Source organism: Pleuronectes platessa, chromosome 19 (genome assembly GCF_947347685.1).
Source record: "Pleuronectes platessa chromosome 19, fPlePla1.1, whole genome shotgun sequence".
In the NCBI taxonomy this organism is placed as follows: Eukaryota; Metazoa; Chordata; class Actinopteri; order Pleuronectiformes; family Pleuronectidae; genus Pleuronectes; species Pleuronectes platessa.
The window spans coordinates 7,648,557-7,775,175 of NC_070644.1; the positions used below are offsets into that span (position 1 = coordinate 7,648,557).

The 126,619-nt window shown below is 42.1% G+C and overlaps 1 protein-coding gene across 1 annotated transcript; it reads left to right on the forward strand.

The window, feature by feature from the left end:
* The first annotated feature begins 13,540 nt into the window (after nt 1–13,540).
* On the forward strand, nt 13,541–117,531 carry lamc3 (laminin, gamma 3). The gene is made up of 28 exons (XM_053411638.1): nt 13,541–14,180; nt 22,362–22,666; nt 36,851–36,981; nt 39,090–39,256; nt 51,368–51,556; nt 52,498–52,615; nt 58,800–58,898; nt 59,740–59,876; nt 60,799–60,918; nt 71,326–71,524; nt 86,472–86,575; nt 89,236–89,463; nt 101,045–101,233; nt 101,503–101,748; nt 102,654–102,807; nt 102,901–103,043; nt 103,223–103,401; nt 106,083–106,263; nt 107,601–107,833; nt 109,452–109,528; nt 109,861–109,995; nt 112,401–112,620; nt 113,094–113,240; nt 113,888–113,990; nt 114,472–114,674; nt 115,429–115,569; nt 115,668–115,767; nt 116,297–117,531. The coding sequence occupies exons 1-28, from the start codon at nt 13,793–13,795 to the stop codon at nt 116,557–116,559; spliced, it is 4,899 nt and encodes a 1,632-aa protein (XP_053267613.1). The 5' UTR covers nt 13,541–13,792; the 3' UTR covers nt 116,560–117,531.
* Nucleotides 117,532–126,619: the final 9,088 nt, after the last annotated feature.

Here is a 126,619-nt window from a genome sequence, read left to right on the forward strand (position 1 = left end):
AACGGCCGAGACTTTGAAACTAATACCTCCCGGTTGTAATCCTGCACGTCTCACTTTGAGGTGGTCGTTAAGTCGCACTACTCCGATGCAAATGCTCGACCACGGTCATCGCGGCGCTTTCATTTATGGGTCTAAGCTCTAATCCTCTGTATTTCCAGGCTCACAGCTCTTACTGGAGGGAAGGTGGCCATTAGTACGAGGCCAGAATCAGGCTCAAATGATTTCCTCCTCTAGCTGTGCGTGTTCTTTCATCTCTGCTTTGTGTTAAAATCACACCAGGTGAGACGTCACATTCTAATAGGCTCCTCAGAAACGCGGCTTTCCATCCCCAAGAAGCGGAGGCTCCAATGGGTGGAACCCTCTCTGGCCAGCCTGTCCCATGATTCATTGCACTCCGGTGACAACCTGTGATTGAGAGAGGGAATGACGCCGGAGACGTCGGATACTTAACTGTCATGTTTCAACTCACCAGAACAGCGTTTCACAAAAGGGCATCAAACTTTCTCCTGATGTCAAACTGCAGCTCCTGGTGCTTTGGCAACAACAGGAAGGGCGGGACAAGCTAGGGACACCGATCAAGGAAACTCTCCATAGACCAGACTGATGTCTCCTTTCAGGTCAGCCTTTGAGGCCCCAAAAAGACTAATGGCTTTTATTTATTCTCAATATTCACAAACATAGAAAACGCAAAACAACACTCACAAGGGAGCATTTTCTAGTCTGTGTGCACAACTCCAGTTGTGTGAGCATGGGGCAGAGACGAGTTCAGCCTCGCTCTTTCCTATGGACTCAAACCTGCAGAGCATCGCCCAACAGTCCCTCGCGTGTCAGGTTGAATTCTTTGATTTTGGAGGAGGGACGGTAGCTGATGATTTTGTCCTTTGATTGCTCACTTTGAACACTCTTAACCCATCTCTGATCCTCTAACCCCCTTCCCCTTTCTTTGGAAAATAAATAAACACCACAGAATACTGACAAACCCTGGCAGGGCAAGGCACTGCGAGAGCTTCAACATATTCAGTGCAGCTCCGTGGTCTTGATTATTGTTTCACACCCCCACCACCACTGCCACGCCCCCTCCTCTCCATATGTCCTGTCCCCTTATGTTGCAGTTCTCTGTAGCCTGTAGCCTTCCACTATCCCTGCCTCCTGCCTTCCTGTCCTCCCTCCACTGACTTTTAAATGAGCTGAGCGCCCAATGGATATATCACCAACTCCATTAAGCAGACACTGGTAGCCTGAAGGTGCCACGTTTTGTGAGCGGGACTATGTGCCTTGTGTGTTTGTGCGTGCATGCGTGCTTGTGTATACTGGCGTAGGGAATGTGCTTTTGGGGAAAGAAGGATGAGAGAGAAGGGCAGAGACTGTCGGGAAGGGGTGTGCAATAGTGTGTGTTTGTGTGTTGAGTGTGTGAGTGTGAGTTTGTGTGAGTGTGAGATTAACTACATGTGTGGGTGGACTGTGTTTACACACCACTAAGGTCAAATTTGCAAAGATTGCGCATAAACGCCCACATTCCTCTTTTCCATTCATCTAAGGTGGAATAGCCATTAAATCTCTCTGCCTGCGCGAGTGTGTCTGTGTGCGTGTGTTTGTGTGAGTAAAAAATGTGTGTGGTTATAAAGGAGCAAAAACAAGAATCTCAAATAATTTAAATGACTGAATGAAAGATGATACCATGATTTACGGAGCCCCTCAAAACAGCCCAAAGTCTGGCTATTCATCATATAACATTATGTTTATCTGTCACAATAGACATTTACTCCTAGGGGGGTTCAAGTTTTTTCTCCTGGACATTTCTTCATATCGCCAGTAGAGAGAAGCCAGATGTCCACATGACCTCAAATGCATTTGAAAGTTTAATGGTGACATAGCTGATTGGTGGAGCTCACCGTTACAATGGAAATGTTTGTCACAACCATGGAAATCGAGTCGGATTCAATTGAATGGTTCAACGTTACATCACGTTTGCCAAAGAGCAAGGAAGAGAGGGGTGAAAAATATTTACAAATAGGATAAATGCACGAAACGCTGGAAGTCACTGGGAAGGAATCATTAGCAATGGTTGATGGGATGCACAGTTCCTTCACTGTTAAAATAATTGTGCACACAGTCTTGTACCTTTTTCCTTTTTTTACTCGGAATCAAATGTTTCATGGTCACAATTCCTCCCGTAGCTGGTCGGCCTTGTTCCAGGCTTAAAAATTAAAAAAGGATTTTCTAAAACACCAATGAGACAATGAATGGGAAATGGGAAATTCATTCAAGGAGCCAGAGCCGTTCTAAAAGGGTCGGTCATTGTTACTATACTATGTACCAGAAGTGGAGCTGGATTTGATGGAGAATGCTCTGCTGCATTCAAAGTATAATCTAACGGAATCATTTGTCCCCCATGCTTTAGTCGGATCACAAGGATGGGATGATAATTGTTTGATTGCAGCCATGATTGGAAGTGAATTCAATTCATTTTCCATTCTCAGCCAAAATTGAAATTCAGCTCTGACGTATGATCGTTCACTCACGACCCACTGTCAACTCCCTGCGTCATTGCAAAGTGCCCTGTAGAGTCTTGCCTGCATGCAGCTTCTTGTCTCTACTCCCCACATTACATGTTTTAAACGTTGTGGCTGTAACCAGACAGTAATGAAGAGACTCCATGTGCTTCAACGATTGTGTTTGTGACTTACAGAATGATCTCTTTCCCTTTTTCACTCCACCTCCAGAGAAGCTTTAAATTAAAAGATTCTGCTCTTCTTTTTTTTTACCAAGCGACCCGAACAGCGGTTCCACTCACAAACCAACTCAAGCACAAAGCAGCTATGTCCAATTATGGGAGGCACAAATTAAAAGTGCAAATTGCAGTGTAAAAATCTCAGAGTCAAATTTAAATGTAAAACTTGAGGCCAGGGTACGTGGAGCATTCTAATGAAGCCACTGAAGGGGATTAATATGCTTGGTAATTGCTGGATCTCTCCTTTCTCTCCAAAGCCCTTTTTTAATCAACAGTCCACTAATTACTAAACCTTGGGGTGTTATGAATAAAGAGCTGTTGGTTTCAAGAAGATGGGTGGACGGAAAGATAGGAACATTTTGTCTTCCCCTCTCCGGCATAAGAAAAATGGTTCTTTTTGATATTACAATAATGGGAGCAATAGCAGAGGCGAAGCCACACATTCTGTGCCCCTTGACAACAGCTTAACAACAGCTCAGACACAATAAATATCTCCAACCCCTGGTTTGTTACAGGGCCTCTGTCCAGCTCTCGCCTCCCTAAATCTTTGAAAAGATGTCTCCCCTTAATGACACCCCCGTGCGGCGGTGTCATATTTCCATGTTTTCAGGTGTCACGGTTCCTTGAAACAGTCTTGGAGAACTCTCTAAATCGATCTGTTTATTCCACTCCGTGTTCCCGATGCTGGAATGGCATTTTACATCAGCCTTGGAAGCTGACAAATCACCCTTGACGGAAGATGCAGTGCGGACTAACACTTTATAGTGCAGGGAAAAGTGGGGTGAGTTATACCAGGCATGCTGGAGTGTATTATCTCCCATTGACAATGCACTTCCGACATTGGGATGAGCACAACATGTTCCAGATAAATGTGTGTAATTTGTAGCCAATGTTGAAAAAGAAAAGAACTGATTATTTTTAGAGAACAAGTCCAAAACTGTGAATCACAACTTTTGAATTTAAATACAAGTCCCCGCGAGCGCTGTTGTAAGAGAGACTTAATTATCAAGCTTAAAATTCTGTCCGCAGCTCCATTAATTCCATGGTTTACAGTCAGAGGTTTAAGCTTTATAGAGCTCATTAAATACACTCAGCTGTAGACAAGCTCTGTTTGAGTCTGAAAGAGCCAAAAAGTATGTATGGAACCAGTGTTCATTAAATGAAAGATAATTATGGCTGTTTCAACCTGTGTCATGGTTTTGTGATAGAACTGTCAGGGACTGCTTATCCAGTAATCTCAGTGGCATGAATAACAAGACTCCCCTTTGATTTCAGACACGTTTCCTCGACAAATGTCTTCGGCCTGTTTTCCACCGAAGCACCGCAACCGAACAAGTCACCTGTCACCACACAGTTATAAGATGATTGACTGATCACTCCAGAGCAAATGTAAGTAGTAAGTTGAATTACCTTCCTCAGTCTTGAAGTAATCCTGCATGCTACTGCCGCCATCTTCCCGTCAGGGTTAGGCTTTTTATAGGAAAGATAAAAACTTGAACAAACATCAGCCTTATACGAACTGACAGAAACCAACTTTAAGAAAAAGGTAATTTGATGTCTATTATGACTTTTTAGTTTGGTCCATCTCCCATCCATTAACATGGAGGAGGCAGGATTACGACCTATACTGCAGCCATCCACCAGGTGGCAACCGAGACGCTTTGGCTTCAGTTATTGGGGAGCCGTCACGTCGTCCATTTTTTGGTGCTGAATTAGACTCTTGAGTTCATTTGTAAGTTCAGATTCAAGTTGTCTACAAAACAGACCTGAAAGTTCCTGTGGCTTTGGTGGTCTTTTAATAAGCTTTCAACACTGTAGGACCCCTGGTCGACTAGACAATTGGTTATTCATCTCATCCATTCAGGTGCTAAATGGTTGGCTTATCAGCTATGTCAGTTTCATTAGGAGAGAAACATACTGTATACAGCCTTCTGGGATTATTCCATTATTTTAGGGCAGGACTAACTGTGAAAGAAGTTGTTGTCAAAGATGTGGTTTCTTACAGCGAACGACCCAGAAGATGTCCGTTTAAAAATGTTCAAAAAAAGTTCCCACGTGACAGCTCGACAACGAACATGACACATAATCAAAAAACAGTGATCTGACTTGTGTGCGGTGCGACGCTCCATCAGCTTTCATTTACACTGAGGCCTTGAGTGCAAACACATCACATTAAGTGTTATGCTACTTTTTTTTAATGTCTATTCATGATAAAATTAGGATAATAAGGCTATTCAGGGATAGAGTGCATTAAGAGCGCTTTAGTTCATCTAGAGATGCAGAACATGCTTTGAACACTATCTTTTCGATACGTGTGCGTCTGCTTTCGTGTTCTATGTGTGTGTGCCTGGTGCTGCCTGCATTTTACTGACTCATCTTTGACCACAGGAAAACTCTTTGACTCCTCTGCCTCTGTCACAACTCTGCAATTGGATCCATGGTGATCAGGGTTCCTGATCCATTACACTGTTTCTCTGGTGCATGCTGACATGTGATTTTTTTTTTTTTCTTCTTTTACTGTTTACCTTTAAAACTACAGAGGTTTAAACGTGATCCAAGTGCTGCTTATCTCCACCAGTCAAATCATTTCAATGGTCCAATTCGGCCTCTTTTCCCCGTTGCCCACATTCGTGCTCTTTGCTTAGTGCAATGTCCCCTTTCACATTCCCTTCACGGAGAGGGGGCCGCTCATTGTGACAGCTTGAAAGCATTTTTGTGTTTTACTCATTTGAACGCCCACATGAAAAATCCTTTTATGTATGCATTCCATGAAAGAAATCAAATCTAAATGAAGTCGACATCTTTTGATCAGTTGAACATGATAGATGATTGTGACTTGGATTTGACTGCCAACTCTTTTTTTAAAAATTATTAATCCCTTCACTTAAGACGACCTTTACTCCAAGTTAAACAGCATTGGTCTCATAGTCAATGTCTAATCGCCAACTGTAATTGTAAAAACCTGTATTACTTCAAGTAGATTTGTTGTGTATATGCAATCAGTGCAGTATAATGTTTTTGGTCTGTGGCTTAATGGAACAACAGTGTGGTGGGAATTTGTATTTAATTCCCTGGTGAGGAAATAAACCATCAGACTGAGTGATCAATTCAATGATCTCAAAGTATTTAATTAATGGTCAAGAAACAATTTACAGAGAATAGATTTGAACACAGACAGTGTTACTGAGCAAACCCTTGGCCAAGTGGGACAGAATCTCCAACACCACTGCAGGTATCAAGATTCTGACCACAGGCGAGATGAGATGTGCCAGCTTTATGCACAGCTCAAGGGTTCACGTCCTCCTTCGATATCATGCAGGCAGGACGTGTCCAGTGGTCAGACTTTGTCAGCGAAGGGGTAGATGCCCCTCTCTCTCCTGAGTTTATAGACATTGGGCAAAACATCAAATAGTCACAAGGGCATTTAGGCTCAAAGTAACTAACACTTCCTGATATCAGGCAGATGCAAACATTAAATGGAAATTATACAATGATGCTTCCTCAGGTCAATCCACCTGAACTTTGAGCATAGCTGTCAGGACAGGAGGATCTGTTACATTTCAAAGATGGAGAATTTCCATGACAAACAGCATAGTCTTTCTTTAGTTTGCTTTACCCCTAAGTTATGGCTGAAATGTCTCTCCATGGAAATTCTAAAAATACCAGTGGTTCAGACAGGGTGTGTGTGTTTGTGTGTGTGTGTGTGTGTCTTCTGTGTGTGTCTGTATCTAGGTTCGGTTTGAGGCATCTGTGTCTGGCAAGACTGGAGAGGATGGGGGACGTCTCTCTGGTGTAGAAGATGTGGAGGTTCAGAGGTTTCAGGGGGACGCCCACCTTGGATAAGAGGGTGTTGACTTTCATATAAAGACATTAGAAACCGTTGTCCCCACGTAAGCATTGGTCCTGCAAGGTCCAAGAAAGTTTGAAACACCAGGTGGCATTATGAGCTATGTTCAACCCATAAATGTGTCCTTTTGTAATACATTTGATCATAAATGTGATATTTAAGCATCATTTATGTTTTTTATCAGTGCTCCTTACTTATCATGTTTTCTTAAAGTGAAAACACCTTTAGCCATTGACTTTTTTTAAATAGATTATAAATCCTGTGACTGAAGGCCGAATTATAGTCGGGTTGCACGCAAGCACGCATGCACGCAAGACACGCAACACGCCCCTTTCGTGCCCTCGGCGGGCTTGGGTGCGTCCGCCAATTTTTCTAACTACACGACAAAGCGACGCGAGCCTCACGCAGCCCGCAAGGCTTGTGATTGGTCTGCTTACTACATCCCGTCCGGAGTCTAGTTTCCGGTTTCATGCCCCAAAATACGCGGAAATCACGGAAGATTTAGAAGAACGAATATGGACCAAATAGAAGAGCACTTGGCAGAAGAGATCCGAAAGTATGACCACTTGTATAACCCGTCACTGACTGGCCGATTTGTCCGCCAGAAATAGGCTATGAGGAGCCGGAGTGGCGATGTAAATAAACAGTCGACGAAGAAGAAGACGTCTCTTCTTTGTGTGTTTTGTCTTTGAAAAAAAACGTTACTCCGCCTAGGGTTCTGGCGGTGAATTGCGTTGCAACACGCGCAACACGTTGGTGAAGCATAAACCAAAACGAGTCCGTCGATGCAGCTGCGTGGCCTTCCGCGGTTGCAGTCGCAGGACTATAATTCGGCCTTTACTACTGCACTTGGTTTACACTGGGTGACTCATCAGAGATATAGATAAAAACAGAACCATCAAAGACATTGTGAAAGCGACTGAAACCTCCTGACGTCATAGGTCAAGTTTAAAAAATGTAGCGGGTTGGTCGCTCGATCCCCTGCCCCTCCAGTCTGCATGTTGAAGTGTCCTGGGGCAAGACACTGAAGCCCCAAATCGCCCGTGATGGCTGTGCAGGCAGTGTATGAATGGTGTGTGATAGATGAAAGCGCTGCCTATAGAAACCCTGTATGAATGTGTGGATGTGATTTGCACTGTAAAGATCTTTGAGTGGTCGATTAAACTAGAAAAGCAAAGCAGTCAATTTCCATAATGCATCTTCTTCTTTATAGTAACATTTCATTTCCCGGCCAAGGCAGTGAAGGTGCATCTTTCCAAGTCTATGCCACAAGTTCTTGATGCAGCTTTTCTGTTGGTTCAGCTGTCATCGTTGTGGTAATCATTTCTTGTGAGAACAGCAATGACGCACGTTGACTATATTCACTTTGAATTTCCCTAGAAAGCCGAAACATATTCAAATGATTATACTAACGAATAAAAGGAATGTTGCCTTGATTTGAATCTGGAGGAAGAATGCTGAACTGTAGGTGAAACCAATTTATTTACTAATATATAGCATATATTAGATCAAAGTGAAAAATGTAAAAGTCTCTATTTCATGACACAAATTGCAACATGCGTTTTAATACAAACGTAAATTTAAAAAATATTCATCTGTCTGCATAGTTCTGCGGGAAGGTGTGAGTCAACATGACCAAAGCATCGCACAACATAAACGGGGTCGTAATACATAAACATTATTCTGTTTTGTCGGGCTAGAAAAGACTCCCATAAGGGCGGCGATGGCATGTAATTTATATGGCGGTTGGCGGCGCTCATTAGTTTGTCAGATACCGGTTCCCCCGTGGGGATTCGGCAGCCGCCTCCTGCATCGCCGAGTGAAGCGCTGACAGCTGTGACATCAAGTCACTGTTTGGAAGCGTAACTCATCGCTACGACATTGTGTCATCATAAAAAGGAGGCCATACCTGCAAGTCTCGGCGCGACAAGCATCACGTCCTGACAGCCAGCTGCACCAATCTGCGGCTTGAAAAGGTGTGGGTGGCATGTGGATCCGACGGGGGGGGGGGGGGGGGGGGGGGGGGCGAGAGGTGGGAATGCAAAGGGAATATGGAGATAGACTGCAAGGGGGGGCAGATAGGAGGTGTTACATGGAACGGAGGGAGTAAGACGTGTGGGGGAGAAAGAGGAAGGAGAGAAAAGCATTGGAAGGGACAGAGGTCAATGCAGAGAAAACAGATGAATGAAGCTCAGCGCAAGTTCAGTAAGGAAGACTTAAACCGGCCGACGATCAGCTGATCGTGGGCGTTCCTAATATCAGGAGCGCCCAATGGAGGTCCTTACCTGCACAGTGATCAGCTGATTGTGGGTGTGCCTAAATATCCAATCAGGTCGGGCGCGGTCTCTGTCAGCCAGTCATTCAGCAGCTGCCAAACTTTAAAAATCCCTTCTCCTCTCTTCCTCAGTTACCCATCATTCAGCGACTCATGCAACCCCTCCTCCACCCCATTCTCCTCCAGTCTGAGGATATTCACCTCATCCGGATCCCGACCTCAACTGATCATGGATCATGTCAACGGATTGAGGATTCTAGCGGCACCCCATCATGGTGGCAGCTGATCGCAGACTAAAAATCGACAAGACGGCCTGACAATATATACACATTGCTCGTGGCATCCATTGCACTTCTGTCCATCCTGGAAGAGGGATCCCTCGCATGCGGCTCTTCCTGAGGTTTCTACATTTTTCCCTGTCAAGGTTTTTGTAGTTTTTCCTTACCCTTGTGAGGGTTGAGGGCAGAGGATGTCACACTCAACGAGTCCAATAGGACAAACGGGCATAAGATGTGCCTTGTAAACATAAGTTCAAAAGATAAAACCTCCACCAGTGTCTAGACCCCGGGGGGTATTCCTGTTCGATGTTCTGCTCCACCCCCTTCTAAACCTGATGACATCTCAGCGGGGTCTAAAATGACAAAGACTGTAAAACATACACATTCTTTTGTGCGTTTGTAAATAAATAAATATTGGTAAATTGGAAATCAAGTCTCTCCTGATTGAAATGGAATCTGAATGAAGTTTGAACAGGCTGCCCGTAATCTCATTTAAGACGCACTCCATTCGAAATTGACTTTCTGCCCGTGTTCACGCACGCACACCGTGGCGATCTCGTACTTTCGTCCGAACACGAGGCTTAGGCGCGGATTCAAGGGGAGCCGCCTAATCTCACCCAAAGCAGCCAGATGGCAGCCGACGCCTTGTGTTGCCTTAAACGCCCGGAACGGAGATGCACCCGTTTACAATCGTGACATCGTGATATCTCCGATCGCAGTGTTTTCTCAAGCAAAACTACGCACTCCCAGGTGATCCAACTGTGACACTGATGCCGAGAAAAGTACATGGAGGCAGGTTGTAGCTTTGTCTCTGCAGTGATGTCCTACAGCTCGTATTTGACATGTGGCTTTCAAAGAGAACTGCTTTTTTTATGATGTCGGCTCAGTGACTTTGACAAGGAGGAGTCTCACGCTCCGAGTGTGGGGTCTATCTGCTCCCCTTGCGTCCCAGCAAAGTGTGTGGTTGACTCGTCTGCATGGTTATAACACAGCAGGGGGGTCCCCGGGAATACCCCTAGGTGCTCCACAGCCTTTACCCCCCTTTAGTTTCAGCAGGCTCCACGCTGAGCTCTCTCAGTCAACTCATATATCGGCCACGGTTTTGAAGAAAAGACTGATGTTTTTTTCTTTTTTTTAAATGATTCTCCAGCTTCTCAGACACAGACACATCGGGCCCTGATCATTAATGTTTTCTAAGTTCTTCTCTTAAATTTGTTTCTTCCCAAGCTCGACGTCAGATTCATTCTCTGTTCTTATATTGATAAATGCCATTGTCTATGCAAGTTAAAAGCGTGTGCCAGTTTTTCCCAATCAGCATAGGTACGGTAAATTCCAATTCCCATGAAATGGCATGAGACTGCAGGACCTTGTCCACACACATAAATCACAGAAACTTAAAAGAACGTCTACAAAGTAAAAAATGTCTAAAGATCTAATCAAAGTCGGCCGAAGACAAGACTCAAAACGCAAATAAATGTGACCTTATATTTGGTAGTGTCAGCAGTGGACATAAAACAACACAAGACTGATAAATGGGATGCAACTACTCAAATATTGTCAAAGACCGAAGAGAGACCAAAAAGGAAAATGGAGTGGGAGGCTTGCCCAGAGTTATCTGAGCTGGACCAGTGTGTGGGGCCATCATTGGAAACACAGCACTGGCGGGTTAACCCTTGGCTGAGCATCTGGACCCTGTTGAGACGCTTCTTAGGAAAACAAATTGAAATGATATTCAGGTTCGAGTCAGGTCGCTCATGTTGGAAGGACTGAAAAACAAGCAATAAGCATGTGTGTCCGGGACATGGTAAGACAAACTCAGTGCAGCTTACGGACCTGGGTGCTGTGTGGAGTGGTTTCACTGGTTCTCAGGGTTAATTATGAACTATAAAGCACCTCATACCAGCAAACTACTGTAAACGATAAGATTGTAATTTAAATTCTATCACATTATAAAAAACAGTAGAATTGAAGAGAACACAACGACACAAAATTGTGCTCAAGCATGTCAGCAGTCATTTTTTCTTACTGCTCATAGTTCTTATATCATACAATACCTGTTAATACTGTACTATTCCATATATATTTCTTACTGTACATATCTATTTATTTACATTCCACTTTAAATACGCACAATACTCTGCACTTTACTGCCTTTTTTTTGCACTTCTGGAAAAATGCTAAAGATGCTAAACTTTAGCAGATGCTAAAGATGCTAAACTGCATTTCATTGTATAAGTACTTGTACTGTGCAATGACAATAAAGTTGAATCAAAAAAAAAAGAAGAAGTGCTCTTTGTTGTAAGCTACAAGAAAACAATTCCAGATAAGAACATTTTGTAATAATGTTTGTGAAAGTTGTGTGAGTGGGTTTTAGGAAATAATTCTTCTGAAGAATGGTTGTTGAACGAAGCCCTTTATTCTCTGCAGATGAATTTGCAGTATGAGACCTTGACAGGCAAACTCGACTGCAGCAAACTCAGGAGAAACAATGCACTGCAGTGCATCTAAACATTTCACCTCTGCTTCTTCTTCCTTCAGATTGTTCCTTGGCCGGAGCACACGGCGCTCTATTTCCATACGGTCCAAACATGTTGTCCCGTGCAACAGTTGTGTCCTCTCATACAGATGGTGCAATTATGTACCCGCCTGATGACTGAAAGTCTGTTTGCCGAGGCATTAGATTCCTCATTATAAGAGATGATCCACATCCAGCCGAGGGGATTTGAAATGCGTCCCGCTCTCATCCAGAGCCAGCAGAGGATTTCACTGCAAATTGATGTGGTTCCTTTTACAATGTCCCCGCCTGAGTACTGATAGATCCCCAATAAATCAAGGCAATCACGAGGAGATATGGCAAAGACTTTGCAGTAAATCCCGCCAGGATCATAAATGTACAGCGTCTAAATGTGTCTGTCCACACCGCCCGCCTACATGTGTGTTTCACGCACTCTGTCTTATGATTGCTTTTTTTTCTTCTCTTTCTTAGTTGTTCTTTCATTTCTTCAAACACTGCCGTGTCAACATCAATCCCATCATTATTTTGGCTGCGCCGGTGCTGATTCGCGCCGTCACCTTAAATGTTCACAGGCTTCCTGGATGATTGTGTCAAAGCATCAAATGGAATTTAGCGACAGTGAAATCACAGAAAGAGGAATGGAGTGCAGAGGATCACACATCGCTGAGCGTGGCTCCCTGCAAACACTTGTTGCGCTCGTGAGACTCGTTCCACTTTGACACGGCAGTCGATGCCGGATCCCACACACACGCTATGTCATGGTCAACATATTCCCCGTTAAAGAATGCAGACCAGAGGTGAAAGGTGTTGACTGTCAGGGCCCAGACCCTCCGGAACACTTTATCTGAAGAAATCAGACTTACAACCTCCCTGTCTGTTTTTAATTTGTCTTTCAAAACGCCTTTTTACCAAATGGCTTTTAATTCATTGTTTTACTTTTGCAATGCATTTTCTCACCAACGCTGCAAAATCCGGCGAGTGCAGATATGCATTGGCTATGTTTCATTCTACAACCCTCACAATGAACTGTTGGTTCTACTGATGCGATCACACCAGCTAATATGTAATCTAATGTGTCATAGTTGTGAATATTTGCATCCCTAATTCCACACAATTTCCTGTGAACCTCAAAAGTCAGTTTTGCTGGCTTGCTATAGGTTTACAGTAGGTACTATACAATGACTTAAAATTATTTGTCATTTATAAATATGTCAACATATACTCAACAAAAGCATAAGTGCAATACCAAAGCACTCTTTCATCTTTAAATATGTATTAGTCTCCTATTTATTGGTTTTGTATGAATTGGTTTGTTACTTTTGTCAGAGTTTAAAATTGTTTTTTCAGGAGTAAGGCTTTCTATTCTAATCTATTCAATATGCCACCTTTAAATCATTGATGGGTTTAATCAAACACATAAAACCACAAGCACCCTGCGAGAATTAAGGTCAAAAACCCTGTGTATAAATGACATCTCTTTATGTTATGTTCCTGCTGAAATATTCTACGTCTCATCTCCACTGGGAATCACCACAGTCAGCATCTCCCTGAATGTCCCGCTGTGGGGCCAACTGCCAAGTACGTTTACCACCATATCCATGGTATTGTGTGTGAATAGTGTTTTTATAAGCCGCGAAGGCAGGTGCTCTGGCATTCGCTACCTGAATGCGCCAGAGGTGTAGCAGCCTCGGGACTGCATCGTTTAAAGGTGTTAAACTGTGTCACACTGTATGTTTCTCCTCGTCAAATGAGATTATTTCACCCACGTCTGCTTTACATCCAGAGCTGGTGCGCTGCTCGGGTTGACCAGCAGGTGGAGACGTTTTGGAGTTTTTTGGGACCCTCCAAACCGACCAACCCCCGCCCCTCCCAGTCCCGCCTCTGTCTCATGTCATGCTGCTCCTGGTGAGTTTCCCTGCACCAACTTCATTCCAGTGCACATAGGGAGAACACATGTTGGACACTTAACAAGAGGCAGGACATGCAGGCAGAGTAGAGGAACAAAGCTCTGTGCAGACTGGACTTATTCTCTCTGTCGTTGGAGTATTTCTATCAAATCTGGGCCTGTATGTCTTCACGTCTCTGTGTCAAAGTACATGAGAGTGTCTGTGTGAAGTGTGAATGGGATTTTTAAGTGTTCACAGACATGGATACATCCTCTGCCGCGAGACCTCTCCTCCCGGCCCTCCTGCTCTCTCTTCACCTCCACTGCCACCTCCTTGTCTGGGCCGCGATGGACTCCTGCTACGATGAGGACGGCCTGCCCAGCCGCTGCCTGCCCAAGTTCGAGAACGTGGCCTTCAATCACAGCGTGGAGGCGTCCAACTCGTGCGGCTCCCCACCTGAGGACTACTGCATGCAGACCGGCTCGACGCGCTCCTGCCACCGCTGCGACGCGTCGGACCCCGAGCTGAGCCACAACTCCAGCCTCCTGACGGACTTCTACAGGAACGAGGAGCCTACGTGGTGGCAGAGCCAGTCCATGTTCTATGGGATCCAGCACCCAAATTCTGTCAACCTCACCCTCCACCTGGGTAAGAGCATCCCTCGCTTGGTCTGACCCCACCACTCCCCCAGGAACCTCAACTTGCACTGTAGATCGATGTGTATCTCACACTAATATGTTTTTGCTCAGGGTTCCATGGTGGTTTCTTTTCACAATATAACATATAATGTCCTGCTTTATTTCAAAGTTCATTTCCTGTATCCAGGAGTAGAATATTAGTGTCTACTCAAAGCAAATGGTTTCCAAGGTAGCTGCATTTGAGTGTCATCAGTTTTTCATTTTTATTTGCCGTGTGTTGGACTTCATTGTTTCATGCACTGCAAGAGTATTGATGGGGAAACCTTTAATACAAAGTAGATGTCCTGAACAACACATTATGGGTATTATTCACTCGCGGCTTTGAGCTGTCTTCATAAAAGAAAAAAGAAATCTCCTCGGCCCAGACAAGGATTATGTGTGCGTGCCTAGCCACAAGGGCATGTCTGAGAATGTATATAGATTTAAAGTGGATAAAGAAGAAACACTGAGTGAAGGCCCACGTTTAATTTCATTCAGCCCAAATAGAGTATTGATGATGAAACCATCCAAATCTGTCTGGAAAATACAATTTGATCTCAAGAGGCTTTTGTAAAAAGGTATGATTTGGGCCCAAACGTGACTGGAATAAAGTCACCCCATACAGAAACCTTTTGCGAATCGCCATAAATTCCACCTATACCTCATCATTTTAGCTTGAAATCAACACCTCTCATCATATCACAGTACAGATTCAACACTAATCTTTTACTACAAGCTCAATTCATTGTTCTCATTTCATGAATCATAAGGTTTTACTACATCTGTCTGAGAAAGAAACAGGAGGTGCTAAATATCTCCGGTCGTAAACAGATGATAACCTGCAGGAATTAGTCATTGTAAAGAGAAGAGAGGCTCCCACTGTTCGTCAGGAATTTGGAATTCAAAAACTACAATTGCTTTTCAGGGTGGGGAATTCAATTTTGGGTTTTGTAAAACCAGGAACTGGACAGTGGGCTCATGTTCCATTCTCTTCAATGACAATTGTCACAGAACTTTTACAATACAATACATTTCAAGTTAAATTCAGTGTTTGGAGCTTTTAAAACGTAGTCAAACATCTGTAGTTATTACAACTAATGCCAAAGTCAATTTTAACCAAAAGAGAATAAAGTACAGCTACAGAGAAATAGCACTTGAAAAGCTTAAACAAGTCAAATATATGCAAGTAAAGTGGCTGTAGCCAATCACAGCTGCAGAAACAACCTTAGCAGACACGAGTAATACAGAGTACCAATAATATCAGCCGATATGAGCTTTTTACAGATATATAAGTATCAGCGTTTATGTTTGCTGATATGTGACGATATCAAACTTTTATTTTACTCAACAAACGATGCAAGAAAGATGCATTTATTGTTATATTTTATATGAAAAACTGTTTAGGTTTAATATATACTGTATCTATCAATGTTACTAGGTTCATGGATAAACTGGAAAATATCAAACTTAAAGTAAACAAATATTTTTTACACGAATTGTAGCAGTTTTTAATATATCGGCCGATATAGCAAGATTCTTTTGCTATTCAATATCGCAATCAGTATGGGCCCCCCTAAAAAAATCCAAGTGGGGCTCCCCCGTGCTGCCTGGCTCTTAATATCACACGGGGCAAATGTTTGGTTTATTCGTGGTAAAACGAGAAACCTACCAGCTGGAACACTTGAACTTCACTTGACAGCCAATATATAACCATGCATCCCTCTTTATAACACTGCATTATTTGAATGCCAGCGCAACAACCTTAAGGATTTCCTCCTTCACCCACTCTTTTCCTTTGAGGAAATGCATTCGCCTCACTTTTTGTGCACTGCACACATATTTGCATTTGAAGACGTTCCTCATTTTTTACAAATTTTTATGAGCGCAGCCGGAGCCATTAGCATCATTATCCCATTACCATGCTGCGGAAAACTGCTGAAATAAGTAACAGAGCACATTTGTCACTTTAACTAAATTAAATTGTGGCGATTAATGCTACAAAAGAAATTAATACAAATCTTTCTATGAAATTACCTTTCCCACTTCCATTTATTTTCTCAGCTGCGCTTTGGTGCATATGTTTCAATGTGTGTCTGTGTGTGTGTTTGTAATGGAGGGTTTTGTATCGACGAGGCTATTCACATCAATTTGGAGCCCCGTAATACAGCAATTGCTCTGGCCCCTCCTCTATTATCGAATTGAATTTAATTAATAGTTTTTGGAGAAAGTACATTTTAATAAATTGAATTTGTTCTCGGCAATCCCCTTGCTGTTTACCCTGTCTTGTCCTCACTTAGATTCACAGAGCTCCGATCTGGTTCTGCAAGCAACGCGTAGAAGAATGTATGCAAACCAAGTGTGTGTGTGTGTGTGTGTTTGTGCATCGGAGGAAGACACAACACATGAATCTACACAGGCAACAAATGCTGCTCTACTTAGTCTTTTTAAAAGATAAAAATACAGTGATCATGTTAACGTGTGAAAATCTACTTGTTAGAGCAGAGCTAATCCATCACAGCTGATCAGGTGATAGTGGCCTAGTCACCCCGATCACGAATGCATTGATAAATTGATCTTCTTTTCTCAAACCTCCAGTGCACACGGGCCACATCACCCGTAGATCGATCTGTTTTCCCTCTTGTTTATAAGTTGGATAATAATTCAGGTGAATTGATAAAAGAGTTGGTGTTATAACCTGCAGTAGCTGCTTTTAGCCGCTAGGGGGCCAGCGCGAACGAGCTGTAAACAGCCCACCTGAACATTAGGTCAACATGGAGAACTTGTTAGCAAACACTCACCTGTGATCACCGGTGTTACGTACTTCATCACTATTCGTGTCTTCTGACAGATGTAAGTCGGAGCTGTGTGTTGCTCTGTTCGGTCTCAAACCAGGTCCCGAAGGAGGACAGCTCTGTTTTTTGCTGCTAAAGATGCTAAATGCTAAATAAGTTAAATTATCAGCCCGCCCACATTCCGAGTTTTTGATTAAGATGGCGTGCATTCATTTTCCTATTCATGAACAATTTTTTTTTAATGATTATAACAATGTGAATGCACCAGCACTCCACAGGGGAGGGTTTACAGTTCTGTGGGGACCAGACCATCCTTCGCAGGCCTCATTGTTCTTTTCATCAGTAAAGATTGTTCTCTATTGGTGCTTTCACACATGCACCGAACTTGGGACATCTAACTGAAATGTTCTGGAGGGGCTATATGTGAGAACACAAATATCCAAGGTAGTTGATCTGGACATTTGACGGCCCCATAGTAAAAACTCTGAGGTATCCATGTGGGAATACTGTAGGACAATGTCAGGAGAATTCACAGTGAGCGAGTGGGAGTGTCATATGCTTGTGGGCCAACATTGGTGTTGATATGCTTTAAACAAACATTGAGATGATGCAGCAGAATTGAATGTTTTGCCTCCTTCATGCTCTGTGGCCACCCCTCCCCCGAATGCTCCAGACACTGTCCTGTTGTTGTTAACATGTCTGACTCTGTTGATCTCCTGAAAGAAAGGCAAAGTCAGGAGGACATTCCGACCCAATTGTCCGGAGTTAACATCTGAAAACGGTTTAGGACTCTGGTTTTGTGTTTCTGGTTTGTTGTTGTCATGCCACAGAATGAATCTATGGTGATCAGGTTCCTTTTAACTGACACCAGGTGTTTGCTCATGGTGGAAATGATAGCTCAGATTGTTAGATCTTAGCCTTACTCTTCAAAGCACATTCAGATATTGTGCATTACGAGTCGCAGTATAAGTGAACTGAACTGAATCTCCTGATGGTGGTGCAACCATTACAACAGCTTTAGTAGCTAAAACCTTTGCTCAGTACTGTGTCTGTGTGTGTGGTGTGTGGTGTGTGTGAAGGCAGCTCTTGCTCAAAACTAGACATTTTCTTGACAGGTCAGATCTCCTCCCTCCTCCTCTCAGCAGGTGGAGAGTGGGCGCTCCCCATCAAAAAGCTCGGCTTCAAAGCAACGAGAGACGGGGACAAAATGACGACAGAAGTTGGAAATGTCAGAGCTTTGAACGTTGACGGACTGTTAGGTCACGTGCTCTGGAAGCAGGAAGTGCTGCTGTCAAACGCAGGAGATCGATTTCCAATAGCGAGCTGATGTCTGGCAGTGTTCATGAGGCTTTGTTGTTCATAATCTTTGGCTACAGCTCTTTTTCTCCGGGAGAAAGTTGCGAGTGGAGCCGCTGCAGAGGAGTCTTTTTTTCTTCCTTTTCTTGCATTGTCTGGAGGGTTTGTTGTTCTTCAGAAATACCAAACACCCACAAGTCGGTCTCACTCAGACTGAATTGACCTCTGCCCTTTTCCGCACTTCTCCCCAGACATGTTTTTCTATTCCTCTGGATTATTCTACCTGCGCTCGGCATTCTAAAAATAAGGATGATTATGTTTTCATAACCCCAGGATTTTTATGTAACCCAAAACCCCTAAATGTTGTATGTGTGCCGTCTTTGTGGTCCGCTCGAAAGCTCTGTGATCCATCTGGGTTGTCGGTGGGGGGGGGGGGGGGGGGGGGGGGGGGTTGTGCCTTCGACATTAATGTTTTCCTTTGCCTCTCCAAACACAACAAAGTCCCTGTGAAGGGGGAGACGGGCAAATCCTGGGATGATAAACACAGCACTAGGATGCGGGGACACATACTGCAGCCAGGTCAGCGTGGGTCTGTGGAAGAGGAGAAAGAAGACGGGGGGGGGCGGGCTGCTTCGAGGGGAGTAAACAAAACATAATGAGGAGGAAGGAGCGAAGGGAGAGGTGGGGGAAAAAGAGAGAAATGCAGGGTGGTTTACTGGTGAGGAATTGGGGTCAGGGTTTTCCCATAAGGACTTGGTGAGAGATAACACACACACACACACACACACACACACACACACACATTCAACCAGCGCACATTGATGTCTACAGCTGGTTCTCATTGAGCGCCGTCAAAGAGAAGCAACATCCTGTCTCCGAATGTAAAACAATGATAAAAGTCCTGCCACAGTCGGCGTGCCGCGCTCACAGCCCGGTCACTGGTGTGCGCTCGAGACACACGGCTCTTTGTAGGAGAATTCATCTTTTTAAAACTTTGAGACGTCGCGAGATTAGAGAGGATAAATCCACTCATCTGTGTATTTGCTGATCACGAAAAAAACAAAAATTCCCAGCTGGAAGTAAACACATTGTAAATATTGAGTCTACAGCACTTGCAGCAAGTTTATTCTAAGCCTGCCTGGGAATGGGCAGACGAGAGCAGCTGTGTCGCGCTGACATGAGTGACTCAGAAACAGGTCAGACGCTGTTCGCCTGCTGCCCCCACCAGCCCCCGACTCTTAAAGTGTTCTACGTCCGAACAGTCCTTCAATTACTGTGTCTGGGCAGTAACCAAAGGCTTTGGATTGACTCGTGAGGTCAAAAAGTTCTGGCTCAGCCCTGTAAAGTCTCACGAGGCAGTTTTTTTTACTGGTTTTCCTTACTTTTCTTACATTTTTCAGTCCACCGAGAACTCAAGCTTGGTCTCTGGGTCAAAGTGAAATGTCGTAACTGGAGGGAGAGTAGTTTGCAGTGCCCGTTCTCAACATGCCTGTTAGTAACGGGCCGTTTGCTTGGCCCGTGGAAATGCTGGTTGCAGCAGTTTGATTTCCGAAAGTGTAAAAGTGACCTGCAGTAAAGACCGACTGCTGCACACAGAGCACTGGCTTCTTCAAAATACACTGAAGCTCCACTCAGGATGCAGGATAATAAACTGGAGAATCAGATGTTGAATTCATGGAATATTAGGGTTTTGCCATGATTATCTAGACTGCCATATTCTCATTTGTCCCGTCAGTTTCATAATGAGCCAAATATATTTTACACTTCTCATAATGACACAAGTTGGTGGTTTCAGTGCTGTTTGCTGCGTTCCTTGTCATATGCTCCCTCGCGTTGTTGCGCTATAACTAGCTACTGCGTGTTAGCACAATGGCCCATAAAGTCTGTACCATCCACACAAACAGTCAGACCTTATATTCTTAGCTGCAGTTGTTGCATGCAATGCAGTTCTGAACTTATCTTTCACTCTTTAGTTTGTGTACATTGACTGGAATTCAACACGTTCTGTGAGAAATACTGAATAGTGAATGGAGCACATGTCCAAATGGCACCAAATACAATACTGCTCTTCCTTTGGCCCTTACCAATATACATGCTAAGTGTGAAGTTGATGGGATGAACGGTTGTGGAGATGTCCGAGCCACATACAGACAGACAGAGAGCGATTCCTGCAATCGGTTACTTTTGCTTTGTTTATATCTAACAGCAAAGAAACCTTTCTGCTGTGCCCATGTAATCCGTATCACTCCTGAAAGACACTGGATCATGGTTCATTTAGCATTGTGCATAAAAAAACACACAAATATCCTTTGCAATTAGTCTGCAGCTCATCACAGGGGGATCTTCAACAACTGTTTCATCTTCTGTCTCTTTTATGTTTCTTTTGCTTCCGCCTCAGCGGGGCCGAGCTCACCTCACGCGGGGAGTAAATGAAAGCTAAATGATCTCCGGGCTCCTATAAGGGAGGATACCATTAGAGTTTGCTGCAGAGACGAGAGACAGAGTCGACCGCTTCTGACTTGGCAGGGGAAAGAAACAGATGTCATTACGGCTGTACCCGAGGATGTCATCCCTGCATGGAAATGCACAGTGACTGAGACTTAGTATCTAATGATGTAGAGAGAAATCCCCAAGAGTGCAACGCAGACGACGCCTGTTAGGAGAGTTTCTGCATGCTACTTCTGACTCTGATCTCAATACGGCTTCAGTTCGTGTCTGCTCACTTAATCCCCTCCTCGAGTTGCACAACACTTGGCAAATTCTGAATGCGTGTTTGCGCTCGGAAAGTGTAGCTGCGAGTGGGGGGGGGCGAAATAATATGTGGATGTTCTTTCAAAATCCAAATAAGGACTCTCACATTTGGAAGCATTTTAAAGACTTTAAAAACTAAAAACATCCCATTAATTGAAGTCATCTGACTGTGAAATATGCAAGAACAAACCCTCTCCTTTAATTTAAGATGTACGTGGACAATCCTGTCTACAATAACAATTCAGTAAAACTCAGTAAAGGAATTGTAATTTAGTGACTGGGTTACTATTCACTTATATTGTCATTCCCTTTATTTGATTGTTAATAAATCTATTCATTCATTCAAAAAATACATAATCCAGCCAAGAATGACAATTTCTGCCAAATATAGTTGTTTCACCAGGGTAATATAATTTTCATGACACAGGGTCGACCAGAGAGACACAGGCCTCCACCTTAAAAAAGTACTTTGCAGACTTTTCTTCTATTACAATGCAACACCAATTACAGTGCAACGCAGTCTGATCTGCTGAATCCCATATCACAGGCCCAAATGGAAATCCGGGTATATCTCCTCCTTTGGTCGAGATCCCTCCAAACGAACAGACCCATTTTGAAAGTGAAACCAATTCTCCCATTTTCAGAGATTAAAGTCAAATCACTGTTTTTAAGGTGGAAATGCAGATCTACGAAAAAGTCTTGCTTCTCTTCTTCTGAGATTCACCTTGTGCCTGTGAGCTGCCGAAACCTGAGCTGTATCATTCAGTCAAGGAAATATTCAATCCTCCCGGCTGTCAGCATTTTCCATTTTTGAATAACCAATTTTCTTGTTGATCACATCGGCTGCTTTCATATCACACCTCAAATGTTGCATCAGACTTTGTTCCAACGATTCCCCACTTCTTCCCTTTGGGATTTTGCACTCATTGGCCTTTTATATGTTCCCGCTAATATAAGACAAAGTACTTTTTTGTTTCTTTCCCTTTGACCTGTGTTTCACGTCCGTGCTTCATTATGATCTGGATAATAAGAAAATAATCCTGGGGATTCTGCGACTCCTACAGGAATGACATTCTTTTACCCGGCTCCGAGGCATGGGAAATTAAGCCTGTCTCCCTTTGTTTTCCTTGGTTCTATAATGCAATTATGTCTGTTTTCTTTCCCGTTTGCTCCAGGGCCTTAAACTATCACCCTACAGAATTAGTTTCTTACATAACCAGCCTTCATCTAACTGTAGACTACAGTGAATGTGTTTTATGCCGCAATTCTTTCGACGATTCCATTCAAATCTTATCGTGTGGTGTTCTCCACAGGCAAGGCCTTTGAGATAACCTACTTGCGATTGAAATTCTACACCAGTCGGCCGGAGAGCTTCGCCATCTACAAGCGCACCGAGGAGAGCGGGCCCTGGTTGCCTTACCAGTACTACAGCGGATCCTGTGCGAAGACCTACCGGAAGGACGTCAAGGGCTTCATTCGCCCGGGAGACGACGAGAGGACGGCTTTGTGCACGGACGAGTTCAGCGACATCTCCCCGCTCAGTGGAGGGAACGTGGCTTTCTCCACCCTGGAGGGACGACCCAGCGCCTACAACTTTGACCAGAGCCTGGTGTTACAGGTGAGGCCGCATTTTCCTATGCATATTAGTCAACATTCCTCCAACCCCCAGATTTTGCAGAAAGAACTAACTTACAATCAGCCGTACATATTGAAAATATAATTTCTTAAAATAAAGAAATATACAGATTGATCCTGGGAAAAAAAAAACTAGTAACTAATTTTGTATTGTGTTACAATTCAAACTCTCTCTCTGTTTTCCTATCAACTTGTGGGTGGTTGTGTCTCAGCTTGACAGTGTGAAGTTGTATCTAAAGGAATCGTTATTATTAATAACTGGACTTAGGGGCTGATCTCATCTCAAACATTAATTGCACATCATTTCACTGCTGTATAACCATAAGGGTAATAACTCCCTATAATGCTCCTGGTCAGAAACCTCAAGTGTGGCTCATGGAACCCCCTTCTCTCCTCTCCCCAGCATTTTAACACAAACAAACATAATGTTGCAGCGCAGATATGCATGCCTCTGAGCCTTTCTTCAAGGCGGCTGAATCTAATGTTATGTTTAGCTCTGATTAACATTGATGAAGTCTTGAGAGGGCTGTGCCGAATTAATGGCAGCCTCTCGAGGGCGAGTCTGGGAGGGACGGGCGCAGTAAAGCAAGACTAAAAATGTAAATAAAGCCCTTAATGCAGCCACTCCTTTTCCTTTGACAGGGCTCTGAGTGTGCATGCATGCATTTGTCCCCGGACGTGCTCCTCATCTGCTGAAAAATCTTCGCCGACTTCTTTTAAATTACGGAGCATTGCATCTCCCTGTGTGTGTGTGTGTGTATATATACAGTATCTGCCATGAGGGAAAACTATGCATTTCCCAGGTTGCGTCCTTGCTTGTAATGGAGCAAATGTACAGTAAATGGACTCTTGTCATGACAAATTAAATAAGTGAGGTTATTAGAGCAGGGATCCCACCGATCCATCCACTGCAGGAAGATACATCATGATGCTTAATGAATTAATCATAAGCAATATCCCCATTTCTGAGCAGATGAAACATGTGCATATCCAGGATATAAGTTTATGAACGTGCAAAGGACGTCTCGTTTCCTCTGGTTTTCAGTCTCAGGCCAAAATCTATACCAATCATTTGTCCGTTGCTGATGTTTGGAGTTTGCATACCACACAAACCCTGCAGTGGTTGGGATTGCTCATACAAAGCACAGGGCTGTAGCACAAGAGATTATACAATATATATATATAGGTACAACATAATCAATCAAAAACGCTGTCAATCATAGATGAGCTAAAGGCAATAATAATACAAGTCTGTGAAACCCCACCTAAATGACCCCAAACTGGAGTGACATGATGAGCAAACCTCATTCAGAATTGTATCCATCATTTCAAAGTCGCACATCTTCCTCCACCACAGGATGTGGGCAACCAGCAGCAACAAAACCTCCTACCTACATCTGTTACAGTAATCTCCCATTAGTTCAGAGGGAGGTATGTGTTGTGTTGATCTATCTATACAGTCTATGGTTGATCCTTCCACAGTCATGCCCCAGTCCTGCCATGAGCTAAACGCTCCTTAAGACAATAATAATGATAAACACCTTCCTCTATCTGACCTTTCTCCTCACATAGTGTAGAGGTATGTCTGTGAAATGCACGAGTGCCACCTCCATAAGGGAAGCTGTCCTCCTCCACATCATTAAATACGAAGAGTAAGGATGTCTTTGGAGGATGTGTGGAGGATTTGCAGTGCAAGCCTACATAACCGTAACCAGCTCCCAGCCCTATAGGGAAAAAAACACATCTTTCTCCACTGTAAGAATGAGGGAATTTTTTGGAGAATGTTCATCGCTCAGCCTCCGAGTGTATTTCCTGTTTATTGAATAAGAATGTTATAAATCAATTTAAGGACAATTTGTCTATAGAGAAGTCAAAACACCGATATTTCTCCCCAGCTCTCTCCTGAAACGGGTCCGTGACACACGCCGTGTCTCAAATCTCTGAAAACGGAAACTGCTGAAGCCTGACTCTAGCAGAGAATTGGCTTTTTGTTCACCAATGCTGCTGCTTCCCAGTAATTTTTCATTCACTCCCCCCCAAAAAATATAATTACATTTGTAAATAAAAGCAGCTATATTTAGGTAAGATTAATAACGTGAAGTTATACCATAATAAATGGAGGTTAAATCTTCAAACACTTACTTATTATATTTGTAGGCATAAAGCGTATGTCAGCTGATTCTAACTGCTTGTTAAAGATGCGTATATATATTCTGACACCCTCATCGTGTAAATCACACTATTAAAGCTCCTTTTAATTATTGTTTTAACAGTGTGATGCAGCTGACAGGTCCTTGAGGCTACATATGGTCACAAATGCCTTAACGGCTCCCACCCTTACACACACACATGCCTGGTGTGCCTGCTGCTGTCTCCCCATAACCCCCCCCCCCCCACACACACACACCACCAGGCGCGGCGCTGAGAGTGGGTGACATGTCGTCAACCTCCGACAGAGTAGAACGAGGCAGCCTTCCTCGAGAGCGGTCCCCTTTTTAAACAGGGGAAGGATGGAGGGAAGACAGAAGTGGTGAAGCCACATCAGCTCTCAAGCATATGCTAAGCTGCGCTGAGCAGCAGGATAAAGACATCTCCCCCTCGTCTCTGCTATATGCGAGGTCCCCGTGCATCTGCAGCGTGTGAAAATAGAAATAAAGTGCACTATTGGATTAGCTCAAGCGCCGCTATGGGCTGGGCACATTGTGTGGCAGGCTGCTGTCAGTAAGACGACATGCAGCCGCGGGAAAGAGGAATCTGCACGCTGGACTGGATTTGCCTCCTGAGCTTCAAGTCCAGAGATTCCGCTCTATCTGTCTTGCAGGGACAACAAAGCGGGTGAATTAAAATTAAGTGTGAATTAAAGGAAAAAAATATATTTCTGTGGCTTAGCAATAGCCACTCTCTCACACACACACACACACACACACACACACACACACACACACACACACACTCTCTGAAAGTTTCCACTTGGATCTTCTCTCATCCACCCCATTATTCCGTGATTCATCCCTTTTCTTTCCGGTCAGTGTGTATTACTTTGCTTCACCTCCTGCTCTGCTAGTTCTACATTTTACTTTTTGCTGGAGAGCAGTTTTAAAGTGCTTACAGGAAAAGTTCTGGCTGCGGAGCTCTTCTCCCGTTTAGAGATTATTAAACTGTTCCTTACTGATTAATCCCTTCACACTCGCCCTCTGCCACAGTGCCACTCCGTCCCCTCTATCTCTCTGTTATATAAATGTGGAATCTGGACAATGGGAAGCAGAAGTCTTGGTTTGTCACGACGTACCGGATCGACCCCTAGTTCTGCTGGAATTTTGCGAAGTGAGCAGTGTTTTGTAGTCGGACAGCAACACATGTTCCCTGGGTTTGCAGAGCAGATTTTCCTCACCACAGAAAGATTATGTGGGATTAAGGAATTAAGGAAATTTTGTTAGGGAGGCATGGCGAGAAGCAGGTTCAGTCAATAGTGTGTTAAGAAGAAGAGCATTGAGTTGAGTGGACACTTGCCTTAATCTCTAATGACGTGGATCCTGTTGCAAATCATGGAAGGAAACAAAATTAAAAAGATATTGTTTGAGCAAAATCAACCTTAACTCGAGTTAAAACCATAGTTATCTCACTGCTTATATTCACTTGTTTGTTCAGCTGAGCCCCACGAGAAGGATATTTTTTGTTTAATGCGTCTTGATCTGTTAATTAAACGGTGTTATCTAAAAAATCAATTCCTTGTTAAGTGAATTTGTACATAAAAAGCACTTTGTTGATGTGTGAGCATGCCATGAACGATCATGACACTGATTTAGTGTCTATCTCTAACCACACAGTCTTTCTGCAGATGGCAAATGTCGTCAAACTGTTGACACCACTTTGGAATACGTCATCAACTATTGGAGAGACATCCAATCGTGGTTCACACGGCATGCAGCTAAAGACTTTTAGTAATCTGGACTCAACATTTTTTATTTAAAATATGTAAATATCAATACATAAAGCTCTGTTTAAAATGAAAAATGGGCCTTGGAGGGATACACTCTAAGCCATTAGATAAACCTCTTATTGATTCACATTTGAATTTACTAGACCCTGGTTTTTATTTGGATCAATACTCATCAGTCCATTAAATATGCCAGATGTTTTTGTTCAAGAAAGTGATCAATAGCTTTACATAGCTGCACCAACATTTATTAGGGTCTTCCTCGACCCATGTCCCATCCACCAAGTTCTAAGGAAATAGATTTAGTAGTTTCTTTCTGAGTGAAGAGGCAATTAAAACATATCCTCCTTGGTGGAGGTAAAACAAAAAAGTTTTTAAAGATGCATAAATTCCCAGGACTATTGTACCGTCTCATTTAATTGTCACGGTGAGGTCAAGTAAAGACACAAAGTCTGTGTATGGACGTGTGACTGGCCTTAGTTACAGTAAAAGCAGGCTACTAATGGCGCTCCTGGCTGTATTTCAGTATGCTTTGGATGTCATCGACCCACTGATTATAAAGCTGCGGGGGATCAATATAAGCCAAGCATACATAGATTGGGTGGCAAATCTCTCAACAGACCTGCCAAACACCCTCTCTCCCTCACTCCACCGCTCCCTCCCAGCCTTCCTCTTAAACAACGAGATGAGAAGGCCCATAATTGACTGTGATCTGTTCTCCCATTAGAATAAAAAGGTGGATCAATTTCACCATTTCTCTCATTAAATCTCTCATCCCCCCTTCTATTTTTAAGGGTGATGGGGCAGCTGGGTATCGCGCACAGAGACAAACGCACATGAGCCTTTCTCTTGATGCACAAGCAGTGCGAGTAGAATGAGAAAGAACATTATTCTTTTTTTTTCTTTTTCTCCCACGTAGTGAATCATAAAAATAATGTTGAGGCATACTCCCGCTTGAGCTACAAATACAAAAAAAAAACAAGAGGAAAACAGGGAAGTCAATACAAAGGGGCGGGGATGGGAGTAGTCAAAAATATCATTCCCACAACAGCCCTACTTATTGAATATAAGATGAAGGTGTAAAACAGATGGACGAAAGGGGGAAAGGGAGGGAAGAACACGGTGAGCTATTTGTTTTAGACAGTAAATGCAACACCGTACACAAATCAGGGCACTTTCCCTTTGTACTGTAAATGCTGAATAGATTTACTTTGTTTTACCCGGAGAACCCATAGAAAAGCTGCTTTTCAAGGAATCCACCTGGGTAAATACTATATATGCCAAATAATAAGACATATGTTAATCTTATTAATGATTATCATTGATGATTTACAATGTCCTGTTGTCCAGATTTTAATTTCTATGGGAAAGCCTGGTGACTAGGGTATCATTTGGGGTTTTGTTCCGATACCAGTACTAAATCGATACTTAATAAATGGTGCTTTCCAGACCTTTTTTGGAGACGTGTGGCCATTAGTGCTGGTGGTAGAAGCCCCCCCTCCCCCCAGTCTGATGCAGGGATCTATAACTTGTTCAGGGTTTGCACACTGGCTTATCTTCTGACGAGAATCTCTGTCGATCACTCACTGAACCTGGTCTCACTCTATGCTGAGGAAGGTGGAGGGGATTGTATACGGTGAGGATGACGGTGTGGAGGAGGACTTTCCTGTGAACCTTTGCTGCATTGCATCCAAACCTGCAGCTGAATATTTAATGACCATGGTCTTATCCTGCTTCCGCTGTTGGCAAGGATCCGACCTGAGCATGTAAACAAGAAGCCCACAGATGTTAATCCCATGACGAACTGTTGAGGCTTCTCTGGTGCTTCAAAGTTGCTAAAAAGTTAAAAGAGCATATATAAAGTCTGGTTTTTGAGGTTTAGACATTCCCTTAACTACAAACCTGCAGTGTCCACATCCTTTGCTTGCACTTGCTGACATCTGTCTGTCATTTTTTGCTGAGTAGTGGAGAACGGTATCAGCAGCAAACATATGGATTCTGTACTCTGTCAGCTGTGTTAAAGGGGCACTTAATGTTAAGTATATACAGATCTGGAAGGGTTCGAGCACAAGTCCCTGTGGCATGTCGTGGCTGAAGTGGCGCGAGGTAAAACCAGGTGAACATACTGACTTCTTTCTTTTGAAAATAATTAAAAACCCTTCAATGTAAGACAGGGGCAAAGCTGAGCTATTGTAGCTCCCTGATTTTGTCCTCTATCCGACGTCAGGTAATGATGCAGAAGTGAATTCCTTTCTCTTTGAGGCTGATTTAATATCTTAAATAATGGAAGCACCGAAAGCCTTTGTGTGAAGTGTGGTTTTTGAATAACATAACTCCAAGAAAAGACATCATGATACTTTAATCATGTCTCCGTCTCCAAAGAGTTCCGCGAATCCCATTCTGTTCGTCCACGTATCAAATGCACATCTGCTGTCATCTCTAGATGGGTCTGGCAATTTTGCTAAATAGCACTTTGGCAGCACTCACATTCCCTGAAGAAGTCAGTCATCTTCAGATACCTCTTCATTAAGTCAAACCTCGTCTATATTAATAGGATTATATCGCAATATGCATTTGAGATTGTCTGACTGGGAGGTTTTTGTATGGCTTATATGGGATGAGGGTAATAAATGGAGCCCACGTGTCACATTTTAGCACCTTTATGACTCTTCTACTTTCAGTGCGCCACATGCCTCACGATTGCCAGATGACACGTGCTCATACATTGCCATTGTTACGAGCTGACCTTTCCTCATGTGGAACCGAGGTAAAGGAGCTGGAGAACACTAATATCCTGCAGTGAGAGGACTTGGATTGAACTCTTTTCATTCCTCAGAGAAGCGAACCTACAAGAGCTATCGCACAATGGTGGAGAAGCAGAAACATGCTCAGTGTAGTAACAGTGATCGTGGGATGCTCCTCTATGAAAACGCATCAATAAAACATGCTTTAATCTCTGAATTTGAGTAAAACACGTTGCTCGGTCGGAATGTGTTTTTCATAAAGTTGATGTAATCAGAGTAAACACCCCAAGCTCTGTCTCCTGCTTATTTATTTTTTCAATTGCCTGTAATAATATTACATTTCTATGAGTAAACCAAGCCTGGAGGTACATACCAGGCTGTAGCCGAACATATTTAGACTATCTGACTGTCAGTGTGGGATTTATTTTGACCTGTTTAGATGACCATAGACAAGGAAAGCATTTTAAAGTCAACATCGGCACCAATGAATAGTTTTGATGTCTAGTTGCACATGCAGTACATTATGTAAAAGAAAATGCCCCCGCTCTAAGAAACACATGTTTTCAAATTGCTTTAGTGACGGATAATAATGCGGACGGATCACAGAAGGAATATTTTATCCTCTGAATTCACATTTCAGTTGGCTTTCCTTGCTGGGAGGCAACGATTGGGCATTTGTGTCAGGGGTTAAAAGCCTACTCTTTACATACAGATTGTCAACAGAGCATAACATGATCCCTGTTCCCTCTCTGTGGCATGACAGTGTGCCATTTCCTCTGCATATGGCTCACACCGAGCTATGCATATTTCATGAGGCTTAAAAAACAGGAATTGCATCCTGCCTGTTTTATTAGCATTTTAATCCCTTTGCAGATTTGCCGCTTGTGCCTCAGTCGGAGGAGTGCGTCGTTTCAATATAGAGACTTCACACGCTTCATCCGCTGCTTTTAAAACATATCTCCTTGTCATATTTGAGAGGTCAAAGCAAAATTGCGCTGAAAAAAAAAAAAAAGACAACGGGTGACACTTAAATCTGCAGGTGCCTCTGTCTGTCATGTGTGCTGTAAATCATCTGCACAAAGTGGTCTGTGTTATACTAGTGATCTTATGTGTCGTGTTTCCATTGGTAAATGATTCGATTTGGAATAAACAACCGTCACCTCGTAAGGTGGCATTTAGATGTTCTCACCGAAGTAATGGCTTACTTCAAAGGGAGGTCTGTTGTCGAGTTTGTAAAGCGTTCTCGCTTTTTTTTCAATAATCAGGAAGGAGATGAAAGCTGCTGTATGAATTTGAATTTAATTTGTTCAGCCATCCATTAAAGCAGTTTGTCTGTCTCCCCTGCCACCAGTCCATCCTCTCCCTCCCTCCCTCGCTCTCTCACAAACACTCTCTCTCTCGCTCTCTAGAAATCTGTGTGGCAAATTGGAGCTCCAGCATCGAATGACAATGAGTAAAAGGGGGGGAAATATATATTGAGGGCACAGTGAACTTAAGCAATCATATTAAAAAGTTATTAACTTTGGAATGAGGCACATGGCTCTCTTTCCTGTCACCGCCCGCAGCCAGAGGCTTCAGAGTTCAGGAAAACACAGTGAGACGGAGAGGGGAGAGGGGAAGGAGCCAGGCAGGGGGAGAGAGAGACAAGATAGATTTGAAAGGTGAAGGTGAAGGTTTATAACGGCCCGGAGCAGAGGTGACCTCTAAAACACTGTTTGATTCCTCAAAAACGTTGTTGTGCGCGAGGTGACGTACACGTGTGAAGCTGCCAATTTGCTCCTGAGACCGTTCTTGTCTTCGGGCGAAGGACTGGCTCATTGCCACCCTCAACGCCTCAGCCTATACATAAGTCAGCATCATTGTAGCATTGTGAGCCCAAATTCCAAGGAAGCGGGAATCAAAGTTAATTAAGCTTTTGCTGCGGTTTGCACAAATAATAAGTAATGGGCTGACTACTAATTAACCCTAAGAAACTGCTTCCTTTCAGTGGAGTAAGTGATATTTGGAACTATGTCTGCTTTTCCTTACACAATTAGCACTGTTCTCACAAGCATAACTAATAACTCTTCCATACGATAATGGTCTCATACTCTTATGATAAATTGAAGAGTATTTCCTTTAATGGCGTGGAAGAATCCTGAAATGCTAACTATGCATTTAAATCATTTCATCATCTATGAGTGTGTTAAAGCATGAAAGCCGAGCCGTTGGAAACAATAGCGATGCACCACCAGCGTCCAGAATGTCCCCTCATTAGTACGGAGGCGTGAAACGCATGCACTTACACTCTGATCATCACTATATGCTAATCATTTATTTAATAATTTAACAAAAGGGCAGGTCATGTCCACTATGCCCTTTACTTGTTATAAATTGGTGCTTGATCACATTCCCGAAATGGAATAAAGGAAGTTTGTCTAGCTAAGCAAATGACCTACAAGTATATAAAAGCAACAATTAATAAAAAAAAGAGGAGCGTTATACAGATTCACTAATTATTACACAAATGAATCATTTATCATTCGAGGAGATCCAATCCAACACTTTAATAAATATGCCTTAAAAGAGTAGAGACACAGTTCTCTTGTTGTAAATTGTTTGTCCCAGAATCTGTCTGTCATCAAAACCAAAAAGGCACCTTTGGGAAAACCAATGCTTTGGATAAAGCCATTCCACTTGGACAGGCCAAATATTGAAAGTGTTGACTTTTGGCATATTCGACTTTCTTTTTTATTTTATTTTTTAAAGGCTATTTCTGCTTGTATTTCTTAACCACTAGCTAGCAGCGAGGCTCTAGAGACATCAATGTCATTCTGTCAACCCATTATTTTGGCCCCGACTAAAATCTCCCTACAACTTTTGGGTCAATTACTCTGAAATGTATTCAGACAAGAGTCCTATTGATCTTTGCGATCACTTGACTTTTGGTTTTGGCTCAAGGTGTAAATGTCTCAACATCTACTCATTTGACTTCCAAGAATCTTGTTGCAAACTTTTGTCGCCCACTTACACCAAGGACCAAGGTGATTGTGAGTTTTCATCGAGTGCTGTCATCACCTGGTCAGGATTTAGGACCGACTCAGATGGCAACAATAGGTTTTACAATGGGTAATGCCGCTTGTACATTGAATCCAAATTGTTTCAGTTTAATTCGATTTTATTTGTAAAGCACCAAACCACAACATACATTCATCTTACAAACCAACAGTTCTCATGATCAGCAAGTGTTCAGTGACAGTAGAGAAAAGAAACAGGAACTTCCTCTTCAACAGGAAGAAACCTGAAACAGAACGCGACTCAGGGTGGGCGGCCATCTGCCTCTGGTTGGGTTAGAAGGACAGAAATGGGGGAGCGAGGGAGAAAATGTGTGGGGGGGGGATCAGGATGTTTGAATTTAGCCCAAAGCGCTGCTGTGCAAGTACAACCTCAAAGAGGTTGGCTGTTTAACTAAACAAAGAGGATTCCTGCATCAATTATGTCTTGTTAACATTCAATGTGTTGTCGGTCTACCCTCTATTCACACAGGAGCCGTACCTCATCATACTTTCACCACAGCGTTTTAGTCTTTAGTTAGCTAGTCTTTGTGCTTTAGGGGCAAACTTCAGTCATGAATACATAAAATCTATTACTTGACGTAGAAAAAATGTCAACATGCTGTGAACTGGGTTCTGCACAATTTAGACTGTATAAAACCAGTCCACATCACTGGCCTCTTCCCCATTGTCTTCCACAACACGGATGTGGCAGAGGTTAAGAATTTAGCAAGCTAGCATTTGGGTAAGTTGATGTAGGAAATACAAAGGCCTAATGTCAGAAAGAAAAGGATGAGGCTTTTGGGAATATTATTATATTTCTCATATGTACTACTGAATTACAAAGACAAAGTCTCAAGCAAACACGTCACATCTCAACGTTTTTAGACAATTCAGAGGTGCGAGGTTGTGAATACTGCTCACAGTCATATGGACTCTATTTGTGAACACAATAAACAAGACCCCTTTGAAGGCAGCGATTATTCTCATCTCACTGAATTTCAGGAGAGATATATTAGATGTAGAAATGTCAAAGTAAAGCATGGATAGTGAGCATTTTGCAGTTGAGTTATTTATTGTGCTTTCTCTTTCTTTGTTCGAACCACTTTCCTCACCGGGAGGCTAAAGCATAATTTGGTTTTAATTTTGTCAAACTTGCTTCCCCTCATTTAACTTTGCTTCACATCTCAAACTGCACAGTTCCTCTCATAAACCATGGGAGAAGCTCTTGTCATGTCCAGGTGAAATGAAGAATGAGCATCTGTTTTCCCTGGCAACAGCAGTGCATCAGGGTCCTTCACCGTTGTCCAAACCCCATTAGCCAGTGGAGCCATGTCAAGCAGGGGCAAAGTCGATAAGCAAGAGCCGGCACAACAGCGCGCCAGCCAACTGCACTCAATTCTGCAACTCTGTAGTTACGGTTCCTACAAAATAGCAGCTCTATGGCTTTGAATGGGCTGCCAAGGCACACGACTGTCTGGAAATCCTGAAGTGCACTTCAGCCGGAGGGAGAGTGTAAGGCTGGCAAAGGGAGAGAGAAGAAAGTAAAGATGAGGTAAAGTGAAGGGGCAATTTCAAAAGAAAAAAAAAAGGTGGGATGACTTACAGCAGCGAAACTGGCAAAGTTCTTGTTGAAAGACAGACACAAGTTTACCTTGTAAAAGAAAAAAAATCGTCTCTCCATAAAAAGACCTAGGACATGTTCAGTTTCAAAATGTTTTGCACCATTTTGCTACAGTTTTTATAACTAGGCTTGCTTCCTCGCAACGGTGTCCAACAGGCTCCAAGGTACGTTTCCTTTCATTGAGTGGATGTGATCCATTCAGGAGCGACATAAGTGCTGGCATATTTAAAAGACAGTACACACAATGGATTCTAATGCTCTGTACACGTGTGGTCGCCACTGCTTGGAAGTTATTTGATATAATTAAGTAACAGTTATATAAACTTAACTCATTTTATATATTTCAACATTCTCCTCTTATTTGAAGCATTTCAACATTGTAATGCAGGCCTTGTTGTTTATATAATTACCATGTTTTATGTATTAAACACTTATTCAAATGCATGTCTTCTACCAAACTTGGGTATCACAACAGCCTCCTGAACGCAGCCCTACTTAATTATATATTTTCGCTTTAAAAAAAATTCTTCTTATAACCTCTAACGAAAAATATGACCTGCAGGTGGTACCAAATTCCAGTAGCCATTGTGCCACCGTCCATGAAAGGGTTAAACTAATCAGGAAGCCATGCGTAGCAGATTGACACCAGATGTCCCAATACAGGGCTGTGACCTCCTGATGCCACAGCAGTATGTCTCTTGCAGGCACAGACCACACAGGTGGTCGGAATCCCAGGAACCTCTCCTTGGAAAAAAGCCCCCAAGAAGAACCTCTTTTCAAGATAACTCCGTTCTAAACTTTTACTGCACTGCTGCTCAAGCTATTTTAAGCAGTGAGAGATCATGGTGGGTACCTGGGAAGAGAGCCTCAGAGGCCTCAGCGGTGTCATCTTTTTCTTGCTACCGACCAATTAAGCCACATGCCTTACTTTCCGAATAAAGGGTAACACAGAATTATTTTACACGGTTGTCGATGTGACACAAATGAATGCAAATGTCATTACATTTGATCCGTGGTCACCAGGGACCGTACAGATTATGATAGGGCATTTGAGTTTATCAGTTATTTCGGAGCTTTTTGGTCTATTAACAATAAATACTGTGAATTCAACTGGTTTTTCGATCAACAGCCACCGTTTTCTGCTCCATTCTCTGCTGTGTAGACATGTACAGAAACTTTGTTATTTAACATGCGTACAATGGCTGATACCATATATAGCATTCCAACAATTCGCAAGTTAACACAAGTTATAGCTGAGGCTGACATTAGAGCTTTACAGGTCACAATCCAAACTAGAATGACACTAAGTCGAGCACGTACCTCTGCCAAGGTTCAACAGTCCCCTTATAAACCACATTTAAAACTGCTAAATCTGGATTTCCATATGGATCCAAATCACATTGAACATCCCCATAGATATTTATTTTTTAATCAAGATCATTGCATTATTCCCTGGCAAATCTCACAATTTTAAGAAAATATAATTACGTTTTTTAACTTTTAATAAATAATAAATTGTCCTAGATTTTCCTTCCCACGCTGAAATGTAAGGGGGTCTTCCAATTTGCCCATGTTGAATACTTCCATCAAGTCCTTCCATTCAGTTGTTCCTTCATTGTCCTGCTGCCAAGCAAAATGACCTTTCAAACAAAAGGACAGGAGTGACAACATAACCTCAATGATCGAGGTAAATATCGGACAAATTCCTATTTTGACTTGTGTGCTGGATAAAAAGTTATAGGATCACGTTATTACCTTTCATCACGAATGGATCATCTAACTCAGTTCGAAGCATCGTTTCTAGGTAACATGGATTCCATTGTCTAGAGATAAGGGTGAATATGGTTTGCCGGGGTAACACTTTCCAAAAGATGACTATATTTATATATGGATTGGCTATTATATTTAAAAGCCAGTCCTACCTGACAGGTCTTATTTGATAGGCTTAAGCACTACCGCAGACAAAGTGTGGCTCCCGAGGAAAAACATGAATGAATGAACTCATCACACATGTTTTAAGTCGGAGGCCCATCCGCTTAGATCGCCTTCTCTCCCATCGCCACACTTCAAAGGCACCTCTGGGAGAAGCTTCAAAACGAACGGCATTACAAGCTTCTTTCAGGCCTGCCACAGAGTCCCGAGCCAGCCAAGAATCTGACAGAAAGTTTTCTCTCCAGCTATTTGTTTTAAAGTTGGTTCACAGGTAAAAGATTCCTCATGTCATTTTCTCCCTTTACCTGGCCTCACTTTTATCTTCCACCCACTACTGCACTTCCCGTTTGCTTTTCCTCCGTTTGCGTTATCCCTCTGTACTTTCTTCTCCCACTCTTCAGCCAGTCGTTACCTTTGCGGTGGGCTCAAACAGGAGCTTGAATCATCTCGGGCAAGGGAGCTTTGCCAAGTGATATCCATTATACTGAATCAATGCTGCGGGGTTCTCTCTTTTCTCATGTTTTTCTTTCATATTTAGTTTTTTGTCGCCATTTGTCCCTTCTTTTTCCTGCCGTTTTCCTGACATCAACTCTACTTACCACACCACACTCATTATCCCACCATTGCATCTGCTTGCTCTCCTGCCATTACACCACACTTATTATATTCTTCCCTCAGCCATCGTCTCAGAAACCCGTTGGATCTCTGGTCCAGCTTTTGTTCCTCTTGTTCCTTCTTACCGTCTGCGTCCTTGTGTCTCCAAGAGTGGCACTAGCCGATACACTGCCCCCCTCTGGTTTGCTTTCATTCCATTTTTTTTTTTTAAGTGGACAACATCAAAAGGTGCTTCTAACAGCCCTCTCACCCTCTTGGTCCTTTCTCTTTTATTTTTTTCCAGGAATGGGTGACCGCCACTGACCTGCTCATCTCTTTGGACAGGATTAATACCTTTGGAGACGAGTTCTTCAAGGACGCTAAAGTGTTACGCTCATACTTCTATGCCATCTCCGATGTCTCCGTGGGGGGCAGGTAAGAGACACTTAACAATGTGCCCTCTACGCAAAGTCATTACGCTTTATCAGCGACCTTTCTGAAACTTTCAAAATGGTTCATTTAAGAGCTTAGGACGTGTCCAATGAAACTAAGGTTTGACCAAAAACCTCAAAAGCTTTGTTGTGTCCATGTTTACTTCTTGTGCACTTATTTTTCTTCTGGCTTTTATGGTGTCTGATCTCGACTACAATGCAACACCAACCATGTTTTATCTATGTTGGGCGGATGTGCTTAAGAGGAAACACAACAGCTGTCCAGCATTTTGTATTTTACAAATAGTTAAACTAAACCTAAACTACAGATTAAGATTGGGGACATTTTTATCCGTGACTTTTCAGTTTTATACCTGTCTTTTCCAGATACATTCAGGATGTTGTTGTCCTTTTGACGTTGATAAATATCATTCTCAGGAGAAATTGCAATTCCTTCAAAACATATTTGATAGTGTAAATTAGCTGTCAACATATTCTTTAGAAGCACAGCTGTATTCAACAAAGATCCAAAAACGCCTTTCCCCCTGTCAGGTTGCCAAGAGGAAGGGTAAACCAAGATAGTTCTCCGACCTCCTTCCAGTTCTTTTAGTTTATAACTCATGGTAATGCGAGAGGACGTGGCGCCAAGGACCCGGCTGCACCTTCATACTGCAGAAAGTAGTGGACGATTAAATAGTTGAGATGAAGCCTTCAGATAGAATATAAACGTGATCTGACACCTGTCATAAACAGTTAGGATCACGGCAGCAGTATGACAAATTACCCATCAATGTCACAATACCTGGGGGAGAGACCCTCATGACAACATGTTAGCTTTGTGCCACTGCTCCCTGTACGTGGACACACGCCTTTACACCTCAGTGCTACACCTCCGCGATTCGACCTGTCCTACACCCAGATGATGTGATTTTTACAGAACATCAATGGAAGGACAACCAAAGTTGAACTTCTGTAAAAATACAGTGTTGTGGTGACCATCCACATATATGGAAACGGTGGGTGCATCTTTTTCTTCTGGTGCAACACGAGGACTCGGCATATTGCTCATCGCTTTTTTTGCACGGCACATATGTTGCCCGTACAGTTCAGGTCACCTCCCTCATAACAAATTCAGTTAGAATTATGACTGAGCAGCTCAAGTCTGCTCCAGCAGAGAGATGTGATCTGTGGATCCTGAGCTACAAGGCTGTTGTCATCTCGACGAGCACAGAAATAAGTGGGTCTGAGCCTCAGGCGAGCGTACGTCTGGATCCCGGACAGCTGGCTAGATTTGACAGAACCTGCCACAAAGCGTCCCCGTCCCCTTTCACAGCCACGCGTCAACAACAACTCTGCAATGAAACGGCTTGCTATTAGCGGATATTCTGTATCTTGTTGTGCAATTACATGTATACAATTGAAAGTATTAAAACATACACTAATGGGGTGGCAGCTCTACCAGGTGAGCTTTACGCCGCCCTGTGAGGCTGTACACCTCTGCAGCGGCCCGGGTTTGATTCCAGCCTGCAGCCCTTTGCTGCATGTCATCGCTCATTCTCTCTGCCCCCCTTTACCCACCAAAACTCTCTCTCTCTCTCTGTCCTATCAAATAAAGCCCATATAAACTCCTTAAAAAAAAACATGCACTTATATGGAGTGTACACAAAACATACATTTATTTAAATATGATATATTTAATGCCCACACTGATAGTCATAGAGCTGCTTTAAATAGATATGCCCGTTCTGGTATTTTATTGCACTGGCTGCACAAATGAATAGTGCAGTGGTCAAAGAGGAGTGAAAACCCCACCTCATCTCAGGCCATGTTTGTGCCCATGAAGGATAATAGAAGGTGACAACTCCTTACAGTGGAAATACCTTTTTATGTCACCCTCTCCTCAGCCATCTACTCCATTCTTTGTGTGTATAAGTTGAATCAGCAAAGGGAGAGAGAGAGAGAGAGAGAGAGAGAAGTGTGTGTGTGTGTGTGTGTGTGTGTGTGTGTGTGTGTGTGTGTGTGTGTGTGTGTGTGTGTGTGTGTGTGTGTGTGTGTGTGTGTTGGAAACAACTCGCAGCCTTTACATAACTCTCTGTCTACTTTTCCCTTAAGATGTAAGTGTAACGGTCACGCCAGCGAGTGCGTTGATGGGGAACATGGTGGCCTGGTCTGTTCCTGCCAGCATCACACAGTGGGAGCCGACTGCCAGAGATGTCACCCCTTTTACCAGGACAGACCCTGGGCCAGGGCCACTGGGGACTCCGCCAACGAGTGTCTGAGTGAGTAGCCTGTTTCTGGGCCGCTGTCACAAACCCCATCGGGTGCAGCCGTCTGCAAAATCCTCAGGGCAGTGTTAAATTCAAGTGTCAAGCTCTACTCAGGCTTTCAGAGGTCCACAACAAAAAGAAAATCTGTTCACCACCTTCCATCAGTCTCCAGTGTATGTAGAAATTTTGATTTCTTCACGTGCAGCTTTTATATTTGCTGCATGAGTGAGGAGATACTTCCTCACCAAAGTGATGGAGTGCAGTCTGTTTGGCAGCCAATCGTTTATTAAAGCCGAACCTTATTGATTTGCATTTTTCTGTGAATTGAATTGTCTTTTATTATGTTGAACTCAGGATCACACAGCATTCAACTATTTGACTGCCATCAGAGCTTAGTAATTAGTAAATATTGCTTTATTGTAAAGCATATATTAATATGCAGGCAACTATTGGTAACGACGGCTCCTTAGAAGATGTGTGTTAATTTAAATGTATGTATAAATAAGCTTTATCTGGTCTGCCTCATCACGCTGCACTTTCTTCCTGTCGAGGAGTAATTGTAATTGGCTGAGGGATAAAAACCATAAAAGGAGAGTGGCTCACTTCTTTTTTTCATGAATTCTGTTAAGTAGCAAGCTTGTTTTAATTACTCTTACTCTTGGTTCCAAGCAGATGGCATCTTAAATAGAGTACAGCACCCAACTCAATTAATAGATTATATTAATAACTAAACATACGCCCGTATTGAAGAGAGACAGAATGTGAAAGCATTAAAATAAATGCTCAGTGTAATTGCAAATCTCTATCCGGCTATTTGGCACAAAAATATTTTTGCCTGCTCCAAACTGTAATATTTCTGTGTTAGGCACCAGAGCAGCAATAACAATATTCCCTCTGTGTTCAGCCAGAGCAAAGACATTTAGCATTTTATCAATAAAAATCTGCATCAGGGAAATGAATTACATTAAATATAGCACAGTGGCAATGTATACAGTAAAATAAATGAAAACCCTGTATGTGTGTGTAAATATAAAACATAAAAACACAGACAGCACACACCTCCACCAAAGCTAAAGCCCTATCCATGTCACAGCAGTGTTTCCCATTAATTATCTAGACTGTGGCCGCCCACCATATTGTAATTTGTCCTTCCACAGTTTCATAACTAACCAAGAAATATTTGAACTTCTCATAATAGCAAAGGAGATCTGTTACTTGCTGCTTTTAATAACTATGTGCACGATATTTGCTGTGTGCTCACTCACCCTAAATTAAATCCATAAAGTTTTTACCATTCATGCAGACGGTCAGCCCTCATAATTTCAGCTGCAGTTGTGCACATGCGGGCCAATGAGATTCAATGCAGTTCTCTCACTCACGCGACAACAAATATAGACTCCCATTCACTTCCATTCAGTGCGACTGAGAGGGCAAGTTGAACATTCACTTCCTGTGTTGGCGAACTTCACAGCCTCAACCAATAGAAACGACATTTGTGTGGGTGACCCAACTTGGCTGTAGTTTTCATAGCGAGCAAAGATGGAGAGCTTGATATTTGCTCTGTTGAACCAGGCTGTACTTTATAATGTGGGACATGACAATTATAAACATCCTATTATAAAGCAACCTCCTCCAATTTTTGTGTTTTGTACAAAATAATAGTAGTAATGGATTATTACACGGTCTTTGCCCATAATTAATTTATGTCCTGTCAGTTATGTCTGGTTAGACAACACAAAGGTGAGAAGGGTGTTGATTAGTTTTACTCTAACACAAGGATCTCCTCCATCTGTTAATATAAAAGACCTGAAGTAACTTGCCTTATATGTTACAGAATAAAGATAAAAAATAAGTTCAGCATTACAAAACATGATGGGGAAAAATGGGTTTCTGTGTTGCCATACAGTTTCTAAATATTACAAATATGCTTTGTTTCGTTGAGTTTCAAAGCTTGTGTCCACCTCTAGTGTTTTGCTGCTATGTTGTAGTACCATAGAAAACACGTACACACACAGTTATTTTGTTACTGAATGTGAAACGAGGTCAAGGCGGTCTTGCTCCTCTACTTGCTAGTTATGGGAGCGATGTCTTCATGCTAACGAATACCTCTGACAGAGCTGTCAGAGGTCTTTGCTTTGAAACATCTGGGGGCTTGAGGGGGATGAGACATTAGTTGCACCAGAAATCTAAGATGGTTGAGCAGCAGCAGCAGTAGCAGCAGCGGCGTTTCCAGTATGAGACATTTGCTTCGGCCGTGTGAAACTTTAGACTCCCCTGTAATAAGGTAATGTGGATAAGTTGCATTTTCAGAACGTATAAATAAGCCCTAATGGAATAAAAAGAACACGATCTCTGGCTCTGCAGGAACTGAGGATTTTATATAATGAACGTTTAATTGCTGATGCATTTGGACTGGGGACACTACACTACTGGATAACACATAGATTTCATTCAGATACAGCAACTGGCTCAGCAGTCGGTTTTGACCTGTAAAAATCCGGGACCCATAGGAAATAAACAGGGAACCAAGCCGGTCTCGTGTTTCACATATTTTGCGTGTTTAATTAAACTGGTCCGTAACCCTGTGGTTAAAGAAAATGCTGTAGTTGTATTTGCTATATGGATATGCTAATCTTCTTTCTCATGTTCACACTATGCTGCCAGTTTGTGCAACCCTAAGAATGCACAAATTAAAACAAATCAAACAAAGGAACACAATGTAACACAGTGAGCACACACCTTTACATGGTTTGTTTTAATTCAGGCAATTAAAGTTGTTCATGCCACGTTTCACCATGTGGGTGAGCAGACTTATACTTCCTGACGTGCCTTCGTTCACTGTGCAACTTTTCCATCGTAGCAAGTCATTTGCATTAATTTAGTCGCACATTGTTAACAAGCTAACACCTCCCCCTCTTTTCTTCTTCACATGCAGGGCTCCATCTTATCTCAAACATCAAGAGTTGTGTGATTAGTATTTGTGTAACAAGACTGTTAAGTTACAACACATGTCTGTTTCTTTTCTTGTAACATGACCTTTTGGTATTTGTGTGGCTTTGTAAGAACACGACTATTAACGCGGTGTTGAAGGGAAAATGAGTTTGACTGTGGTGTTACTTAGTGTCATGTTATTTCAAGGGCCATGGTCAGCATACAGGGACCTTACAGACTTTCAAATTGAACTAGGAAGGGCTGTGTAAAACTGAGACTTCACTTGGCTGCAGCACGCAACATTGTGTTGTATTCATTACCCCCACTAAGAAGATTAAATCTTCCCTGTCTGTTGAATTGTCGGTTGCTTTGTTTTTTTTTTGTCAGCAAGATTACACTTAAACAAGTGAATTGATTACCAAGGATGCCTTAGGGGTCAGGGAAGAACCCATTACATTTTGGTGCGCATCCAGGATAGTTTTTTTTCACTTTCTTTAACATTGTGAGATTGGGAGTTTTTCATAATTTCTATCATTCCCTCAGGGGATAATTCATGAAACTTGATGGAAAAAAATTGGATAACTATGAAGAAACTGTTGAGGGGAGTGTTGGGCCTTGGCAGAGGTACACTATACACTCTACTGAGTACCAGTACGCACAGTTTAAGCTCACATACTTTTCTGTTTGCCCTTCATTGAGTTTACTGCATATATTTAGACATCGTTTAAAACAGTTAAAAATCAATAGTGTCTATTGGGTTTACAGTGTACTTTATAAATATTAGTACATATTTCCCATATCTGCCCTCTCCCTTCTCTTCTCAACCCCCTGCATCCCTATCGCCATTCGATGTTGAGCTTTCGGTCTCTTAATGGCCAAAGAAAATATGAGAAGTAATTCTGCCGTGTCTCTCACTGTCCAGCGTATAGCACTGCCCTCTGTATCCATCGCCCCTCTCCACTTGCATCACAGCTAGTTTGGTAACAAGACTTTCATTGTGAATTTTACATCCTTCTTTTAAACCATTCTAACCAGGTGCTGACTGTAGCTATATAATTAGCTGACGGATATGAAAGGGATATCATTATTTTCAACTAACCTCCTGCAATAAGCGTTTTATCCATAATGCGGGACTTCTCCCTGACTAAATGGGCATGTCAAGTTAATTGCATACATTAACATCCTCAAGTATGTGTGTGTGTGGGTGTGCGTATAACATATTATTCTTTCACATGAAGAAAAACCGAAATAATCGAAATTGCAAATGCATTGAAGAAGGTTACATAATATTTATGTATAATAATGTTGTGAGGGTTCTTTTACTTGATCAGGGTACAGAAACGACGATTGACGACACTCCGACAGCAGAAGCTGACAGAGACATTAAAGTTATGTATATGTGCACTCAGGCAAATAAGCGGCAGTAATTTGATCCACTTATTCCCAAACAGATCGATGCCAATTATTGAAGCACAAAAGGAGTGATTTTGAAAGGTGCAGGTAAGACAAACCACATGCAGTGCAATTATACTGGCTATTTATGATGACTGCTGTCGGTGCTGATAGAAGCCGACAACTTCCAACAAATCTGCCAAGGATGTCAAGTGTCTCTCTCTCAGGCAAACACAGTTATCCTTTAGCGGGGGGAATAAACCGCAACAGACTCGTGGCCTTTGGAGGATTACGAAACCATGAAACCCAACAATTAGAAAATAATTAAGATAAAGCCTGAACTTTCGAAAATATAAACAAAGTGGTACACCCTCAATAAATAACGTATTATCGAGGCTGCTATTGCTCAGGAGGTAGGTGTGTGTGTTTTTGCGTGTGTCTGTGTGAGTGTATGTGAGTGTGTGTGTTTGTTTTTATAATACTCCATATGTAAAACAAGTACTGAATGTGACCTGTAGTGCAAAACCCTTTGTGTGATCATTAATGGAGAAGCACTATAGATAAATGTGGTCCATTTACCACTTATTTTCTTGCATTGGTGTCTTTATCTTTTTATCTGTGAGTCTTTTTTTAATCAGGCTCTGCTCTAACTGCTCTAAGTTACTGCTCAAATTTTGTCTTTCACAGAATGAACTTGCTGAGGCACCACGTTCCAACCGCGCAGCCTCAAAAGACTAATTTCAGCGCTCTGTTTGTGGCATTGGTTTTTTATCTCCGTCTCTGCAGTATGTATTTGGAAATTTATATCCGTCTGCAACTGATATAAATCAAGCATCCATGGTCCTCTACGAGGCGAGAAATAATAGTGTGGTTTTACAGGTGAAAGACAACATACATCAACCGGAGCGTCCGAATCGGCAGTGAACGATCACAGCAGCTCACACATGTTGAAGTAACCCCACTGGTGTGACCCTGTGATGGAGTGTGTCAGTTTAATGTGTCCTGTCCCTCCATACGCTGTGACTCAGTACCGACCTACTTTAAAGATACAGCAAGGTTCCATCATATTATATTACTAAACGCCGTCTGACAGCCACTCTGACAGACGGCGGTCCTTCTTCCCCGTTTTTTTCTTTCCCCCAGATTATAAAGAAACATCACGTCGAAATGTTCTGACCTTTAAAAACAGGCACGGGTTGATTGCTATCAGTGTATTTGAAGAAGTAAATACAAGGCACACTGTTTCCAAAGCAAAACGAGGAGGAGCTGTGACAATCATGTGTGATTATCACAACTACCTTTCGCTGTTGTTAATGTGTGAACAGCAGTGAAAGGTGGTAAATAGAAGCCTCAGGGGGCCTTTAACTTGAGGTCATTTGATTGTTTGATTGTTTTTATTTGTAATTTCACTATCACTTGAGGTTGTTTGTCTAAATTTGACATTGGACTGCTGATTTTTTTCAACTTTTTTGGCTTTCTGGTCCTTAAATAGTTCTGTTGAAATATATGCAAAGGTGTGTGCAGTTTGCTTGGTGTGTGTGTTCATGTGGTTGTAATGGGATGTCATTCTCCTCAAGATTCTCCCCCTCTGAGACTGAAATCATTTACAGCCTGAGCAGGTCCCCGCAGGTCTTCGTTGTTTGTTTGACGCTGTCGTCGGCTTAGCCCGAGGCTTTTCCAGTGGGTAGACACTTTAAACCCTTTTTTTTATCGCTGATTCAAGTTTGAAGGCTGCAGCTCTCAGTGGGAGACTGTGATCATTTTCTCAGATAGAAATATGATACTGTAGATAAACCAGATATTTATAATCTAAGCCTCCTGAAAGTAATAGATATAGAAGTAGATTTAAGCCAAAAATCTGCTGTATTATGTTGTATTTTTTATTTTCTTTGTGTTTGCTCTGTGGACTGTACTGTATTAAGCGATTTAGGACAATGCAAAAACATACAGTCCTCTGAACCCATAGATTTCATCGGGGGAAAGTGTACTCACAAGAAACTTGTATACTGGTCTTATATGGGGGAATAAACTAATCGCAGCTGACATGGGAGAGAAAGACTCCAGCCTGGATACCTCACCAGCCAATCACAACAGAGACAAATAACCAATATAAATTCACTGTCACATACACACCTCTCTTCAATTTAGAGTCTCCACTGTGTGCACCCTATTTAACACATGATTAATTGTCCATTTATTGTTATTTATTAAAGGGGAAACTACTTAAGTATTTTTATTCAAATAAATCTGAAAATTATTTAAAGAATGTAAAGAAATAACGGTTTTGACGTTATGTGAAAGTCGTGAGTAGCTATTGGACACATTCACCTATTTATTGTGTTGAGCGATATCTCCTGAAGTCAGAATGCTAATAACCTAGCACGGCCCAATCGTTAAGAAACAGGCCCTGTCTACATGTACAGGTTGAAGTCAATTGAAATTTAACTTTTTCTTTGCCTTTAATCCTCGTTTTAAGTTGCTAAAATCTCAGCTTTACCAAAATTCTGTTCAGGGTAAACATTTTCATAAACAGTTTATATTGTTTTTGTGTTATAGGAAAAACTGAGTTTCGGACTTGTAATGTCATTGTAGTCATTCTGCCCAGATTGCTAATTACTTTCTTTTGGGCTATTGATTGGCCATCAAAAATAAAATCACTTTAAAATGCTCCACATAGACGATCTTCTTCCACTTTGATTATGTAAACATACTGTGTGAGTAAATGACTTTGATACTCCCACAAACTTAAATGGCAGAGACTGTATATGTAAACATGTAACGCTGCCAATATCGAAAAGCTTAAAACATTCAAGAGTAGAAAAATATGTAAAACTACATGCCCCAGTTTTTATATATCACTGTAGACATATATTTCTGTGAGATATCAGAACATGAATTTTACTAAATAAAAAAAAATTTAACTTTGCAAATGCTGCTTTTGCATGTCCTCTTAACAAAAGTGATAGCTTAACCAAAATAGCTGATGAATGTGTGAAGTAGGCAGAGAATTATCTGTAGCTCTACACTAAAGGCCGTGCTGGTTTATGTGCAGCACAGTCTCTTACAGAATGGCTCTTATCACTGCTGAGGTTCTATTCTCCTGGCTGCTTTGACATCTCATTCATCTGGCAAATTAGATGTAAAAGTGAGAAATCATTAGGCCTGCAGGGGATGCATTTTCTGTTTGCAGTTTGTTCCGCAACAGTACTGAGACACTTTTCATGTGAAGGGCAAAAGACAACAAGAAGATTGGGTTGCATCACCTCTAACGGCTACACGTAGGTTTTGTACTGAGGTCCTCTTGCTTCCTTGTGAAAACTACTTCAGCTCAAGTGGAAACTACTGATGCTAGCCAAGGACAGTGAAAACTTTATGGATTCTCTGAGGGTCCACCAGCTCACTGACGTAACAAGATGTCTCCCTGTGCTCCCAATGGCCAGTTTGACATGAGAAAAAAAGAGAAAGAAGTGAGCTGTCTGTGGTTCAGTATTTCTTGAAAACAACCTTATTTCGATTTTTTTCTGCTTTAAATTCTCATGATTTTGTGTCTTCTATTCTGGCCTCTATGTTGTGTGCTATTAAGTCGAGATATAACGTTATGGGAGGAGGAGGAGAAAAAAAGAAGAAGAAGAACACCAACTCCAAGCAGGTTCATACCGCAGTGATGTTCTGCTGCTGTTCCATGTGAAAGCAGCTTTACACAGTTTGCAGCTGCAGTCTCTGAAGGCATGCAAAGTATTCCCACACTTGAGAAAGATTTTTCTCTGCTCGGTCGAGAGCGATGTGTGTCTCTGCCTTTTTTCAAATGTTTACTCCAGAGGGGAGACGGCGTCCTGACATGAGCTAAACAAGGCACGGGATTGGCTGGCTTCCTGACCCCAACTCAGAAGATGTTTCCTTAGAATATAATCGATTAGTTGTTGCAGCCCTAGTGTCAATGCACATGCGCCCTGGGCTACATCGAAGGACCGCTGACTCAGCTGAGGTTCTCTGACCTACCACAGTTTTATAATGAACCAAAAATATTTGTTCACTTCCCAGTGTTCACCACATTGATTTATTTGTGTCGGCCTAATGCAATATTTTCATTGACAGCCACGTATGTATTTCAAATGGGTAGAATCCTATTTCATTGTATAGCTGTGCACAGCAGGTCGATTTGCTCGGCTCCTCATTGTCCCTCTCCTCCCCTCTCTCTCCTTTTCTCACACAACCATACACAATGTCAGTTGGATGTGGTCAGGGACACGTCTCTAATGCCAGCTTTGAACTGACGTTAGTAGAGCTGTCGACTTCTGATCACATCACTCTGATACATGTTCATATCAAGTATGAACAGAGCCTGTCTGACGAAGCCTCGAGCAGCAAACGCGAGGGGAACGTCCGCACCTAAATGGACACGATAATGAAATGAAATGTCCTTAGAAGCCCTCAGTCTTAAGTGCTACAGGATCGACCTCTAGAGAGAGGTCCGTGCCACTCGCTGAGAGTCCATCCCTTTTCCTGCTGGAAGTTTTTCTCTAGCGGAGTTAGACACTTAAAGTTAGGTTGGTCAGAATCTGTAGTGAAGGTTGATTTAAAGTTTTTAAGATGGATCCTGACCTTGATCATCTCTCTTGTCTGACACAGGATTATTCACTTTTGACTATTCATACGATAGTGCTGTGAAGGGTTATCATCCTTAACACATACCCTGCCTCCTACATTACGAATTACCTCGACCAAAGAGTTTATATTTTAATCATTGATTCGTTTGTGTGTTTGTATGCGGAGATTATTCAAAAACAATGAATTGGATTTCTACGAACCCCTGTGTGAGGACGCAGTGTGGGTCAGCCATTCAATTTTGGTGCAGATCTGAATAACGAGGTGTTTCAATGATATTATTTTTCTTAACTTTCTTTAACATTGCAAGACACAGTGTTTCTCAACATGTATGTATAATGCATGTATCTTAATGAGGCCAAATTAGGGAACTGATATCTCTTGAGTGTATGTGAAACGGTGCAGTTTATGAATTTAAGGAGACTGTCGGGCCTTGGTGGAGCTTTACCGAGTGTTTTCCTAGATGATTTGCTTAATATTTGATAAACAGCCCCATCGTTTTGGGAGGAAGTGTTGCCTTATTGAAATACACAGAAGGTCACAGGGATGTGGGTGGAGTGGATAGAAGACATAAAGTGCAAAACAAACCTGGAAACTACAGTTCATCACCAACGTAACATTTAGGGTTAGGTATTTGTATCACAAACCTTTATATTTATTTGGGCTTCAGGCTTTAAATCACGTTTTCCGACCACTTCTGAGATCCTTTTAAAGTAGACAGTTTTCTGCTCCTTGAAACAGAAAACCTTCGCTGCATTGCTATACAGATGTGCTCCTGGGGTAACAGTGGGAACAGCTGATTTCGCAGTGGGAGGTGAGAGGGTATAGGCTTATTAATCTGATTTGTCCAGCACCAGACTGACGTCACTGTGTGGCCCTGTAAAGATCCGGCGTCAGTCCTCCTATAGTCTGAAGCTGAGTCTGCCTCCTTAACTGCACGGAGCTCTCCACAGTGGCAGTGACGCACATGCTGTGTGGTCTCCAGAACAGGATTGATGGAAGCAGCATGTGGAAGTGATGGTTGTGTGTGGGCAGACCGATAAATGTGGGGAAGATGGTCAAACACGGCCGACGTAAAGCTGTGTAGCCTAGTGGTGTTTGTGTTAAACCTGTTCAGAACAGCTTCAAGTGATTAGCTGTGCCCTATACCCTTTATTGTGTGTGTGCAATAATTTATAATATTTTAATAAAATACACACATAAAACATAGTTTAGATTGTTTTTTTATTATAGAAAATCAAATCAATAAAATACAGATAGTGAAAGTAAGAATAAAAGCTTAGAGTGATCAGAACCATATTTTTAGTTTGTCTGAAAGCTAATAATAATAAATAATCTTTATATCTATATCTATATAGTTGCATACAAGGTGCTTCAATATGGTAAAGGATGATAAACCACCATACAAAAGTATACTACATTTCTCCACTTTAATTCTAAAACCGATTAAATACAATATAGTTGTTGAGCATCAGACTATCACACATTCCCCCAGAATCTATAGCAACGTACATCCAGAATCACATTCTGAGAGATGTTGGCAGAGTCAACATGAATTTCTACCCCTAAAGTGAATTCAACAGAGGCTCGGGCACTTGTTGGCAGTACTGCTACCCGGCTAACAGCTAGCCTGACCGTCAGTGGCAGCACAACCATAGCGTCTATGATAAAGATATGAGCGGACGGGAGCTGGAAAGCAGAGTGGGCTGGTGGTATTTGTGCACTAGTTGCCTGCCAGTGCCAATCAGACCTGAGTCGTGCTGCGGCGCCTTTCTATGTGGGGTGTCAGGTCTGTCAGATTTTGTTGCCCCATGGGCAGAGGGATTGCAGATGCGATAACAGGGGATTCAGCATTTGTCAAATGATGCGTGTTGTGTTCCAAACCCGACCCAGAGCAGAGCAGAGGCTGGCTCCTACAGCCTCTTCTCACTTTATTCATCAGACCTACAATTTCAGGACGTACGCTTTAAGCATTAACAATAGGATGTAATGGTGCGTAATGTGTCAGGAGTTGCCTGAAACCACACAAATCTGCTGCTCTCCTCTTATCTACTGAGCTGTTTTGCATCTTTTAGCTCATGGTTCACAGCTTTTATCAGTGAAAAGGGCTCTGAAAAGACAAATTGCTTGAAAAAACAATTTTAATTCATTTTCACCTGTTGAAAAATTAAGTCCTTTATGTTGGCAAAAATTATTTATTACACAATTTGTTACACTTTCTTTAATCACACGTAAAATCCGAAAGAAACATGAGCCAAATCTGTCACATTCTCCATTTAGCAAATGTACAAAGAGTTACTGTCCTCTCAGGGGTTGGAGAGGGTTGATGGTTCGATCCCCAGCTCTTGTAGTCAAAGCGTCCTTGGGTAAAATACTCAATCCTAAATCGCAGGCAGTGAGTAATAGATTGAAAATAGATTTGTAATGAGTGGGTGAGTGTGGCTTGTGAACTAAAGCACTTTGAGTGGTCAATACGATTGGTTGGCAAATAAGTAGGCACATGTTTGCTAACATGCTGGCCATAAAGGGCGTCCAATTATAATGGACGCATGTTTTAGACTTTGTAAACTCGTGTTTAATTAGAATTCCAATCTGCGCAAAAGTGGTTAAAGTCAAGTGAAACTCAGAGCTCGTGTTTGATCTCTTTCAAGTTCTTCACTAATCCCAAATTTGTAGATTTAGTTTTTTAAGCAACTAGCTTAGTCATCGAATCGTTCAAATCGGGTGAACCTGCTCAGACTCCTTATTAACAGGGAAGAAATAATAATTTACTGATGCCAGCTTGATTCATAATAAAATGGGCGATTTCCCCTAAATCCCCCCCTCAGGGTAACTGGTAAAGTGAGGAGGGATTTGATGTGAGGGGCATGAGAGCTGGGACGGTGTGTTATCAGCTGAGTAATTTGCTCTTGTATAAACATGAATTACTGTTATCTAAGTGCCCCCTGACAGCCGATTGGCTCCTCATTAGGCCTGTGTGAAATGAGATTAGCAACGAGCTTCTAAATTATGATCCAATCCCAGAACACATAATCTCTCACACATATTCCCCACTCCCTTGTCTCTCCCCTTTTGTCTATTTCTTTCTTTCTACCTTGCTGCCTCCTCGCTGCTTGCTTCTTCCCCCTGTGGCTGCTCTTTCCACGTCCTTCACGTCTCTCCTTTCTCTTGCTTATCCTTTCCCCTCGCACGCAGAGTGCAACTGCAGCGGGAGATCAGACCGCTGTGTGTTTGACATGGAGCAGTACCGCAGCACCGGCAGTGGGGGGCGCTGTGCGAGCTGCAGAGACAACACCGACGGGCCCCACTGCGAGCGCTGCAGAGAGAACCACCACAGGGAGTCCTCTCAAGAGCCCTGCCTTCCCTGCAACTGTGATGTCGACGGTAAGCTGCAGGAACAAAAGACGGGATTGTTTCAAACAACAATGACAGAAACCCCAATTATAACCCACGCCAATATCATTACTCACTACTGTTTTTTTTCCTGGGATGAGTATAATAATTATGGTTAAACTGGGATGCTGTGTGGGCACAATAAGGGCGCCATAAGTGAGATTTAGCTTCAGGCAAAAAGGACAGAAAAGTATTATTTTTTGCAGCTTTTGTAGCCAAATGCTCATTAAAAACATTACTTTAATATTTAGCCCAGCTCGTGGACTAGTCAACCGCCAAACCTTCCCTCAGAGTAGAATCCTTTCTTATTCATAATTTATGCAATCTCCTCTCATGTCTCGCTCATCCCATCAGATTTATCTCTTTAGCTTCCCCAAAAAGGACCATTAAAGAAATCCATGACTCGCCTCGGCCCCGCTGTTGTAAATTGATCCAGTCGAGTCACGGATTTTGTCTAATTTTAGGCGAGAGGGACATTAAATGTTTGTGCCCCTAATTACACCATCCTCTGGGCGAAGGGGGGAGAACCAGCGGGAGAGATGAACAAATGCATCAGTTCTGGTCTCCTCTGTGTTTCCTGAATAGTGTAAGGTGTTTGCCCAGTGCTGTTGGAGTCCTTTATATTGATCGAAGGTTGAAGCAGACTCCACGCCGCTCCACTCTTCTCTCATGTTAACGACCGTATGGTTGCAAGGTTGTATTCAGATCTTCCAAGCTCCCCTCTGTGGTTTCTGGAAAAGGGATCCAGTAACAGGTTTTCAGTTGTCCCTGCCATGGCAAATTATTAATGAATATATTGATCCATTTTATGTGAGATGGATTCTGAAGTTTTAAAGTTGTCTTCATTGCCATCTTTTCCCCTTTGACCCCTTTCCATTCTCTTTTCTCTCTTATTATTTCTTCGTGCACTATTCATCGGCTGTCCCCTTCAGGCTCAGTGAGTCTGCAGTGTGATGTGGAAGGAAGGTGTGCGTGTCGAGTCGGCGTGACAGGGGAGAAGTGTGACACGTGTCGGGCCGGCTTTCACTCGCTCGGCCCCGGTGGCTGCAGGTGAGCAACAAACACGGTCCTAAACACAGACGCACGCACATATTGACACACGTGACGCTTTTAAAAAAAGGCAAACGCAATGAGAGGGAACTGAAGATGTGGCAAAGAACTAAGCTTTCAAAAGGAAGACGGGGTTAACACAAACACAAAGAAAAAAGGATCTGAGGAAAGAGCAGACGGACTTCAATAAATCTCCCCTGATTTAAACAGCTGTAAACAGGAGGACTCTCATTTCTCTAAGTGACACCAGTGTGAATTAGCGACTCTCTTATCATTGTGTACCAGGATGTGCAGAATACTGTATCAGACTATTCCCACTGCCCAGACTGGTCTATTTTTCCACACGCCAACATGAACTAAGAGGGAAGTAAAATTTTCAATTTAAAGATTTAAGCTAACATTTAAATCTAACTCAGAACACATTTTATTCATTCAGTCATTTTATCTGTAAAATTCTGATATATAATTGCACTCTGCCTTTTTCTGGTCTCCGTGCAAATATTCGCTGAGTTCTTGAATCAATATCAACTCCTCACTACCGTAATGCTGCTTACAGACACGCACTGAGCTTGAGAATAAATACATATCTCTTGAGGGGCTGTATATGAAAAGGCCAACGTTCGAGTCAGTTGCTGTGGACATTCTGGAGTTTTTTCTGCCTGCCCCCTGGTAACAAACTCTGGATAGTGTCCCTATGATTCCATATGAGAAAACAGCAGGAGATTATTAGGAAGCTTCACCGTGAGCGAGTGGGCGTGTTGATGACTTTTCCAACAAGCAACAGACTCCAAAATAAAATCGACAAAAGTAATATACAAGAATTAAAGGATGAAAAAGTGGTATGATGCACGGAGAAGACACTGTAGAAGCGGTCAACTTGGAAAGACAATTAGATCCCATCGCTTTCAGTGATACGAGCTGATGCTGTTGATGTGCTGTAAACAAAAACACGTGATCCCCTCCGCAGGACAAACACGGTATGTCCTGCCTCTGGGCTGCATTGTTCTATTTATTTTTCTTTCATCCAGTTGTATGATAAGACAGATCCTCACAGCTCCACATTGTTTCATATATACCTTTGTCTGAATTTCATGAGAAAAACGTGATATATGGGATTATTTCTCTGATTTCATTAGCTATCTGCAAATAAACGATCATGTTCATTCTAAAAATATTATTGAGTATAAAGCTAAATGTATGAATTTCCCACCATGGATCAATGTCTATGTGTAATATGGGAGGTTTTGGTTTGTAGTGTTAAACCCACAGAGATTTAACATCTGACTCTGCAGTCCCCCTTCAAACAGCCTGAGCTTTTCACTGTCTTTCATCTGATTGTGTTGTCTTTATGGCCCCGCAGCTTTATTGTGTTGGTTCGCTCTCCCTGCTCCCATTACACCCTACAGGTAAGAGGCAGGTCGATGAAAGTCAGCTGCTAGCTGGCAAACGTTGTGGAGCCCTTAGCGCGTAAGGAGCTAGATACTTGCCTCAGGAGCTGGTTGAAAACAAAACAGAGCTACAAGGAGGACGGATTTTGTCGGCAAAACTTTAGTTTCGTAATTTCTTTATATATATATATACTTACAACAAAATTATATCGCGATTACGGAACCAAAAACTGGTTATTTTTTATTTTTGAGCTTTAAGAAATAATACCTAAATATCTTATCCAATGTCCAAAACAAATCAATTTATACATCAAACCAATGTTCTCTATATGCATGTGTTTTGCATTGTTGAGATTTAGTAAAGCAGCCCCCCCCTCCCCCTCTTTATGACTTTAAGACAAAGACCGGCCTGCTGCTGTCTGATTACTAATACACCACAACCCCAACTTTTGCTGTGAATTCTCCTCTGCTGCACACGGTCAGTGTTTTGGTTGGTCACTCGGCCATCTGGACCAACAGGAGAGGAAGATCTGGCGTTTGAAGATCCCTTAGAACCAATCCAGAGACCGATGCGGTTTATTCCATCTGTTGTCATGGTGACTGGATCCCGCCTGGGCGACTTCAGAAACTTAACGGAACAGCTTTAAAGGGATAGTTCACTGAAAAATAAAAAATTCCCTCATTATCCACTCACCCCTATGCCGACGGATTACATCTGAAGAAGCGGTCGCGATTGTCTTCAATTGTATTAGATGCGACCTCGACGCTGTTTTCCCCCCCGAGTCTCCGGTGTTTTGTGGACTCCAACACTTCACCCACCCCTCCATCGGCATTGTGGTGAGTGGATAATGAGAGAATTTTCATTTCGTGGTTACAGCAGGCAATCAAATATATCACGGAGTATGCATGTGAGGTGAGGTGGTCAGAATAAATCAAAGGTAAAAGCCAGTGACAACAAATGGTAATCACAGAGGCATGAAACACTCGAGCGGGGCCTTAGACGAGAGACAAGGGTAAGTGACAGCAGAATAAAACAGGAAATATCACACAAATGGAAAACAGGACATGACAGTGCGTTGTCAATAAATGCAAATTATTCATGGGAAGTAGTTTTTTTTTCCTTCGCAGTGACAAACTAATCACTAACATCAAGTGGCCAGATTGATGGCTGATTGTAAATGTTCTCCATTAGGCGAGCTGGCACCCTGGATAAGGACAAAACAGTGCATCGTTTGGAATGCACTGTTTTTTCTGTATTTGTGCTTCTCTCTGATTTTAATCGTGTCATTACGCTAAGCTCAGGCGGTTCAATTCCTTGTAAGATAAGCAGAGTCGCTTTCATTCCTAAGATATGAGAGTGTTTTACACACAAACACTCAGTCTGGGTGTTATTCTACGTCCATTGATGCAGTTTGCATATGCAGTGACCTGCCGCATCCATTTTGAGGATGAAAAGCACATTCTAACTTTCTGACCTGAGAGCTCTTTCGCTAAGTATGTGCACATACGAGTCTGCAGTAATATGCCCATTATAGTGCATATATGTGTGTCTGAGTGTGCGTGTGAGAAGTATGATGCAGTATTTGTATTCATATACCATCCCAGCTCTCCCTGACCCCCTGCACCCACTGAGGGAATACTAAGTTGTGATGGTGTTGAATCGCATATCAATGACTGTTTGGTGATAATATTATTTCTACCACCTCCTAACTGTGGACACGGTGACTAGAGGCAGTGGGACTGACAGACAAACAGACATTTAGCTTTCGCTCTGAAAAACAGTGATAAACGGTCTTGATATTTATTCTCGTGACTTTAAACCCACTGTAATAAATATTTATACATGAATCTAATCACGACGTGCAACGTGAAAGGGGTCGCTCACCGTGATGAACCGCAGATGATTACCAGTATGTCGCTTCCCTCAGCTCATCTGGGCTTTTAAGAATTTCTCTAATTGTTCAGATTTTACAGCTCCTGAGGTTAACCCTCACGGCTGTCGTCGATGTTGTTCCGGGCTGCAACAGGGTCCCTCTTTAAGCTCAAAATCACTTGTACAGTGCCTTGCATAAGTATTCACCCCCTTTGGACTTTTCTACATTTTGTCATGGTATAACCACAGATTAAAATTTATTTCATCGTGAGTTTATGTAATGGACTAACACAAAATAGTGCATCATTTGGAAGTGGGGGGAAATATTACATGGATTTCACAATTATTTACAAATAAAAATCTGAAAAGTGTTGAGTGCATATGTATTCACCCCCTTTACTGTGAAACACCTAACAAAGATCTGGTGCGACCAATTGCATTCACAAGTCACATTTGCAAGTCACATAATTAGTAAATAGGGTCCACCTGTCTGCAATTTAATCTCAGTATAAATACACCTGTTCGGTGACGGACTCAGAGTTTGTTGGAGATCATTACTGAACAAACAGCATCATGAAGACCAAGGAGCTCACCAAACAGGTCAGGGATAAAGTTGTGGAGAAATATGAAGCAGGGTTAGGTTATAAAAAAATATCCAGAGCTTTGAACATCTCTCTGAGCACCATAAAATCCATCATAAGAAAATGGAAAGAATATGGCACAACCGCAAACCTACCAAGAGGAGGCCGTCCACCCAAACTGAAGAGTCGGACAAGGAGAAAATTAATCAGAGAAGCAACCAGGAGGCCCATGGTTACTCTGGAGGAGTTGCAGAGATCCACAGCTGAGGTGGGAGAATCTGTCCACAGGACAACTATTAGTCGTCTACTCCACAAATCTGGCCTTTAGGAAGAGTGGCAAGAAGAAAGCCATTGTTGAAAGGGATCCATAAAAAATCCCGTTTCGAGTTTGCCAGAAGCCATGTGGGAGACACAGCAAACATGTGGAAGAAGGTGCTCTGGTCAGATGAGACCAAAATTGAACTTTTTGGCCTCAATGCAAAACGCTATGTGTGGTGAAAACCCAACACTGCCCATCACCTTGAGCACACCATCCCAACAGTGAAACATGGTGGTGGTAGCATCATGCTGTGGGGATGCTTCTCTTCAGCAGGTACAGGGAAACTGGTCAGAATAGAGGGAAAGATGGATGGAGCCAAATACAGGGAAATCCTTGAAGAAAATCTGATGCAGTCTGCAAAAGACTTGAGAGTGGGGCGGAGGTTCATCTTCCAGCAGGACAATGACCCTAAACATACAGCCAGAGCTACAAAGGAATGGTTTGGATTAAAGAATGTTAATGTCTTAAAATGGCCCAGTCAAAGCCCAGACCTCAATCCAATAGAGAATCTATGGCAAGACTTGAAGATTGCGGTTCACAGACGGTCTCCATCCAATCTGACTGAGCTTCATCTTTTTTGCCAAGAAGAATGGACAAACCTTTCCATCTCTAGATGTGCAAAGCTGGTAGAGACATACCCCAAAAGACTTGCAGCTGTAATTGCAGCGAAAGGGGGTTCTACCAAGTATTGACACAGGGGGGTGAATACTTATGCACCCAACAGATGTCAACTTTTTTGTTCTCATTATTGTTTGTGTCACAATAAAATTTATTTTGCACCTCCAAAGTACTATGCATGTTTTGTTGATCAAACGGGAAAAAGTTTATTTAAGTCTATTTGAATTCCAGTTAGTAACAGTACATAATGGGAAAAAGTCCAAGGGGGGTGAATACTTATGCAAGGCACTGTACACTTCCTATCCAGCCCCAACAAACTGATAACGTGAGTGACCCTGCTTGTCAACACAGTGGAGCATTAAGATAAAGAGCTAGATACGTTTCTAATGAGCTGGTGGAGACCAAATCGGATCTAAAATGAGAGGAAACATTTGACTTGAATTTGCAGAGTGGCCAGATGCTCGGCGAAGCTGCTCTACATCTGATGGATGTGTGAGGAAACGTTAGCTAACATGTCGGCATAGGAGGTGAGAATATGTCGGTGTTTTGTTTACACTTCATTTCCGCTCTTCACACATGGCCACAAACATCAATAATGCAATCCTCAGTGAGGCTCAAGAAAAAGGCAGCTTTATTGAAAATCTTTACGGAATAACATCCTACTTTTGGCCCTTTTTTAGATATCACAAGCTTGGCAATAACACGATTATTAATACAAACTTAATTTTAGATTTGAGCCTTTGCATTTACTAATAATTATTCTTGCAATACACACATATATGTATGCACACATGCAACACACATGCACACACCTTTCTTTCATTCATGCAGCAACATCAGGCTGTTGAGTTGTGAATTACTCAGACCAGTGGAGCAGAAACAAGCAGAAACAAGCAGAGACAGCTTGCCCTGGGATAATTGAATTATTTGTAATAGCGCCTCATTAAAAATAGATCCTGTGTTACATTTACAAACAAAAGTAATCAATCAATGAAGGTGATCAAACCCAGTTTGACACAGGATCCAAGACACAGCGGACCCGTACACCTACTCACTTGCTTTTATCAAGGTTGTTGGCACAGCCTTTAAATTTGGCATGATGGATTGTGTGCTACCAAGCATTTCAGCGTTGATGATTTGTTGCACGAACACTTGTTGTGCTTTATGAACGAGCGCAGCCATGGCAAAACGCATGTCTGCAGGGTCGGCTAGTCACCGGGGTCGTTCCGGGTTTGAGCCTCAGGGCAAGTATCCTCGTTGTTGAAGGGTTCTTGAGCAAGGCACCCTACTGTTCGCAGAGAAATGTTTTGTGGTGAGCAAATTGAGAATATACTTATGGAAATCGGTGAAGTCAACACATCAAAATGTACTTGTCTGCCATATTCACATCACCTTTTGTCTGCAGGCCTTGTGAGTGTAACCCCAGTGGGACTGTGGACGTCTGCTCTCCTCTGGACGGACGTTGTCACTGCAGGTCCAACGTGGAGGGGACGAGCTGTGACAGGTGTGTTATCAGCTTTCTGCTTGCATGACGCATGACGTGTGGTTACCTAGGCAACTGTTGAATTCCTGCAGCACAGGAGAATGTTAGTCATTCACCGGTTTATGAACGTAATATAGAGATGTTAATATTAATTGCTGTTCAAAATATTGATTTAATAAATATAACATTTACATTACATCATTAATAATAGTTAGGTAATTATATAAATAAACTAAATTACAGCACATCGGATCTGCAGGAGAATACTTTACAAAAAAGCTTCGGTAAGAATGTGGTTTCGGGGCTATCTGTCATTTTGACTTCTTGAATAAGACAGTTACAATATGTCAGCAGCCGGGTCTCTGCTTCTCGCTGTGTGTTTCTATCTCGCTCCTCTGGGATACAAGATAAACTCACTGGGACATTAGTAATGCACACAGCCCCAGGTCTCCAACTATTGAATAATTCTGTGCTCCCTGTTTGTTGACTTTTTTTCCTGATTTCATGGCTCGTTGGTCAGGCCCCTCTCCTGTGAAACGTGACTTGTGTATATCCTGATTTTTAGCAGTGTTCCTCTCCCACCCATGTACCAGTTAGCGACTGTGGGTCAGAGGTCAGGGTCTGTGCAGCAGAGCTCTATTTGGCTCTGCTGCAAATATTTTTTCCTTATTACTGCTCTTGGGACCAGTCTCGACTGCTGCTGCAGTGAGAACAACTTAAAGAGATTAGTAAGAATAACATTACACCGAGGGTGTGGTTTGTAGCTGCACCGAGGAGAGTGTGCAGCATTAGCGTGTTAATAACATTTGATGCATTAGGTGTTTATATATGTGTGTGTGTGTGTGTGTGTGTGTTTCCACAGATGCAAGCCGGGCTTTTTCAACCTCCAACAAGAAGACCCAGCTGGCTGCCAGCCTTGTTTCTGCTTTGGCCACTCGCTGGCCTGCACGTCGTCCAGTCACTTTGCTGCTGTCAACATCACTTCTGACTTTATGGAAGGTATTCTCTCAAGCTGCAGCCATTAATAAGCTTCTCTAATTAACAAGATTATCCTTGGAAGTCAATCAGACCAGTAAAAGTATCTCTGAATCCTCATCCTCTTTATTTTCCTTAACTTAAATGTATTTTGCTTGGAGAGCATATACCTTAGTTTACGGTAATTCCCTATCTCGCCCAAAAAAAAATTGGTCTAGACTGTGTAACCCACAATTGTTTTTATCTGCCGTGCCACAGTTTCGTAATGAACCAAACAAAAATAATGTTTTAACACAAGAGAACTCTAACTTGGTGGTTTGCTCCAATTGCCGAATTGAATAGCTGTTTGCAATGCTATTACCCAGAAGTTGTTACCATCCATGAAGACAGTCAGACAGCATAGTTTCAGCTGCAGTTGTGGCATGCAATACAGCTCTCTCAATTTGTCTTTCACCCTTTAGTCTGTTTATCTCCCATCTGGAATCGTTTCACATGAAAGGGACGTCAATGTGCTTGCTTCCCCTCTGTCGCCCCTGGTTGAATGAATACTGTGGGAAACGCTGCAGAGAAATTGAGACTAAACTCTTGGATCTGCCTATGTATTCAGATCCACTTCAAAATGTAATGGGTTCTTTCCTGATTTATACTGCGTCCTTCCACAAAGTTCATTGCTAATCCATCCAATAGTTATTCCTATTAACTAGCGAAAGGAACAAAACTAACAAAAAAAAAGAACATAATTCTTGCAAGAGCAAACTTGCCGCATTGTATAGCTGTTGTTTAAACAAAACTAACAAAAAAAAAAGAACATAATTCTTACAAGAGCAAACTTGCTTATATATAAGATCAGGATGTATACAGATCAGTACTGTATACATCCTGATCTTCTCTGAGGCAGAGGAGGGTAGCATGTTCATGATTTGAAATGTCTACTATGACTCTCCAGATCAAGATGGCTGGTTGGGAGAGTTCTCTCTGGGACAAGAGTACCCCCTGCTGTGGAAGGAGGGAGAAGTCTACCTGCTGCCTCTTAGCGAGGAAGACATCGGTTTCTACAAAGCTCCTGGTGAGTCACAACGGAGAATACAAGACATTTAAATTCATTCACGAGGACAGATCGTTACCTCAGGATGGGTCAACTGAGGTGAGGGTGTGTGAGTGAGTGTGTGTTTTCCAGGGTTGGTTAATAATAAATCTTTCTGTTGTTGCAACCGTAGCAAATGTGGGAATTATATTAGCGTTAGAGGAGCATCTGTAATACCCATAGCTTGTTCCTGTTGTTCCTTAGTGAGATTAATCAGGTTCTTTGGCAGTGGGTCATACGGCGGTTATTCTGACACCATTCGTTCCAAGCCCTTATCAGAGCCATTAGAAGATAAGGGAATATGTTGGCCCAGCTACAGGACTTAGGGCTCATTTCTATCAGCTGCCCCAGCAGCTAAGGCCTGATGGAATTGGATGTCTCGGCCATGCTGGAGAGGCAACAAAGGGAAAATTGGCTTGGTCTCCTCTTGTCTCTGCTAAGTCGGTTCTAGACATCAACTCACAGCCCCTCCAGGCCCAGAGTTGTCCATAGCCCGAAGCGAAAGAGGAGCAATCCCATTAACTGCACATCTTGGAGGTTTAATGCCCAAAACGCACAATCAAAGGAGAACGACTCAATTTGGAGACATCTTCTTTTTACTGTCTTTTTTTTTAGAACGATGAAATGCTCCGAGCTGAAAGATGTGACAAACCCTGGTGGTCCGGCATAAATTATAAAAACATCTTTCTAAATGCATCCGCTGTGAATGTGCAAGTGTGACTGTTTTATTTTTGTGCGGTGTTTGTATACACAAGGCACAAGTCAGTCCGTAATGAGTACTTGCATCTTCCCCCATATATATGTGTAATTAGAAATGCACATAGCTAATAGTGTTTTTTAAAGTCGCTTTCTTCTTCACTCAGTCCTCAGTGGCGTCTCTGTAGGCCACACAGATTAGTGGCCCAACTGGCCAAGAACAGCTTTGTGGCAGCCTGCTTATCTACTTCACCCAGTGCTTGTTTATGTTGTTTTCTCCACGTAATAAAAGCACAAATCTATTGCCTTGCCATCCCTATTAATGATCTCCTTTTCTCTTGCCTTTTTTTTCCTCTCCGTAGCGGTGCATGTGTATAGTTACTTTAAAGATTAGACCAGAGCGGCACAGGCTTTGGAAGTAGCTCTGGAATTCTCTCTCTCACTCAGCCGCTGCCTCTGCTCTTTTCTCACTTTTGATTTGCGCTGAAATCCCTTCACTGTGTGTCTTCAACAAAGTGAGCGATAATTCTGAGTGACAACTCAATGTCAAACATCATACAAACTGCAATTTCTGTGATTCCTGTGAACGGACAGTATTTGTCACCATAGATTTTCTTGGGCTTAAGCTGCCACTTGGGAGACAGGATTCAATCTGGATGACTTTTTTTCTTTTTATTATTGAACAGATGAGGCATTAGAGAGAAGTGTTTGGGATGTGAGTGGCTCACCTGGCTTCAGAGATATTAGTTGTTCCTTGGAAAAGGACAAGAAATCACAGATTCTCAACTGTGTTTGACAAGGAGTTGATGGACCAGTCAGAGAGAGGGACAGACAGCATGGAGAAAAAGAGAAGGACAAAGAATTCAACTAAAGAACACCGAGTATTTGTGCCAGGACATCCGATTGGGCCCTCTTTTTCGTTACATGAAGTCATTCAATCTATCTACTAATTCCAAAAATCCCACCAGATAATGGATCATTTATTATTTTATTTCATTAGATCTGACTGACACAGACATTCACAGATGTCGCGGGTGTGGATCTCAATCATTGAAACCACATTCATGGAATCCCTTCCTATCCAGCAATTATTATACAAAATAAAAGCACATTTGAAGCTGCAAAGCTTTAAATCAAGTGGAATTATTGAGCTCTTATTTTAGAGAGTTACGCAGATTATTTCAGTTGCCTAACACAATTTTTAATTAGCCGACAAGCAATGTATGAAAGAACAACACCAGTTAGGTAAATAATCTAAACTTTAATGTAAACCACATATGCAAACAGTAATAAAGAAAATTTAGTTTCATATTATGACAAACATTGACTTTAAAGCCTGTGCCAAAAACACAATCTGATTGATCATAGGTCACTTTAACAATTTCAGAGAGAACAACAACTGCAACTGCAGCTAGCATCACCACAGGCCAGGCAGGTTGAGAACAGGCTCTGCACAAGGTACTTTTCATTTTTAGTACTCCCTCCCTCTATTTTCCCTACAACACTACTGATAGTTCATATCTGGTGGTAGCTGTGACGCTTGAGTCACATTTAACTCCATGTTGACCCATGAGTTGGACTGGGTTAACTTCATAAGTGACTTATAATGAGCCTGTCTTGTCCTGGCTCATAAGTTACTCTATCATCAATTAGCTGTTGTGGTCCGATGTAGATTATCCAATAGATGTTTGGTGTTGTGTCACTTGATTGCATTTAGCTGCCGTGGTCACATAATTCAAGGTCATGTAACTTAAAATGGCCCCTGCTTGCAGGCCTGTGTATTGTGAGGACAATTACTTTAATGGACAGGCATACAAATATAACAGGGAGAGAGAGGGAAGACGGAAACTAAAATTGGATAAAACATAATTGTAGAATTAGAAATGTCATAATTATGGTCAAAGCGTCTTGCAGCGGGGGTGTAGTCTTTTGGGTTGAGGTTGTAGATTAAGGCAAATTTATGCAGGTCAGGTGGTGTGGGCTGGCTCTCATAATGGATGAGGTGGTTGGGGGTCATAAAAAACATTGAGCTTCTTATCGCTAGTACATAGTTCTGTGTGTGTGTGTGTGTGTTTGTGTGTGTGTGTGTGTGTGTGTGTGTGTGTGTGTGTGTGTGTGTGTGTGTGTGTGTGTGTGTGTGTGTGTGTGTGTGTGTGTGTGTGTGTGTGCGCACTTAGGAGCACTCTTCCTCTGAAACATGTGCATCACCACTTGTCTCCTTCCTGATCCTGGACATCTGCTTGATAGTTGACACTGGCTGAGTTCAAGCCCCCTCCAGTGCCTCAACAGGCTGAACACTTGAGCGCAGCTGCCAGGAACTATCATAGGCAAACATGAAGTACCTCCCTAAACAGTTGCTTTGACCTGCCTCCAGCAACTGTGGTCACCCCTTGAATCTGCTGGACGGTAACCGGGGCTCTCTTGGCCGAGCAGTGCTTCATGCTGAAGGGGACATCATCTAACATAAGTCCTTGCAGCCATCTGTTGAGAAGCTTGCAGCATTGATCCTTTTTCATATCTGCAGCACAGGCCAACCTGCCTTGCCCGGAGCAGCAGGGAGGCTGAATTATAAAAAAAAAGAAAAAGAGGTTAGAAGAGAAAAGGAGAGAAAGATAGACAGAATTTTAATGAGATCTGTCTCTAGTAGAAGGCAAGAGAGCAGCATATGGCTGCTCTTGTGTTCAGTTCAGGAGTGGAAGGGAGAAAGAAGAGCAAAGATCCATGAGAGCAGCTCCAGGCGACCTGTCACTCTGATTCAAGCGGCAATTGTAGCTTCACACAACCTGAACGCTACCTGCACCCGGGTCTGCGTGTAATCCAGTCTGGAGGCCTTGTCGTCTGGAAGAATAAGCATAACAGAAAGGCGCTGCGGCAAAGCGAAATCAAAGAACTGAGCCGAGACATAGAAAGAGCGAGGTAGGGAAGAGAAAAAAATTGGAAATGTGGAATACAAAGCGTCGCCTGACTTGGAAAATTACTTATTAATATTATTAATTGGTCCCATTACACCCACTGCTTTGATATTATTGTCATTATAAGAACGAATCCGACGGTCATATAATGCTACGTACAACTCCACACTGCTTCTCCCCTTTCTCAACTATTTATTGTCCTTTTAACCCAACGGGTAAAAGCAGATAATCTTGAGTATCGGTCTGTCGGAGGTTGGAGGTTGGAGGGAGTTTTCTTTTCTCTCCTCTGTCCCTGATGGGTTTCCCTCTATCATACTCTAAGGTTCCCAACCTGCTCTGGAAACTACCTTGAGATAATATGTGATTTAACTTTGTACAAATGGAACTGAATTGGGTTGCAAATGAAGATTGATTTGAATCGAGTGCTTGAGTGCCGCTCGTGCGGAAGAGAAAGGAGTTCGGTGTGAGTGGGGCGACGTGTCATCCCACCACATTTAAATAAAAAATGTTGCTACCCATTCCGAATGGCCGCACTCACCGGTGAACAGCATGTGACACTACCTCCCCAACGTATCTCCAAGATCTTTCTGTCTTCTACGTTTTTTTTGGGCTGACCGTATCCAATAAATAATTTGGGCAAAGTCCTACTGCAATCCTCATTCAACGTGCTGTAATCGAATTCCAACTGTAGCTTCACCTTCACACATTCGACCAATCGCTGCGTTGATCTGGTGGTTAGATTGTCTGTTTTAGAAAGTCAACAAAACATATTGGACACTGTCAGAAAAGTGTTAGGTGTCGTTGGACAATCTGACAAGCAATTTCATTACAGGTACGACATAGCTGATCTGACCATTGGTGAGGATACTTTCCATTTTAACCAGCGCTATCTTGTTTTTTTAGAAACCAGAAATTTAAGACCACAGGATTAACACTTTGTTTTCTAATTAGGGTTGCAAAATTCCGGGAATATTCAAAGCTGGAAACTTGCCATGGGAATTAACGGGAATATACGGGAATATACAGGAATTAACGGGAATAAACTGGAAATTGTGAGGGTAATTTATACTAACTGTATTTACCTTGTCATATACAGACATAAATATAAACATTTGTTTTGTCATAGGCGGATTTGAGCCCTGAGGAAACTTTGGGCACTTGACTATATGCTTCTGCATCTTTGTGTCATTCTTAACATAGGTCTTTGCATCGTATTTGCAAATGTACACAGCCTTTCCTTCTACATTGGCTGGGGTGAAATGTCTCCACACATGAGATAGTGCACTTGACAATGTTCTGTAGAATAAGATGAGAAAAAAGCTTGTAAAAAAACACTAAAGCAATGCCAGAGATATAAATAGTTGGCCAATTGGAATCGTCTTTAAAAATATTTTACAATTGCTGGATAAATGAATAGAAATAGGCTAGATGAACAGATGAACAATCCTCAATCAGCATGCTAATATATTTTCCCTGGTAATATCATCGAAACTTACCTGACTAGTCCTCCACACTACAGTAGGCCTCAATAGCCCTGCTGTAGTGTGCAGGATGCTTGCAATTATCTGTGCATGTGATGGAGAAATGCACAGTGCAGGGTTGAAATTCAACGTGTAGCATGTGTTGCATTCCATATATCTTTAAAATAGAGTTTTGAATGATGTTTTTAGTGCTCAGCGTTTATTTGTGTAATTTTTTTCCCTCAAAATTCCCAAAATTCCCTAGCTGAATATTCCCATGGAAAGTTTCCGGAAAGTTTCCGGAAATTTACCGATAATTTTTCGCCCCTTTACAACCCTAATTGTAATGCAGTTCTATTTTCGATCTGAACACTTAAATGAAAATATCACTAAGACTACTTAATTTGCATATGTGCTGAACCTCTTTCGTGCTTGTTGGATAAGAACACTCAGAGCCCAGACGAGTCTGCTGTGTCGTTCTCTGCTTCCACTCGACCCCGGGTTCACACTCTTCTCCGCACTCCAATTTGTTCCCTGTTACTTCAACTAAAGAACGGAAATATGTAATCGCCAGTTTCACAGCCATATTGAATGTGCATGTGTGTCAGCCTGCAATAGCAGCTCCCATGAATATAAAAAAAAAAAAAGATCTTCCTTTAATGTATCATGTTTTGGGTCATCCATAATGCGACTGCAGGCGGTGTAGTTTAGCCTTGGACTCTGTGTCCTGACAGTACCCACCCTGTTTTAAAGTTAAAGGTTTGTCCGTCCAGCCTTTGCCTCCAGATTGTCTGCATGGTGGTCGATGTTAGAGCCTCAGTGGGACTCAGTGTTTGTGCAAGGCGGCAGTGATTTAATTGAAACGGAGTTGATTTAATTTGTTTGGAGGAAAGTCTAAGCCCCCTGATTGATCGTGAGCTCCGCCGCCGTTCCCCAAAAGTTATTCGGGCATCTATCACTTGTTGTGATGGTGGCTTTATGTGTTCCTGGCAGAATGTCAACGGCAGCACAGTCAGTGGACTTCACATCATTCTGACAGGCTCATATAGACAAAATGGAAAAAGAGTGGCGCAGACTGAACTCTGGCTTTATTTCTATTCTGTTTTTTTCAATATGTAGACTGAAACATATGCAGTTTTTATTGCAGGAACATAGGGCTGTAATACTTAATTTTTATTGTCAAATAATCTGCTGATAATTTCTTTAGATCCCATGCGTATAAATGTGTAAATCTGTTTTGTCCCGAAAGATATAAAACTGACAACCAACAACAAATCCTCATGCTGAACCCAAACATTTTTTGTTTCGACAAATATATAACCTTAGCATATTTGAAAATATTAAACTCAAACAATGGGGATGAGCACTTGGTTCTCTTTAAAGGTATTAAATCCACCTACTAGCACCTCCAAAGCTAACACATATGTATATATCCTGTTAGCAACTTAACCTGTATGAAAACCAAAGTATCGAAAGTATGCCAAAACCACAAGTTTTGATTATGCAATTTTCTTATTTCTGATATCCCTCCTCCTAACATGCAACTCCCAGTACCTACATTTTTCCATAGTCAAATAATGTAACATTATTGGCTTACTTTACAGATGAGTCAAGAGGGCATGACAGCATGTAGGTTACAGCATATTTTATCACGACGGCGTAGGTGACGGCGTACGCTCTCCGTTGATCCTACTCACAAATACATTTCAAATTATACAAATTTTCGCAAGAGAGGCAAATATGCGTATTGTAGTGAATGTTTATGATAGTTCACATATTACAATTATGCTAGCTCAATTAGTTGACAAATGGTCCAGCAGTGCGCTGAATGTTAAAAAGTGAAATTGAATCTCTGCATTATGATATTAGAAAAAACATACAGTGTTCTCACATACGCAGAGATTGTACTCTGTGGTATTTAGAGAAGGCTAAACTTTTTAATTCCCTCCTATTTGTCATGTGAGATAAAATAATGAATATAAATCCGTGGCAATAAACGGACATTTGATCACTTCCACATGAATAATCCTTTCATTGTGTTTTCATAGTGATTCATTGCCTTTGGAGAGGTGCCCGCCAGTGGGGCCCTTCTTGAATGGTCTATTAACGTTGTGAGTAATTATTGCTTTGGTGCCTCTATCATCAGAGGCAGAGGGAGAACACCCAGGATGCCACACTGACCCCAGCAGAGTAATGGCCGGCAGGGTATACCTGAAACATAACCAGTCACAACTGTAAGGGGGCACTTTATGGAAGAGTATTAGCTTAGTCACACAATAGCATTACTGGGCTCATTACCCACCGTTATGCAAGGAATGTACGGTGTATATTTCCTATTAATCATTTCTAAAGTAATATTCGTTGACTTTTATTTTCTGTGAACATGAGTTCTTACATTAGTCACTATTACAGTGCGTCACTGACCAAATATAGGTAATTGCTCACAAAAAAAAAAAAGATGGCTCCGCTGAGACTGTTCTCATTTGTAAACGTAATGCAACAATGATCATCTAGGGGCAGATGCTGTTCTACCGAGTGCAGCTTAAGGAATGTGTGTGTGTGTGTGTGTGTTTGTGTGTGTGTGTGTGTGTGTGTGCGCGAATGACCGACTGGAATGGCCACATTTTATTTAATGGCAAATAAACAGCAAAGGGACGAGAGTACGGAGATGATGTCCAGGTTTTACAAAAAGGTTTAAAAAAAACTGCATGGAGCTTGGAAACAAACAAAAGGCAATTAGATCAGATGCGTTAAAAATATAAGCAATACAAAAATCTGTTAGATAAATAAGAACAAAATATTCATCTTAAGGTATCTACTTTATATGGAGCTTTGTTTATATTATTTCTATCAAATAAATAAAACCCTATTTCACATTCATTTTAATTCATCTATTTGTATCTTTTATTAGGTTGTCTTTTTTTAAGAATTTGTGGAAGTTAACACAATTAACAATTTTTCATTTAATTTCTTGAACACACTGAACTGTTGCAACTGTCCAGAAATTAAGCCAAATATCCAATATTATATAAACACTGCCATCTTGCACATTTGGAGCCACTGATACATGCCTTCGACCAATCGTGAGCCAGTCAATCATGACATTTCTCCCCATTTTTATAGCATCAAAGAACTAAGGTAAACCAAACTAACCACTTGGATATACATCAGTTTGAGAAGAACCAACCTAAATGACAGAGACTATCTGTGAGAAAAAATGTGTATGATGTGTGCTTTGACTTTTTAGTTTTGGTCCATGTCCCATCCACTTACATGGACGTGGCAGGATTTATAACCTATACCGCAGCCGGCCACCAGGTGGTTATTGAGACGCTTTGGCTTCACTTATCACGTCGACCATCTTAACGTATAGTCTGTGGTTAGGCTAATTATAAAGCTGCAACTTTTTTCACCCCATCCTATTGAGTAATTTCTGTCTGGGTGTAAATTGGTCCTGGTTAGAGCGGTGGTGTCAGACTCCGAGCACGTATTGATCATTCATTTAATTTACAACTCTCGCCCGCGATTGGTTGTTTTTCCACTGTTTAAGATGTTTAGATATGACAGGGCTCATTTAAAGCGTTCCTGTCTGTGAGTGAATTGAATCCGTGTTTCTCTTCCTGATTAATTTATTTTATTGTATTCCTTGTCATCATTATGTATCGATTGTGAAATTTCTCTGAGAAACTGTTGCGTCCCGACCAGTGATGATTGATTGCTGGCAAACCACTTCCCTGCATCTGATTGGCTGTAATTGTCTATTTCTATTGATTCTCAAGTCATATTGACATGAATGATGTCTTATTGAACTAAGAACAGAAAGTGCTATTGATTATGAGTGTAATTGAAGCATTTCCCCTTTCAACTCGAATACTGATCCCGCAGCCCGATGATAAATAACTTTCTCGCTTTTCAATCATTTGTGTGTCCCCACAGTGAAATTGAAATGGTTTAAAAGCTGCGATGAAAGCGGGGATGTGCCGTTTCATGCTGTAAAAATGAAGCTGAAGCAGCTCAGTTTGACTCGCAGCTTAATAGAAAGGAAATGGACAAAGAATGTGTCACTTTTCATTTAGAAAAAAGAGTTTAAGTCCCTGCAGCTGCGAAAGCAGATGAATGATACAGTGGGGTTACTAATTAAACAATATAATGTAAATATAATGTATAATGAAGCACACTAAGTGATGGGTGGAGAAAATGGGATTATGTACTGGACTGTGAAATTCATGCAATGATGAAATACTAATTTAATTGCATTTTAATTTAAAAAGTAACAACTCATATCTTTAACACATCACTTAATAATACATTAACGAGACTAGCCAACAAGCTCAATTCAGTTGCATAACCCTGGGTAGTCACAACAGCGGTGCAGGTCACATAAACAGAGCAGAGAGGTTAAGAGGGGGCTGTTGGTTGAGCAGATATTAGACGATCAGATGACAGTTTGAATTGCTCCAGGAGGCCGCTCCCGAAGCAACAATCACCCTCCCGGCCCCAAGAGGAGCTCAGGATGAACTTCACAAGCGATTACACTCAAAAACAAGGTGGCAACCAAGCATGCACCCTGTCAGTCTCTGCACCCTCAGTCACTCAACCAGAGCTGACTGCCAGCCAAGTCGTTATACTTCTAATCTGTTCACTTTTTTTCAGAGCACAATTGATGCCCTTCTGCAGTAATGTGGTCCCATGTTTTCACACTGAGGGCGGCTGAGACTTGTGTTTTTTTTTTTTTTTTTTTTTTTTCTAAAGTACAACTTGTGATTTTCCTTTTCGGGGGGCTGTGAACAGGGAGCATGTGTGGGTGGGGGGGACTCTTTGAAGTCCTGTTAATGTGCTGTAATGAGGCAGAGATGAGTGGGTTGGTAATAACACTTCGACTCTTGCAGTGCTCCGTGTGGATTCAAGAAACGCATACAGAGAAAGGAGCAGGGAGAATATTTCTAAATTCTAATTTCTGAATAAATACTGATTCAGCCTCAACCACAACACGCAAACATACAGATCCACTGGACTGTTATCAGGCCATTAATTGGGCATTATATCAAACTTGCTTTATTTCATCAAGCCAAAGTTGTTGGAGCGCAGTCTGTAAATCTGATTGCCAGAAACTAGAAATAGAATCTACGAGATAATCTAACAATATTGTTTTGAGGAATGTATAATGGGGGGAAAAAAATCTGCATAATTTTTATTTGAATCATAAAAAATGTCACAATATCACAAGAAGGAAGTCGTAATTTAATTTTTTTTTATTTGGCTGATGTTGAGTTGGTTCAGGCTCGGTTCGATAATCTGACCCCAACCCTTCTCCCCTGTAGAGAAATTCCTGGGTCGCCATGATCACAGCTACGGTCAGCTCCTCTCCATCACCTTCACCTCCGAGACCCCCGAGCTGCTGCCCGACCACGTCGCCCTGCACCTCCAAGGCTCCGGAATCGACCTGTCCGCCAACCTCTCACCGCAACCAGTGCTCCACCACAACCCCGGCCTCTCCCCGTGGCACTCCTTCGTCGTCAGGTACGAGGATGCAGGCATGCGGCTGTCAGTTTGTGAGTCTGTGCACATGTTTTTCTTTCTTTCTTTCCTTCCCTTCTATCTTAGTTTTTTTTTCACCGTTGAACTTGAGTCTCCATGGAAAATACCAAAGTCTCTGCCTGAATCCGTGCATAACAATAGATGTTGTGATGTTTGTTTTTTCCCCGCATCCGACTCTCCCCTCTGCCTGACTCGCTCCTTCGCTACAATATATATCGAGCCTGGCAGAGTAAGACTGTCCTGGATACCCATGTAGCGACTGCGGCTCACCCACACTGACTTTGCTGTCATGGTCCCTGCACGGTGTCAGGACAGGAATGTAGTGATGAGCCAGCTCCCCCATGCGCTGGCTGTCATGTAGGTCTGGCAGGTACAGAGCTGCAGCATTACATTTCCATTTTTACACTTTACACGTTTAGCAGATCGTCTCTGCCAGACTGAAGTGAAATGTGTGCAGCAGGGGAAAGTCGAAAGTCATGAGAGTAAAGGGGAGCAACAATCAAATTTGCACTCATCGGAGAATTTCACCGTGCGCCTAAAACGATCATGGTAAACCAAAAATTGGTCCACAAATAAAGTGAGTGCAGAGAGGAGGATATCGGGTCCTTCGGCAGCAAATGAAGCTCATTACAGTCTGATATTCTGACTGAAGTGGGGATGTCGATCCACTGTGAGGCTCCAGGGGGCAGAAGAGGGGGGTCCTGTTGGAACGGAGATCATGTCGGAGCAGGGAAAGGAGAGCTAAGTGGATTAAGGAAACAGCACGCAGAGCAAATAGATGCTGTGAATATGTGGAGGCCATTGCCGGAAGGTACAGTATGTGGGTAGTGGGTGCTAATATGACAAAAACAGGGTTTCTTACTGGAAACAAGCAGCTTCAGCCAGTCAAATGAAAAATATGGAAATCAATGAGAAAACTGGGCTGCTGAGGGAGGTAAAGGCAAAGTAGAATATCAATGATATTGCACCAAAATGTTCTCATGAAGATCATGCATGTAAATGAATACAAATGCATTCTTTTGACATGGATTTTTAATGCCGCTGCATCGGAACCAGCCAGCAGGGGGACGGATTATATTTCCGGGTTGTCTGTCCGCTCGTCCCATTATTGTGAACACAATATCTCATGGAAACCTCCAGGGAATGTCTTCAGATTTGAAGCAAATGTTCAGTTTGACTCAAAGATGAACTGAGTTTAATTTGGCTGCCAAAGGTCAAAGGCCAAGGTCAAACAATGCACATTTGTTGCCTTGTGAATGCAATATCTCTTAAACAAATTTGTACAAATGTTCACTTAGATTAAATGATGAAGTGATTAGATCTAGGAAGTCACAGTTCAAGGTCACTGGGAACTTGCAAAAGCACAATTTTGCCTTGTGAACAGTTTATCTTCAGAACGTCCAGGGGAAATATATCGAATTTGGCACCGGTTGAGTCCAGTTGTCTCTTGGGCTCGAGCAGTAACTGATTAGAATTCAGTGCTCAATGGTCACAGTGACTTCATATGAGTCTAGAGAAACAAATATGGTGGACAGAGACAAACAACCTCAGGGCAAGTAGTTCTAGTCTGGCTTTAAATGTATTGTGTTATGTAAAGCCCTTTGTAACATGGGTTTTGAAGATTTGTTCTAGAAACACAGAATATGTTTAATCATATTACTATTCATACTCCAGACAACTCGCACAGCAGACAAATTTGAAATTGAATGTGCACACAAATGTAGATAAAAGTGTGAAATCACAGTACTGTTGTTATTGTTAGAAGATTCAAAGTGGAAGAGGTTTGTTAGTGATGTATTCCACACGAGTGAGTGTGTGTGTGTGTGTGTGCGTGCGTGCGTGCGTGCGTGCGCGCGTGCGTGCGTGCGTGCGTGCGCGCGTGCGCGCGTGTGTGTGCGTGTGTGTGTGTGTTGTACCCCGCATGCAAATGGCTTGGTCCAATGAAGCCTGCAGGTTTTGGCTCAGCGATTTTCTAACTTAATGGCACTGTTAAGTTTGAATTAAAAAATTTTTCATCCACAAATTTATGAGTTGAAACACCTTTGACCTTCAGCAGCACTTTGCTGTTAAGAGCTGTAGCTTTCAAATGTCAAAGTGGGTATAATGGATTCTATAGCCTCCCACACCTGCTATAGAAGCACACTCACATTCAAACACCTCCAAATACACAGACCAATATAAACTCGTCTGATTGCAGATTTTGTATTTTTTCACCACTACTTTATCTAAAATACATATTATTATTTAGACTTTGGAGGTAGGTTTTCTGCAGTTATTAAATATAATTTAAGGATAAGTGCACCACTGTGAATACTGCAGCAATCAGAGCCTGGATATTTTAATAAACATAGCAGCACTCAAACTCAAGCTGCGGCACAGTTCCTGTCACATGGAGCTGATGGTGTTTGCATTAGCCTCCGCTGGCAGTCTGCTCCTTGTTTTCTCCCTGTCTGCTGCTAGATTGTATTAAGTTGTACACGTGTCAGTTGTAATAGCATGTTTGTGTTGTAGATGGTTAATTAGCGTCTCTAATTGGAAAATGAAACAAAAGCACTGATGGTCTTGAGACTCCCAGCATTTCATTTTTTACTGCGCCATGTCCCTGAGTTTATTTAAGCTACTTTCCAAGTGTATTTTCTTTTATCCGAGCTAATGCAAGATTCAGTTGAGTTAAAAAATAGATGTTTTGTTTCATACTTTCTCTTTGGGGAATACTCACGTGTACTTATGTACTTTATACTGAAAAAGCCTGTAATTCCCTCCTGTCCGTACTGATAATGAATTCCACAGTCCTGTTTTTGATTCCCCTGTCTGAGACTGTTAAAGCCTCACACGAGCCTTATTCTGACTTTAAATATACATTTCTCACAGAGTATAATGGTAACAGACCCAGGAAAGATGTGCGTGTATCCTCGAGCTGTTGTGTTGTGGCTTGGTGACAATATCAGCCTCCCTGAAAGCAGCGCTACCTTCAGGCCCATGCTAAGGTCATGTAGATAGCTAGATTCCCTTTATTGTCATTGAACGTACGACAAGATTATAGCTCGGCAAAGAAAGAAATAATCGACTTAGCGAGGAGAGACATCCACTCACAGAAAAATGACGAATTCCTGTGAATATAACACCATAATAAAGTCCTGTAAATAAAAAAGACAAACACAGGCAGTTAACTTATCACAAAAAATACAATTTATATATATTTGAGAATGTGTCGCCATTACATTTTAAGTAATCTAATTCCCCACACCCCAGCAGCATTTTGCGAGTCAGGTGTACCAAGCACGTGCGGGAAACAGGGTAAGTAGAAACGCAGAGTCACCAACAATCAGGGGCTCAAAGTAAAGTAAAGAGAATGAGAAAGATGAATGTGAGCAGAGAGGTGATGGTCCAAGTTCTGGCCAAAAAGGTGAAGAGATGAGCGGTAACATGGCGACAGGGCAAAGTCTCCTCTGACCTGATCCTTCTGTGTTCTCAGGCCAGTCCAATTTATTGTTAATGATGACCCCCCCCCCCCCCCCCCCCCCTTCCAGCTATTCGTAGGATTGTGCCACCGCCACTTTCCCTGCTGGAAATCCTCCAGCGGACCTTTCATCTCGCCTCAGACCTCCAGTGGTTTCACCTGAAAGACTCCTGCAGACATTCCTTTTTTTTCTCCCCTCCATGGTTAAGTGGACAATCTGGAGGCGTGACTCGCTGGAGGAGGCAGTCTGAGTTTGAAGAGGTGAACCCCGGTGTGACAGTCTGTGGGGAAGCGGCAGTGTAATCAGTCGCTTCGTTGTAGAGAGATCTCAATAAGCTTGTCAACCTTGGGGAGTGGGAGCAGCTGGCCCGGTCTCCACATTGAACCTGTTGGGGGAATAAAAGGCTTAAGTCATTCGCAATGTTTTTGTTCTCTTCTCCTGGTTGGCCTGGCGTCTTGTAGCCGGTAATCCGTCTCATCCCACTCAGCACCTCCTTCATACTGTTTTGTTGTAATTTGTCTATAATTTATTTCTATCTTAAATTCTCTTTTCCAGCGCCTGCTGAACAACATAACTTCGTCCCTGTAGCCAGCCCTGGTAGCCCTCTTATTTCCTAAGAAGGGATTTCATTTTTTTTTGTTTTTCCAGGGTTTTTAGAGCGAACCAAGGGAAAGAGCAAATGGTTTAATGTAATTTAAGGCCTCACATGGAAATTGACATGTTGCGCACAGGGAATGTCTCAATTGTCTTCTCTGTGTGCTAAAGTATGTTCCAGTCCATTAGATTAAAACTTAACCCTTGTGTGGTGTTCATGTTTTGGTCACCCGGCCAATGTTCGTGGGTCTGGTGGACCCACCGCATTATTCGGTCTTTCAATCAATACAGCTACAACAATATATCAAAAAATACTTAACAGATGTTAACTTTATCCCAATAACAAGCAATATAAACAGCATATATTAATTTGTCATTTACCCCTGCTAAATCACATTCATGAATAAAAGTGCTTTTCATTTTTTTGTGATGAAACGCAATTAAACAAAGAAACATCAATTATAATCAAGATATGATTGGAAAAAACGAATATGAAACAAGGATTTTTATCAGTATTGACTTTTATTTATTGAACTTAATTAGAAATTGAACACACTCATGTCAGTCTACACACGAGCCCCAATGAACAGATACAGTATCTAGATATTATTTTTGAAGAGAGAAAATCTTTGGAATACAATGAAGGGGAAGAGTTTAGAGAATATGAAGATCATGTTTCTGTCAATTCAGAGTCGGACAGTGAGTTTGAAGAAGAGGATGAGATTGACCATCAGCCAGCTACGTAAAAAGTTAATCTGAAGCAAGTCCCAAATCCAGGCCAGGCCATCAGCAGCCAACATATGGATGACAAAAAATGATGACAATTTAATGGTCTTTTTGCACTTTAGCCACCCAGCATGGCTACCAATGTAATAAGGTGCAATCAGGGCGGACACGGATAGCAGTGACTCAGGGTTACATGGAACACCATACAAGGGTTAAGGCAATGAAATAAAACTGTGAATCCACAATTACTGCTGGTTGGAAAAGTCTTAAATATGCAAAATATTATATACAAAGTCTTAATTATGTTTAGCTATCTCTGAATTATTTTAATGTTCATATATATATTTGCCAATATATTGGTATATTGGTACAATGTTAGAAAACGTTACAACGTGTTATTTCAAGTTCCAGAACCTGAGGGGGTGATAAAATCATCCAGATCGGTCAACTGCAGCACACCGCTAAAGTGAGACGCCATATTTGATGCTGTAAAGTGTATGTTGTTTGCCTTTGTGTCGTGAAAAGCCCACACAGCTATGCCATGTTCACCTCCACATGTTGTCTTTTGGTATCTTACATGCTCTGCATAATAAAAATAATAAAAGCAGTGATACTTCTACTACTAAAAAATACAAAATCATATAAAAGAACACATTTGATGTAACATAAGAACTAATTACTAATTTTCTGCAAATTTTGGTAAGAATAATTTATAATATATAATAATAATAATAAACCTTACAATTTCCATAAGGCCTCGCTGTCTGCCAGTGCCTGTCAGTGCTCGGGCCCTAAAAAATGTAATTAAATTAAATTAAATTAATCCTGCGCAGTTGACTTCTGCGCAGGAGGTAAATACATTTTATTTAAACAAAACAAAATTATTATAACAAAAAAAAATTCATTTGCTTGAAAAAAAAAAATAATAACAACCAACCCTTCAAAGTACCAACTATAAAATACAATTTTTAAGATTTCTAGGTGGTAAGTACATTATTTAAGATATGTTATTAGCTAGACTTGTGACTCATTATACATACTTCAGTATTTCCATGTAATGCTACTTAATATTATTGAACATTTTACTCTTTATCTGACAGCTAATGTACGAATTCAATATTTTACACAAAACAACATGATCTCACAAACAAATCGTTTTTAGTGATGTAACCAAACATTTCATAAAATGTCTTCCTCATCCAACTTATCTTAAATAAATCAACACGGGCAAGACATTTAGTTTTTTGTAGTTTTATTAGGTGCGTTTATAATTGTGAGGACATTATTCTTTTTTATGATGTTTTGAAATCAAATTGTAAATCCCTCCATTAACCTTGACAGTCCTCACAGCAGGTGAAGAAGGTAAAGTCAGCTCAGTTGCTGGGGGATGTTGGCGCCGCTGACTTCTTCTGCTTCCTGCACAACCCCAAAAGGTGACGGACTCTCTTACACAATGAAGCCTTCTTTGGTTTCTCTGTCTTCTCAGGCCGCCCTGTCTCCTTGGGTTTGGGATCAGGGAGAACATTGGAGAGAACCTCTTCCTCAGTGAGCTCAGTTCTGGAAACATAAGGTTTATATCTTTGAAAGACCTCATCAGAAGTAACCCTGAACTTCTCCAGATTTTTTAGGAGAACATTCTTCTTTTTCTTCTCCTCCTGGAGCTCGCTGTTAAACTTCTCCTGGTTGGCTGCATGACTTTGGCAGACCTCGTGATAAGAAGCTTTGAGCTTCTCCAACTCTTCTTGGAAATCGTTCTTCTTCTTCTTCTCCTCCTGGAGCTCGGTTTTCAACTTCTCCTGGTTGGTTGTATGACACTGCCAGACCTTATGATAAGAAGCTTTGAGCTTCTCCAGCTCTTCTTGGAGATTGTTCTTCTTCTTCTTCTCCTCCTGGAGCTCGGTGTTGAACTTCTCCTGATTGGTTGCATGACTTTTGCAAACCTCGTGGTGAGAAGTTTTGAGCTTCTCCAACTCTTCTTGGAGAACGTTCTTCTTCATCTTCTCCTCCTGGAGTTCGGTGTTTAACTTCTCCTGGCTGTTTGCATGTCTTTGACAGACCTCGTGATAAGAAGCTTTGAGTTTATCCAGCTCTTCTTGGAGAATATTCTTCATCCTCTTCTCCTCCTGGAGCTCAGTGTTGAACTTCTCCTGATTGGTTGCAACTCTTTGCCAGACCTCGTGGTGAGAAGTTTTGAGCTTCTCCAGCTCTTCTTGGAAATCGTTCTTCTTATTATTCTCCTCCTGGAGCTCGGTTTTCAATTTCTCCTGGTTGGTTGTATGACTTTCGCAGTCCTCGTGATAAGAAGCTTTGAGTTTATCCAGCTCTTCTTGGAGAATGTTCTTCATCCTCTTCTCCTCCTGGAGCTCGGTGTTGAACTTCTCCTGATTGGTTGCAACTCTTTGCCAGACCTCGTGGTGAGAAGTTTTGAGATTCTCCAGCTCTTCTTGGAGAGAGTTGTTCATCCTCTTCTCCTCCTGGAGCTCAGTGTTGAACTTCTCCTGGTTGTTTGCAACTCTTTGCCAGACCTCTTGACAAGAAGCTTTGAGATTCTCAAGCTCTTCTTGGAGAATGTTCTTCATCCTCTTCTCCTCCTGGAGTTCGGTGTTCAACTTCTGCTGGTTGGTTGCATGACTTTGGCAGACCTCGTCACAAGAAGCTTTGAGTTTCTCCAGCTCTTCTTGGAGAATGTTCTTTTTCATCTTCTCCTCCTGAAGATCTCTGTTGAACTCCTCCTGGTTGTTTGCATGACTTCGACAGACCTCCTGATGAGAAGTTTTTAGCTTATCCAGCTCTTCTTGGAGAAGGTTCTTTTTAGTCTTCTCCTCCTGGAACTCGGTGTCCTTCTTGACCAGCAGGTCTATGAGGTGCCTTATTTGTTGAGACATACAAATAGAGTTCTGCAGAATCGTTGCTGGGCCTTGAATAGTCCCCACGTTTTGTTGAAAAAAACCTTCCATCACTAGTTTAATCTATTAGTTTTAAAAAGAAAGTTAGAATTATTATGGAGATATTTCTGAGTAAGTTAAAGTTTATTCCCTTAGTCTTATTTTGCTATAAAGGACCTATCAATGGAACCTTTAAGATAAAGGAGCATGAGTCTTCGATATATAGAACATTGAATGTGTCTTTAATCTTTAACATTAAACGTGTTTGTGACTTTTGCATGTATTTTTGGGTCGTTTTATAACCTTTATGGTTTTTTTTTATAGGACATAGGCTTTGTTGTGAAAGGGGAACAGAGAGAGTGGGGGAGCACATGCATAAATGGCCGCCAATTCTCTTCTTCCGGAACATTGTCGAGCCCGGTCCCGTCCGGACCGGACAGCGTTGTGTTCGTTGATTCGAGGTTCAGATGGGAAAGGCAATGATTAGACAAATTCAATGTTCAAAAGTTTCACAGTAACAAGTTTATTGTATAAGAACAATACTTACAGAGAGTCTCTGGGGTTCTGCCGGACACGTCACCAGGTTCACTGGATCATGTTGAGAAGAAGCTCACCCACATCCTAAGTCCACAGTATATATATAATCAGACACAGGGTGGGCACAGAGGCGGTTCTTTTTCTTTGAGGGAATTCAGTTATTGGCCAGATGAATACTGTTTCCTCAAAATGCAGTTTTTTGCAAGCACATCACTTTCAACTGACCAGGTGTCCCACCACTGTGGCCTTGGCAAACAGGGTGCTTGCTACAGTGGAGAGACCCAGCAGATTAGACATTTCAGGAGGATTTCATATCTTTTTCTCACCATGTTTCATGAAGCACCTCATTGTATTAGTTCTGGCACGTCCTCTCTCTTTTCTGAGCATCCGTGCTTTCATTATTTCAAATCTCAAGATGAACTTCCATCACACACTTTTCTCCGAATTATATTTTGGGTCAGATTGACATTCAGGTTGACACCTGCTCTTTCTGTGGTCGTGCTCTGGGCCTGACCCTGCGTCTGAGTCAAAAAGATTATACATCATTCTAATTAAAAGAAACTGTTGTAGCATTATTGATTATATGGATTATACAGCTAATATTTGTTCACAGGATATAGGTAAAATATAATCACAAGATACAGAGAAACATAGATATCTCAACAACATTCCATTCATTCCTTGATTTCTACATGTTTCCTTTCAATAGTCATATTTCATCACAAAATGCAAAGATCTAGATTAATAATCATGGATTCCAGCAGTCCCCTAAATGTATATTATTATCTTTTGTCTCACATTGTTAAACCCTTGTGTGGTGTTCATGTTTTGGTCACCCAGCCAATGTTCGTGGGGCTGGTGGACAAGGTTATGAAACAAGGTTTTTCATCAGTATTGACGTTTATTTATTTAACTTAATTAGAAATTGAACACACTCATGTCAGTCTACACACAAGCCCCAATGAACAGATACAGTATCTAGAAAGGATTTTTGAAGAGAGAAAATCTTTGGAAGACAATGAAGGGGAAGAGTTTAGAGAATATGAAGATCATGTTTCTGTCAATTCAGAGTCTGACAGTGAGTTTGAAGAAGAGGATGAGATTGACCATCAGCCAGCTACGTAAAAAGTTAATCTGAAGCAAGTCCCAAATCCAGGCCAGGCCATCAGCAGCCAACATATGGATGACAAAAAATGATGACAATTTAATGGTCTTTTTGCACTTTAGCCACCCAGCATGGCTACCAATGTAATAAGGTGCAATCAGGGCGGACACGGATAGCAGTGACTCACGTGCAGGACATCAAGCCTTCTTACGAACTTTTCATTACGAAAATCATTCTGGATTGCACTAATTTGGAGGGACAGCTTGTTTTCGTAGAAAGCTAGAATGAGATGGACCAAACCCATTCATTTGCATACTTTGGGGTTATTATCCGTGCTGGAGTTTTCAAATCCAAAGGGGAATCAACAGAATCCTTGTGGGATGCAGTAACTGGCAGAGAAATTTTATGTAAATGTGCAGGAATGTGGGAGCAGAGGTGATTGAAATATACAATTTAACACTTTATGTTGTCCTGGGTCCAGTGGACCCGAACATCACATATGTAATATAAATGTGTAGGTGGGGTTTAAAGTGTAAAGACACTGAATATATGTACCTTTATATGTTCATCACAGAAAATGAGCCAAGGCCAATGAGTCTCAGGTTGAAAAAAATATTTGTCGCATTATTTTTCTTTTAGCAAACATTGAAAACGGGTCCCACAGACCCGAACACCATACAAGGGTTAACCATAGAACCTCCACACAATGCTGGTATCACACTCTTTTACTGAGTGAAACCAACGTGCAGCAGACTGTTAACTGCTGCTGAAAGGGATCTATAAAGGCAGAGATATGACAAGAAAATGATAAGTTGAAGAAAATGTAGGTTTTAAGCATCGTAAGTAAATGATAGTCTCGCGAGGAAAGGAGCCGCACTAATCCAGACGAAGCAGAATCCTTGGCGAGGAAATGTCTGATTTGATAAATGTTGAAAAGAAGAAACCTACAGGATCGGCTTGTGATTGCATCGAAGGCTCCATAGAGCAGTTGCTTGTCTGGAATCGTTCTATGATTGTTGGCAGTTTTGAGCAGGAGTCGATATACTCATGCGGTTTTCCTATGGTCGTAGAAAATGAACTGGGCAAAGGCCATTTCAGTCTTGTAGAAACTTGGTATTCCCCAACGTCATGGTGCTAGGAAAGATCCATAAGATCCAGGTGCTGTCCAGACAGCCAGCTACTTTCTTACTCTTCTAACTCACCATCACTTTTAAAAACCTTACAATCTTTTACTGGATGAATGATTTTAGTCATCAGTCTTCTAGATCCTACATTATCAGAGAACAGGTCTGAGCAAAAAAACATTCCTCATCCTTTTTCCACCCAAGCTCTCTATAAAAACCTCATGAACCATGATCACTGAAGAAGACCTAAAAACAAGCTGAGCTAACGTTAGCAGCAGCTCAGCCAAGCAGCCAAAGGGCATTAGAGAAACATTGGTTTTTAAAGTTAAACTTTTTCAATTACTTTTAGTAACAGTAAAATTAATAATAATTGTATAATAATAATACATTACCAGTAATAATACTATTAGCTTGATTCTGTGCGTCAGGCTCTTGCTAACTTGAGCCTGGTTATTTTTGACTCCGGAAGAGGGCACCCTCTTAACCTGAAGCCCTGACCTTGATAAAAAAAAATTGGACACAGCTTGTCTCCTTTTGTCCCCTCTAATACTTCCATAACGCACTCTGGTGTCTGCGCTCCGGTAATGAGTCCCCCCCCACACACACACACACACCCCACCCCCCTCAGCACAAAGAGCACAGGCTAAAGGTGCTCTGTGGTTTCCTCTGAGAATCTCAGCGTAGCTTGTGGGGGAGACAGAAACTGTCATGAAGTGTTCCTCTCTGGAGAAGTTCTCCTCCGATCTCATTACAGTCCTCAAGTACATGCACGTATGCTCTGTGTCTTTCTCTCGTACTTCATCTGTCTCCTCCTGCTTTTATTTGTTATCACATACACACATTTGTGCAAGTTTAATCTGATCTGGCAGTGTGATTTCCAACAGTCAGGTGCAACATGTGCATCAAATATACTCCTGTTTAGGAAAAGGGAATAAGTGTTTCATTGACCGCATTTAAAGGCACAATTAAACATAGACACACAAACACCCCAGAGTTGCTTTTACCAGCATCCATAGCTGGTTACTATGGAGCATTGCAAAGTCTGATGAGGAAGATAATATGTCATAGCGTGGGGATTCATGCAGCAGGGATTGATGAGAGGAGGAGGTGAACGGCTTTTGTACGGTAGCATCCATTCTCCGCTGTTCCCTCAGTTGGCTGTGTGTTTCCTTGGAACCCGTAGGCGGGGAGGTTTTATTGCCCTTCTCCTGGCTGCGTGTGCACGTCTCCAGCTCGGAAGCTGTAATATTTATGCCACAAGGCGCCCCTCAGATGCTCAGCCACTTTGTACAATCGACTGATAAATGTTCTACATGCAGTGATTCACCGGCGATCAGCTGTCCACTTTTCAAACGGCCAAAAGAAGCGTTTCAAAAAAACTGCTCAAATGAAATGGGAGCGGGCCAATTCGCAGCAGTCAGGAGAGCAGTAGTATTGTAGAGCGGCATTTTCTCCATCTGGCACAGCGCTCATTTCTGTCATCTTCTGACAAATTCTGTGACTTTGATCATAGATCAGGGCCGGTTAAATATATTGAACAGAAAACAGACGTCGCTGCCAAAATGAAATGCTTGCTATAGGTGACAGAACCAGGAGAAACATCAAATTACCATGTGCTTTATTATATGATTTATTTCTAATGTTGTAACCCTTCCAGTCCCAGACCAAAAACTCAGTCCTTGTGCTGCTTTTATTTACAATACCTCAGGGTTGATGAAGAAATTGTTTCATGTGAATAACAGCTCCCGCTTCCCATATTTAGGGATTAAATACAATATAAGCAGACATTCAAATGCACTCAGAGTTCAGGTATCTCTTCCGGTATTTATTTTGAACCCCGGAGCGTCTACCTGATGGAGGCAGTTCGTACTCTGAGTACAGGACATACAACTAGTGGAGGAAGAAGTACTCCAACATTTTACTTGGGTAAAAGTACAAATAAATAGACAGACATTTGCTCGAGAAAAGAACTGTAAAAGTACCACATTAACTTTTCTAAAAGTACAGAATGTATCCTGCTACCGATTGCAACCACGTCAACCATCATTCGCTTCTGTATATTTGGTTCAACCGAAAAATAGCAAAGACATATTATCATATTAATAAAGATGTCATATTAAAATTATAACACTTGAGTAGAGATACATAAAAAATGTACTTTAGTACAGTATCAAAGAAAATTCACTTTTTTGTTGAACTGTCTTTTGACTTGAAATGCCTTAATAAGCTTATTTGACTAGAACAGGGCTTTTGAGAGTATTTTTAAATATTTATTAAGTCAAATCTTGTCCACACTGTAACAATATGTATTTGCATTTATATAAATCTGAATATAAAGTGTTTCTTAAAGGCAGCCTGACACAATTCGACTATTACAATGCCACTATATATGTTTTATTTTCTGTAACTTATCTTTATTGTATTTATTTTATTATCTCTCCAATCCCTGGCATGCTTTTCTTACCATCCCAGTACCTTATCATTTCTTTGTTTCTGTTCCCCCCACACACTGTTTATGTCTTGCTTTCTTGCTCACCTTGCATCTTCATCTGTGCTTTTCTCTAAGGATACCCCCCCCCCCACACACACACACACACACACACAAACACACACGCACACACTCTGTAAACTGTGTGTGTACGTGTGTGTGTCCAGTATTCTTTGGGGCTTTTCTCTCTTGATGATCTCCACTCATCCTCCGCGGTGCAGGCTTAATTACAGTGTGGCTCTCTGCGCTCTGCTCGGTGCTGATTAACAGGGACAGTGGCGCTCCATAGGGAAAGCACGACATGGAGTTTGTTCACTTTCATGCACACTCTGCTTATCGCCGTCTGACCAGCTCCATTACCATGGCTTTCAGGCCCAGTATGTAATTGCCTCTCTTTATTACCGTGCCTACATGTTAGGCCAGGGAACAAGGACCCGCCGCTTCAATGGAGAGTCTGCATGGCATGCCAGGAATGTGCATCCACACACGCACGTACACATGCACATTCTCATACAAACAGTGTAAATGTGAATCTGAGACAGAGGCCATTTGCTAAATAAAGCATGAAAACAAGTGTTAGAGGCTGAAAACAATTGGCCTAATAAAATGGCGGCCCCTGAACACTTATACATGAAAGGCCCGGTAAACCAGAGGTTTTACATTTTATTCCTTAAGCCTATGATTGAAACACACATGCAATATGGTTTACAGGTTGCAGAAGCCGAATGTGTTCCTCCCGTGCATATCTGCACAAATCTTTATGGCTGTTATTCCCATAGTTTAAGTTTTAGTCCAAACCAATGTTTGTAGACCAGTATGGCTTTCCATGGAGCCACACAAGTGGTGCATCTAGAAGTTATTCACTATGTGTTATTGATGGGGGTAACAATGGAGCCTGTTAAGATATAATATGTAGCTATTCTTTATTAAAATGTACACAACCGACTAGACCTACGATATATATTTGTATGACTTGTGCACTTGCATTATACAAAGTGTTTCCAACAATGTTCAAACCCAGTGGAATTTTATTTGTTACGTTTCATTTCGATCTATCTGCTTTGCCCGTGGCATCGTCCGCCTTGTTATCATGTCTGCGGCAAATGCCATTTGCCGCACGTTCTGTAACTATAGCTCTCCCACTGAAGTACTAAGGCACAGCGGGAATGACCCAAGAGGATAAAGGGAGTAGAAATGGTGCTGAAGACACCAGCGGGTCCTCCGTATAGCCGGGTCTATAGGAGATTGCAAGAACCTCCCGCTCTACTGTGAATTAGAATGTCTCTTGTGGTTCAGTTGCATTAGGAGTACAGTATTTCATGTATGTATATATGCTGTTCTTTTCACTTTATGTTTGTGTGTCCTGAGTAGAAATTTAGGAGTTTATAATAATTTTATAATGATTTCCTACTTTTTTTTTCCCTGTTTGAAATTGTCATCCATTATTTTGTTCCTTACATGCAGATTATATGAATATATTGTCTGCTCCTCTCCTTTGGAACCTTGAAACGATAGTGAGGGGGGGAGGGGGGACCTGTAACACAAAATCAGCTGTGTGGAGCTGACACAGCACCTGTCATCAAGATGGAAAGAGTGCACGACACCCGGAGTAAAACGGGCAGATGTCCGCTGCACAGTCTGGCTTTGCAGAACATCCTTCAGCAGACGGCAGAGCTCAGTGATCAAGACCTTGAATATGTGTTGAAGTCAGCACATTCGTTTTTTTTTTTTTTCTTCCACTATATGGTAGTGCTTTATATAGCCTACCATAAAAAAATCAACCGCATGTGTGCCAGGGCATTTTTATATCCTCCTAGTTACTTATGGAGAGTAATTAAATAGCTCCAAAAGCCACTCCAGTTGTACATAAATCAGCCTCACAAACAAATTTACTCTGTTGAGGTTTTTAACATTTGGCGCCTCTGCTGTTTAATCAGAGTTTAGTTGTATTTGAACGCACAGAACAAACACACTGTAAATCCTCTGTTTTTCTTTTCTCATTTCCCCAGGCTCCACGAGTCCAGATTCAAACCTGCGTTGTCGCCCTTTCAGTTCCAGCAGCTCCTGCACAACCTGACTGCCATCAGCATCAGCAACGCCGGAGGAAACAATTGTAAGTGTGTGTTTGTGTGTACTAGTGTGTGCACAGATGTTGCTATCGTATATAAAGATGGACGACATGGCAGCTAGCACAAAGTAAAGCCGAAGTGTCTTGATCGCTCCCTGGTGGCTGGCGGCAGCAAAGGTCATACATCCTGCCTCCTCCACGCAGGTGGATGGGGCAGTGCCCAAAATAAAAACTCAAAGTTCACACATGTTTCAGGCAAGTTTAGTTTCAACTAGTTATTTGATGCTATAAAGACCAGTTGAAATGTCATGATTGACAGCTGAGACTGACTCAGGTTGGTAGAATTTGTATCTGGGATATTTTCTCTTCCTTTCTGGACTGAGGGAGGAAGTGGAGATATGCCGTCCTTCTCTATGTTCATTCAATGCTGTGGGATCTATGCATTTTTAATGCTGTTCAGGGTGACTATCACAACATTACTGTGTATGCACTGAGAGTATACCTTATGTGTTGTTGTTGTTCACTGTCGCATACCTAGGCACATGGCCATTGTCAAATAACAACAGTCACTGTGCCACAGAACATTTCAAATCCTTCACATTGCTATCAATTGGATTAAAAAAAATATTTTCATCTCCGAACGGCACGGCTTGTTCAATTTGTACCAAACATACTTTCTTAAACAAAGTCAGTGTTTGTGTTCAGGGACAAGTTCGACTGTTCCAAATCTGGCTTAGCAGAAAACAGGACATTTATTCCCAGATGTTTGTAACTCCTCCTTGGAAATCCTCCTCTTGTTTTTATCTCGTTCCTCCTCCCTCTCCATCTGATGGTCTGCATTGTAAAGGGCGGGCAGGATCTGAGCGGCATTATGGTGGATTAAGGCACCGGCAAGACAGAACAGCTGGCCAAAAATTCACCAGCTCTCTCGCTTACTTACACCCGTTTTAATTAGTTGCAGGCAGTGCAGGCGGTGTGACACTCACTGGCGTGACGCTAGCTACGTGCACTTGGGCGTGCAAAAAGAGACAGTGACGCAGAAGTTGGTAGAGGCACAGAAGCACAGTCATGCATATTCCACTAAACTGTTTTCCTGTAACCACCCAACCACCCACATGAAAGTGCAAACAAAGTCAAGCACACAGTTCGCACCGCATCCATTGCACATCACGGGGGGGATGCAGCCTCCTGCGGGCTGCATGAGAAACTTTTAATATCAGATTCCATTAAAGTTATCATCTCCTCTTTTCTCCCGTTTTCATCTCTTGTTCTCCTTTACTTTTTAAATGTCTCTCTTTAGCGCAGACCGACTCGTATGACAGAAATGTGTTATTTTAAATGAGAGTTGTTTTAGGTCTATAAAGACAGGCTTGTACAGCAGTCACGGTTAGCCATTCACTTTCTCTGCCAGAATAAATTACATTTTGACCGGAGAGTGGCCATATTGGGCGTCTAAGAGAAATCGGTGGCTCATGGACTTAATTTACAGGTACCTGAGGAGGCCGAAAGTGTCCTAATTGGCGGGGTGGCAGTCAAGGGAACTTAAAGTCAACTTCTCTGACAAGGTTCCTGGGAGGAAGGATTGATCGGTCGAACTTGCACAGTGTGACTTAAAATGAAAAGTGTTTAATTAACTGAAATCACACATTTATCCCCCTTTTAAATGAGCTAATAGGATTCAGAGGGGTAGAGGAGAGTGAAAGGTAGAGACCGAGGCGAGTTGTGAAAAGGGAAGAGGACAGACTCGCCCACTCATTATCCTTCAGAGCTGCACACGGACCGGGTTTCATCAGCGCTGAAGGAATGGCTGGATCCCGACTTGTTAGAAGTCAAGGTCCATCCTCTCCTCTGCTTCTTCCACTCTCTCACTCCTCACTGTTTCTTTGATTGTGATTTTCCCTGTTATGCAGCTGCTCATTCACACTCTCCTTCTCCGTCCATCCATCCATCAGTGTATCCGTCCATCCGTCCATCCATCCATCCATCCGTCCATCTGTCCATCTGTCCATCTATCTGTCTCCCTCATTCTCTGAGGCAAAATATAGATTTGTGTTCAGTGGCTGTGGTTTAGAGAGAACAGGGTGAAAGTGATTCGGTTCAGGATGTCCTGCCCCATCACTATTCATGAGAGGAGAGAGGGATCTTGAAAAGCCCGCGGGAGCTGCACGTCTGACAGACCACCACCGAATCTCCTCTGTCTCCTTTTCTCTTCTCGCCTTGCTTGGCTGCAGCGATTTATTCATTTGCTATATCAAAGATTACCTGGTTGGCGTGCGTGCGTGCGTGTGGGCCTGTGCGCGTGCCCGTGGGTGTGTGGGTGTCTACATGTGTCTGTGTGAGTGAGCGTTAAGTGTGCCACCTCCCTGCATGTGGGTGGATGAACCTATTATTGTGTGTTTTGTGTGTGAGTGTGTGTGTGTGTGTGTGTCAGACTGCAAACTGTAAACATAGACCAGCACCTGTAATGAGACAGGGAGAGAGGGACAGCACTGCAACAAATGCTAATAACCTACTGTTTAATGAGATTCAGACACACACACACACACACACTTTCATATACATACCCCTCATTCCAGGGAAAAGGTGCCCAAACACTTCAACAAGTCTCTCGGGTGACAATTATCAGTTGACTACTGACTTCTTTAAGTGTCCGATTTATGACTAAGCACTCTTCTCATCTTTTCCCTTTCTCCCTTCCTCTCCAGACACATCCCAGCTTCGCGGTGTCTCCCTGACCTCGGCTTTAATCTCCCCTGGTCCGGCCAGCCCTCCTGCTCCATGGGTGGAATCCTGCTCCTGCCCCCCAGGTTTCGCAGGGCAGTTTTGCGAGCGCTGCGCCCCGGGATTCACTTGGGAAGTCCCTGCGAGGGAGTCCTTCTCAACATGTGTGCCGTGCAGCTGCCACCAGCACGGAACCTGCCATCCAGAGACAGGTAATAAATTCAACATTTACAGTATATTTGTCTCTTAAACACAACTGTGTTCAAATAGCAAATCTGGAAAAATGTCAGCAGGCATGATGACTTTAGTGTCACTTCACTGACAAACAATCGGCAGTGTTTCTGTTTCAATGACTGCTGCTGAGGTAGAAAAGCCTGAAAAGGTGAAATAATAAATCAATTGCAGAATATTTAGTAGTCATGGGCATTGTTTCAAAGAGTGTGAAAACAGCCGTATCGTGTCTGCTCTGGCTTTATCGCTGAGTGTATCGGGTGAAACTTGACACATAAGGTAAAGCTATGTTTACAGTTTACAATCTGGAATGATTTACGGTGTTTGTGTTTCCCAGTCTCCATCCTGTAGCATTTAAGTCTCGTTGCAACTGACACATCATTAGCAGAAAGATTTATCTTCTAACCACATGTATCAGCGGTGACCAAATAAACAAGGAGGTCTGATGTTCGACAATGTCTGTTGCTTGAGGTGTTGAACCCCAAACTTTACGTATTTCATAACAATCATGTCATTATGTAACCGGTGCATTATGAGAGACGGCTATTGAGGTAGCAATTTGGGAAGTGTGGGGTCCAGCATTTGAGTGTTTGACCGATACTCGGACCTAATAGTCAGGATTTTGCAGTCTCCGCTGTACCAACTCTGACCTTTCTTTTTGTAATCCATCTCTAGCATGTCACCGACCTCATGGAAGTATATCACTGAAGCACTGCAGGAATCATTTAAGAATAAAAGTGAATCAGTTGCATCCCTTTATGACCCAAGTTGTTATAGAGAAGTAATAGAAAAACATTGGGTGCAAAGAATACCCTGCACACATGTCATCAAGACATCATTACCATACAATGATGAATGATTAAAACTGTGTCCCATATCTTATTGGTTGATGCATTATAACAATAATATTACAATATTATCTTTATTTTAATAAGCTTTAGGTTGTGTCTATAGTCCTTTAAGATACTGAGAGACTCCTCAAAAATGTAATTTTCGAAGTGTGTATGACTTTATTGTCAGCATTTTTAAATATGACATCCAATGATGTGGGATCATTTTCTGATCAATATAAGTTTCAGATACCCTCTCTTGCTTTATTATTTTCAAAAAAATCTTGGTAAATTTGTTTTTTCGGGACCTTGACCTTTGACCTATCAGCTCCTAAACAGAATCATCCGGAGATTCGCTCACAAGTAATAATTCCACCAAGTTTAATGAAAATCCATCCATCCGTACATTGTTGAGTTGTTTTGTACATACACACACACACACACATACACTAACACATATAAAACACACACATACACACAAGGGAGAAAACAATACCCCGCTTCCAGCTAAGCCGGCGCAAAATCATAACTTCCCATTTTACACTAAATCCCCACATAACATACTGTAGCTCGAGTAACTTTAGAGAGTTTCCACAAAGTGATTTAAAAGGCCGACCACTTCACAAGTCAATGCTCACTGCTGCTGCTCTCGGGACTGGATATGACAACATTTTCTTCGCAACAATGGTACCGTATGACATAAAAGCGGTCCAAGTTGCTAGTTGGACAATAAAGCCATTCCTCTGAAGCATCCAGCCAGAGTTACATGAGATGAGGGATCATCAGAGGTTGTTGAGACAATATTTTTTTGTCACTGCGCCCGTGAGAGAGCAGAGGGAAACAGAAAAGAGATGCAGGCTGTTCGACTGAAGCATTTTTCCCGTCTTTCCAGAGCTGACATTCAGTCATCATCGCATCAAGGGGAACATAACTCAGTCATCCCTCTGGGGCACTGGCAAGCTATCACTCAAAATGAGAACTGGATGGCTGTACTAATACAGCAATACCCTCATCTCACACAGCTAATCTTTGTAATAACAGGCGAACTAGAGGAGGGAATTTAATGCACTTGACATTTTTACGGGAGATAACAACGGCAGTCTTTCAGGTTCATATCCTAAACGCAACGTCAAGTAAGTGACAGAAGTAAAACAACAGCTGTTGGGTGTGTAAACAACCTGGATGCAGTTATTTATACATGTGTGTATCTGTTGGTGTGTACTAGATGCGGTCTCTCTGAGTTTTCCTATCTCACTCTCACAGCTTTAAACAAGTCTCTCCATCTCACCGAGAGCAGACAACTATCCCCTCCCAGGTCTCATCCTCCGTCTTTTATCTTTCCTGAATCTCTCTCTTCCTCTCGATCTCCCTCTCCCACCCTCCAACTTAAAGTCTCAGAGATCTGACCTAGTTAGGAGACGCCTGGAGCTTTGGCTGTGTGTGTGTTATGTTTGTGACTATGTGTGTGTTTATATGACTGTGTGTGTGTGTGTGTGTGTGTATGTGTGTGTGTGTGTGTGTGCAAGTGTGTGTGTGTGTGTGTGTGTGTGCGAGTGTGTGTGAGTCTGAGGTCCCGAAGCAAGTCTGGTATCACTGTCTGCCTGCCTCCCCCCTAATTAGACTTGTTAACCGCCTCTCGGCTAATGATGTCTAATTTGCTTGCAGATTTCCTGTGTCTCTTATGTCTCTTCTCAATCTGGTTGTCTCGCTCGCTCTCACACACACGAGTCTGTCAGACTCCTCTCGTCTCCCCAGACTCCCCAGTCAGCCTCTCTTCTCCTCACTTCTTCCTCAGCTATAGGATTGCAACTGCTCCCTTCAGTCACCTTCATTTAAGTTTACAGCGTCCTTGGCTCCCTTCTGTGCCTACTCCTCTCAAGTTTACTCCTCTTTCGGATTTTCTTCCTGAGTTTCGCAGGTGTCTTTCCTTTTTTGTTACTTAATTCTCAATATCCTCAAAGGTGGATCCATGCTGTTTTTCCCCCATGCAGTGTTGGATTTTTAATTGTTTTACTGTAGAACAGGATTTAGTTACCAACCTGAACTTGTGAGAGCAGATATGAGAGGAAAACGCTGGATAAAAAAAACTGATTGAAAGTTTCGGAAGAGGAGTCATAGTTCTCGGCTGATCTGAACAACCTGTGATTGCGGCATCTTGACAGTGGCATCTTGACAGAATTCGCACCTGACGAACTCTTATGTCAAGATAACATGAAAAGCATGTCGGGGAAAGACTATTTCCCCGACATGCTTTTCAGGATGTTTTCAAAAATATTTATAACACCACACAAATGATGAATGAGCGTGAAATATGGAACACCATGAGTCATGGATCAAGAATCCCTTGTGCGCTGCGTCCTTTGGCATGAGGCTCCTGGCTTGAATAGCATGAGCTGATAATCAGCAAACGGAAGCTAGGTAAAATTAGCCTTTCCTTTTGAAATGGATGATGGCATGTCATCCTCCGAAGGCCCGCTGGCTCCTCTTTAGCAAAGAATGAAGCAAACAAGCTGGCCATAAATCTATATGTTCAGGTCAAGGGGAGCTATCAAAGTAAGCCGACGAGAGACACCCTGTTCATCGGCTGTCACCGGGAGGCCGGACGAACCTGCTGTTTCTCCTATCAGAATCTTAATTGCTGTATAATTACCAAGCGACTTGCATCATCATGCAGGATGTGCCCGCCGACAGGAACCGGGATGGAGTTTATTCGCTGGCTGCCGGGGGAAACCGCAGCCAATGGTGCTTCATAATCATGATTTATTAACACTCCCTGAGTCGTGTCGGTCCTATTTGCTTGTAGAGCAACACAACAGATTGGAAATGTTAATATTTGTGGTGGAACGAGCGAGTCGAGACTTCTGCTGAGCGCCGGTGCTGCTGGGATGATGAAGTCAAACATATGTCCTTTAGATACTAAACCATGTGTGTGTTGCACAGTTTGGGGGCATAACTTTGGTGTCAGTGTACCAGTGTAGTGCATATGCATTCATAAAGTGTGGACACTGTGTTAATTGCATACACACCTTCCATAAAATTGGGCACAGGCCATGATTTAGAAAGGTCCAGGGGGAGTGTTGAGGAAGAAGAGAGATGATTGTAATGTATAGCCAAAATGGAGACATTCAATTTTCTCTGCAGGCCATGCTGTGGGGGAGGGATCATTAATCACTGAAACAAATGAAACACATGATGCTCTCGACGCTGTTCTCTCTCCTGGACATTAGGCGCTCGGGCGCTGTATTAGAGCTCCTCTGTTAGCCCATTCGCCTAATGGACCCGTGTTAGTCCTCCACACTCATATCCTCGGGGGGAAACGAGTCCAACTGGTGCGTGCCTGCGAGTCCACAATGAATTTACCCGGGAAACTCCATCAAAGTCAAATCACACAAATCCTCAACCTGTGAAAATGTTATGTGAATATAGAGGGAAGCACGTTTTTAAGTCTGAGAAATTTACTCAAGTGTTATTGTTCAGGGGGCTGCACTTTATAACAGACGAGTGCAGCACCTCTGTGCCCAATTACAGCCTCACAGAGCATCTATAGCCTGGCTGTGGACTCTGAGTCTTCTTCAATCAGTCCATGTCTCCCAACTACAAAAAAGTGCAGCATTAAATTGCAGTAGTATCTTTACTGGAATAATATCTAAAACACCTCTTTTTTTTCTTTCTTCGACTTTATTATTGTAATATTACGACTTTATTGTCATGAAATCCTTCTCAAAATGTCAAGTTTTTTTTTTTTCTTTGATATGTGCCTAAAACGCAGATACAGTGCTTATATACATTCGAGGTTTTCTTTTCTTATTGGCTATTTTTAGACACAGGACACTTGTTCTTTTGAGCAGCACCAGCTTAGTTCTGCCAAATATTTTTTTGCCTGAACTCACAGAGGGAAAAATCTGAAACCTCTTCAAATCAGCGATCTCATGCTGTGTGCCTAGAAACCAAGGCAGGCAGGCAGAGTGTGCACATTGTCTATCATTCTGTTTATTTTTGTGTTGAAACGAATATGCTGGTTGTGAGCAGATAAGTAAAGCGTACTGAATAGGATCAGCAGAAGAAATTACATGGTGAGATTCATTCAAGCTGACTACATCCATCTTTCTTTTTTTGCTCCTTCTCACTTCCTTTTCCCCCCACTGTCGCTGCTTGTATCCCATCAGGCTGATACAGGCCAGGCATCTCGGGGCTTAGCCCGCAACAAACACAACCCACCAGAGAGATTAGCGGGTTGAATAAGCCAGCGCAGGCGCCAGCTTCACTCCGGATCAGTTTGTCTGCCTCAACTTTCTCCCATTGATTTTTGTAACTAATGACCTCTGAGGGCTGAAGATGGCATTTAAGCAGGCATGTGGGAAATGCACACCCTGGCTTCCTCTCTCTCATTGTAAAGCGGCCCTTTGTTGGTAAACACTGACTCACAGTATCCTCCGTTTTAGCCATGCATTCTAATGAGTATTCTAATGAGCAGCCTGTTTGGTCATTTCTTTATCCGCACCCTAAGTGATACAATGAGACAGGTATTCTGCGTGATGGCCTTTATTAGGATGACTTCGATGCATTTCGCTGCAGGAGCCCCTGTTGGTCCGTTCCCCTCCGCAGACAGAGACCAAATAAGCCTCCATTTCTCATCCTCTTCCAGCAGACTGCAGTGGGCGTGACATTTAGCTATACAAAACCACTGTGCATTATTCAAGAAATTTGGCCCCACACAAATGTCAAAGCCAGAAACATGCATATGCTGTTACGAAACAGAACAATGAACAAGAAGCCTTTATTTATGGTAGGATTTGTGGAGCGGATGCACATGCGGCATCCAGGTACTTGTGGTACTTGTGACCAAAGATGGACTTCTTCATAACTGCATGATATGGGCTGAAAACATGTGGTTTCATTTAAAGTCAATCATACAAACCTTATAAATCTACACAAAAGGATTTTGTCAATCACTTTTAGCCCAACTGATGTTTCTCTTTAATAGAGTCATTGATAAGCTGAAAGGAAATTAAACAAATTATTCCGCCTGTTCGATTCAATAAAAAACAAAAGCTGCAGTGTAGCCTTTGATTGTTTGTCTTTTGAAATCAATAAACATACAATTATAGTTTTGTGCCAAATTAGTATAGTATTGTGTATGTAAATGATACTATGGTGTATTCTGTAGCCGTGCTTACTGTTGAAGACAATGGAGAAAGTCACTGAGACTCAAAGAAGAGGCTAATTTAGATTTATTTTCTTTTGTCCTTTGACCTAGTTGCTTACATGCTCGCAGGAAAGTTTAATGTTAACATGCAGGTGTAGCGACAACAATGCGATCTAATTTAGACATGTTTGTATGGTTACAGCTTGATAAATAGGTGGAATTTATCTAAATAATTCCTTTCATTTGATTCAAGTGAACAGAAAGTTCCACTGTCCCTCTTTGATTGTGTTGCTTTATAGCTTTGTGCCAAATTAGCTTGCTATTGTTTTTGTAAATTATGCTGTAGTGTGTTCTGCAGTAGTGCTTATCGTAAAGACAATGCAGAAAGTGTGTGCTCTTACACTTTGTTGACCCAAAAGCTATGCTAGTAGTTCTGTGATGTCCCAGTGTTGCTTTGACCTATGCTAATTACAGCATGCTAACATGCTCGCAAGTGTAATGTTAACAATGCTGGCACGTTAGCATGGGTTGCAGCACATACTTCAAAGCATTCCACTCAACACACGTAAACCTCATGGTGGCGCGATTGACAACTGTAGGTGGTACCAGGGATCATTAGGGTTCATCTTCTGGGAATCATGAATGATCTTAAACCTTTGTGATATTTCACACAATTTTGACTTGTTTGAAGTAGATGAAAAGTTAGGTCATAAAAAAAATTGTAAAGGACATCTTCAGGGCACCATGAATCCAACATGGCTGACTGATAATGCATGTAGAAAGTTGAAAGTGCAATCAAAAGTTGTGAGGGAAAGTCTCACCCCAGTTTTTAAATGAAATGAATAAAGGTGTAATTAACAAACACAATTAATCTATGCTAATTATCTGCTTCCATTAGTTCCATGAATGCATCGACATGTGTGTAAAGTACACGGGAAAAGGTTTGCTCCTGTATAGGTGACTCAGAACCTTTGAGACAACATGAGCTGCAGCCACTGTTGTTCATGTTCCCGTCCCCGACACCCGAGGGCCTTGGCCATAACAATTTGGCTGACAGCCTCTGTACACAAAACAGGAATTGATGCATTTATTTCCCACAGTCGCAGGGTGACAAAACATATTTCCCCAGTCATCCGTATTGTGCAGATTATGCACGGGGGTGGACAGAATATACGGCCCCTCCTCGTTTCTTTCAACATCCTCCCTCTCTCCTCTGGAGCAGTCCACTCATTCAGGCCCCACTGACAAGCCACATCTGCAGCTGCCGGCACTGGCAGCATATCTGTGTTGAATTAGAGAGCAACATTGCCCTCAAACAGTCCTGCAGCAGATTTTCTACCCTGGAGGCTTTAGAGCGGCAGACACAAAGTTTCTCTCTCTTTCTGTCTTGCTTCCTTCTCCCCTTCATTAGAACAGGGTGTTCACATGCATTAGTAAATAGATTCCCTCGGCCCCGGAGCTTTTGAATGTTCCAGTGGGCTGAGGAGACTAGCCTCCTGGAAAATATGGAGGTCTTGAAAAGCTCCTGTTTTTGACATCCTTCTTTGGATTTTGCTTACATAACCCAAATTTCGGGCTTAGTCTTGAATTATAATTAGTATTTATTTTAAAATCACGTCATGGCCATTTGTGCTGCAGAGCAAAGCACAACAGCGTCTGAGCACTCCCAGAAATGAGCGGTCACGTGTTGCTTTGAACTTGTGTGACTTTGTTTGTGTATCTGGGCTTTACACACACATCAGAGACCTCACATGTTGCCCCTCTCCTGCACAGAGACCTCCCAAGGTGGTGCAGAATGACACGCGGTGATCTCAAGCAACTCACCTCGGTTAGAAAATAAATCTGGAGAGCTTGAGAGCGAGGACAGAAGATGGTGCGCTCTGATCCTCTCCTGAACACAAAACATACTTATTTAAAATCCATTTCTCCTTGAACTTTCTTTCTATCCCCATCTTGTGATAAGGCTATTACAGGCTTCTGCAAACAAAAGATAACCACTATCTTTGGAAGAGGTACTCAACGCGCTTTTTTGAGAGGAACACCGAATGATGGAGTACTATTAGCCCCAAATAAAGAAAGAAATGTGGAAAGAGTGGAATGCAAAAACCACCAGTCTTCTATTCATTCTGTAGTGCCTGTCCGCTCCTCTGAGGCTTTCATGGAGAGATGTATCCAATGTATTCACAGCCTCCACAAGTGGCTACCTCAATGCAGTGCATTAGCCCTGAACATGTGTGTATTGTGGAGAGCGATGAGGGGCACGGAGGAGGAATGAAAGCAAGATAACAACATTTAAAAAACTCAGAAGCTGGTTCCGTCACAGAGCGCACACGCAGGGCTGAGGCTGAGAGCGGCGAGCTGAAGTGCCGAGCTCTGAAAGAGCCGGGAGTACAAGAGAGCGAGAGCAGAACAGTGGGATTGTGCGGATTTGTCAGAGAATTCAAAGCGTGCGGCGCCGCGGGGGGAGTTTCACAGAAATCCCAGTTCATTAAATCTGAATGAACGGTCATTGATTCATTGATAAAAAAAAAAATCCACGCGGAGGTTATGTAGTATAATGTGAGAATTAGCATGACAATGAGGAATATGGTCGATCCCGCCCTCGCCCGGCAGTTTGTGGTGCGTGCCGTTAGCTTTACCGAGGAGCTGGCGGAATGATAATAGTGTCAAGGAGGCCCTCGGTGGCTCCGCCGCCTCGTATCACGCTCAGTCATCTTCACACCCAGTAAAGTCAGCACATTTCTGCTGCCATTAAATTTACTATGGCTCATTGGGGATTGATACTCCACACCATCAGTGTCATTGTAATGCCTTGTGAAATTCAAGTAGGATTCACTTCTTTATGCTCGGAACAATAATTATTACTAGATATTGATACTCTCCTTTATAGACTTTTATCACAGGCTTGGAAGTAATGTATTACTCACCTCACCTCAACTGAAGAACTAATGATTTTTACCCAGACGTCTATACCTCATCAGGCAATAGGATAATTGTTCCCCTAATGGCCATGTGATCAATTGATCGTTGCCGCTGTGATTCTATCTCATACACTTGAATTACAGGTCAGAAGTTAACAGGGCATTTGTTAGCGATGGGAAGGCGAGAATTCTTTTACTCTAATATTCAGCGGTGTGAGCTGATTTTAAAATGCAGCGAAGAGCTTCTCTATGAATAACACCGTAGGCTATTAGGGAGTGTTGGGACATTTTAATGAGAAGTCAAAAGAAAAAAACTGCATGCCTGCGATTAATTACATTGAGATCTTATTGGTGTGCTCTAGAAAATCGGCGCAATTATTGTTATCAACACACGCTGGGGTCATTTGAGAAACTTAGAACTTTTTAGAAATGTTTCAAATTGGTGTAGGCTCTCTGACATCCAGACGCTCAGTGAATACTGAAAGCATAAAAAAAAAAAAAAGATCATGCAGTGCAGCAGGAATGCTAAATATCTGCTTGCAGTTACACTCTGCAGCCAAACGGCACCTATTGTTTTGTTGCAGATTAAAGTGGTGATTAAACTGTGATGAATATCTGCTCATTGGGATCTTATGAGGGATTTAACTTTGTAGGAGTCAGAGCAACTGCTTTTGTCTTTGCGGTTTTCCAAGAATGTACACACTTATTACTTTGTGATGCTGTGTAAACTAGTCCTTCAGTCATTAGATTAAAACGCCACATTACATCATGTCAGTTTTTCACTCTCACATCAACAACCACTGAAATGAAAGTCTTGAGGATCTGTATGGCTCCAATTATCTCCGATCGGGACGTCGGAGCCAATGCAGGTCACTGAACTGCAGCAGGAGTCGGGGTTGTTTTACTCCCAATAAGTTTTTAGCTATTTTACAGTCATGCTACCACTTCACTTCACTGCTGTGGGTATTTTCTCTGATTATCATGTTCTACCATTCAGCACTGCCTGTGGCTTACTGGATTTGAAATATGCCATACTGAGGACTGAAAATCTGCTCAATAAACTGAGCTGAATTCATTGGAGATTCGGTGTGTGTGTGTACGTGCGCTGTGTATCAACAAACGCTGGACACGAACAAATCCTTCAAATCCAGTTTTTAACCTTGTTAACTTGCCCACATGCTGTTTTTTTATCTCATATTATGAGCAAAACTAGAATGGATCTCAGTGAAGCTCGAACTGTCCCCAACAGTCCCCTTATGAAGCCACATTTAAAATCAATAGATCCAGACTTTTTATTTGAATCTGCACCGAATTGTCCCCTCATAAACATCAGTCCCCTTAAAATGTCTGTTTATATATCAAGACCAGTGAATTCCTTGAGAAATTTGTGAAATTAAAGTTTTCTAAATCTTTCAATGTTAAAGAAAGTTAAAAAATAAATCCTCGATCCAGAAATGCACAGAAATCGTATGGATCCCTCCTTGGGTCTAGCCCCACCACTTAACAAAAAAGTATTTTTTTAAAGAATCTCAATAATATACCAACAAAGGTAGATGAAAACTTATAAATATTTAATTTCACCATAGCATACCTCTAATAGCCCTCGAGGTTAATCACCCTATAGAAACACAATATTAAGTCAATCAAGAAGGAGTACAGGACGGAGTGCCACCAAACCACAAAAGGATCAGAATGGATCTGGATCTTCTTTAACATTGCATATTTTGATATTTTGTTTTTATTCTCAGTGAATAATTCTTGGATCTTTGTGAAATAAAGGGTTGTAAAATCTATGAGTTTATGACTGTATGTGCTCTTCTTAGTGACATTCGGTTTAGCTGTTTGAAAATGTTGTCAAGCTAAAGACTCATGTTAGATAATACTTTTCTAACATTGCAGAGATATAATACATTCTGATACATTGATTTGAAGGCGAGCCCTCAGCAATCCTTATCTTTTGGAGTTTGTTTTCAGTATGAACATGTATGTTTGAATTTCTCCCACATTACTGTGTGGAGTGTTCACGAGCTATCGAAGCATAACACAGCCGGAGGTTTGTGTGCGGTGAACAGACTCGGCGCTGCGGGCGAGCAGTCGAGGGGTGGGAGGAGATTGGCAGGGCTAATAAATAAAAACTCATAAATATGTAATGTTGCAGAACAGAGAGTTTGTAGGGGTTTAATCAATGCCAAGAGAAGAACTTTAAAGTTGCTCAAAAAACCCTGACTTGTTTTTCTCAGGCATTGGAAACAACAGTTCCCTTTTAGGACATCATAGAATTGGTAATCTCTCCTGCTTGGTGGGGGAATTGCTTTACTTCTTGAAGATCTTGCGGACTGCATTTGGCTCTTATATTTCCCAAAGCAATTATAGCCGGGGTGAATTTAGTTGTCTTCTGCTCTCAGTGGTGGGTTTGTGGGGAATGTTTTCATACTGGGCTGTGGATAGAGTGTGGAGGAGCTGCAGTTATTGGTCAGAGACACAGCACACTCTGCTGGAGACGTGGGAAACGCCACCCACTGCAGTGTGTGTGTGTCAGGGAGACAATGAAATACAGTGAGTGAACAGATGTGTGTGTGTGTTTGTGTGTGTGTGTGTGTGTGTGTGTGTATATATGTTAATAGTGGGAGCAGGTCATTGTTACACTACTCTCTCTCTTTTTCAGGTGTGTGCGATTGCTCAGACGCCACCACCGGGACGGCCTGTGAGCGCTGCCTGGACGGTTACTATGGTAACGCTTTGATTGGCACGCCTGGTGATTGCCAGCCATGTCCTTGCCCAGACCGTACCAGCTGTGCCCAAATCGCGGAGACGGGACAGGTGGTCTGTACCAACTGTCCGCCCGGACAGACAGGTGAGATGCGACGGCCGATGGTGTCAAATCAAACTCACTCGTGAATAATGAGCTTGGATTGGAGAACAAATTGAGATGAGCGTTTCCACGTGAGATCTCGATGCTGATAAGTCTGCTGCTTCAAAGGAGCTCATTCGCTGCCAGGGCGCCACCTGAGACTCAGGCACACAGACTCCTGCTGTGACATGAGACTGACCTCCAGCAGCGCTCCGGCTCAGTCATCCATCTAATTCCTGCCCATCTCTTTCACCTTTCCCCCCCCCGTGTAGGACTGCGCTGTCAGATGTGTGAAGACGGTTACTATGGCGATCCGCTGGGACAATCTGGGGCAGTTCGGCCATGTGTGAGATGCGACTGCAACGGCAACGCAGACTTTAACGCGGTGGGAATATGTGACCGTGTCACCGGGAGATGTCTGAAGTGCCTGGGACACACAGAGGGCGAGCACTGCCACCGCTGCCAGCGGGGTTTCTACGGCGATGCCCTGAGCCAGGCAGCTGGTCAGAAGTGCACTGGTGAGAACATGAGGAGGATCAGGGGTCAGGTTGTTTGATATAATGTTTATAGTTTATTGACAGAAATGTAGAGAGAGGAAAAGTTTATTTCGGTAAAACAATGTTTAAGTCTGCCTTCACTTGAAAAATGTATTTTGCTTTTCCGTTACCTGAATGTTTGTCACCTGAAGAGTGAAAACCTTTTCCTCTGTGCTGAAGATGTGTGCATATGAGCTTGGTTTGTAAGTAGTTTTGTGTCTAATTCTGTTACGATATCAAACTTGAACGAGTAAAAAATTTAATTTCCATCGATTCTGGATTCTGAAGGGGATCTTTAAGAAGTCTTTAATTCTAACTCAATATGATGACAAGCCAACAGGAATCCTGTTAGAGCTTATATCGCTTCCACTGAGGCCTACATGGCAAAGGGTCTTAGCTTTTAAAGGGACGTAGAGTGCGGTGAATTGAAATGGACTTGACTCATCAACTGAGGAGTTCAGATTCAACAGGTTTTGCAGTCTTGAGTCATGAAAGGTTAAAGCTGAGGGGCGGACAAATGGCTGCGAGTCTAAAAGATGTTGAAGTCATTGAGTCGGGAGATTTTTTTTTAAACGAGTAAAAACTCATATTATGTTACAAAAGGCAGACAGAACCAAAGAGTAATAGCAATTATCTGTTCAATCTTCTCATTATAATAATAGTTAAGTTATATCTGCAACAGTAACTGTGGAATACAGAATAATCTCAGGGAGGGATCAAGTCTATTTGGGACTGCCTTTCTTTCTCCTCCCTGTGGCCTCAAGCACTATGGGATCAAATCAATACAAATCCTCAGGGCGACGAGTGGGTTCAAGGGTAAAATTTAAGATGAATAATTTAGTATATGTGTTTTTTAATTTTTAAATCACTACATTTGTTTGCTCTAGCCTGCAGATGCAACCCTGCCGGAACCTCAGGGCTTGTAGATGAGTGTCACCCGCAGACAGGAGGTTGCCCGTGCCTCGCTCACGTGACCGGTCGGGATTGCAGTTATTGTGAAGTTGGCTTCTTCCATCTCCAAGCCGGCGTAGGATGTGAAAGGTAAAAACATTCCTGGTGCATTACGAATGAAAATATATTACTCAAAAACTAAATCTGTCACTAAAAAAAACAATTTTCTTGCCACTCCCTAAGGTGCAAGTGTAATCCAATTGGCTCGTCGTCCGCCGCGTGTCATCCAGTCACAGGGCAGTGTATGTGTCGCACAGGAGTGGAGGGGAGATTGTGCGATTTTTGCCGCGTGGGCTTCTTCGGATTCTCGTCTCAAGGTTGCAGAGGTACAGGACTTCACTCGAGGCACCACAACTGCACTTTGTACCATCCTCTGATCCTCTTCATACAGATCACACATGGAGGCAGTTTTAACTCTTTAAATGTGTATCTCTGCCCCCCCCCCCCCCCCCCATCTCCTTGTGGTCCCATCCTGCCTTCCTGTCCTTTGTCTCCCCCCCCACAGCCTGTAACTGTGACCCCATGGGCTCCATCTCCATGCAGTGTCACTCTAACGGCACCTGCCAGTGTCGCCAGGGCTTTGTGGGTTACAAATGTGACCAATGTGAGTTGAACTATTTCCACAACCGAGCCACGCACCAGTGTGAGGAGTGCCCAGTTTGCTATGGCCTCGTCAAGAAACAGGTGAGTTCATAGGTGCCTGTGAATATTTTTTGTGTGCATATTTGTTTGAGGGCCTTTACTCAGGGATCAGGAATTTTAAAATACCTCTGAGAGTGATCGTAAACCTACAGAAACAATATGTGAATGCAACCTTAACATATCATCACCTTTAAAGATAATATAGCAAACTTTTAAAGGGAAATATTGCCCTCCAGCAGATATGGACATTATTGGAAAAGTTACTCTAGATATGTTATCAATTATACATTACATTGATATTACATATTGTTAGTTGATCATAATTGTTACTCAACTTAATTCTTCAACAGCCAATTAGCTTTTCAGCCAATTATTTGCACGGCTCATCTTCACTTTGCTGAAGGTCTTTAAACCAGGGGTTCTTAAAGTGGGGTCCGGGGACTCCTAATGGTCCATGAGGGTTCCAGGGGGTCTCTGATGGTAAAGGGGTCCCTGAAGCACGAAAGAAAAACCATGTTTAAGTCGTGAAGTCACTTTTAATCACACGAGTGTTCCACACTCCAGTTCAGAAGGTGTAATGTACCTAAAAGCCGTATGCCAACGTCCATAAAAAGAACTGCGGGAAACGGTTGTCTTTATAGTCACAAAATGTGGCTTTCTCCCACACAGGCTGTCTGTGTTGTGTGTTTTTTTGTGTTTTTTTCTCTGGCCAGAAACACAGCTATTAGAGCACAGAGTGAAACAAAACCTTTATGTTGCTGGCAAGAAAACTTCAAAAGTGAGTTGAAAGAGAAAAAAAAATGCTCTGTAGAGCTGCCTCACACTGTAAGTGGTCATGTTAATATAACACAAAACTGATCAAATAAAAATGACTGTAGCCACTGTCTACCTACTACTGAACGGTATCAAGTATATAAATGCCTCACATTTTGAGCTTATTATAGATTTAGGGTTTCGGAGGAAAATTGTAATGCACGAATTACAAAATACTGAAAAATGCCTACTACTTTATTGGATGTGTCAAACAAGTACTTTTCCTTGATATTTTACCTTCAATTAACAAAAATGTTGCTTAATTTCCTGTAGATCATTAAATCCTGATCTACTTTCTCTGTTAACATGCAAAGCCATATGAAAACACAGCTGTCAGATAAAATCTGGGCAAAGTATCATCAAAGCCTCTGAAATGAAGTAGGGAAAATAAGAGTAATTTTAAATAATACATTCCAAGTAAGTGTCGGTGTAGAAATTGCAAGCATACTTGAGTAAATGGGCTAATGCCTCTGCTTGGAATCTTTATCTTCTTCATCTTTCCCTGTGTTTATTCAGGTCTATTCATCTGCTTTTGCTGCATTTACAGTGGTTCATATTTATATCAATGGTTTGCAAACCTGTAATAAGTATAGACTGTGTCTCGCTTCTCTCTATGAAGAGGTGCAATGCGCTCTTGAAAAAGCACATTCCCTCAGCACATCCTGCCTTTGTAGACCCTCGCAGCAGCCATATGGCTCTTTTGTATTTGTAGATTGCAAGTAAACAGTGGATGTGCAGGGAAACAGAAAGAGACATTTGCCCTAATGATCTCCTGTGCGGCGTCTTTCTGTCCCTTTATGTTTGCTGGAGCCCACGTCCCATTGCTAAGGTGCTGCTTCCCTGGATGTGCCCTATGAGGCCATTCCACTACCCCCAGCACGTCCTGTCTTCCCTCTGTACATATTCTTGTTCGGGGTAAAGTGGCCGTGCGTTCTCACTGGACAAGCTTGTACCTGTGTGAATGCATGCTGTGATTTCCACAGTGTTAGCAATTCAGTGAACATCCCGAGCCTTGTCTGCTCCGAACACCTGCAATTACTCTCTCTGTCCTCGCTCTCCCCCCAGCTCTCCCTCGCTGCCTCTCCCACTCTCTCTCTTTCCGCTCACATTTTTTCCTCTGGCGTACGCACAGGGAGGGGAAAGAAAGGACTAACAAGCACTAAAAGAACAAGGTTGGAAGCGACAAGAGATGTGAGATCGATGATCAAGAAAGAGATAAAAAAAAAAAAAAACTGGAGAGAAAATAATGAAACGGATACCATACTTGTTCAAAGGCCAAAATAAATCACTGCAGGAAAGGATGTGATTTGTTATAAACCATATATTGTAGCTGGTGTTAGATGGACTCGATTTAAAGATGTGAGCTCATTAACACCTCAATGCTTAGGCTAAGCATCCTATTGCGCGACATGACTTGAAGAAAGATTCATGTTCACAGCCACATTGACAGACTCTTCATATAGGTCTGGACCATTTGAGGGCCCGGGTCAAGAAATTGGGGCCAATCCCAGCCCCTCCATTCCATTTCGAGACCTGCACTTCCATTCTCACAGAAGTCTAATCTAGTTATCTCCTAAAATGCCTTCCTCGGGCCGCGTGCGATGCAGGGAACAGTGAGTGGATATATGAAAACCGCATTCTATCCTTATCCCGTTGTTGATATTCATTTATTCATTGCTTTTGTTGAAATACTACATTTTGATGTTATGGTGTAGCAAGAATCAGAGTCCTATCTCAATCCTTGTGTCTGAATAAATAAATACAGATCTGGATGGATAGATATTTTTCTGTGGTATTCGTTGTAGCGGCCCCCCGAGTGTGGGGTTGTGGTTGATTTTTCTTTCCTTTCGGTTTCACAAAATGTGTGTTCTCATTGACACCGTCAGTGATAAATGCCGTTGCTATTACAGGCAGAGAAGCTGAAGACTCGCCTGCAGGAATTGGAGAAGCTCCTGGCTCACTTTGATTGCCGGGGAAGATTTGGGAAGCAGCACCACCTGCTGAACTATCACCTAGCCAGGCTTTCTGAGCATGAGCACCAGCGGGAGGACTCTCTACCCAACGCTCTGGAGGACTTCCTGGCGTTCCAAGGTAACAGCAGCCACGAGCCAAGATAATAAGTCACTCGTTTTAATGTTTCCGATATGGTCATGACATCTGAAGAGATGCTGTTGCATTGTGAAACATGAAGCTCTCTCTCTCTCTCTCTCTCTCTCTCTCTCTCTCCCTCTCTCTCTCTCCCTCTAATGTGCCATTGTAACTATTGTGTCTCATTTTGGCTGTGAGATGATAACATGCCATATCAGTACATACAAGACCGGCAAGCATGGCTCAGAAAAATGACATGAATCCGCCCCCGGCGTTCTGCAAATGGGCCGCTGCTCTGTCTGTGCCTCCTCGGTGTGACGCCGTAACGGATACACCACAACAAAGCAATTAAATCAGGAGGCAGGCAACAATGCAAACCTCTCCCAATTACTTTAACACAATGCTGATGTATCGTCATTATCTTTAGAGAGGAAGGGGCTTACAGGCTCAGCTGCACAGGCCAAATGGAGACAAATCATAACAATATAGAACAAGGCGCCATGTGACCAACTTAATCCCCATTTATATGACAGGCAGCACATCTCTAATCTCTGGTTTATTATGATTACAGTTGCAATCACAGTAACCTTTTCCCTGAGAATAGCCCTCCCACATACTTGTACACACACATACACAGTTACCAGCCATGCTTTTTCTGGCCCTGGGTGGCCCACTAATGTTTTAATGAGGATGTGGGAGCGACAGGCTCACACTGTGGACACACTCACAGCCGCACACATTTATCTCTCATTCTTTAAAACGAGTGCAGTGCCTGTTTTAAACCTGCCTGTCTAGAAGTCACCTGCAGTAACTGTTTAGTCAAACATTATCAATACTTGTAATGTAGTGCGTGTCCAAATCGCACTTAATTCGACACCGCACCTCGATGGGCCTTTAACAACAGACGTGCCAAATGTGAAGCTGAAATGATGACCAGTGCTCAAGATGCGCACTCCACATGCAGACAGACAGATATTTCTGGAATTATCAGATCAATACAAAGTCAGAGAGATGCAACAAGCATCCACACATGTAGTTATTGTCCTCAGCTCTAAACTAACAATGCGTCTGGTAAGAAAGAAACAGCTCAGAATACAAAGTGAGACTGTGACAAATCGGCAACATCTGGACAGAATTTCATTATGGATTGGATTTTTTCTTTTTTATGTCTGCAAGCAGAGAGATATGGACAAGAGTCTGATAACATACATCAGCTCAGAGAGATGTGTTAAAATACAGTTTACCAGCTACAAAGAGATGGAGGGAAGAATATTCTTGGTGAAATAATGTGCCACGGTCTGAATATGGTTTTGTTTGCTTTGTGCTCTTTGTTCTCGCAGAAGCTCGAGAGGCCTTCGTAAAGCAATTTTCCTCGCTGGAAGGTTCCACAGGCGCACTCTTAGCCCAGCTGCATGGCATTACAACCACTTTGAACTGCAGCATCAGCATGACAGAGGAAGCGGGGAAGGATGAAGGGAGCAGCGCTGTGTGTCAGACCTTCACAGACACTGTGCTCATGATCAGAATATCTCAGAAACAGCTAAAGCAGGCAATAGTGGACCTGGACAGCATGGTAGGCGAATCAAACACACCTCATCCTACAACCTTGTGCGCATAGGTAGCAGGTATTCTGAGGTAATATCACAGAATGCTCAAGTGTGGCTATGATGTAATTGTTCCCCTGTTCTAAAAGCATGCTGTTATTGTATGTAGCGTGATCGATTTCTTGTCTGTCTTATGAGAAGCTGCGGTTTACTACCCATGGTGAGACTCCTTCGTATGGATCCATAAAGATCCCCCAAAGCAACACAATATTTCCACCCTCGCACCACCTCCATCCCTCCCTCCCTCCCTCCCTCCCTCCCTCCTTGTGAGTGGCAAACTCAAACCGATGCGTTTGACGGACGCTAAAATTAACAACTTGTTCCTCACCCACCGTGAGGCTTTTCACTGCCTCTCCTCGACGCTCGCAGGAATCTATTATAGCTACCGCAGCCGTGTTATTTAGCATTGGGGAGATGAGAGGGCTTGTTCTGCCAGTATATACGGTAGCTCTCTTTCTCTGATTGCGTGTGTGTGTGTGTGAGCGCAGGAATACCTCTGTAGCCCTTATCACTTTGGTAAGCCTGAAGCAGCTGCAATTTAATTCCATATTATTTAGCAGGGGAGAGAAATGCCACTGTGTCAATTGTTGATTTAGTTTTCCCATTTTTATTTGCATCTTCTCAAATTAAATGTCACTCGGGGGAGGAGGATGCATTCGACTGTGCACACATTACATTTATCAGGACTGAAACTTCAGGGGATTTATTTTGCGGGAGGGTTTTTCCCCATATACCCCTCCTTTGAACCTTCCTGATTACGTATATTTTAAGTGGAGAGGCTCATTGTTTGTGGAGAGGTTTATTGTTTGTTAGCAAGCCTCCACATTAACAGTCTGAGGCAGACGCCATGACTGCTTCTCTGGACTTCCCCCAGATTCTTCCAGCAGCTTTCACATGGATGCACAATTCTACAACAGTGTATTGGGACCAATAAGATGAGAAATAAATTGAGATTTGGGGGGAAAACTTGTAAATTCACAAGGATAAAGTCATAATTTTAAGCTACGTGTCATTTTAGAAAAGTAGGATAATATATATTATCTGAAAATCAGCGTGTCACCTGCGTTAAAATGAGGAATGTGGAGCATTTAGTTACCTACAAATAACAATACTGTATAATATCTTTTATCTGTAAATATCTCTTGGGTCTTCAGCACTACAGTATCAACGAAACAACCACAGGCTTGGGGGAAAGGAAATAAATAGGAGGAAATGTGTTGGTTACATCTTGGTGATATTAAAAAGGAGTTTCATAGTTTCTCAAGAATCAATGAGATTGGTTCAAGATTTTGGATTCAGAAGGAGTGGAATGTTGGCAAGAACCAGTTTTTCTTAGATCCTTCACATTCCTATAATATATAAAAACAGATAATTTTCCCATTACGACTTTATTCTCATAATATGATGACATTATCCTTGATTTAAAAAATGTTCATACCTTCTTTTGATACCTGATAGTTCACATGATATATTAAACATGTCAGAACAGTTTGACGTCTCTTCAAGGCCAGACCTTTGTTTTGTTTGTTTCTTCATCCCTGAGACCGAGTCACGATGTCGCCTTCCCCGTCTCCGTCTTTCTCACAGATCATTCCTTTTGACTTTGCGTCAGGACCTAACAAATGGAACATAATGGTCAATGACTCACAGGTCCTAATGAAAAGGTGAGTTCAGTGAATGGACTTTCAGTGGCCGATTATCAGCAGAGACCACCGGAGCAATCTGTGGAACTTTGTCTCTCCCGGCTTCTCTCCGTCCTTTGGCCTGTCACTTACATTGTGGTTAGGCCACTGTGAATCGATGCCCTCAGCTGCTCAGAGTATGCAGGGCTATTATGTGGTAGTTACAGAAATCTGAACTGTGGAGCCAGCGATGGGAAGTCATTGATGCCGAAATCCATTTCATCTCTCCTAAGGCAGCTGGAAAGGTCGGTTAATTCTACGCTCCTCTCACCCCCCTATTTCTTTTTGTCCTCCTCTTTTCCCGTACTGTGAAGACACAAAGAAACAGCTGACCACATCGAGGCTGTTGCCCGCGGGGCGGTAGGAGCCTCCAAGCAAACCCTCGCCTTCCTGATGGATCTACTGCAGGACAACTCCACCAAGGAGTACATCAGCAACCTAACAGAGCGGTGAGCGCAGCACACAGCCAACCCAAACACACGCCCACGCGACAAACACAAGCAGAAAGGATGTCTCCTGTTCTCATAAAGCGTCCCTCATTGAGAAATCCCAACAAGTCGCACGACTCCCCGGATTATTGTGCTTTTTGCGGTTTATTTCAAACAAATTGCACCTATCCCTATATTACAGCTCAAGGTCTCCTCAGCAGCCTTTTTAAAGCGGAGTTTAGGAGTAAGACATTTAGCCACAGGGGGACGGCTCCTCTCCACTGTAAGCCTATTGCTTTCTCGGATTTGCCGCGCGCTCTCTGCATCTCCTAGCGTGTGATTGCTCTGAGGATTATCCTGAATGCTAGACAGAATGATGCAAAAAGCCCTCCGGTGGCCATGATGAGAGCAAGAGGCGAGGAACTCAAAATTGATTACCCACTTCTAACAGTCGTCAGCCGGGGCGCGGGACAGTTCTGTTAATCTCCGGAGCACTGCTGTACGACGGCTCACGCATGTGTCTGTGTCACTTTGTAGGATGTGAACTGAGCACTTTATGCACAGATAGGCAGCGTAAAATTGCATTTCCCACACTTATGTACCCGTGTGGCAGATCAAATGGGTTTTACAGACAGGACGGCCATCCAGTCAGAGAAAATGAATACAACATTCAAAAGTTACCAACAATAGAGTTATATATCTTTTATTTACAGTCAATCTCTATGCTTATATATTTGGTACCAGCAGAAGCAGTATGAAATCACACCACAATGAAAGTATGTGACTTTAACAGAGTTCCGTGATGGAAACTAATCAAGTTCATTATTTGGCTACTTTTTTCTTTTGAGACAAACAAATTGAGTATTTCCAGTTTCTGCTACTTTATACATCTACACCAATCAAATTCCCAACAAATTATTATCTAGTTCCCACCCCGCTGCATTTATTTAGCAGTGATAATTACAAGATACTTTTTCATCGTCTCTCTTCCGCCTGTTGTATAAAGTACTTCAGGAGTCCACAGGGACTTTTACTTGCAATGAATTATTTTTACTTTTTCTTTGAACTGTTATTAAAGCCTTTTCTACAGTTTGCCTACCGTTTCTCACATGTAGTCAGCTTGTCTCCTCTTCATCCCTGGGCACTCTTTACCTGACCATAACAAGTACTTATAGTTGTCTTTACTAAATCAGACCTCTACTGTGTGGTTTAGTTTGAAAGATAATCATAATATACAGGTGTAATAGATAAAATGCCTGTTATACAGCATATGTGGGTAAAGTTTCAAGCACAATAAAACCAAGTATGTTTAGTGGCCCTTGAGAAATGCATGATGCTGAAGTGAAATGTATACTGTCATTTCTGGGGATCTGCTCTGCTGAGGGAAAACAGATTGTTTATAACTACAACTATAGATGTGATGAAGATGACACTTGTACTGCACTTTGCCTCACACCTTTCATGAGTTCTTAAAAGGTGTGAGGCTGAAGCAAAGTATCTCAATCTGTTCTTCCAAAATTATTAAATAAAACGATCAGAGGACATCATGATATTAATACAAATGGTATATATATATAAAAGTGGCCATTACATCATATGTTTGTGCACTCTGACGCTTAATTTTCTGTAATCTTCTCTATGTTGGTTTATTAAAAGGAAAACATTGATCGGCTGCAACTTTAAACTTAGTTAAAATTCAGCAAGAAGAATCTTAACCAAAAACAAAAAGATAAGATAAGTATAAGCCTTGCTTCACTGCCTGAGAATAGATTTTTTTAAATAATTTCCCTTGGTATTAAAGCCAAACATTGTCTGGCACCATGTTATCACTCAGGCACTGATCAGAGTCAGACCTGCTGTGAACCTGTGTGTGGAAAGATGTGATCTCTTAAATATCCATCTCCACACGTCTCTTGTGAACACCTATGATCAGATCTCAAAGACCAAATTGTGTGAGAGAGAAAGAGAGACACAAAGAGAGAGAGATAATAAAAATAATTAGGAAAAAAAGAGTAATATGTCCATCTTTTTCTAGTGTCAACATCCTCAAATCACACATTAGAAAAGCAACCTCTGTAAGTGCATTTAAAAAAACTGGTATAAACTTTCATTTTTTGGTCTTGATTTTAATTAATTCAAACCCTTTCTGTTCTTTTTATTGTAATCGTAACAGTGCTGTTAATTCCACCACCTGTGTTTTTGCCTGTGTCCTCCTCTATTTTCAGCTGGATGAGATCTTATTGTTTAATTATCCTCCATTGTCTAAATATGTTCTGTCTTTAAGCATCTGTTCTTCTGGTGTTAACTACCTAAGAAGCTAGGAGCTTTCTATGAAAGGAGCTAAATGAATAAAGGTTAATAACATTATTATTACTACTGTATATTACTTCATTTTCTTTGCTGTCTCTCATCATCTTTAACCTCAGAATAACACAAATGCAGCAGCAGAAGGAGAATCTGACAGCGCAGGTGAACGCTACTGTTGCCAAACAGCTGTCCCTGGAGAAGGAAGCTGCCGGTTTAATGCTTGCCCTGGGTAACATCACATCATCCTTACATCAGCTGGCTCTGACAGATGCCAGCCCATCACCAGAGCCTGACCAAACACAGCTCAACCAAACGCATCCCACCAACCACACAACACAGGTCAGTGTGGAAAGCACCTGCAGTGCGCAAATGAGATTAGAAGCATTATCATGTCACATTATCCATCAATGAGTGAATCATTTAGTCCAATTGAAGCCGCATGCTTTATATGAGAAACCGCTTCCCTGTCATTTAACGAGACTCACACAGGGATAAAAGCGTCTCTTGATTTTTTTAAAGTGGGCAGTTAACTCTGCCTAATATTTTTCTTGATTTAACATTTGGCAAGCGAGTCTTCAGAGGGGGACATTGAGTAGGCACACAAGAGAAGGTTCTGGCAGGATCCGCTGCTCATGGGGTACATACTGTTCCTAGGAATCCGATTAACCACCGCGCCATCTCTGAGCAGACAAAACACGGAAGCTAATGCGCCCGTTGTGAATGTCAGTATAAATGTTTTTTCACATGTGAGGGAGGAAGCAAAATGAGGCTATGTTTGAACCAAAGCATTGTATCTGTACATCTATTTTTAGTGGGGTGAGGACTTGATTAATAAGACGAAACAGCTGGAGCAGCATATTCAGACCAAAGATGATCTCATCAGTAAAATCCAAGACGGGCTGGAGCCTTTGAAAGAGACGGTCAGTGTGAACCTGGAGAGCGTGGACGACATCAGTGAGGTGAGTACAGCAAGATATGTTTGCTGTGTATTGAATTATATTTTAAATGCTTATTGGAAAGGGATTGGAAAGGGATTTATTACTGTATGGATGCACAAAGCTAGGTTCTCCAGCTGGTTGGGAATAAATGTTGGACTGCTTAAGGTGCAATCTAAGTTTAAGTGTTGGTCATGTCTGTTGATGTTTTTGTGGGTTTGTGGGAAATGCCCTGGGATTGTTGCTACAAACCAATTTACCCTACTAGGATGAAAAAATAATCTATCTTCCTATATCTACCTTTCTATTGTAGGCTATCTAGTATATGTATTGAGAGTATGGGACTGATTTGTTTTAGATGTTCATGTTCCTCTGGGAATAAATTGTAAAAGCTTGGATTATCCCTTAACCTTCTGCAAAACATGATTGGATCAAAATTTTATTTGGACAGTCATAGCTGACTTTAGTCTCTAGATAACCTTGAGAGCATATCAGCAAGGTAACTTTCAGCTCAAACTATTGCTATGCCCAAGTACCCTTCAGCTTCATTGCGTTACTAGCATGATGTCTGAAGTTTGTATCATTTGCTATCCTCCTTTTAGTTTACACCGAGGTAGGAATGTGGTAATAAGCTTTGAATAAAGTTGGCTCCTATTTGTCTATTTCTGAAGCTTCGAGCTCGCGCTCAAGGTGCCAAGGTCTTGGCTTTGTCGTCCGTGGTGGCCGGGAAGGAGATGGAATCAGAAGCCATTTCCCTTCACAGAGAACTAGAAAGTAAGTCTCTATCTAGCTCATCTGTCCTTTTCCCTATTGCTTTTGTTGAACGTCCAAATGTAAAAGTCAAGTACTGAGACTGAAAACAAACAGGGCTGTGGATTCAAGTATCTCTATAATGAATGTGTCATCCCCACTGTGATGTTTTGACCAGCTCGACATGAATGCAGCTGCAGCTTATGTGAAGAATGTAATAGAGTGACAGGGAATTCAAGCAGAAACTTCTTGAGTTAAACGTTGGATGTTTATGACACATGAAGAAGATCTGAATTAGTTTTGTCTGCTCCGCTTTCATTGAAATAATACTAGAGATCATACAATAGAATAAGCACATGTTAGAAAATTTAAATATTAAATACAATCGACATAAAATTAAGCTAGTAGACTTAATGATCCATCAATCTATTAAATGTCTATTATCTAGTACATCTCTGAATCTGTATTATTTCCACCATTTGCTTTCTTTTCAATCTCAACTCAGACATGGTGAGGGAGTGGCCCCATCGGCAGGTCCAGACCAAGGCTGCAATGAAGAAGGAGAAACCCCTGGAGGAAAAGGTCCTGGCCGATGTCAGGAAAAGGGTCTCGCAGATCAAGGAGATGATCAAACCAGCTCTGGAAAACTCCAGCCTCTCCAGCATCACCACAAAGGAGGCAGAACAAACAGCACAGGATGTAGCAAAGGCACGGGAGTTTGTTTTCATTTAGTCATGCTAATAGTGGTTTTGGTCATAGCATTGCTGGTCACTTTTGTTCAGGCTGAAATACCCCTCCAATTATTGGAAATGTGGCAATTCAATTTATTTCTGACATTCATGGTTTCCAGAGGAAGGATCCATCCACCTACTGACTTCCCTAGTAGCACCACTGTGAGGTTTATTTTTGTTCAAGTTTTTCGTGAGTTGTTTTCACAGCTGTTGGACAGGTTGACATGAAACTTTAGTGTTTATGGTCCCCAGAAGATGAATCCTAATGACCTGATCTTTCATGCAACCCCACTTCCAGGTCCAATTTATACACATATTCAATTAATTCATCAATGTTCCTTCAGGATGAATTATTTGAGTTTGAGATTGGTAATTCCTTCATTTTTAATCTAACGACATCATCAGGTCAATCATGTCAGTCTTAACTGTACTTATTGGTTAGTGCTAAATAGCAAATATTAGCACTAAAACAAAGTAAATATTATAAATATAAGCATTCTGCCACACTAACTATGAAGATGAACATGCTCAATACTAAACTTAATAAACAGTATCATTGTAGAATTGTCATTGAGCATGTTAGCAGCATGAAATGACATTACATTAGCATTACCATTTAGCTAAAATTGTGCCGCCTGACAGAGCTGCTAGCATCAGAATCGACTCTTTTCCCCTTAAGTAGGTTTACTGTCAATAGTCACCTACATTTTTCTTCTTTTCTTTGTGTTCAGGAATCCAAGGCTGTTTTGACCAAGGCCAAACACACCAGGACTGCATCCGCTCACCTTAGCTCCCACATTGACTCTGCTTTAACACATCTGGCTGAACAGGAGATGCTAACTGGCATAGTGAAGTCCCAAATCCCCTCAGAGGTACTGAACACAGACACGTGATTCATCTTTGAGTATTGATCTATACTACTGTGTGTGGCTTAATGCACAGTGTCTATGTCATGTCTTCTCACTCCTAGTCCGAGGTGTCCCTGACCCACATGAGGGACGACATGGAAGCAGCCAAGCTCAAGTTGGAGGCCTACTCTGTCACACTAACTGACCTAATCAGTAAAATTGGTGAGTCACTCTCTCATAGATGATTTCCACTGTGGCTACCTTTTGGTTCTCATGTGTCTATAAACCCATTAATCTTCATTATACCTTAAATGTCAGATCACTAAAGAGCTCCGTGCTTTTTAATGCCTCATTTAACATGGAAATATTTCCCAGATTTTGTTTCCCAATGGTATAGCAAGACTAACTGCAGTTCATGGCGACCAACAGCATTCTCTTTGTGGGGAAAATTAAGTGTAATAAAATAATTTAACCGTGTATTCAGCTTATTATTATCTGACCTCTTCATTCAGACACATTTCGTGTATAATATATTATACAGCTTGTAGAATTAACTGGCGAGACCAGGCTCTGGCACAGATTTATGGTCAATATGTTATTATCAGACACTAAGAATAATGATAAATCATTTTAATCAGGCAGAATGATCCACTGGTTGTATCCTAGATGTAGGATCGCAAATTACAATCTGAAAAACAAACTCTTGAAGCCTGTGTCTTCCATCTGTCCTCCCTCTTGCATGACGGACCAGATGCGAACGTGCCTCTGGAACGCTTCGACCGGATCCTGAACGAGACGGCGCGTCGACTGAGCATGCTCCGCGGGAGCGTGGAGAGCCCGACGCTGGGCTCTAAGATACAGAAGCTGCAGTCGGCGGCTAAGGAGCAGCAGAGCCGGCTGTCCCTCATTGAACAGGACTTACAGGAGATCAGGGAGGAGAGAGACAGTCTCAGGGATATTACTTTAAACTTGCCTCAGTCCTGCCCCCAGGCCTCAGGAGCAGGCAAAGGGTAGGTGCTGAGGATGATGGGGGGATTTAGTTATTGATAAGACGGCTGAACATCAGAAAAGTCTGGGAGGATTTTGTTAGTAAAAGGATCTGTGGTCATTTTTTTATACAGCTTCAAATAAGTCGATGATATCCTTTTATATTCTTCCTTCTTTCCACCTTTTGCCCAAAGGTACAATTACTATCACTGCATCCACAGACACAGACACACATATACCAAAAGCTACAGACATCTACACGGCCTCTTGTGATTTATACAGAGTGTTCCTTCTCCCTTTTCTCTCACTCGTTGCACAAACAACATGCAATCTTTAATTTCACCATCAATAATAATTCGCCGCTCCGAACTGCTGGAGTGCACTGTCAAGTTTAAAATAATGCTGATTTTCCTTTGCGGGGGTAAAAGGTGTGTCTGAGTGCTCCTCCAGACTGACACGTTCATTTACACTTGAGCTCTTTTTCATCAGCGTGGTTTAATTAACAATTAGTCCTATTGGCCTCTGTGGGGTTCGGGTCAGGCTTCAACAGCACACTACCCGTGTTCAGGAGTCGTACTTACTTACTTACAGTGCCTACCTCTCGGTTTTTATAGTTCCTCCATGTTTCTGCCTCTGTCAAAGCTCAAACATCCCCCCGTCTGTGGGTCATGTTTGGTCACGATGACGAGACCTGTGAAATGGTAACAGACTGAAATTATGTAAGAGAGATTTTTCGGGTCTTACAAAAGCTGAATTACTGATAAGGAATCAGAAAAGAGACGACCAGTTACACATCGACATCTAATTGTAATCATTATAAACCTGTTCAAAGTAAAGTGTACCTGAGAGGGCTACTTGCATACCAAAATGTAATTTGTTATGGAAAGTGTTGTACGATGGTGAAGGTACATTTAGCTGATAAAAAAGCATTGAATTGTAGATCTTGGGTCAAGGAGCTCTCAGAAAACACACAATAAATGAAGTATTCAATGCTCGGAACACCTGCCTGTTGTTTGTGAATTTTGCTTTAGTGAAGCTGAAGTTGGGATTTACATCTATTAGCACTAGTCATACAGAATGGTAGAGAACTTTAATGTGCTATGAGCTATTTAAATAGTTAATGTAGGTTTACACAACTGCGACACTGAAGTAGCCAAGATTTCATGAAGGATAACTGCAACATGTTGGAAGATTTTCTTTTTTTCTTTCATCCACCCATAGACTGAAGATGAACGACACGTCTCCACACCCTCCCACTACAAAAAAATGAAGCCAAAGTGTCTAGCACAGTTGAAGCCAGAGTCTGAACAGCATAGCGCTGGGGGGGATTGAGCCACAATAGCGAGGTTCCACTGATACACATGCTCGACCAATCAAGAGTCAGACTCAGCTGTCAAACATGATGTCTTGCCCTTGTTTTATATCAATCCCAGCAGAAAAATAGCACTTGCACACACATCAGTATGATATAAACTAGGAAAAATGACATAAACCATTTTCGTGAAAAATTATATAATGTATACTTTGACTTTTATTTTGGTCAGCTAACATTGAGGAAGCTGGTCTCTTTTGTAGTCGTCCATCTGTCATGTCAGTTAATTGAATCTGAAGCGACAGCCAGCTGACTGTTAGCTTAGCATAGCGTAGAGACGGCACACGTGGAATAAGGTAGCAGTTTCCTGTTTAACATTATATCTCAGCAAAGTTAGCAACAACATGTACATTTTCCGACCTTTAAAGGCGCTGGTAGGTGAAAGTTTTTAGCTTTGGTTAACCTTAACCGACAATTGTGAGAGTGTTATTGATCTTCTCATTCTACTGTTGGCAAGAAGGCAAAGAAGTGTGTTTGCCAAAATGTCCAACTGTTCCTGTAACACCAGTGAGCAGTTAAAACATTAAGTCAATATGCTCTTTCAGTAATGTGCTGTGTTTACCATTGAGTAAATTGCAATGGCACAAAGTTTAAGTACTTTAAAGGCAACAGGACGCTGTACCAGATATTGGCTCACCCACTGATTGTCAAGCTTTACTCAAAGTTAATATTTTACAAAACAATTTACCTTTTAAACACCAGCAATAAAATATGCTCGTCCCGTGACGTGACTACTTCAAGCAGATGAACCTGATGTCGTACGAGGTCAAAGAAACAGCTGTGGGTTTGTTGAATCCTCCTCTGAGATAATCAATGTAATTCCGATTTCAGCAAAAGCCGCAATTACAAATGTCCGCCAGTATTCTGGCAGCGATGGCGTAGGGGCGGACATCCATGGAAATCCATCATGTGGAAGAATGCAGCTGGAGGTTTTTTGGGGGATTTAAAGACACATCATTTTCTGTCAGTTTAGCGGCAGCGTAGAGATGAGTTTCATTACCGTAAGAAAATGAAATCAGAATTCATGACTGTTAAGAGCATAAGGATGAGCAGAAGAGAGCGGCGCACACTTCTTTAAAGTCTTTAACAATATCCATGCTTCACATTGGAGTGAATATAGCAGTGTGATTTGTGAAGTTGTAATTCTTATTTCTGAATCAATATCGAACAATTAGAGAGCATAATATGCGGAGTAATGTATTGTTTAACATCAGATGTGATATAACCTGGATTTGTGATAACTTGTTACCCAGTGCAGCAAAACCACAGCATGAGCTCACAACAGGAGCAATAATGGAGGGGGGGACTAATTTCAATGTTGTCTGCATGGAATAATGGGCACCAACCGTTTAATGTAGACCAACAGTGGGTATTTACTGAGGATGGGTTTCATTTCACAGGTTTCGCCTTTACTCAGACGTCAGAATCGAGCGGATGCAACATCTGCTCGACTGCAAATTATATTTGTTTTTGATTTTCAGGCCGAATCATCAACAGCATCAACATAACAGTGTTTCTGGAGGGTCTAAATAATCTATAATGTTATAAACTGAATTCTAGGCTTGGAATAATTTTAATACTTTCACATTTTAAATGTCAGGGTAAGGGTTAATTAGTTACATCAAAATAAAAGGAGTCCTCCGGGTCTTCAAATCCGTCAGATGTCGGTAGATTATAGAGACTTCAGTTTTCGTTTGTGCAGCCAACAACATGAAGAGCATCGGGGGACCTGTTCCTGTACTTCTGACATCCCTGTTTACCGGAGCTGGTGAAATTAATGAAGGTGGCTGCGACGTAGATTTACTCAGATTTAGTGGGTGCAACTCGGCACTCGACCTGGAGCATTGTAGACGTCACACAGGGCGAGACATCTTAATGGCTTGTTTGAGAATCTATTTTATGAAAGGTGAAGCAAGCAAAAGAAAGAGAGAGTGCTCTTCAAATTTCCTGGGGGGTCTGTAGAAAAAAATGTACGTCAGAAAACCACAAAAAGTGGATTTCGCATAACATGGGACCTTAATATTAGGTACAGTGCCTTGCATAAGTATTCACCCCCCTTGGACTTTTTCCCATTATGTACTGTTACTAACTGGAATTCAAATAGACTTAAATAAACTTTTTCCCGTTTGATCAACAAAACATGCATAGTACTTTGGAGGTGCAAAATAAATTTTATTGTGACACAAACAATAATGAGAACAAAAAAGTTGACATCTGTTGGGTGCATAAGTATTCACCCCCCTGTGTCAATACTTGGTAGAACCCCCTTTCGCTGCAATTACAGCTGCAAGTCTTTTGGGGTATGTCTCTACCAGCTTTGCACATCTAGAGATGGAAAGGTTTGTCCATTCTTCTTGGCAAAAAAGATGAAGCTCAGTCAGATTGGATGGAGACCGTCTGTGAACCGCAATCTTCAAGTCTTGCCATAGATTCTCTATTGGATTGAGGTCTGGGCTTTGACTGGGCCATTTTAAGACATTAACATTCTTTAATCCAAACCATTCCTTTGTAGCTCTGGCTGTATGTTTAGGGTCATTGTCCTCCTGGAAGATGAACCTCCGCCCCAGTCTCAAGTCTTTTGCAGACTGCATCAGATTTTCTTCAAGGATTTCCCTGTATTTGGCTCCATCCATCTTTCCCTCTATTCTGACCAGTTTCCCTGTACCTGCTGAAGAGAAGCATCCCCACAGCATGATGCTACCACCACCATGTTTCACTGTTGGGATGGTGTGCTCAGGGTGATGGGCAGTGTTGGGTTTTCGCCACACATAGCGTTTTGCATTGAGGCCAAAAAGTTCAATTTTGGTCTCATCTGACCAGAGCACCTTCTTCCACATGTTTGCTGTGTCTCCCACATGGCTTCTGGCAAACTCCAAACGGGATTTTTTATGGAGCCCTTTCAACAATGGCTTTCTTCTTGCCACTCTTCCATAAAGGCCAGATTTGTGGAGTAGACGACTAATAGTTGTCCTGTGGACAGATTCTCCCACCTCAGCTGTGGATCTCTTCAACTCCTCCAGAGTAACCATGGGCCTCCTGGTTGCTTCTCTGATTAATTTTCTCCTTGTCCGACTCTTCAGTTTGGGTGGACGGCCTCCTCTTGGCAGGTTTGCGGTTGTGCCATATTCTTTCCATCTTCTTATGATGGATTTTATGGTGCTCAGAGAGATGTTCAAAGCTCTGGATATTTTTTTATAACCTAACCCTGCTTCATATTTCTCCACAACTTTATCCCTGACCTGTTTGGTGAGCTCCTTGGTCTTCATGATGCTGTTTGTTCAGTAATGATCTCCAACAAACTCTGAGTCCGTCACAGAACAGGTGTATTTATACTGAGATTAAATTGCAGACAGGTGGACACTATTTACTAATTATGTGACTTGCAAATGTGACTTGTGAATGCAATTGGTCGCACCAGATCTTTGTTAGGGGTTTCACAGTAAAGGGGGTGAATACATTTACACTCAACACTTTTCAGATTTTTATTTGTAAATAATTGTGAAATCCATGTAATATTTCCCCCCACTTCCAAATGATGCACTATTTTGTGTTGGTCCATTACATAAACTCACGATGAAATAAATTTTAATCTGTGGTTATACCATGACAAAATGTAGAAAAGTCCAAAGGGGGTGAATACTTATGCAAGGCACTGTAGGCTTTAATTATGGTCACGTTCATTTAACACTACTTCCGTCACTTTAAAATGTTTTTTTTTCTTTTTGAGAAATGTTTTTGTGGTAGTTTGTGATGTCGCAGTGTGTTGTAGTTAATTCTCAGTGATACAGATATTAGCGCGCTGTAATAAAACTACAAACAAGACCACTTTGGAACTGCCAGCCAATCAGAATTTATCGCAGCATACGATATTTATTGTGTCTGTAGTTTGAGAGATAACATCTCGTGTCGTGGGATATTCTTTACAATGCTGCGTCACATCATCTTCATTTATGGGAAAGTATCAAGTGTCACTCAGTGGTCTAAAAAGTTTCAAAATAAACTTGAAACTCACAACTCTGCATTTTATTAATTTTAGCATAATAATTTAAGCCGTGCCGTTGTCGTACATGGGAATTCCAGTGGGATTGTATTCACCACTTCTGCTATTTGCAGCTCTCACTTAGTAACAAAGGTGTGGGGTGGGGGGGGGGGGGGGGGGCAACAAATAACTCTCTAAAGCAATTATTTTTCACAGAGAATCAGTGTGATTCGAGAAGAAAGATGGCAGCGTGAGAGGAGCACTCTCTTCTCTGTGATCACACCGTTTCTTCCCGATGAGCTCGACACCCTCGACCCGTCATGCACCAGCGACGTGTTGTTTTCCGCGCGATTCCCTGTTAATTCCGAAACCCTTCAGCTGTTCTTCTTTTATGAGCACAGTTTCGTTGTAAACCCGTCGCGATTTCAATTGTACTGTCACTGCTGAAGATGTGATTTGTGAATGTGCAAAGAGTGAGCAAACTGCAGGGGCTGGGGATCCGGTTGCCAAAAAGTGAAACAACGTATACAAAACTTTTTTCTATGCAATTGGGTAATGTTTAGTTCATGGGAAAGTGTTAGAGCAGGTGAGTGCGCCCCCAGGAGGTAAGATGTCACAGAAGAGGTGGAACCACCAGAGGAGTAGTGGACCCACCTGATAACCCCGATGAGGGATTACCCCACCACCAACCGAGACATCAGGTGAGTAATGATTAGAGAGTAGCTTATCTTTCACCTTTATTCCTTAATAAGCACATTGTTATTACCCGGTTCTAAACACCAGATATTTGATTTTAGTGTCAATGTTAAAGATGTGAAATTCGGATATTTTCCCAACGCAAGATTTTAGTTGGTGACACTGATGTTTTGTTTTCTCAAATTTCAATACGCCTGAAAACTTAATCTATGTAGAAATAAGTAAAGGTAAAGAATGGGTAGTAAAAATTACTGACAATTTACATGTATATAATTTCTATAAAGCATATTTCCCTTGTCTTTATTTGACCACCTTTCATCGGTTTCTTCCATCAACCTCCTGTTTTACTAGTTTCTGACAGAGGACATTTCCTGATAATAGATGTGTAATTTATAATAATTCATTTAGCAACCGATAGTTTGCTGAGCCAATTTAGGAGTGAGGTCAAAACCAATATTTGAGTTAGTCCATCATTTTACTTTTTGGAGAATATCCTGCTGTGTTGTTCATGTGTGAAAGATGAACTCAGAGGAAAGTTCAATAAGCTTCTCTTTTAACTTTACAAATGAAAAGGCCTTTTAAAAGGACCCACTTGGCAAACACAGCTCTGTCCACTAACCTCTTCAAACAAATATTATATACCTTCACATTCACCTCCTGGAAAGTAGTGGACACAAATTCCTATAAGAAAAACACATCAATTTCAAATTAGCCACGAAAAGCCAATAACCCCCCCCCCCCCCCCCCCCCCAGCAGCACGGAGCGCAGATGGCTGACATGGTCAGAGCAGGCAACACAAGTGCAAATCCTGAACATCAAAGATAGTTACTGACACCCTCCCCACTGTGCCTCTCACCCCACTTCACAGCCAGTCGTCAAATGAGTTCAGGAAAAGGAACACCCCCCAGCCCCCTCCCTACACCACCCTTGGAAAAAAAAAAACCTTCAAACCCTTTCTTTGCCCCGCGCACAGTCAGAAAAAAATACAACCCGAGAGCTGCAAGTCTTCCTCATCTCTTCTTTTTGCTTTTGGTTTCGAGCGTGGGGGCCAGGGCCCGTACGGTGTGCAGAAGAAACGGACTCGTGACGGGGGGGGGGGGGGGGGGGGGATACATGTCAGTTGACTCGTAAATATGTCAGAGGCCACCGATTCAGTCGGACCCTGCGCAGACGACTGCAAAGGGATATGCAAATATTCACTTTTCATTTATCATTACGGTGTAGATTTGGTGTTTCTGATTCTCGCAGAACCCTTTTCGTGTTTGTGAGTCTGTTCTGTCTCATTACTGAAAAGCTATGATCTCTCTCTCTCTCTCTCTCTCTCTCTCTCTCAGCATCACACACCTACGTTACTATCACCTTCTGTCAAAATGATTCTATACAAGCTACTATATCTGCACAAGTTTATTGATTCTTTAAGGCTAAAATAACTTTGGTACAGAGTTGTCCCTGTATAGAATATTATAGAATATTGCATATTTGGTTTCTTTTTATGTTTGTTTTACTAAAGACAAATTAAATGTTGTCTTCGATTATAAGGCTGAACAATCCTACACATGATTGTTTAGTTCCTTTTGCAGAAGAGTAGTAGAAGGCCATTGAGTCCCTCTAGGAAACCACATTTAAAACCACTAGACCCAGTTAGTGTAATACTGTATGTGTTATCTTATATTCCTGGTTTTCAAAATTGTTAACATTGACATTAAAAAAGAATGTGTACATCTGCACTGCTTAATATATGTGTGAGGGGGGGAGCAGCACAAAGCCCTTCCACTCAAATATCCAGCAGCAGCCTCGGTGACTATGAATATGTATAATTCAGTTTATATAAGTTGTCCCGGAGAAGTCAGAGTGAGGACAGAGTGATAATCTGCTTCTCCAGCAACAGGTGGAGTCATTTGAGATAAACCTATAGAGAAAGAGGGTTTTATTGCATGATGAAATAATTGTAACCTCATTTATAATCACACCTCACGCCTCAAGTCCTGTTGCATTTCCCACTGAGGAAGATAAACCCTGGGTCCCGTCGGGAAATCTTAAGCTCCGACAGAAAACAAATTAACTATGAAATCTGTGGTTTTGCTGAATGCTAATGTGTCTCTTCACTGCAGCGAATATGCTAAAAATAACCCTTGAATGAATCAGAATATTAAAGACGGTTGATTGATGGGAAAGGTGACTAATAATTTGCCTTGTGTGACACAGTTGATGCACTCCAGCCTGTTGCTAAATGATATCTTTTGCACTTGCAGGCGACATGGTAAACACACAACTCTGACTCAACATTAACCTTTGAAATCCACATAGCAGTAGTCTTGACTTAGAGTTCTTATTTATATCCAGTAGACACATGCATATTACAGTGTTGGCCCAATATTTACTTTTCTTAACTCCGAGACTCCGAAACACAAATAATTGAAAAAAATTATTCGGTCTAACAAATTGTTTTTATATATAACATCCGGTTCATTTAAGTAGCTGTTTTTCATTTTAATTCCTGCTAATAAAACTCCCCAGATAAGTTATATCATTGTGGGCTTAATTTTATTCTACTAATTTTCTTACAGTAAAGACATTTTAAGTACTTCAAATTTTTTTTTTATTGACATTAAGAGAGCACTGTGAAATATTGATTCTGAATCTATTCGCAAAATGTAATACATATTGTGGTAATCCCTCACCTATGTGTGATTATACATGTTTTGTTAACATTTGTAGATCCACAGAGCTTCAAAATGGTTTAGAGAAATGGCAAAGCATGTTGCATGTGTACACTGGTGCCATACCATGTAGTGATTACCATGTAGGAAGTTGTGTTCTCTTTGCTATTTGTCTGGAGGATCACACAAAAATGACTGAACACATTTATTCTTCGCCTTCTTTAACATTGTAAAGTTGTTTGTGACATTACTGTTAATTTCTAAAGAAATAATGCAGAGGTCCTGATGAAAGTAACCAGGAATACCTTTGGGGCCTTTGGCGGAAGTATGTGTGCCAATCTACTTTTCAAAATACTTTGAGTTAGTCAGTGAGTTGAGTTCTATTTGTTCGTTCCTCATTCAGGAGACTTGAGGTTTCATTTGACAGGGCTAACAAAAACCAACCTCTGTGCTTGAGGAAAAGTTATTGTCATTCAAAAGTAAAATGTCCTGAAAGTATCGTTCTGTTTCATTTAATAACTCCAGCTGTGTGTGTTCAGGAAATGATAAGAAATGTTTAATCCTTTGCAGAATGAAACTCAGCGTGAGTGTGTATAAAAATGAACTCTGTCCTAAAATGGAGTCGGATGGCTGCTGCTGCTAAGGATGTGGACAAAGAGACACCTCAGAAGTTCCCCGCTGGAACAGAAAATGATCTGAAAACTACCACGCGTTTCCATGAGTCAAAAATCGGCAAGAGCACTCAGACACAATGAAGTGGCCCAATAACCAGAATCCACAGACATCAGCGAGTCATGAGACGCCGTGGGGAGTGGGTATGACTCAGTGCTGCACTTCAGGCCCAAATCTTTCCCCAAATAAAACCCATAGGTCTCTCCAGAGCCGTGCAGATCATTTTGGCTCCGACTTAAAAAAGAGAGAGACATAGAGATGAGAGACTGGAACTTTTGAGGAAACGGTGTGTGATTTTAGTTTTCTTCTCCTTTCAGCGCTTTGATATGTTTCTGGGTCATAAAGTTCCCGCCACCTTAGGACTATCTCGGCGAGCCATCCCAAGGACAGGTGTGTGCAATGCGAAATATGATGGAGCGACATTAGGTTCCCGAGTCCCCAAATAATATCTCCATCACGCTTCGCAAATTGGCGATGATAGAGTCGGCTCGTAAACGCAACTTCTGGAGGTTCCTGCTGAGAGAGAGAGAGAGAGAGAGAGAGAGGAGAGAGAGAGAGAGAGAGAGAGAGAGAGAGAGAGAGAGAGAGAGAGAGGCCTGAGAGGGAGACGGGAGGAATGGAAACTGAAGCCGGGTTATTTTTCTCCCAGACAGGTAAGTGCAGTTTACATTATCTGGCGCTTATTGCCGTCAGGGGAACTTGTACAGC

What these genes read in the sequence shown, in the direction of transcription:
- lamc3 (XM_053411638.1), top strand. Translation starts at nt 13,793, where the DNA reads ATGGATACATCCTCTGCCGCGAGACCTCTCCTCCCGGCCCTCCTGCTC. An exon ending in ATCAGCAACCTAACAGAGCG is followed by an intron (nt 109,996 to 112,400) that starts GTGAGCGCAGCA and finishes CTTTAACCTCAG; the next exon opens with AATAACACAAATGCAGCAGC. An exon ending in AGTCCCAAATCCCCTCAGAG is followed by an intron (nt 115,570 to 115,667) that starts GTACTGAACACA and finishes TCTCACTCCTAG; the next exon opens with TCCGAGGTGTCCCTGACCCA.